The sequence below is a fragment of the Phascolarctos cinereus genome, unplaced genomic scaffold, assembly GCF_003287225.1.
Source record: "Phascolarctos cinereus isolate Bilbo 61053 unplaced genomic scaffold, phaCin_HiC Scaffold_5;HRSCAF=322, whole genome shotgun sequence".
In the NCBI taxonomy this organism is placed as follows: domain Eukaryota; kingdom Metazoa; phylum Chordata; class Mammalia; order Diprotodontia; family Phascolarctidae; genus Phascolarctos; species Phascolarctos cinereus.
The window spans coordinates 296,644,407-296,788,585 of record NW_027555958.1 but is presented as its reverse complement, the minus strand read 5'-3'; the positions used below and the strand labels follow the sequence as shown (position 1 = coordinate 296,788,585).

At 39.8% G+C, this 144,179-nt stretch overlaps 2 protein-coding genes and 1 pseudogene across 5 annotated transcripts; 2 read left to right on the top strand and 1 right to left on the bottom strand.

The window, feature by feature from the left end:
• Positions 1-8,847: 8,847 nt before the first annotated feature.
• NXPH3 (neurexophilin 3) lies at positions 8,848-13,986 on the top strand. Its single transcript, XM_020997262.2, has 2 exons — positions 8,848-9,306; positions 12,151-13,986. Exons 1-2 carry the CDS (start codon positions 9,253-9,255, stop codon positions 12,850-12,852), a joined length of 756 nt encoding a protein of 251 aa, XP_020852921.1. The 5' UTR covers positions 8,848-9,252; the 3' UTR covers positions 12,853-13,986.
• Positions 9,498-11,396, top strand: LOC144457975 (uncharacterized; annotated as a pseudogene).
• A 16,954-nt stretch (positions 13,987-30,940) lies between the features above and the next one.
• SPOP (speckle type BTB/POZ protein) lies at positions 30,941-105,087 on the bottom strand. Of its 4 annotated transcripts, XM_020997376.2 has the most exons (12): positions 104,922-105,087; positions 102,623-102,769; positions 55,338-55,393; positions 54,056-54,204; positions 53,387-53,508; positions 49,747-49,898; positions 49,504-49,631; positions 42,487-42,664; positions 39,597-39,652; positions 38,679-38,801; positions 35,025-35,167; positions 30,941-32,394 (listed from the first exon to the last, which is right to left on the bottom strand). In XM_020997376.2, exons 4-12 carry the CDS (start codon positions 54,131-54,133, stop codon positions 32,250-32,252), a joined length of 1,125 nt encoding a protein of 374 aa, XP_020853035.1. In that variant the 5' UTR covers positions 54,134-54,204; positions 55,338-55,393; positions 102,623-102,769; positions 104,922-105,087; the 3' UTR covers positions 30,941-32,249. The 4 variants fall into 4 exon arrangements, with proteins under 4 accessions (XP_020853035.1, XP_020853034.1, XP_020853033.1 ...); XM_020997375.2 differs by lacking the exon at positions 55,338-55,393 and having other exon boundaries at positions 102,585-102,769; XM_020997374.2 differs by lacking the exon at positions 55,338-55,393.
• Between the last annotated feature and the right edge of the window lie 39,092 nt (positions 105,088-144,179).

Below are 144,179 nucleotides of genomic sequence, written 5' to 3'. Positions count from 1 at the left end.
TGCCCTATCCACTGCTCCACCCACACTGAACCATCTTATATGCATTTTAAACTCAATATATGTGAAAAAAACCTTCTACCTTCTCTATTTCTCTCCTTAAGTCTTCATTCATACACGTGCCATATCCAACCACTTGCCGAGCTTGTTGATTTCATCTTTCCAATATCTCTAGCTTCCATTCCCTTCTCTCTACTCATATCACAATCACCCTTGTCCAGGCTCTCATCACCTCTTGCCTGGATTATTACAACAGCCTCCTAAGTGGTCTCTCTGCTTCCAGTCTCTCCCCTTTCCAATGCATCCTCCCTATGGCTTCCAAATTAATATTCTTAAAACTTAGGTCAGGCCATGTCCCTGCTCCACTTAAAAAAAAAATTCCGTGACTTCCTCTTAAATATGCAAACTCCTCTATTTGACATTTAAAGTCCTTCACAATTTGGCTCCAGCCGTCTTTCCAGGCTGATTAAACATGACTCTCCCTCATGCACACTGTGCTGTGGCCAGATTGGCCTCCCTGTAGTTCCCCATACACAACATCTCATCCCCTGCCCCCATGCCTTTGCTATCCCCTGTTGCCTATTCACCTCTGGCTCTTGGAACTCTTAGCACCCTCAGCTAGGTGGTACAATGTGGATAGAGCATTAGGCCTAGAGTCAGAAAGACTTGAATCAAATCAAGCCTCAGACACTAGCTATGTGACCCTGAACAAGTAACTTAATCCCTACCTCAGTCATCTCAATTGTAAAATGGAGGTTAATAACAGCTGCTACTTCCCAGAGCTGGTGTAAGGATCAATGAGATAATGTTTAGAAAATGCTTTGCACCATGCCTGGCACATAGTAGGGGCTTAATCACTGTTTGTTCCCTTCCTCCCTCCAAGGCTCACTTCTTTTAAAAGCCCTTTCCTGATTTCCTCACTTGTTAGTACAACCCTCCAAAACACTGGCTTTTGAAAGATATTCCTGTATTTACTTCTCTGAGAACACATTATATTCCAGTAGAATGTAAACTCGTTTTTTCTATTTTTCAATTTATTTTTTTATTAGGTTATTTTGATTTATCAATAATCAGTTCCATAAGCTTTTGAGTTTTAAATTTTTCTCCCCCTCCCTCCCCTCCTCCCTCACCAAGATGGCGCACAATCTGATATAGGCTATACATATACCAGAATGTAAACTCTTGAGGGCAGGGGTTGTCTCCCTTTGGGCTCTGAATCCCCAGTGCAGAGTACTTAATAAGTGCTTAATAAATGTTTGTTATTTAATTGATTGATTCACAAGGGCTCAAAACCTCAGAGTCATCTTAGACTACTCCCTTTATCTCATCTAATATTGGATCTTTGCCAAATGCCATTGGGCAGCTAGGTAGCAAAGTAGGTAGAGCACCAGGCTTGGAGTCAGGAAGACTCATATTTCTGAGTTCAAATCCAGCTTCAGACACTTACTAGCTGTGTGACCCTGGGCAAGTCACTTAGCCCTGTTTGCCTCAGTTTCCTCATCTGCAAAATGAGCTGGAGAAGGAAATGGTAAGCCAGTCCAATATCTTTGCCAAGAAAACCCCAAATGAGGTCACGCAGAATCCAAAACAACTGCAAAACAGCAGATTCCATTGGTTCCATCTCCACACTACCCTTCCCATGCAGTTCCTTCTCTCTACTCTCTGAGCCCCATAGCCTCCTCCAATTAGGCCCTTATCCTCTCTCTGGAGGTAGCATGATGGGTGCAGTGAAGAGAGTTTAGAGCTTTCCTTTGTCTCCACAACATTCTGCCTTTTATCAGTCTTACATGTGAACATAGCGTTACCTCTTTTTCCTCCTACCTGTCTAGAATGTAAGCTCCTTGAAAGCAGAACCTGGGACTTTTTTCCCCCATTTTGTGCACACTTAGTACTTTGCACTTTGCACTTAGTAGGCATTCAGTAAACACTTGTTGGATTAAATTGACTTCGCTAGTCTGTGACCTTGGGCAAGTCACCTCATCTCTGAGTCTCAGTTTCTTCATTTTTAAATGGAACTAATAATATTTGTACCATCTGTCACATGGGACTTCAGGGGGAGGGGTTCTAAAAGAGATAATGTATCTAAATAAATTTTTAAACCCTAAAGCCCTCTATAAATGGCAGCTATTACAGTTATTCTTAAACAGGTCCTTAATATAGACTTTTCTATTCTTAAGAATCTACTAGTGTGTATATCTCCTCTTCCCAAAGAGACCCAAAGACCTGGGACAGTCAGCTAAGAGGCTGGAACAAAATCCTTAAATCCCCCATGGTGCTGAAGGTGCTAGTGGCGTTCAGTAAATAATTAGTGAATGAACGGATGGATGGATGGATGGAGAGCTGGATAGATAGACTAGAGATTCTCTAGAGGGGACTGGGACTCTTGCCTAGTCCATATCTGCAAAGCACACAGTTCACTATTCTGGTCACAGGAGGTTGCTGGGTCCCAAGTGCCGGATTCCTAATTGTCCACCAGGTGGCGATCTGGCCTCACTTTACCACCTACCCCACTCCCAAATGGTGATGTAACATTTCACCAGCCCTGACACTGACTCTCCACCGCCCCCTGGGGGAGCCTAGTGCCAAATACAAACAGATGATGCAGGTCCCCTGTTGGACTGAGTGGCGCCAACCTGGGGGTGCCAGAGGAGGGACATGGGACTGAGTGGCAGAAATCTATGTTCTGGATATGGGTGTTCCACACCGGCCCCACCTCTCCCCGTCCCTGTGACCCACTGCTAGGATTCCATTCTTTTCACGGGGTTATACAGGATTTACATTTATTGTGTCACGCTATAAGATCAGAGCTGGGGGAGATCTAGAATTTGAACATGAGATATACAAGGCTCCTAAATCCCATTTTCTCCTCTCTATCCTTCCACCAGAACCAAAAACAAACAAGTGAAAAATATCTTATCTTTTTCATTTGAATGGAACGTGGGGAGGGCAGTTGCTGTCCAGATGTTAAGTAAAGTGAATAATAAGTTGGGCCTGGAAACCTCCAAACACCCATTTCCTTTTAAAACAAAAATGATTAATTATGTCATTGCAGTTGTTTGTTGTATCTTTTTCTAAAAATGCCATTTTGTTTTGTTTTGTTTTATTTCACCAAAGCAAAAAACCAAGTGATTCAAATTCAAAAGAATGTGTCTTGTGAACAACTTGGGTTAGGGCAAAAAAAATGAACATAAATGGACTGAGGTAGGATTTTAACCCATTATTCACCTAAAACCTCTACTAAAGCTCAGCTCCCAGCCTGTGACCCTGTGAATGCCACCGGAGGGAAAGCTAAGACAGAACCTGACAAGTGGAGAAGGAAGGCTTCAATTATGGGCCTATTGGGAACTGCATGTCTGTTGTCTAAAGAGAAGGGATCATGGTCCAAAGGAAGGAACACTGGAACTGGATTCTCAACATCCTGGTTTGACACCTGCCTCTGTCACTTCCTACCTGTATGGTCTTGGACAAGTCACTTCATCTCTTTAGGTCTCATTTTTCTCCTCTATTAAAAAAAATGAGGGAGTAGGATTAGATCACTGGCTCTTAACCTGGGGTATGGATTCCATGGATAGATTTCAGGAGGTCCATGAACTTGGATGGGGAAAATAATTATATCTTTATTTTAATATAATTGGATTCCTTTGTGATTCTAGATATTTTACTTTATGCATTTAAAAGCATTAATCTGAGACAGGGTCCACAGGCTTCCCCAGACTGCCAATGGGGTCCATAACAGAAAAAGAGTCCCTGACCTAGATGATCTCTAAGGTTCTATGAACTTCTAGCCTGAAATTTATGGGACTATGACCTTCTTATCTATGATTGAGCAAAACTGCTGAAGGATGCCTTGAATGTGGATGGGTAGAAACATTTCCTGATAGGGATGCACTGAGGAAATGCCAGGGTGGATGACTCTAGCATCCCCCTTCCTGGGAGCCTTTCAAGCCAAGGGAAAGTACCATATGTATGACAAAGTCTATGTGTAGGGATATAAGATGATTTCTCAAGAATTTTTCAAACCTCAAGCATCTGTAGTTTTAGAACAGGAGAAAATAAAACAGAAGCCAGAGCTGAAAGGGACGTAAGAGATCAGCTAGTCCAAACTCCTCATTAGAGGAGGAACTGAAGCCCAGGCAGGGGAAGTAATTACCCAAAAGTAAGTAAAATTATTTATTCTATTATCAGCAAAAGACTCTGACTTTCTAAAAGAGCTGGAATCATGGCACAGCATTACTTATCACCTCAAAGAAATCTACCTTGTCTCAAACTCCAAAACATATGCCATCTCCTTTTCAGAATTGTGAAGTAGTAGGATGGTCGCTGATAGATAAGCTATGTGGCTCAGTAAATAGAGCACCAGGTCTGGAATCAAGAAGACCTGAGTTCAAATCTGGCCTCAGAAACTTACTAGCTGTGTGACCTTGGGCAAATCACTTAACCTCTGTTTCCTTATTGGTAAAATGAAGATGAAGAAAACACCTCCCTCCCAGAGTTGTTGTTTGTAAAGCTCTTCACAGAGTGCCTGGCACATAACAGGCACTAAATACCAGCTAGTGACACTGGGCAAGTCACTTAACCTTGTTTGTCTCAGTTTCCTCATCTGCAAAATGAGCTGGAGACAGAAATGGCAAACCACTCCAGTACCTTTGCCAAGAAAACCCCAAATGGAGTCATGAAGAGTCAGACACAACTGAAAAATGACTCAACAACAAGCTGTGGTTATTACATGGCAAAACTTCTCCCTTACTTACTTTTGGATGGGTCTTCCCAGATTTCTTCTTCAGAGTCCTACCCCTTTCTGTACTCTCTCCCTCTCCTTCTTTCCCAGAAACCTGACTGGAAGGTAGAGTTGGTAAAGATATATAATGAAGTCAAGAAAGATAAGTTGGGGCAAGATTGTAAAGCAAGTTTCCAACCAACCTATATCCACAATGCTGAGAGATTTAAAGCAAAAGATAGATGCCAAGAGGTGGCGTCAGTTGGGAAAAGCTTCATGGAAGTGGGGAAGGAGGGACTCACCATCAGAGTATTCAGTGAAAAATACTTCCATTTTCTCATGAGAGAGGAGAGGTGGTGGACTACAGGTGAAGAATGAGGCAAACCTCCTTAGACATGTCCAATATATTGGTCCTTACTTACATAGTTCATGGGTAGAATGTTGGACTTGGAGCCAGGAAGACCTGAGTTCAAATTCTCCCTCAGATACACTACTAGCTGTGTAACTCTGGGAAAGTCATCTTATCTTTTTCAGCATTGATTTTCTCTACTGCAAAATAGGGATAATAATAACACCTATGTAAGAGGCTTGTTATGAGGATCAAAAAAGATAATACATGTTTTAAAAAATGCTTTTTGTTGTTGTTCAGTCATTTCAGTTGTGTTCAACTCTTCATGACCCCATTTAGGGTTTTCATGGCAGAGATACTGGAGTGGTTTGTCATTTCCTTCTCCAGCTCATTTTACAGATGAGCAAACTGAGGCAAACAAGGTTAAGTGACTTGCCCAGAGTCACACAGCTAGTTAAAAAATGCTTTATGTGAAATGAGCAGAGCTAAGAGAACAACTTATACAATAACAACAATACTGGAAAGCTAAAAGGACTCTGATCAACTCACTGATCATCCATGATTCCAGAGGACCAGTGATGAAGCATGAAATCTACATCTTAATAGAAAGTTGATGGACTCAGGGTACAGAATGAAATATATTACAGATATGTGTGTGCATATGTGCATGCATGTGCATGCATGTGTGTAGCTCTCTATCTATCTGTCTATCTATCTATTTGCCACTGCCAGTGAGGGAATTGTTTTTCTTGACTATGCATATTTGTTAAAAGGATCTTACATTTTTCGTTTATCCCCCAGTAGGATAAGGATGGGATGGAGAGAAAATAGATTTCTGTTCATCTGTATTTTAAATTAATTTTTAAAAATTAATAAATGCTTGTTGAATAAAAAAAATGCTTTACAAACCTTAAAAGTACTATGTAAATGTTAGCTATGACTATTATTCTTATTACAAGGGAGAGTTCTTTGGGAGAAGGGGATGCTGTGAAATTAAGATGTATGTGTGCATGTGTGTGTGTGGGGAGAGAGAGAGGGAGAGAGAGAGAGGAGTCACTAAACCAAGTGAATAGAAGCACCAAGACTCAGAGGATGGAAGCATTTTGCCTAAGGTCATACATCCAGGGAATAGCAGAGCTGGGGCTTGAACTCTGGTCTTTTGACTCCAAACGTAGAACTCTTTGCACTACTCTGGGAAGGAAGAGATCTCTTGGGTGAGGTGGTAAATGGGCAAAGCTTCTTTCTCTCTGTCTGGCCTTACAAATGACCCTCTGTTAGGCACAATTGCAAACCCTACTGAGTTGCCTCTATCAGCTGCCCCAACTGCAGCTTTCCTCTCACACATCCTCAATGGCCACCTTCGTCTGGAATGTCTTTGTTTCTTCTTATGGCTTTTGGAGGGTCACTGTTTAAATAAATATCTCCAACTCTCCACCTAGCCCAGCATTTCTCCCCAGGGAGCTGTGGTTCTGATCATCCAAGACTGTGGTGTAATAATAATAATAATAAATTGGGGCTTGGCAGTGCATCCTAAAACACTTTTTTGTTTGTCTTCCTCATTACACTAGCTCAAGCTGATATTAAGATTCATCTGCATTCCCTGTGCACACACAGACTGACAGATGGTGGGGGAGGTGGCTGGGGGCTGGAGGAAGGGGAAGCCATCCTGTGATAAAACCTTGGCCTTGGACAATCCACAGAGCACAGAACCCACAGGCAAAGCACTGAGAAAGGGCTTTCTAATCCCTTCTGAGGAGGGGCTCCCTTCTCAGTCTGGGGAGATGGACTTAAAATTTTGAGACTTACATCAGACCTCAGAGGTTAGATGGTGATATCTCCTACCTTCCAAGACTACAACAATACTATAGCAACCTTCCACCCTCCACCCACAGCCCTCATGTGACACAAGTTTCCCTCAAAAAACACCAATAAGGATTAAGGGAAGGTATTTCCTGGTCAGACAACAATCATAGAATCATAGATCGAGACCTGAAAGGGATCTTTGAGGCCATGATGTCCAACCTCTTCATTTTACAGATGAGGAAACGGAGGCACAGAGAAGTTAAATAACTTGTCCAGAGTTGTGAAGCTAGTAAGTATATGAGGTAAGGGCTTTTAGCCCTTATTTGGGTGGATTTTAAAGTATTTATGTTCGCCCTCATTTTGTTCTCCCTTTTAATTTGCTTTTGGAGGTCTTCTGAGAGGCAACACTGCTGGAACTGTTGAAAACCCAGGGGACTCTGACCTCTAGACTTGGGTGACTGAGTCACAGGAAGCAAGAAGCAGTAAAAGAATAAAGAAAAAGGAGCTGCAGGAGGTCTGTCCGGCGTCCAGTCCCATGCCCCTCCCTCACCCAGCCACACTCCCAGGAAGCCTGGGGTCATCAGTACTGACCCATCAGCCACAATTCAATCAATAAACTCAAATTGAGCACCTACCACATGCAAAGCCCTTTTGAAGGTATTGAGACGGACATGAGAGGATACCTGCATCCAATGATTAGGGTCTTGTCCTCAGCCCCAGTCCCAGAGAAACCTTTAGAAAGGGGCTGGATGAGAACACAGGCTGACGAGGGCCAGAAAAGATGGTAAATGTCCCCAGCTCTGGGGTGATTGAGAAGACTGAGGTGTAATGAAGTGACTAGCTCTAAGTGGGAGGGAAAGTTGTGCCCAAAGTAAGAGAGAAAAACTGACCAAAGGGGCAGCAGGAGAGACTTAGCCTAGACTTTCAGAAGACAGAGAATGTGGAAAAGAATCCAGAAGGGGAAAGTATCTTTCCTCTCTGAAGGATCTTTAAGGATGAGACACTTTTGGTGGTTTTAAAGAGGTCCCAGTTCAGCTACAGAATGATGGTCTTTCCACAAGGGATGGTTTTAAGGAAGCCTCATTTAGCAGCAGGACCACCCTTCCCTTCCATATCTCACCCTCCTCTTTGGAGTTAGGGACTTGATTTCTTTGGTATAGGGACTCCTGGGTGAATAAAGTCCCTCTGCCAAGACAGGTCAGCACCTGGTCTTAGGGTTGCCTAGACCAGTCTGTGTCCAACTCAAATAGAAATGCAAGCTACCAAAACCACACATAAGAATTCCAGAGAGTCACTTATTGATTCAGGAAAACAAATATGAATATTCTCCATGTTTTATTGCAATTTTATTTATTTTGTTAAATATTTCTCAATCTGGTAGGGAGGCACTGGGGAGTGTAGTGGGTCCCACCCGGTGATGTGTTTGACCTCTCTTACCCAGGGTCACACAGCCAGTATATGTCAGATACAGATTTGAACTCAGATTTTCCCAGCTCTGAAGCAGTCTAATCTATGATGCCGCTTCTAGAGATGTATGGGGATGGATTTCTGGATCGGCTGTCTTCCTGGAGAACCCAAGTCCAGGGGGCCTGAATGAGGAAGGTCACAAGTCCACTGCAGCCCTGAGTCCTGTCCAGGAGCTGTTCCTTAGCCCCAAATCCTTGCTCCTTCTGGCTAGGAGGAGAGGACGTCCTGGGTTCCCCGGCCTATGGGCCGGCAGGGGAGGAGTTAACTCCGGAGGTGCCGGCTCGACTCACAGTACCTGCTGCCGCCGCCGCTGCCGGTGGGAGGGAGAGAGGGAGGGACAAGGAGAGAGGGAGCCGGCTGGGCGGCGGGAGCGCTCCAGTCTGGGCCCGCGCTATAGCCTGAAGCAGAACGGGAGGGCTCCGGGAGGAGTGGGCAGACTGTGACGGGGGCACGTACGCCAGGGGGCGCGCCAGTCCGAGGGGAGGTGGGCTGCCAGGGTAGGGGGTAGGTTCACCTCTGGAATTAGGGCTGCAGGGAAGAGGGGGTGCGAGCCAATCCAACGCACATCTGGAAGAAAGCAGGGGGGCCCAAGGGCGGCGGCGCCAGTGTCACTGGAACCGAGAGGCGCGCAGAAGACACATCTGGAACCAAGGAGCGGTCGCGCAGCTGGATCCAGAAAGGAGCTCAGAACGCACAGCTGGGACTTAGAGGTGGGGTGGTGGGCTAGCACCTCGAACAGCTGCAAGAGAGGGAGAGGGCGGCCACACAGCTGGACTAATCAGGGGGCGGGGCCAGCGTAGACAGCTGGAAGTGGGAGGGGCGCTTCCCGCAGGGAGCCGGAGAATGGAACTGTGAGCCTAAAAGAAAGGGGCAGGTGAAGGGGGCAGGGTGGTACCCTAAGAAGAAGGAGGGAAGGAAGATGCAGCTCACTCGCTGCTGCTTCGTGTTCCTGGTGCAGGGCAGCCTTTATCTGGTGAGTAGTCCGCGGGGAGATGGGAGGAAAGGGCCCTAGGTCCCTAGCGTGAAGGAGTGGGGGAGGAACGCGGGAAGCTTCCGAGGACCGAAACTTTCTCTCCCACTCCCACCTCGCAACTTCCCGAGGCTGGAGCAGGAGAAGAGAAAGAGTCTTGGGGCTGGGGCAAAGAATTGTGCAAGAAAGGGTTAATGGACCCAGAGGGTTGGGTGGCACGTCCCTCCCACAATTATTCCCGGGTGAGAGAGAGGAGTAGGGAATGCAGGAGGGAGGACAAGTCCTAAAGGGTTGTGGAACCCTTTCTTATGGGACGGACCCAAGGGTGTTAGCCTGTGTCCACCCCCTCCACCCCCGCCCCCGCAACAGATCTTAGCCCTCCGGGAATAACTGTAGATGGGTGGGAGGGAAGAACTCCTGATTTTATTCTGAATCAAGGGCCGTCCCCTCTACCACTCCTCCCAGGTTCTGGGGTCCCCCAGCGCGGAGTCAGATCTGGAGAGGGTCCGGCCCCCACCTCCCTGACTCTCTCTCTCCTTCGCTCCCTCCCTTCCTCTCCGCCTGTTGTTTTCCTCTCTTCTCTCGGCTGCGCGCAGCCCAAGCCCCACAGGACCCTGGCAGCCGGCTCCCCGCCCCGGGCTCTCTCGGCAGCTGAGCGGAGCTCCCTGATTCCCTGTTCCCTTTTCCCTGCTTTCCGCCCATCGCCACGGAAACCGGTCCCCCTCCCCAAACTCCTAGGCTTCTCCCCTGCAACCTCCACTTCTGTGTTTCTGACCCAACCCCTGGCCGGGCAAGCGGAGTCTTTCTCTTACACTTGTTCTCCAGCCCCTACCTGACCCCCCCCTTCCCAGGTCACCTTTTCTTTCCCACCGCCTCTACACCGCTCCTTAAATTTTACTTGGAAGCCCGATCCCCAGATGCACACTTTTGGCCCTGTGCCACATCAACTAATCCTACCCTTCCCCCATCCTACATAAAACAGCCCTCTTCTCAGCCAGCCAGCCACCTGTGGCCTTCATCTCTACTCCGCACACCTCCATCCCCACCTATACACATCTGGGTCTATGACTCCTAACATTTAGCCTCCCTCCAGGACCCATGTCCTCTCCTCCCTTATCCTCAGGTCCAGGAGGCTCACCTGGCAGGGGGAATCCAGTCAATCAATAAGCATTTATTAAGCACCTAGTATGTGCCAGGCACTGTGCTAATGATATGGAAATGGATACACAGTCTCTGACACTGGCAGGAAGAAGGAAAGGTATTTCAAAGGGATCAGTAGCGCCCTTCAGAAAGGTAAGGACATCTGTCTCCTTATCACTAAATAACCTTTTTACCACTGATCTTTTCCAAGTTAGAGTCAGGGAGCTGTCCAGCATTTCCCATATGCCATACAGTGGACCTAAGTCAACATTCGGAAACACACATGCAAGTCCAACAGAGACACATTTACAAAAATACCCTTGCACACATACTGTGTTACCTTCAGGCTACTGTGCATGGGTTAGATTCCCTCAGGTTGTCCATATGCTTGGACATCCTTTCCTAGCAGCAACCTTTCCCTTCCTCTCTCTTCCAGAAAAATTAGTCAAGGGAAAGGGAAAATTGGCATTCTGTAGCTCAGGTCTGTCTTGGGAGGTCTCTCTCTCTCTCTTCCCCCCCATATACAAATAGATACAGGTATATAGATACCTCTATATGTAGACTATGTGTGTATCTTTTATATATGTGGATATATTTTTATTTATGCATTATAAACATGTATGTATATAAAACACACACACACATATCTATCTATATCTATATCTATAGTATATATAGATATATATATATATATATACCTCCCCAGTCATGGATACAAACTCTTTGTTCTTTGGTCCATGTTGATATTCTATTGTCTGCCCTTTTTATGTCTGGGCTTCAGTTTCCAAGTAGGATCTCCTGATATAGATTGAACATATTCTCTCAAGCTGGGGCTGTACTACTTCTATGCTAGTAAGATTTCAGGAGGAAGAACACCAAAATTGAAGGCATAATGATGATGATGACAATGATAATAGTGGCAAAACTTCACATATACTGCTTTAAGATTTACAAAGGGCTTTCTTACATTAAACTATTGAGTTTGATAATGTAAGTATTATTATTTCTGTTTTATTGATGGAGAAACAGGCTTAGGGAAAGTAAGTTATTTGTTTCTGGTCACATAGCTTAGTAAGTGTCCCAGTTGGAATTCAAACCCAGATTTCTCCTAACTCCAGGTTCAGTGTTCTCTCTACCATAGAGGGGTAGGGAATTGGGGATGTGAGGAGGGAGAAGAAAATAAGAATCAGGCAAGGGCAACTTTGAGCTCAGGGCAGATGTTCTGCATATAGTACGAGTTTAAAATGGGAGGAAGAGAGGGGTGCTCCTTTGTCCCATCAATCAATCAACAAGCAGTTTCTTGTACCTACTCTGCACCAGGCACGGTGCTAGGCAATGGGGATACAAGTACAAAGAATTAAACAACCCCTGCTTCCAAGGCACTTACAATCTGATGGAATAGACAACAAGTACATATAAAGTATATGCATAGCATAAAATGTATATAGTATATGCAAAGCCTAAAACCCAAACTAATACATGTGAAGTAGTTAAATACAAGGTAGCTTGGAAGGAGAGGACACTAGCTTTTAGGGGTCTCAAGAAAGGCTTCATGTAGAAGATTGGCACTTGAGCTATGTTTTCAAGGAAGAGAGGGACTAAGGAACCAGAGATTGTCAGTAATGAGGAGGAGGAGTTAGCAAGAACTAGGCCACGTAGGTTTGCTATAGACAGGACTCTCACCTTTCTCTCCTCCCAACTCCCCAGGTTATCTGTGGCCAAGATGACTCCCCCTATGGTTCTGATGACCCTGAACATGATGATGCTGAGGGACAACCTCGGTCCCGGGTGCCTCGGAAACGGGGACATCTCTCCCCCAAGTCCCGTCAGACTGGCTCCACACTCCTTGGGCTGCTGGCCCCACCAGGGGAGTCATGGGGGGATCCAGGACAGCCCCCTGCCCATACCCACCATAGTGCTGCATCTCCTGCCAAGCTGAAAAAAATCTTTGGCTGGGGCGACTTCTATTCCAACATCAAGACAGTGGCACTGAATCTACTGGTTACAGGGAAGATTGTGGACCATGGCAATGGTACCTTCAGTGTCCACTTCCAGCACAATGCCACCGGCCAAGGGAACATCTCAGTCAGCCTAGTGCCCCCCAGCAAGGCTGTGGAATTCCACCAGGAGCAGCAGATCTTCATCGAAGCCAAAGCATCCAAGAGTTTCAATTGCCGGGTGGAGTGGGAGAAAGTGGATCGGGGCCGGCGGACCTCACTCTGCACTCATGACCCTGCCAAAACCTGCTCCCGGGACCACACACAGAGCTCAGCTACCTGGAACTGCTCCAAGCCCTTCAAGGTCATCTGCATCTACATCGCCTTCTACAGTACAGACTATCGGCTGGTCCAGAAGGTGTGCCCAGACTACAACTACCATAGTGATGCCCCCTACTATCCTTCTGGGTGATGCCCTGGGTGGGTAGAGGGGAGGACCTTCAGGGACCTTCCCTCCCTCCACCACGGGCTGAAGGGGATTGTACCACCAGAGGAAGAGGAGACCTAGGGGGCACAGGGTGGGAAAGAGACTGGATTTCCAGGCAGGAAGGGAGAGTGAAAGCAAAATTGTGGGGTATGATCAGAGTAAAGTCAAGCGAGAAGGAAAGGGAAGAAAGTTTTGGAGTGAGAGCTATTGAGTAACCTGAAACATGTGAAATTGAGAAGGGATAGGTTCTAGGTAACGGCCTCACAGGAGACTGAGTTGTGGGTAGACATTGAGTTCTAGGGGTCTGAGGGAAGTGGGTTAGAGAAGCCTCTGGCAAAGATCTAGAGTCAAATATCTCTAGGGATCAAATGATGTAGAGGCACCTTAGTTCCCTGGCCACTATACTCAAGAAGAGACAGACATGAAATGGTGAATATCTTCAGAGAAAATACAAAGTTGGAAGGGCTCAGGAAAGTCTGCAGTCAGGAGAAGGGCATTTCCAACAGCCTGGGTGGAAACACTGAAGATGAATTTGGATTAGAACAAACACCCATCCTAGTGGTTGAGAATTGTCAGCACCTAGTCCTTGAAGGTCAGTAGAGTGAAGTGGGAGGGATAACCATCAGTCATCAAGATCTCAGTTAATGGAGGACCCTCTTTGCCACATCCCTCATCTTTAAGAGCCACTCTCTCCTGCTAATAAGGATCTCTAAGGGGATCCTACATCCCACTCTCAGATAATGTTGGGAGGCATACTCTGGTGGGATAAGCTTTGTGAGAGTGTGGGAAGAGAGTCTTCAAATCCCAGCAAAAGGTTCACTGGGAACATATGAAAAGACATTCAGACATTGTACTGTTAATGATCTCTTCTCCTCTGCCCCCCCCAATGCCTCCTGAGTCTCCTCCTCCTGTATTGGGTATGTTTCCCCAAGGGAGTAAGCTTGGGAGGGAAGACAGAACACCTGAGTCCCCTCTGCAACCTTTGCTTCCTTCACCCCAGATGACTCTAAGGGGCTGCCAGTTACTTCAGAAGAAGCAAGGCTGAATGAGACAGAGGGCACTAGGTCACTGTTTCAGATGTTCTGTGGTGTCTGTGGGGGGAGGGAGGGTTATGGTGGGATGAAAGGGAGGGCAAGGGGATGTCTTGTAAAATTACTTTGAATGTTGACTTCTGTTTGCAGAATCATGTTTTTGGAACAGAGAATAAAGCATTCCCAGGACTTGGGAATCTTAGTTGTGTAAAAGAGAGAAATGACATTTGCTTTACCCATGCTCCATCCCCACATCCTTTCCTTATCCCTAATTGGTCCATCTTAGCATTTCTGGTCTTGGAGCCCAGAGCTAAAAAGCTCTTGCCCAGTGTTTAGTGGGGGCCAGCTGCAGGCTCCAGGATTCCTCCTTCATTCTTCCTCTCCTTCCAAGAGTCAGTGTTGTGAAATAAGGCAATGAATTACTAAGCGAGGATCACTGAGCTGTTTTGAGGATATTTGGCAGAGCTGCATGATCAATTAGATCAAGAGAAATTCATGCTGTTCCTTCCTCCTCTCCTGGAAGCTTAGAAAAGAAGTCTTCAGGTAGTGTGACAGAGGGAAGGGGAGGTAGGTTCATGGAAAGAAATCTGGCTTCTGGTCTGAGCCTTGTCACTGAATTGCCGTGTAACCTTGGATAATCTGCTTCCTTTTATTTTGAAATGTTCATGAGTTCTTCATCTCTAATGTGAGATGATGCCCTGAAGGGCTTCTAGATTCTGGACATTACATTTCTAGAAAATCTGTAATTCTAAGTGCTTTTAAAATGGAGAATGTACTATTCTTCAATTTTTGTATTATTATTATTGCTTCTGCCTGCCCCCACCGCTACTCCCACACTCCCCAAAGGAGGCAACTATCGATGCCTTATGGAGTTAAGAGGCAGTCATGAGAGCTTGTGCCATCAGATTTTCTCTGAAAGGAGATGTATGAAATCAAAGGATGTGTCAACAAAGGAACAGGCGGTGAGGGGTGACCTGGAGGAAGCCAACCACCCAGTACTTCCTGTCAGTGGCAGATGAGAGAGTGGGGGCTGGAAAAGAGTGGTTACTAGGCAACCAGTGCTGCCCATTAGTCTTCTGACCCCTGGCCCCAAGGCAATGAGGGGAGGTGCTTCTGGGGTCAACATGGGAAAGAGAAGCTGTAGGGAGCCACCCTAAACCCAGTCCAGGACATAGCTCCTTTAACAGGTGTCTGGAGGATTCAGACATCAGGAACACCCCACTCTCCTTCACAATGCTAATAGGAGCTGACAACACTATTTTTCCTGGTTGGGTGAGATGAAGAGGACCCTGGCATTTGGCCAAGCATGCACTCCATTCAGAGGCAACCAGGATATTGCCTGTGGACTGGAATCAGGGGATGGGGTGTTAGGGTGAGGGAGGGTGAAGATGGTCAGTGATGGTGATCCATTTGCTTTTCCTCTCCCATCTTTGGAGGCAATGCCCCCTACCATCTCCCTGGGACCCAACCTGAAAAATACTTTGCTTGTTCTCCTTGACCCTCATCCTGATCCTCGAGCCTGCAGAGATCCAGCTGCTGGCAGCAGCTGTAGACCCAGGGCCTTGCATGCCCGACAAGTGCTTACCATGCAGGGGGTTGTTGCATTTTAATTACTTCATTTCACACCCCCTGATGCTCTTCCCTCCTGCCCACCTCTCCTCTTCCAACCAGGCCAAAAATGCTCATTCTCAGCCTGCCTCTTGTTGCTCCATTTCCTTTGAAGCAGTCATGGTCCAGCAGAAAAAGCCCTGGTTCTGGAATCAGAGGATCTGAGTTCAAATCCTGCCTCTGATGCCAACTGCCTGTGGGACCTTGGGCAAGTCACCTAATTTTCCTGGGCCTCAGTTTCCTCTTCTATACAATGAAGTGGTTGAAAGAAATCCTTCCAGCTGCAAATCTAGAATCCTATTCAACATACTCATTCAATTTCTTGACCATATTTCTTCTTTCCCAGCCCTAATATTGTGTCAAACTTCAGTCCTTGTGGATAGAAACTGCCAATTCCTCTGCTTCCATATAGGACATTGGACTACTCCTTTCAAAACTCTCCCCCTTTAGGATGCCAGGTAGGAGTCTCTATACCTGGAGAGGTGATGGCTGGGAAGCCTAAGCTCTTTTCCTCTGTGCTTGGGGCTTTCTAGCCCTCACTCCCTTTTCTGTACTCGGGAGAGTATGTCTTTCTGGAATGACCTTGTTCCTTCCCTCCTCCCCCTCTCCCTTCCCTCATTGAAAGTTCTTTCTTCAGCCTAACCCAACTGTCTATTGATTATTCTCCCTCTTCCCGCATAGCCTTCTTGCCTTGCCATGGTGCTGGTTACATGGTCCTATAGGCTTAGTTACCTGTCCTCTTTACATATGTGTGTCTGAGACTGAGTGCTCCCTGTTGGCTGGGACAGCCAGTGGGAGCTCCCAGGAGGTGGGAAATTCTTCTGCCTAGATGGGGGGACCATGTTTTGCATGATCAAGCCCAATTCTAACAGCAAGAACCCCTAGACTACATGTCAGAACATTCATTCATTCAATAATCATTTATTAAGGGCCTTCTATGTGCAAGGCATTGTGAACACAAAGACAAAAACAAAACAGGCCCTGCCCTCTAGGAGCTTACATTCTATAAGGAGAAACAACATACACACAGAAGTCAATACACGATATATACAAAGTAATTCCAGGGGTGGGTGTGGAGAGGAAACCCGGAGCTACAGATCTGCCCTTCCCTTACTGTGTGACCTCACACAAATGACATCATCTCTCTAGGCCTCAGTTTCCCAATCTGTAACTGTGAGAGTCCTTGTTGTCCTGTGGGATATTAAGAGGGCTGTATGACGTGAAAGCTCTGTTTGAATGCCAATCACTCTGATGGTCTCTCTTGGTAAAAGTAAAGGGAGAAATGACTGTGGAGCTAGCTGTCTTCCCTCCTTCATTCCATGCTTTCTGGGGATGAGCAAGCGGAAACTGAGTCACCCACATCCCTTCTCTCTAGTGAGAAGCATCAGTGACCTGGGCTTGTGGCACAGCTCCTGTGGTGAGGTTTCCTCTCTATGACGTGGACACTGGCTCTTAGAGAGATGAATGGTGGGTGGGTGGGCAGCTTGGCTGGGGGAGAACGATCGTGATGCTTGGACATCTGGGTCACGGTGTTCACGTGGTGGGGGGAGGGCGGTGAAGAAGGAAGTAGGGGTACAGAATGATCTAGTTGTTCCAGATTGGGAGATAATCCAATGTCGGGGTTGGGAGTGGGAGAAGAGAAATGTCACTTCCTAAGACTTCAAGTCCTGTGGTATTGCCAGCAGAGCTGGTGACTCTCTGTGTGTGTCTATGTGTGTGACTGTGTGTGTATGTGCATGTGTGTAGGGATAGGCAAGGGGATGACACATAGCAATATGGATGCCCCCCAACCCCATAAAGCCTGAGCTTGGAGAAATCGGGGAGGCACTTCCTAATTACTCCAAAGTCACCAGGGATCAGCAGCTGCTTTTACCCTCATTCATTCCAAGGTGGTAGAACACTGGGTTGTCCTATCTCAGCCCTCACAAATGGCTGGGAATGTAGGACTGGGGATTTGTCTGTTGGAAGGGACTGGCCCCTGGAGGGAAGTGGCATGTGAGGGGGCTTGGAGAGGAGGATCTTGTTTCTTGGCAGAATATAGATCAAAATTCGAGCTTGGAGATGGTGGAGGGAGAGTGAGGGCTCTTCGATTTTTCCTCTCCAAGTGGCACCTAGCCAGACAGCCTAAGGCAAGGAGAATCCGTCACCCCCGGGCCACAGAGACAGCCAAATAGGTTTCTTTTCCCCCCAGATGGTTGGCCAGGAGGACTGGTTTGGAAACTGCTCTGGGTAAAAGGAAGAGCCAATCTCTTTGCTTCCTTCAATGGGTTTCCAATATCTTGAGCTTCACTTCCAGTGCGGCTGACTAAAAAAGCAGATTCTGTTACTGATTCTGTCCTCATGTGACACCTTGAGTGAACCACTTTCTGCCTTTGGGCCTCAGTCTCCCCATCTGTAAAAAAAAGTTTATGCCTACCAAATACCTCAAGTTTATTGTGATGACAATTTTTTTTTAAGTGAGACTGCTTTGAAAAAGTATGATACTCTCCTGACACATTTCATACCCTTCACCTCTATCTCTGTGCTGGGGTCATCCAATCCTGCTTCCCACATAGCCACAGAAGGCTCAGAAGCATTCATTACCACCCACAGTCTTCTTGTCATTCCCATTTGAAATAACTCTGGCCCCAGAACTCAGCCTCTGCTCAACTAGGTCCCCATCCACTTTCCAGTGGTAGCTGACATAAGATCCTCATTAAGGGCCTGGCTCATCCCAGCCAGATGGGATCCTAATTTAATTAAGACCCTTTAATTAAGACTTGCAACCACACAGCTTCGAAACTCCCAAATGAAGTAAGGTGATTGGTAAGAGAGGGAGATCCCAGCTCCACCAAGAAGAGCATTATCAGGGCAGACAGTCCTAATGGAGAGGGGGGAGGTGTTAGGACTCCCCTATCATGCTTGATGGGGGCTGTGTCTTTCCTTTGATGGCAGCGACTACATTTCTCCCAACACAGTAAGACATCCCTAAGGGCAGGGACTGTCTCCCCCAATAGACCAGAATCTGCTTTGGGGCAGTCTTCCCCTCTCTCAAACTGGACATTCCCTGATACATGGACGGTGTCTCTTCTCCCCGATCATACTCTCCAGGAATGAGGGCCATGTCTTTTTCTTTACTCTCTTTCTTCCTCATACCTAGTACTAGGTCCTACCAGCTGAAATACAAGATAAAATAGGTTGTTGGTTTTTTGTTTGTTTGTTTTCTTGATGTCGTTTAGTCATTTTTCAGTCACGTCCAACTCTTTGTGACCTCATTTGAGTTTTCTCGGCAAGGACACTGGAGTGGTGTGTCATTTCTTTCTCCAGCTCATTTTACAGATGAGGAAACTGAGACAAACAGGGTTAAGTGACTTACCCAGGGTTATAGAGATAGCGAGGGTCTGAGGCCAGATTTGAACTTGGGCCCAGCACACTATTCACTGCACTACCTAGACTTATCTAGAACTCGAGAAGCAGATAAATTAAACCAAAAAAAATTATAACTGGTGATTACAAACTCTAGAAATCCTGCCTCAAGGAACCCCTAATCCAGTCATAGAGCCCAGCCTGCCAAGCTAGATACCCCAGGAAGTAGATGATGTCCATATTCAGCAACTCAAGGACCCCATCTCTGTGAATTTAAGAAAAAGACTTTCTTTCATTCCTGGCAGCAGTGAAAGCAGGCCACCACCTGAACAGATTTGGAATTTAAGCCTATTAGAGGATCAGAAAACCCTTGGGGAGAGCAGCCTGGGGCTCACTTGTGAAAACTGTTCCCCTTCCTGTCTGGGAACATCTCTTTGCAAGTAACTCAGAAAATGCTTGTTGACTGATCCTGCTCGTTGGGTTCAATCCACTCAGATATAGTGGAAAGAGTGGACGTGGCCAATGTGGAATTTTGTTTTGTTAGACTGCATGTTTGTTACAAGGGTTTTTTTCTTTTCTTTTCAGGAGTGGAGGAGAAGGTGTTGGGAAAGATAAAATAAATGTTTGTTCACTGAAAAACCATTTAAAAAGAAATAGTGCTACACAAAGTCAGGAGATTTGGTTTTGAATGCAGGTTCTCACATCTACTTGTAGCCATGTATAAGTGACTTAATCTCACTAAGCCTCAGTGTCCCTCATTTGTAAAATGGGGCTGACAATGTTGTGAAGAAAGCATTCTGCAAACCTTACAGCGAGAGATAAACTTCTATCATCATCATCATCATCATATAAAAATAATCATTCTTATGGATACCTTTCAACCAAATATCTTTAAGAGGGCTGAGAAGAGAGCTGGAAAGAAACCCAGGTAGAAAGACAGCTGAAAGAGAAAAGGGGTAAAGAATTCCTTTTTTAAAAATTGCATTATGCAATGTCACATTCTCTTGGAGGGAGTGAATTACTTGTTCGTGTAATTGGGGGTAGGAATGGGGATAGAGCTGCAGAGCCCAGGGAAATAACACCCCATTTTCCATTCACCTTGTTTCCAGGCCTCCGATAGGACCTGCTGCTGCCTCATTCTGATTCTGCCATCTGCCACATCATCTCAGAGATCAGATCTGGCGGGTTGTTGTAGCTTTTCTCCCCCCCCCCCCTTTTTTTTATGCAGAGGATCTGGCTCAGGATATCACTCTACTGAGCAGAACAGGAAATTGAGGGGGAAGTAGGAGATCTGAGATATATGCCTGGGGGGGAAATGGGAGAAAACTGGAAGCATCAGTACTGTTAAAGGAAAGAGAGAAGGAAAGAGAAAAGAGAGCATGTTGAAGAGGGAGGTGGGGATGAAAGGAAGAAGGAAGAAGAGAGGGGGGGAAGAAAAAGGAAGCAGAAGGAGAATGTTAAGAAAGGGCAGGAGGACGTGAGGTTCTGTGGAGATGACGTCTTGTATCAAGCTGGTTTATTTTACACGATTCCTGACCCTTTCCAGAAGAAAGCAACAGTTCCAGAAGCAGGACTTCTGGTTCCAATTCATGACTGCAGCTGACTTTGCCTTTTTCTCTGTATTAGATTTTTCCATCTGAGAGAGCCTCATCCCTCTGCTCCTCATTTTCCTTTCTGGGATAGGTGATACTGAGGAAACCTACACATCTGATCCTTTTAAATGGTGGAGTCAAAATAGCACTGCTATTAGAGTCTGGGGACCTAAGTTCAAATCTTGGCCTTGACACTTCTGTATGAATTTGGACAAGTCATTTAACCTCTCTGTTCCTTAGTTTTCTGATCTATAAGTGGGGAAAACAACATCTCATAAAGAAAAGCACTTTGCTTTTCTTAAGGCACTATCTAAATGAGCTAATGTTGCCACAATGTCAAAAAATGAAGAAAAGGGAGAGAGAAACACAGCTTGAGTATGTGTATCCTTCCTATGTTCCCTCTGAAACCTCTACTTTGTCTTCAAGCATGACCTCAGAAGTCAGATCTCGGTCATTCAAAGAAACTTGACTCTCAAGTTGAGAAGTCATCCAATTCACCTTGTTTCCCTTCCCCAAACAACTTTCATTGTCCAACTTACCACTTCCCAGACAAGGAATGCCCACTGACAGCTGAATGTTGACCCCTAGATCTTTCCTTTGCTAACAATAGCCTACAATCCCACTTTTTATTGTCGTTGTTCAGTTGCTTTAGCTGTGTCTGACTCTTTGTGACCTCATTTGGGTTTTCTTGGCTTAGGTACTGGAGTGGTTTGACATTTTCCTTCTCTAATTCATTTCACAGATGAGGAGATTGAGGCTAACAAGGTTAAATGACTTGCCCAGGGTCAAACAGCTAGTGTCTGAGGCCAGATTTGAACTCAGGAGGATGAGTCTTCCTGACTCCAGGCCCCTTGCTCTACCCACCAGGCCATCTAGCTGCCCTGGAATCTCATTTTATTGACCCTAATCTCACTAGCCTCTTGGTAGGAGACTAATCATCTGCTGTGCCTTACTCCCTAAGATCCTCTGAGCCTTGCAATCTGCCCTGTTACTTTCCTTGCCTAAACATTGCCTGATCTCATCTGCCATGAACTAAACATAACCATGACCCTGCCTTTTATCTATCTCCCTCAATCAGAATATTGAGCTCCTTGAAAGCAGGATCTTTTCTACTTGTAACTCCAGCCCTTAGCACAGGGGCTTACCACATAGGAAATGCTTGATTAATGCCTTTCCGTTGCATTCCTCTAATGCAGGACCACACCATCTAAGATGGGACTTAACCTCTGACAGAATCTGCAACCTCCTTTAGTAGCTAACTCATCATGGTGTCACAGACCCCCACCTTTAACTGCTTATAGATCAACTTATCTGAATGTCCCTCTAGTAACTCAAACTTAACATGTCCAAAATGGAGTTCATCTTTTATGCCAATTCTGCCTTTTTAAAAAATTTTGCTATTTATCAATGGAATCACCAGTCAGCCTGTGTTCAAATACTTGGGGCTCTGATTTTTCTCACCTTGCAGAACCAATCAGTTACCAAGTCCTCTTAATTACAGCTTGGAAATGTCTTTTGCATCCAAAGAATCTCAATGATGGTAAAGACATTAGAGGTAATCTACAGTGTAATTCTTGCCTATGTAGAAGTACCCTCTACAACATTTGCCCCTCCCTCAAATAAAAAGCCACCTTTGCAGATATCCAGAAATGGGGAATTGAGTATCTCCTGAACCAACTTATTCTTATTTGGGTAACTCTACTTCTTTTCCTACTTTATTTTTCTTTCTTTTTTGGGGGGGGGGGTTAGGCAATGGGGTTAAGTGACTTGCCCAGGGTCACAGAGCTAGTAAGTGTTATGTGTCTGAGGCCGAATTGGAACTCAGGTCCTCCTGAATCCAGGACCGTGCTCTATCCGCTGCGCCACCTAGCTGCCCCCTCTACTTTTCTAAAAGAAATTTGAAAAGCTTTATTTACATAATTTTGTTTTCTTTTTTTAATTAAGTGACTAAAGAAATGAGACCACAAGGAGGTCTCTCTGGGCTGAGTGATGGCAAGCACACCCAGTTCTTTGTTTTTTTCTTTGTGTTTTCTTTTCTTGGTAATTTTTAAAAATTTTACACTTAAATACAAACAGGAGAAAAGGAAAAACAATGCCATGTACACAGCAGATCATACGAGAGGATTCAATATAAAACAATACATTACCATTTCAAGAAAACCTAAATAATAAATATTACACATTGTTTTTAAAGTGGCCCAGTTTTTTTTTTTTGCTTCCTTGTTGGTTTTCTTTTGTTCTCTGGTGTGCACTTTTTACTTTTTTATATCATTTGCTTTTGTATCTCCTTCATTTCCCTATAGATTCCTCCCCCTTCTCCTACCCAGTAAGCTACCTCCTGGAATGAGAGAGAGAGAGAGAGAGAGAGAGAGAGAGAGAGAGAGAGAGAGAGAGAGAGAGAGAGAGAGAGAAATGCAGTTCAGCAAAAGCAACCAGCACATCAACTGTGGACAGCTCCAATTCTTAAAGTTTTTTACTTAAACCAAGTTGAAATTTGCCTCTCTGAAATCTTCATCCATTACTCCTGCTTCCCATCATTCCCAATGCCACCATCTTAGTAAAGTCTTCATTAGCACACACTTGAACTTCTGCCTCCACTTTCTCTTCTTCTAAATCATAGAATCTAAATCATGCCCGTAGAAAAACTCTTGGATGCAGATTTGGCCATAACATCCCTCAGCTCATTTTGAAGTGGGATTGTTTCATTCTTGGTAACTGAAACCCCAGCACCTAGCCCAGTGTCTAGGTGATTAATAAATACTTGTTGAAACTCTGCGAGAAGGGACAACTTTGAAAGATTTAAGAACTCAGATCAACAAATTGATCAGCTGTGATTCCAGAAGCCAGATGATGAAGAACATGACCTTCTGACAGAGATGATGCAGAATGAAATAAATCTTTGGACACAGCCAATGTGGGAATTTGTTTAGCTTAATTACGCACATTAGTTATGAGGGTTTCATTCTGCTTTGTTTTTCATGGAGGGTAGGTGGGCAGGAGGGAGAGAAGGGGAGGAGTTGGAAGAAAAAATGCTTGATATTGAAAAAATAAAACTAAAAAATAACTTGATTGAATGGCTGGCTTCCTTTTTACCCCATCACCCGAGTTCAAACAACTTTCCTGGCACTTAAGGTGTCCATGATCTGCTGTCAATTCTATCCAGATTTCATGGTGCTCCATTGCCAAACTCTCTTGCTTCAGCTAGTCTGAACTACTTGTTTCCCCTGTACAGACGCTGCAATTCTGAGCTTGTGCCTTTGGTCACAATACCCCCTTTATGCCTAAAGAGGTCTTTGGTTGGTAGTCCTCCTAGCTATTTTTTAAAGTTCAAATACCACTTCCTCCAGGAAGCTTTCCCTGGCCTTGATCCCTGCCCCCACTCCAAGTCAAAAAAATAAAGTTTCCTTCTCTAAGCTCCATTATGGTACAGACCACACTGGATCTAAACTTTGCATCTTCCCCAGCACCTAAAAGGACGGGTACTTGGTAGGCACTCATTGTCTGCAGAATGAATTGTAATGGACTGAATTCTAATGGCTAGGGAAAGTGGTTGGAATAGGTGGTACAAGGGGGATCTTGCCTCTGGCCAAAGCGGACTGAAAGTATTTCTTTAAACTTTTTTCCCCCCTGCCATTTACTAGCTGTCACAGAACCTTGCCAAGCCTTAGTTTATTATTTTATAAAACAAGGATACTATCCACCTGTTGTCTGCTTCTCAGGGTTACTGTGAAGGTCAAAAGAGATACCATCTGCGAAATTGTTTGCAAACTCTAGAAGGTATACACCTGGAAGGAATCTATATTCTTTCTTCCCTAGGAATTCTTCGAAAAGGAGGTTCCACACCATCCTTTGGGTGATTGCTTCCAAGCCTTCTAATCAGAAATTTTTTTTTTACTTTTGCCTACAGTAGCAATTTAAGCCAATTTCCTTTTAAAATTCTTTTGAGATGAATGAGTCTAGATTCCTAGGTGGTGCAGTGGATAGAGTACTTGATCTGAAGTCAGGGAAACCTGAGTTCAAATCCGACCTCAAACACTAACTGGGCAAGTCACTTAATCTTTTTGCCTCAGTTTGCTCATCTGTAAAATAGGGCTAATAATAGCATCTCATTCCCAGGGTTGTGACTATCAAATGAGTTAAGTGTAAAGCCCTTAGTCCAGAGCCCCACTTTTAGTAAGCATTATATAAATGTTAGCTATTATATTAAACACTTGGAAGGAGGCTATTGACCCAGGAAAGTTGTAATGATAATACATGATTGCAGCATCACTGGTAATTGATGATTACCACTCTTCCACCAATGAGATAATAGCTCCATCTTGGCTCTAGGCAGTCTAATTGTCTCCCCAATTGGAATGCTCTCCACCCTCATCTCTTCTTACTGGTTTCCCTGACTTCCTTCAAGTACCCAACTAAAATTCTACCTTCTACAGGAAGCCTTTCTCAGTCCCTTTTAATCCTAGTGCCTTTCCTCCGTTAATGATTTCCTACTTTTCCAGAGGTTGTTTGTACCTAGTCTTCTCATCTTCCTCATTAGAATGTGAGCTCCTTAAGGGCAGGGACTGGCCTTTTTGTCTCTTTTCTTATCCCGAGCACTTAACACAGTGCCTGGAACATAGTTGCTTAATCAATGTTTATTGACTGAACCCAAGATTTTTGAACATAGGAAATTGGGTGAATAGTAGTATCACAGACACAGAAGTAAGTCAGGAGGAAGAGGAGGAATTTCCAGAAAGATAACAAGCTTGGTTTTAGAAGCACAGAATCTAATTTGCCAGCGATACATCCAGGTATACAACCATCCGTCCTCCAAAACAGTATGACATGTAAGTCTGAAGCTCAGAGGAGCCAGGACTGGAGCTATCGATTGGAGAGTCATTATGTATAGGGTAATGGTGGAAGTCAAAAGAGTGAATGTACCAATGTAGTTGGGCAAGGGCAGAACTTTTGGGAATGTCCACTTTAAGGGAGAGGAATGAGCAGCTAATAAGAGATGGAAGGAGTGGTTAAAAAGAGGGGAGAACTGGAAAAGTATGGAGTCTCAGAAGTTTACATATGAAAGGGAATGCAAAAAGGATCCAGTGAACAATGTTAGGTACTGCTGAGAGATCAAGGAGGGTAAGAATTGAAAAAAGGCCATGGGATTGCATGATCTGTAACTGAAGATGAAAACCAGATGGCAAATGATTCAGGAAATCATGGTGAGGAACTGAAGGCATTACCAGGTGAATGGGAAGAATGGCACCAGCATGGTAATGTCTGGTTCTGGGGGGGTTTTAAGTATCTAAAGAAAATGAAGGCACAGCCTGAATCTTAAGGTAGTTATAAACACAACAGAAATGCAACATAATTTATACTATGGTGTAACAAGCCTATTAGTTGCTGTTAGTGACATGTGTTATAACCATATTGCAGTATGGGTAAGCAAAAGTAGAAACTTAAAATGGCATGATCACATCTGACAACATTAAGTGAATTTAAGGTGTTATTAAAAAATAAAACGTTAAGATATGACGAGCAGGCGGACTTCAGAAAATCCTGGAAAGAATTATATGAGCTGATGCTGAGTGAAGTGAGCAGAACCAGGAAAACATTGTACATAGTAACAGCAACAACGTGCAATGATTAACTTTGGTAGACTTAGCTCTTCTCAGCAATACAAAGACCTAAGACAACTGCAAAAGACTCATGATAGAAAATGCTATCCACATCCAGAAAGACTATGGAGTCTGAACGCAGATGGAAACATACTATTTGTTCTTTTTTGTTGTCTGTTTCTTCTTCCTTATGATTCCTCACATTGTTTCTAATTCTTCTTTACAACATGACTAATGTGAAAATGTTTGATATGAATGTATGTTTAGAGCCTATATAAAACTGTGCACCGTCATGGGAAGGGGTAGGGGGAGGAGGAGAAGAAAATTTAGAACTCAAAATCTTACGGAAGTGAATGTTGAAAACTATAAATTGATTTAAAAAAAATTTTAAGAATAAAATGTTTAGAAGGCAAAAAGTCAATGAAGGCAAATTTCACATTTAGGCTTCTGCAGTAAGTTTAAGCCTTTCACAGTAACTTTGAGGCTCAGCTTATTTGAATACCTGGAAGACAGGCAAATTGAAAAAGTAGTCTACTGTGTGCCATTCTCAGAAACGAATAAAAGCTAATGGTGGCCACTTTCCTCCTTGTTATGTGCGATAGTATTCTAACATCACAATTTATAGTACAAATGTTATTGAAGTAACTACTATAGTGTTGTACATATTTTGTTGAAACCACCTGTAGTATATGGCACAGTAGCATTACTGTTCCAAAAATATAAAAGCATAGTCACTGTGATAATGTAACTGTTAACTCTATAAAACATTACTCCAAGACATCACTTGGAGGACCCTCTTGGACCACTAATAGGCCATGAATAACATTAGAATCGCTAGCCTAAGAAAAGTAAGACAACAAGTAAAGATCCTGAGACACCCTCTTGTCCTTAGGTGGTTGTCCTTGTCCAGCTGAACCTAAGGCTTTCAAGAGTTATGGAAGATATGAGGATATGGTTTGAAGAGACTCCCACCACTAGGATAAACAATCACTTTGAGGTTCCTTCTACCGTTAGGTGGTTGTACTTGGCCAGCCAACTGAAATGTTACAGAGGTCCCAGAGATAGGAAGACAAAGAAATATGCTACAGTGGAAACAACACTGGGCTGGGAGACGTAAGACTTAGGTTCTAATCCAAGATTACCTCTAAACCAGCTATTTAATGTTGAACTTATCACTCTGCTCTGGGCTCATTTGCTTATGTGACATTAAAGGGATGGCCTACACGAATATCAAGGTCCCTTTCAACTTTTATAATCTTTTTCATAAGAAGGGAACAGACCCATCTGGGCATCTCCATCCTTTTACCTAAGCCATGTCACCTTTTTCTCTCAAGTGTCTTCATATTGGAGGTTCTATTTCATCTGAGCAAATCGTTTCTGTACTGACTTACATCAGGGGAACTCTGGATTCCTACTCTCATTCTGGTCCACTGTTCCCAGGTGCCAGAACAGTCCCTTTGTTTTCTGCTAGATCTCAGCTCTCAAAACCATCAAAGCCAAAGCCGATGTTGCAGTTGCAACTTCCCAATATATACGCTGGGGAAGATTGTCTCTTCAGGATGTACCCAGAGTAAAATAAAAAATGTCCAAAAAGTGCTCCGAGCTCTTGGGAGATGGGGAAATCAAAGGCGCCATTACTACATCCTTTAGCCAAGTTATACAGATTTCATTTTCATGTTTTCCCCTAGAGTTGATCCTTCCCAAACCCTTAATCATTTCTGTTGCTTATTCTGAATTCCCTCCAGCCTGAAACTATTTTTTTCCTGGCACTGTAGAAATCAGAACCAAACAAAACTCCAGATGCCATTCCCAAACCAGCCATACAACTGGGAAGGGGAAATCATGATCATCTCACTAGGATGTGGCTCTTATGGCTTACTTACTCAAAAATTTGAGTCAATACTGTTCAAGTCTCCATTTCATTTACTCACTCACACCTTGAACTCAACCCTTCTGTCTCCTTTGGCTCATTATCTGAAATACTATCCAAAATTTTATGGTCTTACTTGTTTAATCTCTGTTCTTATGGAGTGTTGTTGACCTACTCAGAATACCCCCTTGAAATTAAAAAAATTGGGAAAAAGAAACGTAAATGCAGACACCAGTCCTACAGGATTCACCTGACCAATGGTTAATTTCTAATGGTCTACTGGATAATCTAGTCTCAATAATTCTGTGGCAGAGTTCAACGAAAATCACAAGGTAAAGAAAATGAAAGTGCAAAGGGCCCAAAAATAATTAAACAAGTTAATTACTTGTGGAAAATGTGGTAGGGCTCTGGCTGAGAATTCATACTCAACTCTTAAGTCTGAACCAAAGGAGCCATGGCAGACATGTTATGGGGTTTTAGCTGTTGTTCTTTTAACAGCAGCTTAAGAGCCAAAACAAAGCAACAGACCATTTCAAAGTGCGGGCCCAACTCCCCCTCTGTTTGTTGTTATCCTCGTAAACAGACAAGCTGTTTCCTTTCATCTGCCGAGGCTTACACAAGAAGGAGAGAACTTCTATCCCAGGCACCCCAGGATGTGTCTAGATAATGAAAGAACACTCAGAACAGCTCAAGCAGAAGCAGCAACAACAGCAGCAGCACCAGCAGCAGCAAGCAGAAGGCTACAAGCATTGGTGATTTGGTTCATGGTTGCAGTTAAGGATAGAAGAATCCTTAAAAACACAAAGGGGATTCTCCACCCTTCATTTAAAAAGCCATTAACTTTATCATTGATAAGGAAACAGGGACTTTTTACTCAGTTGCTAAAACTCAAAAAAGGAGTTGGAGGTCCTGAAGAAAAAAGTTGGGAATAGATCTCCTGAGATTCTTAGATCTCTTTGGAAATAATGGAAAAAAAAATCCTAAGGGCCTGATACGATATGCGGGGTACAAAAGGTGCAAAGAGGAAAACTGATACTGATTTCAAATGTTCCATTTGGACCCAAAACCACAGCTCTGAAGGCTCTATGAAACCCCTTGCCTGAAATATTGTTTTGATAAATACGCCATATCCTTGTGGAATTGAAATCTCCAACTGTTCTACTGGCATGGACATCTCTGCAGTGACAGCACATGCCACAGACTGTGGAGTTAACTCGAATTAAATTTCAGATGTGAGGGAGCTGGGGGAGGGGCCGGTGACAGTGGGAGGTTTATGAACAGTATGCTGTGGCTCTGATGTTGTCATAACCAGATGGTTCCAACTATCATTTAGAAAAAAAACTCACCACCTAATAATAATAATAGTAACAGTAACAATAATAGGAAACCTATAAAGCAGCTTCACCTGGGATGCTTGGGTTATATTGATTCCTATGTAAAGCTCAAATTGGAATTCTTACAAACCTTGGATAATCCCAGAAGAAACAACACATCCTTCAGAGAGGTCCAGAATTGCAGCCTTCCAGAAGTTATACAAATTGCTGTTTATTTGCCTTAAACCTCTAGTTTTTCAGTGAAGGAATAAGAAATAAAATTCTAAATATGGTTTGTTCACCAGGAACCATCTAAGGTATCACAACACAGAATTACTCTTGCTACACCCCTGCCCCCTACCTACCCCCACCCCTCCAGCGGAAAAAACTCCCCTATCTCAGGGTTCCCACCAAGAATGAAGCTTCCTTGGGTTAATTACTGAGTCTTGCAGCACTGGACAGGTGTACCCCTGCCTCTGCCTCTTACTAGATGTGGGACCTTGGGCAAATCACTCCCATTCCTTATCTGTAAAACCTGGGATAACAATCCCTACTGTCCTGACCCCTTGGGAGGATCAAATGAGAAATTACACGTGAAAGAACTTTGAAAACCTTACAGCATGATACAAATGCATTATTATTAGCTATGCAAGAGATGGTGTGGATAAACACCAGCCACCTTGCTGGCTTGTCCTGTGTATCAACTTCAAAGGTTGGGGAGACATGAAATTACAAGCCAGAGAACTTTTACAAAGGTATTGTTAACAGAATGAGATCAGACCTGAATTCTGATGGTGTTTGATAGAATAGCAGATTCCAAATCTTGCCCTTGGTTATACTGATAATCACCTGTCTATTCAGGATTTTCCTCCTCTGTACTGTCAGAGATTAAAATGTCCACTCTAACTTTTAGGTTGGAGTCTACACTAAACTGAATTAAATGAATGAGGTTAAGTTGTGACCCAAGCTCAAAAAACCCCAGCTCCACTAGCCAGATGATAGCAAATTCATTTCTTAGCTTCACTCCATCTGGGGTACTGCTGTGAATGGGGCAGCAAAGGTGCCCACAAGTGCTCTGGCAGCGAAGCTCTTCTGAGAGCACATCCCTAGTAGCACAAGGACAGGGGTGCTAGTTCTTTCTATAGCCAGAGAAGGATCAACAACGGAAAGGGCACCAACTCACCCTCAATTCAGTCACAGCATATCACCGCACACTGGTTCAGTGATTCTGTGATTACAATCTCTTAATTGCTCCTTCTGTTTTGTTACTAAGTGAGGTCTGTAATTTCTGTAGTTCTGTGTGGTTCTGTAATGTGGTGTGGAGAGTGGACACGGCTCTTAGGACTTTCAGAGGGGACAGACTCTCTTACTCTCATTTCTACACTAGGCTCCAGTCTCGGCAACCCTGAGGAGTAATTACCTAACATTCGCCCTAACCGAGGAGTGAAAGGGCAGCACTAAGGTGCAAGGGCAGGGGGCTGGCAGCTTGAAAAGGTCATTTTGACCCTCTTTCCCATGAAAAGACATTGAGTTTGTGCTGCTCAGGCACTGAGATCAGAATCACTATTTTCATTAGAACACCTGGAAGAGTGGCATTGGCCAGATGTAGTTTTAGGAGGCCAACCAGACCTGGAAAGTCCTTTGAACGGGTGCCTCTGATCCAGAAGGCAGGCCAAGGAGAGGGGGGAAAAAAAGGAAAACCAGGGATACCACACAGTACAAAATAGTAATTATTTATATTTTCAAAAAGAAAAAAAAATGACCATTTGGAAGTTCTCCCCATGGGAGGCAGGAAAGGAAAAGAACTGGACTGGCTCCTATGCAGGCGGCAAGTCAAGTAAAAACAACTGAGCATTTCAGGACCAGGAATTTTTCATGCAGTATTAGTGAACAACTAACACGGCATATTAGTGTTTTTAGTGGGGTTTTTTCTTCCCACACAGTGTTAGTGAACAACACTGCGTATTAGTGTTTTTAGAGTTTTATTCCACGCAGTGTTAGCGAACAATTAACACTGTGTTTTCAGTGTTTTATTTTTTCCCCACGCAGTGTTAGTGAACAACTAACAATGTGTTAGTTTTTCCCCCACCCTTTTCAAAAAAGGGGGCTGGGGAGAAGGAGGAGGGAGAAATAAAATGAGAGAAAAATGCCAAAAAACATTTTCCACAATATCTAAAAACAGAAAACCACAGTTCTTGTCAAGAAAGTACAAGATAGAGATGAAGGATTGTTTTCCCCCAGCTCTTCAAAACCAATAAAGACTCTTTGCAAAGGGCACCACGTCGAGGTTCTTGTCTCCCAGACCAGAGGGCTTCCTCTCCACCTCTCACCTTCACAGGTCTTTTTTCCTCACAGAATGATAAAGGGTATTTTCCGTTTTTGCAAACAACATGTAAGTGCTAATAACAAGAGAGAACTGCTCTTCTGTTCGCTGTATACGATGGTGAGGCGTTTTTGTAAACGTCCCAGTTTTACCTCAGCTGAAAGGACTAAAGTTTCTTTCTCTCAACATAAATACTACTGGAATCCTCCAGAAACGGCCTTTTGGGAAATTCCATCAAAAATTCTTTCCTCCTCTTCCTTTTTTCTTTCCCCTTCTCTTAAAAACTAAGCAACTTTGTTTGTTTGTTTTATTCCAGGCACCTGACGATTTGATCTGTTCTGTGCTGTCAGATGCAGAGATGGGTTATACCCTAGTACCACTTCTGGATGTCTTCATGGGATGTCAGCACCTAAACCAAATCCCTGGAGGATCGACTTGTCCAAGCTGAAGGGAACACACAGACAACGCAGCAACAGGGTTTTCGTTAGGATGAACTGCCCCGAGCCCCAGGCCCTCCCCTCCCCCTACGTCCCCTCAAGTTACTTGGTGCTGTTTTTAAAAGTCAGGGTGTCATGAAACAGTCTTTTCCCCCATAATAGAGTAAAAGCTCCACAGACTGAGCTGTCTCTACGTAGTGGTCAAGGACAGCAAACGTGCTGCTGCTTCTGGGAAAAAAAATTGGGTCCTGCAAGAAGCAGAGGCCTTAAGATTGCTTCAGGCGCTTTCGTGGGGGCCCCAAGAAAGGGCACTGTGCTGAAGCCAGGGAGCGGTATGCCTCGGCCACCAAGTGGGGATGTGAAACCACCATGGACTTCCATCCAGAGGTCTCCATGACATCTGAAGCGTGACTAGAAGAAACACAGACAGACCAGTTAATGGTGAAAAGAGAGGGCAAGCAAATTATGGAGTACATATCTACCACTGGCCTAATTTTTAAAAATTTCAAAAACAAAAAGATTCACAAGGTCTCACATATCTGGCTGATGTGAAGGTACGGCAACAGTATTTCGTAGTTTTGCTCACTATACTTTGTTCCATTACTCTGAAATTCAGGTCTTTGGACAAGGACAGTAAGGCTATTCAAAGTTGCCAATGACCTCAAAGATCAAGTCTGATGGCTTTTTTTCAGTACTCAGACTTCCTGACTGGAGCATCTGACACTGTTAACTCTCTCTCCCCTGGATACTCTCTTGGGTCTAGATTTTTGTGAAACTTATCTTTTTTGAGTCTCTTCCTATCCAGCTGACCACTTCTCAGTCTCTTTTACCAAAATCATCACCCATACTTTTCCCTAAACTGATGGGATACTCAAAGCTGGGTCCTGGACCCTATTCTCTTCTTTCTCTACATTCTTTCACTTGGTGATGTCATTTGTTGCCATGGGTTCAATTACCATATCTACTAAAATGACTTCTAGATCTCTATTGTCCAGCTCTAGCATTTCTCCTGAGCTCCAGTTTTGAATCACTCACTGTCTACTGGACATTTCAAAGGGGATGTTCCAAAGATATCTTAAACTCAACCATCCAAAAACACAACTCATTATCTCTTCCTCCAAAACTCACCCCTCTTCTTCTGAACTTCCTTGCTTATGTCCAAAGAATCACCCTCCTCCTTCCACTCTCTCCCTCACCCCACCTGAGTCTATTCAGTTGCCAGAATTGCCATTTCTATTCCTACAACACCCCTCCCATCTGATCCCTTCTCTCTCCTCATATGGCTCCTACCCTAGTTGACATTCTCACTACCAGCCACATGGACTACTGCAACGGAGTCTTATTTTGTTCTTCCAGGCTCAAGGCTCTTTACACTTCAATCCACCCTCCAGACAACTGCCAAAGTCATCTTCTTACAGTGCAGGCCTAACCATGTCACTTCTCTACTCAATAAAATCCAGGAGCTCTCGATTGTTTCCAGGATAAAATATAAATTCCTTTTTGGCATTTAAATCTCTTCACAACCCAGACTTACCTTTCCTGCCTATTACACAGTACTTCGTTGGACTACAGTCCAACCAAATTAGCCCTCTTGCTATTTCCTCACTTGTGATCACTCAGCTCCATTCTCTTTATCTTTTCAGTGCCTGGAATTCATTCTCTCCTCTTCTTCCTTTTACAATCACTCAGTTCCTTCAATACTCAGCTCAAACACCACCTTCTGCAGGAGGCTTTGACTGACTCCTCTCAGGTCCTAGTGCTCCTTCTCACCCCTCCCATTACCTAGCATTTATTTTGTATCCATTTTGCACATACTTCTTTATGTACATGCATAAAAAACGTAAGAAGTTCCTTGATGGACAGGAATTGTTTCATTTGTGTCTTCTTATCCCCGCTCTCTAGCACAGTAACTGGCACTTAATAAATGCTTACTGGTTGACATACTTTACAATCCTCTATGGAGTCAAAATCCCAACCTCCTCCATTCCTGTCAATGAGTGACTTTTGAAAACAATCTCATGGATTATCACAGAAATATATTGCTCTCTCTTCTAGGATTTCCGGAAATAGATGCTGATCACCCATACCTCTAGGAGGCTGATCAAGAAGTTTACTTTAAAGAACCCAACATAGGTGGTCCAGAAAAGGTTGAATGTTAAGATTCTGAGACCAGAAATGTACTTTATGAGTTAATGAAGTTTATCTATTAAGGTAGCTAAGCCACTTTTGTTAGAATATGAAGTGCTATTAAAGAAACTCTAACACATTTGCTCTTTTATCCTAAGTGAAAAAAATGAACTGACCATGAAATGCCCTGGCTTCACTGGCTCCTCTAGCAATGTGTCTCAGGTCTGCCATCCTCCTGAGCCCTGAAGCTCTATACTTTCTGCTTCTTGTCTCTGTCCCATCTCTGGGATAAACTGTCTCCTGAGTTTTCTCCTGAGACACACCCACTCAAGAGCGAGATACTGTTGCTCAAAGAAAACTGACATTCTCCTGGCACATTCGTGTACTTGACAGCCACTGCTAACTGGGATTATTTCATGGTCAGATAATTTTTTCACTTAGGATAAGAGAACAGACCTGGTGGAATCAACTGTTTCCACTTTGAAGAGCCTAATCTCCTGATCAGCCCAACCTTTTCCCCCCATTTCACTGGTAGATATATCTCATTAACTCATAACACACATTTCTGGTCTCAGAAGATCTTTGCAATTAAGTTTTACTGGACTGGATCCCAAAACTGAAGTAAGAAGTAAAAGAAGTACTTTCTGAAGATACAATGTTCTTTCAACTCAGTAAGTTACAAACAAATTAATACAGTTCCCTTTTAAAATTAATCAAAAACTTAAACTCACCAGAAAGATACAACCACAAAGGCAAAACTATTTTCCAGACTGTCAGCTGAAGAAATGCCTAAAACACACAAATCCCTACCTGCTACCTGAAGGGTTAATGAAGTCACCAGCACTGAAAGAGTTTTCTCTCATCAATCCCCCTCTCCCTATTCCCCAAAAAAGACCTGGAAGATGCCAACTCACTAATTAATGAAATCCACTGCCTGTGTTTTCAGCTGATCTGCGCTGTGCAGGTCAGCCAGGATGAGAATCTCTGCTGCGTTCTCCACGGACAGGCTACTGCAGAGTGCGTCTTCACACATGACCTTTAGACGCTCCAGGGCATACTGTGAGACACAAACACCACCATGGTCAGGGCAGCAACAGCTATGGGCAGAATGATTCTTAAGTTGCTTTTCTTGGCAGTAACCCTCCTCCAGACAGACCTCAGACTCCATTAGACACAGGGATAGAGTTGCACACACTGACAGGCCACAAAAAATACTGGTTCATTTACTCATACCAGATTGGCACATTTTGAGGGTCAATTAAGTTTTAAATGAGGGCATCCAAGAGGACTTTTAGTACCTGGCACACAAAGATTCTTATTTAGAAATTCATAGAAGTCTCTCTCCCCAAAATGTATCTTAGTCTCATCCACCCCCACAGCAGTATATTGTATTGTTACTGTTTACACAGTTCAGAAGCAATTTCACTTTAAAACTTCTGCTACATACTGTTTTGGAAACAGAGTGAGATGAAATATGGTTTTATTCCACCACTTTCTTGCCCCGGTATTGTCATTAGTCTAAATGGGAAAAAGAATCCCATGGTGGCTTTTTACCAGAACCTCTGCTGTTAATGATCTCATTCAAGGCCTTCTTTTGACTAGAAAAGGCCAAATGGAATCCCATTCTATTGAGGTTAAGGTTAAGATTCACAGGGTACATGGACAAAAAAGAAGAGACCCCCTCCCCCATCCTGGTTTCTAAACTCCCTACTGTCTAAGTAAAAGGTTTAAATGTCCCTGGATGTGGGAGGCTGGGTTGTGGCTGGGCACAAAATACACAATTTATCTGGATGGCTTCAATGCAACAGTGCTGTTTAGTACCTAATGTGAGACTATGATTTGACTTTGGGACTTTGTGAGGAAGAAACTAAGCCAGCACAAAATATAAATGTAATTCAACAGGATTCCCTGGTGGGCTGTTGTGCCATGGGGGTATGTAGAGGTTCCTTACAGGGCCCATCTTTGGAGCTTCAGAATTCTATGGGGCAACACCCCTTCAGGCAATAAAAATGAGGCCAACTGCATTTTTATGAATTCTGGATGAGGACAGCAAATCTGCTGGGCACTCTGATCTCCAGGAGCAGAAAGGAAAAGATGAAGAGAGAAAGGTCTATTGGTTTTGGTGCTCCCTCAGTCTCTGCATTTGTGCAAGTGGGAAAACAGTTTTAGTAAAAGAAGAATGACACCACATAAGAAAGTGGGATGAGATTTCTGCATTCAAAGGCTGGGACAGCTTGGAGGTGGGGGCTGGGGATTGGCTCTCTACAGCTATGGGAGAATCTTCTTCCCATTCTTCCTCCATACATGTATTATAAGGACCTGTACTACGAATAGCTCTGATCCCAACTGCATAATTAGACAAAAGTAGCCATTTTGGTCCCAGGGGGAACTAAGGTTTTTTTTTTCTTAATTATGCTTCTGAAAAACCTGCCTAAATAGTGGTACTTACCCAAGAGATTGAAATTGTGTCTCCTGGGCCTGGCAGATGTGATGTGCTTTGTTTTTGGTCTAATTACACATATTCTCAGGGGACTGGAAAAGCTCGGAAGAAGCTGGTTTAGCCTCTTGGGCAAATACTAGATGGTTTAGGTCCTTCCATGAATGATTTCTTTTTCTGCTTTCCTTAAGCTCACAATGAAATTTTAAAGTAATATGCTGGGGCAAGACCCAAAAAGTTGGAACAGAATGTAGAACCTGAAAATTCTACCCCTTGTCAGCTTCTCTTTCATGAATGGAAAGGGATGCTGAGATTCAATGACTTTAACTGATTTTTTAATACCAGTGAACATGTTACGCTGACAATATCCTGCCTGGGAATAGCTGCAGAAGCTGTTCCCCTGTGGAGCTGCAACAGGTCAAAGGCAACATGGTTCCTTGGCTAAGTAGCCAAAGGAAAACAGAGGGGCAGAGTTCTAATCTTGGCTCTACCAGTGGCATGTTGCACAATACTGGACAAGTGAGTCAAGTGTCTTGCGATTCAGTATTTCTGTCTGTAAACTGAGATTACTGTCAACTTGTGAAATTTGGGGAAAAATTATCCAATGACTGAAAAATACCCAGGTGTGAAAGGACAGTCAGTTTCTAGTGGACAAATATCCATTAGATGACAAAAATCCCAGCAGAAAAAATGAAAAGGGGATATAAGCTCAAAGACATTTTAAGCACAGTCTGTCTTTTACTTTTACATCTCTGCCTGTTGTACGTCTTCAGGACTTTCAAACCAACCAATGCCTAATAAATAGTTATTGACTGCTAATCATCACTGTCTCTTGGCAGAATGGAAGAAGCAATGAATTGGGAATCAGGAGATTTATAGTCTCAGCTCTGCAAAGGTCATTGTATAACCCTGGGTTAATCATATTCCCCCCACTCCATACTCTGAGCCCTCAGTTTCTTCATCTGTAAAATGAAGGAGGTGGACTAGACAGCCTGGAAAGTCCCTCCCAGCTCTAACACTTTATGATTCTATGATTCTTTGGGAAGCGGGTACCCTCAAGGAGGAAGAATTAATTTGAGGAACCTACACAGCCTTATTTCCTTCAAAAGATTTTTTGAAATTAAAATCTTTCTTTTGCTTTGTACTTGACAAACATCAAACATTTTCAGATACACAGAAAGAACAGAAGAAGAAGAAGACTGTACATGAAGCCACAAATCTCTATTATGTATAACTTGCGTATTTCTAAAAGACTTAAATAGAGGAAAATATCTTCAGTCTTATCAAACCAATTTTGATATCAGCATTAAATTACCTTATAAACAATGTTCCCATCCCATAAAAAGGCCTCCAATTCAATTAAACAAAGTTAACAAACACATCTGATTGAGAAATAGATAAAATCTCCACCTGTAAACAGAAGTCACAGAGTGCTCTCCTCCATCCTCAGGAGGTGCAAAAGGAGGTGGAGGGAGACCACGATGATTAGCAGATCCCAGGAAGGCTCTGAGCCCTTAGGCTGGAGCCATCTTTTCCCTCTGATGAGTTCTGCAGCATCAGAGCAGGAAGAGAAGATGCTTTTAACAGAAAAATCACCTTTCTCCACCACCGAGGTCTAATACTGCAGTTACACAAATCCTCCCAGCACACTTCCCTTAAATTTCTCCATAAGTAGAATTATTTTCAAGATGGCAAACACCAAATAACACGCAAGGAGCCATTCTTTGTTTCCTCAGCAGCCACTCCTCCTGGGATTCCACTTTCACGAACTACTGGTGGCATTGTGGGAGACGTTCAAGGAGCATGCCTTGGTGTGCTCAAGATATCCTGGATTATTTGGCAAATATTTCAACTAACCACTTAAGAAAAACCTGAAGTGCCAACTAAGAAACAAACTGAAAAAGGATCATTCTTCATCTATCCCCCTCCCTTCTGAGGTTTTTCCTTGATAGTTAATTCCACAGCAGGCAACTGGTTCATTACATTAAGATGACATGGCTCAGTTTGGGAAATGGAAGGAGAGCAGGAAAGGCAGGGGTCATCAAACTCATATGTCTCTCCTGACAATGCAAAATAAGAGGCCTGTCAGGAAATCAGAGCACATCATGAGCCTCTAAGATACCGGCCTCACCTTGTCTGCAGCTGCCAGAAGATCATCAGCCATTTTGTCTAGGTTGGGGGCCTTCCCAGTATAAATAAAGCACATCATTTCCTTAAAAACTTCTGGCTCCACATCATTGATTTCCACCCGGTTCTATACCCAAACAGAGAAAGATTTCAAAAGAACAATTTATCACCTACTTTTATTATTAATTTTAAGTTCCAAGGGAGATTTGTAATATTAAAATACTTACTAGAAGGATTATAATGGGTTAGGGAAAATGTGTTGTGTCCTATTCTGAATCTAATGCCCCTTCTTCCCTACATGTGTCCCTTAGCACTCTCTGAAACATAATGAATAGCAAAATAATTTGTAAAGTGGTTCCCAGATAACCTCTAAGAAGGGCCAGATCTCAATTACTATGTTTGGATATTTTAACAAATTTTAATATATTTCAATGCTTTAAGAATCTGTGATTTAATTCCTTCTTTCCATCAAGGCAGATCACAATTTCCTGAGTAGCTGTGGCCAAAAATAACTTGGCTCTGTCCAACTTCCCAGGAGAAGAGCCTCTCTGAAGTTAGCCTGGCTGATACTTAGAAGACAGGCACAATCTATTCCTGGGCACATACTCTAAGTCCTCCCAGTTTCATAGGACCTTGTATTACAGTGGCATAGGCTTGGAAAACATTGGGTCACCTCACACAATGTGAATGACAAGGTGAACTCTGATGGAGGAATTTTTATATTAAGCTAACCGAAACAGAATTAGGCTTGCATTTCTTGCATTTCTAAATCAAATATTAATATACCCTGGATTATCTATCATTTTATGTCATCCACAACAGTTCCCCTCTATTGACAAGGATAATTGAAAGCCGATAGCAGGTGACCTGAGATTTAGAAACCTGTCTAAAGAGATGCTTTCACATTTCATCAGGCACATACCTTTTTACTCTCTTCCATCTCATGCTCAAACATGGCGCTGAAAACAGGAGAACGGGCTATGGTGAAGTAGAATAGAAACATAGTTAACTTATAACCACTGAAATGCTTTGTCCTACTACCCAGTGATGACATAACATGTAATCTGCTTCCTGTGTTACTGCCAAAGAAAAGCGACTAAGAAAAGTTACCAGCAGTCTCAGCCCCAAACATGACCAAAGCTGCCTTGGAAAGGTCGGTGGGTAAAGTGTAGTGCCAAGAGACCTGGATTCCAACAAGCTTGTGATTTAGGGCAACTCATTTGATCTTTCTGAACCTGCTTCTGCCCATAAAATGATGGGAATGGAGTAGATGATTTTCTATAATGTTATCACGATTCTGTTAACAGTCTCTCACTGTAACCTCAAAAATTAAAAGTTTAATAAACAAACATTTATTAAGTTTCTATTGTATACAGGACATAGTGCTGGGCCCTAGGAAGATACAAAATTTACATATTCAAGATCTCTGCACCCAAGCAGCTTACAGTCTAGAACTTTTTTGTGTGTCCTGGACCCTTTGGCAGGCTATGGAGGTCTTCTCAGAATAATTTTGCTAAGTGCATAAAATACGTAAGATTACAAAGGAAACCACAGAAGGGCAGTTATCAGAAAGCATTTTTTAAAAAGTTATGCACACTAGGTTAAGAATTATAGTAGATTCAAATAACCAATGGAACTGGTATCAGTATACTGCTTTATGTTTTTACAAAAAAAAATCAAAATCAAATATTTATTAAACTCTACTGTGTGTACGAAGTACCATAGTTCTGAAAAACTTTAAACATGTTTTGATATTAAATCTGCTCCTACTCCATGTGCTTGTAGAACCTCCCAAAGGCCTAAAAACCATTTTCTTCACCTGCACTTCAGAAAGTGGGAGTCTGGCTCATGGCAGCAGTATAAAGAAAGAAGTGGAATTTCTGGCATTGTCAGCACTATAGAAGAAACTATGGGTCATCTTTAGTGTGAGCGAGCTACTTAGCCACGGGAACAATTCGATTCAATTCAACAAGCATGTATTTAAGTGTATGAGCCACTGGAACGGACTAAGTGCCAAACAAAAGACAGTCTCTGTCATCAAAAAACTCCCATTTTGGGGTAGAAAAAAATACAAGAGTTACACAGAGAAGTTAATTTAAGATACTTTGAGAAGGAAGAGACACTAACAATGAGAGGAATTAGGAAAGGCTTCCTCTCCTACTGGTACCTAGGTTGATCTCTGAAGGAAGTTAAGGAATCTAAGAGGCAGAGGGTGACCCATGGTGTAAAAATATATTGGGTCACAGATTCCTCAAACTAAAGTCATCTTTGATTCCTCCTTCTCCCTCACATCCTATCAAATCCTATTCTAGTCTACCCCTTCAAGCTCACTCCAATTACCCACTGTCACCTCTTTGTGTATAATAAAGGTTTTTATTCTCTCTTGCCTGGATCACTGCAACAGATTCCTAAAAGGAACGACTCAATTCCCTCCCTGCTCCAATCCATCTGGGTAAACACTGACCACAACTAATCTTTTCAATTCACAAATCTGAGGAGGTCACAGCCTTGCTCAAAAACCTTCAACAGCTTATAGCCTGTCTTATAGAGTGAAATCCTAGACTAACAAACCAGTCCAGCCATTCTGGAAAGCAAATTGAAACTAGGCTCAAAAAGTTACTAATACTAGATTCATCCATACTCCAAGGTGATCAAATGAAGAGGAAAAGGAATCATATATACAAAAATATTTAGAGCAGCAATCTTTGTAGTAACCACAAATTGGAAACTGAGGCGCCCATTTGTTGGAAATGGCTAAAAAAGCTATAGATATGAAGGTAAGATAATTTATGGTGCCAAAAAATGATGAATTGGACAGCTTTAGAGGAAACTGAGAAACTTTACAGAAAAAGACAACTCTGAAAGACTTTAGAACTCTGATTAATATAATCATAAACGTGTCTAGAAGACTAAAGATAAATCAAGCTACCCACCCTCCTGCCACAGAGGTGATGAGACTTAAAATCCAGCATGAGACCTATATTTTTAGACATGGCCAGGGTGGGAATTTGTTTTGCTGGACTTAACGGGGTTTGGTTTTGTTTTTAAATTGTTCAATGTGAAAAAGAAAAAAAGAAAAAAATTAAATTGTTCAATATGGTGAGGGGTGGGAGAGATGATAAATGTTCCTAAAAACAAATACATAAATGAATATAGTATATTTTCTTTAAATATCAGAGATTCATAACATATCAGAATTGGAATAAACCTGAACAACTTGTCTAGGTTCAACCATGTTGTATTAAGATGAGAAAAAAAGAAGCCCTCACAGATATTCAGGGACTTGCATAAAAGGTTATAAAGTAAATGGCAGAAATTCATCTACTTGCCCTTTCCCAAGTTAGTGCACTCTTCCCCACCTCTGGGACTTTCCTCACACTATTTGCTGTCCTCCTTTGCCTGCCAGGCTCTATTGCTGCCTACTCGCCCTTCCAAGGCTTAGCTCATGTCAAGGCTTTTCTGATGACCCTGCTTTACTTTCAACCAGCAAAAACAGGACCTCCTTTCCTGTGAATTCTTGAAGTACTGTATTTGTGCATCACCATTTTCCCACTCTGCTGTGTTTGTCTATGTCTTGTTTTCTACCCCTACCACCTCACCCCCTCCCCTCCCTTTATCAGCACTAGGTCCTTGAAAAAAGGGCCTATAACTTATTCATCTCTATATTACCCTTGGTGCTTAGCACACTTCCTTTCACACAGCAGACATTAAATAAATGCTTCTTGAAGTGAATTCCAAAAGTTGGAAGGATACCTGGCCACTCTCAAGATCTTACCTTGTAACTAAAGCTCACTCCTGGAATTAATACCAACCTGCTAAGATAGCTTTGTGAGCTTGGAACTCTTGGCCAGCAACACACAAGCAGCAATCTGTGAAGCGGGAATTTTCCCAGAGTCCTCCCAACTCATCCGCCAACCGGCACTCAGGGACTTTCACCATATTCATGGTATTCTGGCCAGAAATGTTGACTGAATCCTGTACCACACTCACCTGTGAAAGGCAGGAAATGTATATCAAAGCCCTTTCCATCTTTTTTTTTTTTTTGAGAAAGGGAAGGCATGAAAGTCTTGCCAGTTACTCTCCCCCCCAAGCTTCTCTACTGCAATTAGATGATCATATGGACTAGCTGTATTCTTCTAAAATCAGCCCTACCTCACCTTTTTGAATCAAATAATTTCAAAAACAAAATTTAACTCTTCTTTTTCAAACTCTCTTGGGACAGTGCCTTCTCCCTCTGTTTCCTAACCTGAATTGTTCATACTGCTCAGAAATTTAATCTTAGTCAAGACCCTTTCTCTCATTGGCCTGTACTGTAAAGAATCCCAGGGGAGAAAAAGGCAGACATGATAGAAAAAAAAAAATAGCACCACCATATTCTGCCTTGAGCAAAACGTCAGGCACCAAGAGCTTCTGCAAAGACTACTGCTTGAATCAGATGCCTTAGCAGAATTCAGCCCAATTTCTTAACCTAAAAGCACATTGCCCTAAAGATACCCTATTTAATTCAGGGTATAGAACAAGGAAAATAAAATGTGCCATCTTTCATATATGAAGCTGACATTACAGACTCACAATCTGTAGGGCAAGTGCTTTGAAGCTGTTTTTTCCATTAAAGGTAAGGTGAGGTATTAGGCCGAGCCATTATCACTCTCTAGCTTAGTACCCCATGGGACCAAATGGTATACCCATGCAAGATGGCTGACTGGAATAATATAAAAGTAACTAGCTCATAGTAAAATCAAGATCAGGACCATGGCCTGTAATTAACAGCATGCTTTAAACCAGTACACTAACTGGACACAGACAAAAAGGCAAGGGTATTTTCTCCAAGGTGAGTCAAAGAAATTTTGGTAAATCGCTTAGCATACAAAAAACAAGAAACAATACCACTTTATTGCCTGCTTAAATGCAAGTTAGTGCACCTACAATCCCATCTTCTTTGAGGAGCTTTTCCCTCCCCTTATTGCTAGTGCCTTTGCTCTGTTATCCCCATTTTATCCTGTCTATGGCTTGTGTGTACACAATGGTCTGCATGTTTTCTCCCCCAAAAGACTGAGAGCTCTTTGAGAGCAAGGACTTTCTTTTGCCCTTCCATATCTCCCCAGCCCTTAGCCAAGTGCCTGGTACATAATAAATGTACATAAACAGTACATAAATGCCAGCTGACTGGCTGACTGACTGACTATAGGCACCAAGGCTTTGCAGTTATATTCTCTGTCGACAGCCTCCAACTTTAACTCCTATACCATCAAGTAATAAGTACGATCATCACCATTTAAAGAGATGAGAAAATAGACACTGTAAGATGAAGCTACTTGCTAAAAGTCATCCTGTTTAGGTGAAAAAAGAATTTGAGGTATAATTTCTAGTTCCCCATTTTTTCCCTTTTGATAGAGCTCGATGGGAAAGACAGCTCAGGGACAACCCCAATACTCAACTTGCTTTTTAAAATCAAGATTTAAATTATCCACTGAATGCTGCTGTAAACCCAGAGGCAAAATTAATGCTTCATCCAATTCACCCTTAGTCTCTTCTGTGCAGAAGAGGGATATTTACTGTCATGTCTGGAAATTTATTCATTTGTTTTAAACTAGCCATTATGGTCCTGGGCAGTGAGGCAGCCAAGCTGATAAATTATGGATGTGCTTAGCAGCACATTAATCAGAAAAGATGATAGCAATATTTTGATAGCCAGGGGCATAGTTAAATCTACCCCATGGAGACTTCCCTCTTGACCTGTGCATAATCATGGTAACAGTTCTTGTCCTTTGACATTAAATGCCAAACACAATGTCTGTTTCCAGTTATAGCACCAAAACACTGATAACCAAAGAATGGATTGAAAAAATCAATTAAACCAAACCTCTACACAAGGAGAGGTAGAGGTCTTATGGGACTGAGGACAAAAAGACTAGAGATTTGGTACTGGATTATCAGCTTAAATTAAACTAGGTTGAGAGCAACTCACGGTCATTAACACTTGATCGCATTTAATAGATTGAGTGCAATGAACTGAGGAAGTCATGACTGAATTTTACACAACCAGACAGAGTCAAAACTGATTTGTAGTTTTGCCACCTAAACTAGATTTGTTTGTTCTATAGCTATTTAGAAAGCTACAAGCACCAGGGCCCTCAGATTTGGCACCTTTTGCCATCACTAAATATGCTTAAATAAAAATATATTTTAAATGGCATTTAACAAATGAGTCTTGAGAGTTCAAACTTTTAATATTAAAAAGCATCTTTTTATTTTGCAAATGATACTTAAAAAAAGGCAATTTGGGGGTAAAGCAAAGATTTTTTTCCATTGCCCATAAAACTGACTATAGAGACTCATTCAGAATTGCAGCCGTAAACCTGACACAAATGTGACATATCTTTCTTACAAATGGCTGCATGAAGACATCTCACTCAGGCTATGTAAACCTAAATTTAAAGTTGCAAGAGCTTCTTTTTTAAAAATACATTCCTCTTTCTAAATAAAATCAGTTTTCATTAAAGAGCATATAGAGTCTGCCACATTGAAAAATCTTTTTCTTGAGTTATAGGAACTTAAAGTTAAATGGCAAAGTTAAATTTTGTTTAACATCTGTGTATTTAAATACTATCTAAGAGAAACAAAATGGGCAAACCTACTTATTTCATATTTGGCCAGAATAATCTCGGGCCAAGATTAAGAAGGGATAGAGTATGTCTGAAGCCAGAAGGAATGTTTTAAAAGAGTTTAAAAGCCCCTGGAAATAAAACAATGGCCACCTCAATCTTAATCACAGCACTGCAAAGTTGGCACTGAAACATCCTATTTCAAAGACACAAACCCAGTAGATGGAAAATATGTATCTTCACTGCTAATAGTTGTTTGTTTTGAAAATTAAAAAGCTCATTTTAGGGGGCAGCTAGATGGCGCAATGTATAGAGCACCGGCCCTGAAATCAGGAGGACCTGAGTTCAAATCCGGCCTCAGACACATAATGCTCACTAGCTGTGTGACTCTGGGCAAGTCACTTAATCCCAATTGCCTAACCAACAAATCAAAAAACAAACAAACCAATATAAAGGATGTTCTAATAAACTTTGTCTTTGGCTAAAAAAATTCTGTTAAAAAAAAAGCTCATTTTAGGAGAGACATTGGTCAACACAAGTAAAAATATTCAGGAGTCAAACCATGTTCTTATCTCTATTTTTTAAGGTTCAAAATGAAGGAAAACTGACTGGGGGAATAGTTATAAGAATATATAATGAGTGGAATGGATTATTGTCAAATAAGAAACAACAAATACAATTAATAAAGAGAAGCTTTGGTAGGGAGGGGAGGAAGAGAACTTACTAGAACTGATAAAAAATGAAATGGAAACAGGAAGCCAATATTCATGACTACAACAATGGAAATGGAAAGAACAGATGCAACAAAAACAACCAAAAGATGTGAAATTATAATGACCGAGCTCCCACCCAAAGAAGGCCCTCTACTCCCTTCCATGGAATGAAACTTCATTGTTTTAAAAAAACTGAGAGGCTTACGAGTTCTAATCACAGCTCCGCTACACTGATGTTTGGCATGATGTTCAGCAAACTGATTTCTTCAGGCACCATTTTCTCGCCCATAAAACAAGGGGAGCTGAACTCTCCCTTAGAATGCTATATGAATGCTTATGATAATTAAATGGACTAGAACAAGTTAAATGAGGGGAGGTCATACTCAGGATCACTGCATTCCCTCACACAGAAGGAATGATTTTTAATTTAATCACCAAAAGCGGATTCTGTATTATACATTTACATGCAAAGACTACTCCTATGCCTTAAGATTTTATGATTTATCTAAACATTCATTAAAATAATGCCACTACAAATATATCCCAAAATGTACAAACAAAAGTGATCAATTTTCTCAGTCTTTCACCTTGGGATTTCTCTGGTGGATTCTAGATGTGACAAAGTCACCATGAAGGCAACTGCATTATACCATGATAAACCAGTAGTCTGTAAACCACAGACAGGAACAAAGCAGTAAACTGGCAATGGGACCATTAAGTATTCAGTGTGAATTTGTATGAGTATTACATCCATCAAGGGCCATCAAATAGAAATTAAATGTGAATATGAATAAATGTTATATATGTAAATAAAAATTCCATGTAAGATAGGAAACAGCAATGATCAGGAGCTGGAATTTAAACCCAAGGATGAACACACCATGAAAAAGTGTTAGAAACTTGGATCAAAGGATTCAGAGTCAGAAGGGACCTTAAAGGTCATCTAGTCCACATCTCCTCACTGAACAGGTAAGATGAGCTACAGATTTTTTTGAAACACACAGATACACAGACACAAACACACACACTCTATGCAACCGTCTTGCAATAATGAATGTTACAAAGTCCATAGAGAGCTTTGGAACAGGAAACAAGTCTCACTGGGCACAAGTCCAAAAGCAAGAAACAGAGTCCTGCACCTGTGGCCAACTAAGAAGTGTGAGAGGAACATATGGCACACCTGGTTTGATGGGAAGAAACTGACGGCATCAGCAGAATCCAGCAGACGCTTCCCAGCTCAACATCTTCCAACTCCCAAAGTGTAATCTCGCCTCCCTCCCAAGTTAGCAAGGCAAAGCTAAACTTAACCACAAGGCTTCTCCTCCTAAGGGAATCTCATAGGGAAAAGTGAGGGCAAAGAGGATTGGAGAACAGCCATGGACTCAACAGCAGAAAAATAGGCAGCCACGTGAGGACCTAGCAAACTGGCTTCCAAATGAAGACTGTCAACACAAGACAGGCTGAAGCAGCTAGCATAGGTTTAGGAAAAATGAGAAGAGGGTGAACCTACGGATGGGGAGAGAAATTGTGCTATTCCACTGTGAAATTCTAGAACGCTGCCATAAAGGCTGTGGCATTGTCTAAAATGCCAATAAAAAAGCTGGAGTTGACACTTAGAGGATTGTTTCTCTTCTTCAGAAAACAAAGGCTTCAGTGACTTACTTTCGTTTCCAGGAGGAATTAAGCTTTTCTAGTCACTTTTGAAATAAAAAGCTCCAAGACAGGTACTGTTCTTAGTGTAGTTTCTTTGCATTAGACTGTGTAACCACACAAAATTGAAAGCCTGAGCAGTTTTTGTTTTTAAAATAGCATCTAACCCCACACTAAACTACCTGATTGTTCCCCCGCTTCCTCCTTCTGGCCGACTGAGTGTGGAATTCAACTTTCAAAAATCATCAGATACAGAGCAATTTCCACATTCTCCACAGTTAGGCACCCCCCTCTCAACAGACTGTTTCCCCTTTGCCTCAGCAATAAAAGGAAGAGGAAGTAGCTATCACACAAAACCACATGTTATATAAGCAGCATGGTATTAAAAAATTTTTTCCCAAAATTTTATATTGGACATCAAATTTTCCATAGGGGCACAGGAAAAGCTGTGAATGTAAAACAAAACAGGTACTGCCACTTTGATCTCTGCTGCTCACATAGATCCCTAGAGGCAAGGATTCCTTCCCTGTTGATCAGATGGGAGCATTAATTCAATAATAACAAATAACATTTACACAGAGCTCATCTCAAGATAGGGGTTATTATCTCCATTCTACAGATGAAGAAACTGAGGCAGACAGAAGTTAAAGTGACTTGCCTAGGGTCACCAGATAGTAAGTGTCTGAGCCTGGATTTGAACTCAGGTCTTCTTGACTCCAGGGCTAGCTCTCTATCCACTGTGTGCCACCAGCTGTCTCTAGCTGAAGATTGGATCTTGCCACTGTACAGTTCTTACGAGTAGTCGGGAAACAGTCTGCATCAAGGCATCACAGAAGCTTGACACTGCTAAGAAAGTGGCTCTCAGACCACGTGATGGGGAAAAACAAAGCACTGAAGTGCAAGGACTCCTCCCTTCCTCGCACTTTCCTAGTGAATGACAGCTGGTATCTCTTAGTACAGGTTAAGCAGCCGTCTAAAGCATCTCTTCTATCAGTACATTTCTTACCTTCCTACCTTACAGATGCTCCTAAACAGCATAAACTATAAGTACTCAGATTCTGACTAGAGTCCTGGGGTACAAAAGAGAGAGCAAGCAACTGATCCAATATATATATATGTGAGTATGTATGCATGCATATGTACACACACACACCCCCACACCCCCATAAAATAAGGCCTTCATATTTCCAGAAGCAAATGAGAGTACTTATTGTCAGTGACAGCCCTTCAAAAGGATGCCTAAAAAGGCCTTCAATGGAAAAGTCCCAGGATCCTGAGGTACAAAATACAGCCTTTACAAATACCAAGAAAGCCCCTGAATTTAAATCTTGTAAGAAAGGGCATTTCAGTTCAGGAGCTTTGAAAATCATGAAAGGCAGCTTTCAGCTGACCTCATAAACCAGGGTTTATAAGATCACAGAGCTAGAGTATAATTTAGTGATCATCTAATCCAACATCTTCATTTTAAAGATGAGCTAACTGAGGGCCAGAGAAGTGAAGTGACTTGCCCAAGGTCACACAGGTCGGAAAGAGCAGAGCAGAAATTTGAACCCAAGGGATAGGTAGGTGGCGCAGTGGATAGAGCACTGGCACTGGAGTCAGGAGGACCGGGGTTCAAATCTGGCCTCAGACACATAACACTTATTAGCTGTGTGATCCTGGGCAAGTCACTTAACCCCATTGCCTAGCCAAAAAAAAAAATATTTTGAACCCAGATCCTCTCATTCCAAATCTAATTTGTGCATGGCACTGCTTTTTAAGGGCTCCCCCTTCTTTCCTCCCAGTACAAAACAAGTGGATTCCCCAGCATTCCAGCCAGCTCTAGGAATGGCCATCCTCACAGAAGTATCAGTGAACTTACTTCACAAAAGAGGGTGAGTTTATCATCAGGAAGGAGACCATTGGCCTCATCCAAAAGAAAGTCTCTACGGATGAACTTCTTGAATCCCCAGTCCTTGCCTTGTACAAACCGATATGCTCTCTGGCTCTCTACAAAAAGACATCAATAAAGCGATTTAAAAATACAGTCTGAAGCCACAACTGGACAGCAGAGGGAGTCACTGCGGGACAAAGCACTGAGACGGCCCAAGAAGAGCGCACTTACCCATCGCCTTCGTTTCTTCCCCTTTGGCATTCAGGATGGAGAATTTGAACTTTGCCCTAACTTCGCTCTTCGGACAGCTGACCAACAACAGGTACAGTGACAAGTAATCTTTGCTTTCTTCATCTAGCCCTTTTGGATTCACCCGCAAACACCTACCCAGAACAGACAAGATATGAATGAAGTTAAAAGTGGCCGTGTTCTCAGGGCTCAGGTCTCAAGCAGTAATGCGGAACATGTTCTTGAGGACCATAGCTCACCTATTCATTTATTATCAAAATGGGGGGGGCAATTTTAGATTGACCTAATTTTCACTTAGTATCTTAATTTTTCCTTTTCCTTTTTTCATAATCCTCCAAATCACTTGTTTCTCCTCTTTTTTCTAATTATTCTAATTGTTTTGGGCCAGTTAACCTTTTTTCTATCCAAGGGCTACTAGCTAACTGCTTGTACATAGCCTCAGCTGGTGGAAACAGTGCTGGCCTTGGAGTCATGAAAACCTAGATTCAGGTCCTATCTCTCTCTGACAACATCTACCAGCCATTTGACCGTGTGGGCAAGTCATTTAACCTCTCAGTGTTTTTTTTTTGTTTTTATTTTTTAGGCAGTTGGGGTTAAGTGACTTGCCTAGGGTCACACAGCTAGTTAAGTGCCACGTGTTTGGTCTGAGGCTGGATTTGAACTCGGGTCCTCCTGACTTCAGGGCCGGTGCTTTATCCACTGCACCACCTTAGCTGCCCCCAACCTCTCAGCGTTGGAGAGGATCAGTGGAGTTTTCTATACCAATGCAATCACAGATATAAGATACCCTCACCCCCACAAAAAACAAACAAAACCAAAAGCACACTTTAGCTGAGCTTTGATGTAAAACCAGCAATTCTCCTATTTTGCAAATTCTATATCTATGAACTATTCCTTTCCCCCAATGACAATTTCAAACTTTTTCTCTGTTCTCTTACAACCAATTGTGCCTTCATTCTACTACCAGCAGCAGCAGCACCACACTCTTAGAAGATGACAGCCTATACTTCACTAAGAAGATTGATGACAACTGACTGATGGCTTCTTCAGGTCCCTTTCTCTACTCCTCAAACCCTGTCAGCATGATCGCTTTCTCTTTTATTCTCTTCCTTCCCTCTGGCCACAGATGGGATATCCCTAATTCTCACCTAGGCTAAACTCTCCTCAAAGCCTAATCCTATTCTACCTTGCTCCTGTAGTCAACACCTCTCTCATCTGTCTCTATTTTTTCCCAGAGGTAGTCCTTCATTTGTCTAAACGTGTTTGGGTCTACCTAATCTTTAAAAACAACAACACAAAACACCTCCCCTTGACTATTCTAATCCTCTTCATTGGTACACTATTTTCAAAAAGTTGTCTACACCTGATACTTCCCACTTTCTTCATATTTACTCTTCTCAATCCCCTGTAATCAGGCTTTTGACCACATAAATTCCAAAAAAATTGCTATGAGGTCATCAATGATGACCTAGTCACCAAATCCAATGGCCTTTTTTTCAATCATCCTTTAGCCCTCTCTCTTCAGCTTCTAACACTACAGACCATCTCCCTTCTACTGGATACCTTCTTCTTCTACAGCTTCAAAGAAGCAGCAATTCTATTTTGGGAACTGTTTATCCGTGAACTACTCCTTCCCTACAACTATTTCAAACTTTTCCTCTCTTCTCTTATAACCAATTGTAACCCCAGTGACTTTTCTGCTGTCTCCTGCTTTTCCTCCTACCTAATTTCTCCTTTGCTGACACCTCTTTCCTTTCATTACCACTTAATATAGAGGTGTTTCCCAAGGTGGTCTGTCTTTGAACTTCTCTCTCTACATATGAACCTCAGTTATTTCTTATGGCTTAACTATATCACCTGTATACGGATGACTATGAACTCACTTTCTCTCTCTAGTCCTAACTTCTTTTCTGTACTATAGAACATCAGAACATCTGTTGCATCTCCAACTGCTCCATCTTGTCTTGAATTCTGGTCTTCCGGAATTAATCTCTTTCTGTTGTAGTGCCTGTTTTCTAGTGCTTATAACCTTGAGGTTATCTTAGATTCTTCCCTCATCCCTTTACTACTACTACTTTTTTTTTTTAGGCAATTGGGGTTAAGTGACTTGCTCAGTGTCAGACAGCTAGTAAGTATCAAGTGTTTGTTCTAAGGCTGCATTTGAACTTGGGTCCTCCTGACTTCAGAGCTGGTGCTTTATCCACTGCACCACCTAGCTGCCCCCATCCCTTTATTTCTCAAATATAATTAAGTGGTGCCATTCCACTCCTCTCCAACATACTCACATACTCCTCTTTGCTCCCAATACTAGCACCCTAGCACAGACCCTCATTACCACCCTTCTCTAATTCATCTTTCGTATCATTGCCAGGATCCTTCTTATGCAGAGATCTGTCACGCCAATCCTCTCCTCAAAGCTCTTCATTGACTTTTCTGGTTCAAGGTCACAACCTGGTTTCACACTCCCTTTCCAGCTTAATCTCTCATTATTGCCTTCCACGTGCTCAAGCCAAAAGGAACAACTCTCCCCACTCTGAACATTCACTATGCTTTCCTGCCTTTGCTAAGGCTGTGCCTTGTGCCTGGAATCCTCCCCTTTCCCGTTTTGGCCTGCTGAATTAATTAACCAACATTTATTTAAAGCCCATCTATCTCTTCCAGGAAGTCTTCCTTGATCCTCTCTAGTAGATCTGATCATTTAATTTTTAGATCACTTCATCTTGTATCTAATGCACTTATGTAATAACATGTATTACAGCTATTTTTGTTTATTGGTTTCTTATTCTGCCCCTATCAACCCCCCACTGTTAAGATCTGTGTTTTATCGAAACATCTGTCCCAATACCTGGCAGTGTTCTGTACACAACAAAGGCCTAATAAATGGGTTGGGGTTTTGTTTTTTTTTGGGGGGGTAGGTTTGGGCAGGAGATAGCAAAAATCCCACTTTAAGATAAATATATCAAGTGTGCAATGGTTTGACAGAAATTGACCAAACCTGGTCATGAAGGATTTTTTTTCCTTAAGAATGAGTTATTTAGAGGTTTTTTAAAAAGAGTTTTTTGAGGGGGGAGGAAGGTAATTCAGACAAAGACAAACTTCTCACATTTCCCTTGGAAATGATTTTACAGATATAATATCTAACTGGATTTACAAAGACAGCTAGTAATGCAAATCCGCAGATGAATTAAAACAAAGATTATATGGAGAAGTATATATACTTAAAGGGTTCTATCTAAAGTGTAAATGTCACAAGCTGAATCCACAGCATATGGATTCAGATGCTGCTCCTGCCACGTTCAATCTACAAGCCATACGTATCCTCTAGGCCAAGCCAGAGTTATGGTACCTCTTCCTGGCCAGGAGCCTAACCCTATGTCTCTCTTCACAGTAAGTGTATGCTACCCAAATCATTAGCACATACTTTGCCAGAGCATGAATATGAATAAAATGCCAAGGACCAAACATTTCTCTAAGCACTTTATACAGTCCTATGCACACAGTAGGTACTCAATGAAGACTTTTTAAAGACTGCATTCTCCTGTATCTGTGTTGGATAAACTCTAATATTGGACAAGCTGGAAATACTTCTTATAAGTTTCATTATGCTAAATGTGTTCCTTACCATTTTAGTTTATCATTGGCTCCTGATGAAAAGGTTGAACTTTTAATGACCTCACCCATTTCTTCCCGACAGAAGCTAAAGTTATTGATGGTCCACATGTAGGAGAATTTCACTACCTTGATCTATAAGAAAGTCAGAAAGCAACTCAGTGATGAATAGTCAACCACCAAAAGCAGGGAGAAGCTCAGATCTTCCCTCTTTTTCTGTGTTTAATGCCAACTTCAAAGCAGCACCATTTGATGAATGAGGGAAAGGTAAGAGGGATGAGGGCAGCCTCAACATGCAGAGAACATCTGGCGATCACTTTCACAACTTTTTTCAAGAATACCCAAAACACTTGTTTGAAAATGAGAAAAACACTGAGGCAAAAGAATGAAGCAAATGAAGTATTCATTAACCTCTCTTTGCACCTTTTCTCCAAACAGTTTGTGCTACTTGTGATTTTGGAACCAAGTTTAGAATATTCAGGCAGGTTCTGCTGTGTGACACAATGGTCTGGAAGGTTGAAAAGACCATGTCTACAGGCATATTTTCCTATTGTAGGTTGCCGTCTCCTGGCATGATTCCTCCTGTTAAGGATTTAAAAGCTAAGCCTCAGGGTAGAAAAGAATTTCACATTTCTGACTTCCAAAAATCCTCTAAGATAAATATATAAAAAAATTAACTTACCTGTGTGTAGCACCAGCTCTCAGCTACAGGGCCACTCGACATTTCTGCCGGAGGAGGAGGACTCGGGACCCTTGACATCGCCAGTTTGAAGGTTAAACTCAATTTCCAAGTTTAGAAGAAAAAAAAAGCCTTTCTATTTAGTCTTCACCCTGTCAATCCCAAAGAACAACAGGACTTTGGTTAGAACTCCATGGACACTACTTATTATCTGTCTTACAAGCCTGAGAGCAGGAAAATTATTTTTGAATTAAGTTTTAAATCTCTCTCTCTCTAACCCTTATTTGAATACCATACATATGCTAGAGATACAAAAAGAACATTAAACATTTAATTAATTTACACCAATAAAAAAGGTGTCTTTTAAAGAGGTGATAACAAATGTTTTCACACTAAGAAGTTAATGAGATACTCACTAAATAACACTGATTCTGAAAAGCACTAACCACTATATTAAGTGTATGGATACCATATACCCACTTCCATCTGAGGTTAAATATCTAATGAGGCTAAATATCACTTCTCAGGACTTTATTTTCCCATTCAAACTGTTTGCTTTTTTCTAAGCACTGTAATAAAAACAGCTGGAGTTTTGCTGGTCAAATGCCACTAATGTAAGAAGATAGGGTTGCTAAGATAGACTAAAAATTATTTTTAGTAATATTAGACACCAGACACTAGATATATTAGACACCAATAAAATTGTCAATATTGTCAATCTCTTTTCTCCTACACTGGCTAGGAAGCACCTTATAGGGGTATGGACTTAGCCACAAATATTCTAGATATACCAGAGGCCCAGAGAAAACTTGGTACTTGGTGATGGGCTAAATCTCAATATATATACACATACATATATATGTATATATGTATATATATACACACACACACATTTTGCATTTTGGTGAGGCAATCGGGGTTAAGTAACTTACCTAGGGTCACATAGCTAGTAAGTGTCAAGTGTCTGAAGCCGCATTTGAACTCAGGTCATCTTGGCTCCAAGGCCAGAGCTCTATCTACTGCGCCACCTATCTGCCTCAATATATTTTCAATGTTAACTCTGGCCTCCTCACCAGAGACTATTCCCATAAAGGAATGAGGGCAAATGTTAAGAAGATCAACTTGGAAATAAAATTACAAAGAAAAGGTTAAAATGCTTGGCTTGACTATCTGCTGCTCTTCAGAAGACAGCACCTATTTAAGTTACTATGCAAGGAGAGAGAGAGATAACTTCACACTGAAATGAATGGGTCTCAGAAACAAGACTTTATTTGTTGTAGCATACCTTTGAGGCTGCTTTCAATGAGTGTTTTCATAAGTGAATGAATGAAAAGCATTCACCTGGTGACAGAAAACAAGAGCTACCATCAAACATTACATTACCATTAATATATGAAATTAAATGTTCCCATAAGGTGCTATTATATAAAATATACCTGAAATCAGAGGTTCTGCCTCTCAAGTATTTACAAACAGAACATATTCCAAGAAATAATGTGATATAACACATGGCTATCTATCCCAATTATACCAGCTAGAGGCTGCCCTGCTGGTTTTCTTCAAGCAACACAGTGATATGGGGGCCTTTCTAGTTTCTCTAATGTGTAACTCTACATTATCATCAAGGGAAGAGATCAAGTACCCCTCTATGATTGATTACTATCCCATCTTTGATAATTACTAGTTGTATGACCTTGGGCAGGTCACAGACTCTCTGGGCTTCAGTTCCCTAATCTATAAAATGAAAATGATAAAACAGATGACCTCTAAGGTTCCTTCCAACTCTAAATTCTATGATCTGATGATCTTATGACCAAGAAGAGGAGACAGCTTGCATTTTCTCTGAAAGGCATCCCTATAGTACAATTTATCTACTAATTCAATTTACATTCAAAAGCAGCCTACTATGTGCCAGGCACTATGCTAAGTTCTAAAGATACAAAGACAAAACAAAGTCTCTCCCCTCAAGACTCTTAAGCATTGGTAGTGGGAGGAGGTGGGAGGGTGTTGGGTTAGAAATGATAAATATACACATGACTATTTGAGAAGGAAAAGAGCACTAACCACTAAAGGGATCAGGAAAGGCCTGCTCTAGATGGTGCTACTCAGGTTAGGCTTTGAAAGAAATTATGAGAGCAGCAATAGCATAGTAAAAAGGGGTCTATGCTGGGGGCAGAGGGTAGGTACAGTCAGAGGATGCGGGTTCAAATTTCACCTCTCACACAAACTATTACTTTAGATAAGCACTTAACTTTTTTTGGACCTCAGTTTCCTCATCTGTAGAATAAAAGGATGGCCACTAAAAGTTCTTTCCAACTCTAGGTTGATTATTCTAAAGTTTCTAAGATTTGAAGGTGAGAAAGGAGTACTTTTCAGGGATGTAAAAGATCAATCAGCCTATGTAAAGGCATGGAGAAAGGAGATAGATAGAATTCCAAATTTAGGGAATAGCAAGTAGGACTTGCTGGAAAGGAGAGTGCACAGAAGGAGAGTAATGTGAAATAAGTCTGGAAAGACAGGCTAGAACCAGACTGGGAATTGCTTTAAATGACAAACTGAGAGGTTTGATTTTATCCTAGAGAAAAAGGGAGGCGCTGAGGATTCTTAAATGAGTGACACAGTCGGACCTATGCATGAAGATTATTTTAGCATCTGACCCATACCTTGAGCTCCACCTAAGCTACTGGTACCAGTAGGGGTCACCACCTCTGTCAGTGGGAGGGAATTTCAAAATTCCATTTAAAAATAGCACTCATTTGGACCCCCCCCCAAAAAAAATCCATTAGAAATGAACATAAAGGGGGCAGCTAGGTGGCGCAGTGGATTGAGCACCAGTCCTGAAGACAGCAGGACTTGAGTTCAAATCCAGCCTCAGACACTACTAGCTTGTGTGACCCTGGGCAAGTCACTTAACCCCAATTGCCTAAAAAAGAAAGAAAGAAAGAAAGAAATGAACAGAAAAAGGCGCAGTTAGGTGATGCAGTGGATACAGCACCAGCCCTGGAGTCAGGAGGACAAGAGTTCAAATCCAGCCTCAGACACTTACTACTAACTTGTGTGACCCTGGACAAGTCACTTAACCCTGACTGCCCTCCCCCCCCCAAAAAGAAATGAACAGAAATTACTTGGACATGGAACATACTAGGAAAATTAACATTTTAAAACTAATTTCCTGTTAAGGTTATCAAATATAACAATATTGGTCTCAGCTGTGTATTTAAAATCACCCATTTGGTTCTCAATACAATAGTAATTTAAGTCAAAAAAGTTTAGTTTCAAGTCTACGTGAAAAAGCTAATATATAGAAATGAATATTTAAAAGAGGAACAAATATATTTAATTACTCAGTAAAGGAACCCCAAGAATTATTCATTTATCTTCAGGAATATTCCTTAATCCTTGAAGCAAAAGAACTTCAGGTATAAACCTGAAACAGAACTACGTAGAAGTAGTAGCCTGCACTGCTGTCAATTTGCCCATCTATTATATTAACAAAACAGTCCAGACTAAACCTATGTCCATCTAACTGGCCAGGCTTTTTGTACATTAATCCAAAGCTATTTAGAAGTTAAAAACTTAAATTCATCTAACAATTAAATAACTTTTGAAGCTAATGAAATGGCGAATTCCTCAAACTCTTCTACTTGGATAACTTAAATACTCATTAAAATTAAGGTGCATTCATAAAGATGGAAGATATCCCATTGTGGTCATGGATGTTTCTTTGAATTTTTTCCATTCTTTTTAGATTCTTGCTGCCCAGTCCTCCTTTACTAACTCCACTTTTCTTTCTTTCCATGTCCAATTCAGCAGCTGGTTGAACTAGACTCTACCTCCCACATTGATGAGCTTTATCTACAATGCCTGCTGAGAGGGAAATTGACTAGGATAGCACAGATCTAATTAATTTCACTCATAGCAGGCACCATTGGTAAAGTGCTTCATCAATGCAGGATCCTGGTGGTACATGAACTCTTTGGCACACCATGCCAGTTGCCACAGATGCCCAGTGGAGAAACAATTTTGAAAGAGATCTATTTGGGGGTCATCTTTTTGAGAACTTTTATAGGAAACAGCCAGCAATAAAATATATTACTGGCTTCAAACATATCTGAACAAGATCAAAGTTCTCTCTAGTGAAAGACAATTTAAAAAATACACTTACATGCTTTTAAATTTTTATTTGAAATTTTAAAAAGTGTATTAAGTGTATTTTTCAAAGACTACTGAACTTGATAGAATTCTGGCAATCCCAGATGACACTGAAGAAGTTCTTATAACCAGATCCTCATTACTATCTTAAACCTGAAAGCATTTTGGTTCTTTCCATATCAAGAAATAATGCTGTGTGGCTAAACATCCAATGTAAAGACATTTTCAAACAGCTAACAGCAATCCCCATATGATCCTCCAAAATGCCTACAAGTGACATTATGAAAGCATGATGCTGTCATTCTTGACACCAATATGAAAAAGGAATATTGTGAGTATGAATTCCAACTCTAGTATTAGGCTAAAAGAGAAAAGGTGAAAAGTTGAGAAATTGTCACTGACTTTATCCTAATCCATAGAATGTATTTTCAAACAAACTGTATAGTGTACTAAAACACCTAATGCTGTTCAAACACTAATTTTTCTCTTGCTTTTATTTCAACTTCATAACACAGGCTCTTTGGCTCTGACAATGCTGAATGTGCAATAGTCACAATGAAATGAAAACTATGACATAAATGAAGACACTAATTTAGACGTTTGGATGGGATATAAACTAGGCCTTGATGCCATTTTGGCACCTAAAATCTTAGCCACCAGAGCCAAGGTGAGTTATTAATCAAGTGTGAAGGAATGCTTGACTTAATGCTGAGGGGACTGAAAGGAAGGAGATAATTACAGAGATACTATAATTTGCTTCACTTTAAGACACAAGAAGCAACTCCTAGCGTAAATCAGGAAATTGTTCGAGCTAAAACGCTTCTGCTTAGGGATTACATAACTAGGATTCTTTCTGGGACAAAGAAGAGTTGTACAAGAGGGAATAAAGTGCCAGTAGTTTATCCTGCAGAACAGTCTTTGCAAAGTGTTGCAGACACATTTTGCAGTCATTTTTATATTTCATCTTACTTCCCAAGTGACCTCCTCATCTTATCTTCAATTCAAACCACTCATCTATGGAACCTAAAACTCTAATGACTGGCACAACCATACCAGATTTATGATTGCTGTGGGTAATGCTTATATGAGGGTCAGTCTTAAAACATCCAGAATAATGAAAGAAGCATAGAATCAGTATACAAACTTTTAAGTTGCAAGGTTTGAAACAAATTCCTGCAACTAACTGCTATGTTGGAGATTATTTTTTTTTCCTCTTAAAAAAGATATCACCTTTTTTTTTGGCCTGGGCTTAAAATATGATTCAGTTTTCAAGTAAGTAAAAATTCCAGTGTCATAACTATTTTAAAACTGAGAGACGCTTGCACTTTCCAAAACAGAAGATGCCAAAAAGATTGTTGACAAAGAAAAATAGAAGACATGGAAGGAAGACATGTACAAACCATAATACTTGAGGATTAATGTGACCTACAGAGTTTTCTTTGTTCCTTTATTCGTGTGCACTCAATAATACGTAGTCCAGGGTGCAATGACTTCCTTCTCATTACCCCAAGGACAGATTATTACAGGCCACACCGACTTCCTTTGTTGCAAAGCTTGTCTGACTTTTAAAGGCAAACTTTTGGCAGTTCAACCTAGCCTCATGGATTCTTGTTACATAGTGGTTTTTTTTTTATTCAGACACCTCTTAAAATGAAACTGAGGACAATCCCAAAGACCATCAACACAGGATAAAATAAAGCAATGATTAACAGAAGGAAAGATTTAGAACTAGTTGCTTTTTGTGTTCCTTCTAGTAATCAAGTACACTTTTTGTGAATGAAATACTTTTTGTTTGTGTACGAATATACAGTTCTAATTAAAGATGGCTGCTTCTTTGTTATATCAAAGCTTTATAACTACATTTTCAAATTAACCTAGCAATCTTTACAATTAAAATTTTCAAACTGTGGGACAGTTTGTGACCTTCTTGTAACAGAGATCTAACTAAACAAAAGGGCTTGAATATGGTATATTTAAAGTAGCACATTTTCTGAATGAGGTTTGTTACTAGTAAGTTCTTGCCTCATATGGTTACAAAAAGTAATGTGGAATCTGGCCACATTTCTAATACTATGGAACCCTGAAAGAAAATTATCAACTCATCTTACTCCAACTGTAAAGAATTCTATTTCTACTTCATTCTGGTAAGAGGATGAGGACAAAAAAGCCAACTAGTATAATCCATGTCATAAAAGAAAACAGGGAAAGGAAAGTCATAAGAAAAATTGACAGAAATACATGTGAAATTTCCTGCACACAAATGATTATACAGAAATGCTGTCAAAATTTCATAGTATATATATATATATATATATATATATATATATATATATATAGGCCACATCCTGTAACAAAAAAAATGCTATTTACAATAGATAAAAACAAAGACCTAGCCAATGACCCACTTATTTCAAGCTACAGTCAAAGCAATAAAAATTCCAGCATAATGTAAGAATTTAGGCAGCCCCCTAAGTTTATTGCATTGGGATTTGATCTGTAATTTCCATATCCACTCCCCTTTAAAACTTACTCATGGAATGCACTTTCCATAATTCTTTGCTTTGACAAAACACTGTAGAAAAGACATGTATGTACACACCCCCCACACATACACACACCATACACAAATCTAGATGTGTTGCTGAATTTTTTCAAAGCCAGTTCAAGATAGCAGCCTTAGGTAAACTTCCATCCTTATATGACCAAACCTTTACCCAATTAATAGAGTTAAGTTGTTCTTGTTTGTCAAATATAAGAAAAATTCCAAATCAAGTACATGGTTACTTGCATATGTCAGTACCTATGAGATTTTTTCCAGCTTGCAGCTATTTCCTAGTAGGCCTGGATTCTGAAACTCAGAGAACAGAAGTCTGGGTAATCTTCAGGTTACTTTTCACTTCCAATCCAAGAATAATACAGAGTTTTACAGAAGTACCCTGGGCAGCAAGGTTCTTCCTAACAAAGCCAAACAGAGTATAAGCAAGCAGGTACACGAAGGAATCTCAAACCACGGAAGTCAGAGGGATTAGCAACAGAACACTTCACAGTGCTTCCTAAAGTCTCTATGTGAGCCAGCTGTTTATAGACTTAGTGCCCTTCTCTCTAGATTATAAATAACTACAAATAGCCCTTGTCCCTAGAGGGACCTTAGCAGCCAGCTCAAAGGTTAAAATATGAAATAATTCTCACCTTAAGAGGCAAACTTTTTTCCCTATCACAAAACAAACAAAATGTCAAAATTTTTATTGCCATTTAAAGGGAAATGGTCATCTTTTTTTGTGTCTCAGAATCATTCTTTCCCTTTTAGATTACCCAGCACAAATTAGCTGTTGGTCTGAATATACTGGCACAGTTCCCTGACCCCAAAAATATACACAGGGAGAATCTAACACTTGTTATCTCTTAAATATAAAGACTTACAACTAGAACAAGGCAGAAAATTAGAAGACCAAACATTTAGAGCTGGAAGAACCCCTTCCAAGACCATCTAAAATCAATTCTTCATTTTATACATGGAGAAACTAAGGCCTAGAGAATGTAAGTTTCTTGAGGACAGGTTTTATTTTGTGTCTTTGTATCCCCAGTGCCTAGTACACAGTGACTGTCACATAGTAGGTGCTTAAGTAGTTGGTGATTGATTGATTGAAGTGAATTGTCCAAGGTCTCAAAGATAATAAATAAATAGCAAAGTGTGGGGGAAGCGGGATTTTAACTGTGGATCTTCTGACTAGAAATACATTCGTTCTTACTACTGTTATCACACTAGTACTCAGAAGCTCAATGGGATTTACACTGTTTTGGGGCCTAACAAATCTTAAACCTGTGGCTTAATTTTTTTTTAACTTGTGCCCTAAGCTTTCTTAACTACCAAGCTAAATATACTGTTTTTTAAACAGTATCTATTTGGATGCATCTAGCGATGCAATAGCAAAGTCTTTTTTCACAGGGTCTCGGTGAGTAACATTCGGTGCTAAGACCTGCTGCTGTTTATTACCAGAACCCTACTAAGAAGAAAAGCTCTGCCAGCTAGAAAAAAAAAAGCCAGTCCAAAGGACTCATAAGATTAAGGTTCTGCAAACATTATATTAATCTACTGCAAGAGAAGCATCTGAAATAAAATATTTGGTCAAAGAAATATCCTGAATGTAAAAGGAGCCATCCATTTCTCCTTTAAAGTGTGGCTCAATTCTCTGAGTACTTGAAGGTGAAAGAGAAAAACTATCCTCAAACAGAGACTTCTTTTTCAAAATTATAATTGTATGTAGATTCTACAGACTGGCTGGTCTTCAAAATCCCCCAAAGGCAACAAGGAATTAAGAATTTTGAGAGAGTCAAAATTTTTAACACATCCCACACATTTATAGGGATTCCTTTTCCTGGGTTGAGAAGGGTCACTTAATGCAAAACAAGAGCTGCAAAAGAAGCAAAGAAAATAATTTCCTCAGCTGAAAAGCTCCTATTCATCTTACAATTATCATAGCCCAAAGACTCTTTTGAGAGTTGAGAGGTGATTCATTCTAAGTCTAATTTCTACTAAGTTCATAAAGGTGCTCCGAAAATCTAAATGACAAACAGATTCAAGGTTTGGCCCCCAATATCATATAAATGTGTCCAAGGTGCAAGAGATTAGAAAACATGAGAGTCATTTCACTGCAACAAATACACAGAGGTTGCAAAATCTCTTGGAGGCCTCTGGGCTCTAAAGGAGCCAAATACAACAATCTTTGTAGCTCTGTACAAACCTTGATCAAATTATGTTTAAATACTACTTCTTGCTAATACAATTTGACTGTATGTTGGACAAGGTCCCTATGGTTTCATCTCAAGAGAGACACTGAGTTTCGGCTGAGTTTCTATTGCAGAAATCTTAATGATTTCATTACCTACAATTTGCTATTTGAAATATGTATGTCCTCTATTTGAAATATGTATGTCCCCCATTATACCACATGGATAACCAATTATAGTTTAGTATTGCCTACAAATATATTAAAAGGATAGACGTTAATATCCCTTAGAAGGATTTATTTTTGCTTGAGACACCTAAACCTTCTTCAATCTATTCTAAAAAGAAACATCAGATCTCTGTGTGCATTTAATCTGCTCCTCTATATACTAAACCATAGGGTTTCTTTCTTTAAACCATAGAAATTTGGCAGTTAGTTATACATATAAATACAAACTCTCTCTATCCAGGAAACCAGCAAAAATGAAGTTCCCATTTCTTTTGAGGTATTTTTCTTTTTCTATGAAAAAAAATTTTTTTAAAACGGGTTAACATTAGGATTGTAATGCTAAATGGCTCAGGGGAGGGGCATTCACTACAAAAACATTCATTACAAAATTCAATATACAAACTGGGGAAAGTAAAGATCAGTATTAAAGATCAGTATCAATAAAGTAAGTAAAGATCGGTACTAATTGAATCTCCTGGTTTCTGTTGGTTCGAGAAGAATTTAAAGATTAAAAGACAGTAACACCCACTTCATCCAATGACATTGTGAAAATCTGCATAAGGCTTTTTAGGCAAGTATCTCTCTTTTTATCATAAGTAAAATATCAAGATGCCAAGCACTACACAAGACACAGTTACAGAGAGCTAAGCTCTAAGTCAAACAAAAACACAAATAAGGCAATCTACTTAGTCAAACTCTTTTTATAGAGCAGAATGAAACTCAGGAATTGTTTTAAGGTAGCATTTCCATTTATAGAGAACAATTCCAGTTACACCAGAGAGTTACTTTATGAGAAAATAGTTTTTACTCCAGTCCTCCAAATAAGACCTGTTGTTATCAAATGAAAATTTAAATAAAAACACTGATTTCTCCTATCATTTGTATAAAGCATAAACTCTTTTTCTCATTGTTTCTCCTCCCCCAGGGTACTAAAAAAAATAAGTTCTAGGTTAAGACAGGAAAAAATATTTAAAATACATCCTCCTCTCCACGTTATCAGGACATTTCCTGTGCACTATTTGTAATACTTCGGAAATTTTACATACATTACTTCAGTTAGGTAGTATAAATGACATATTTTACATAAATAAAGTTTTGGGTTGAAAGAGACCTTAGAAATCATCTAATCCAGTGACATTATTTTACAGAAGAAGCAGCAGAGGAGAATGGGAGGGAGTTAGGGGTGGAGGTAAATAAATGACTTGCTGAAGGTCACAAAGGTAGTAAGCAGCAGACCTTGCCTGTTCTATGTTAAAATTCAGTATTCTGCCCATTATGCCATTTTTTTTGACCATTAACAATTTCTATGCATTTTGATTTTTTGCCCTTATATTTACACTAATTTCAAAATTCGATTAAAATGAAATCTACTTAATGTTGATCCTTTTCAGAAGGTTCTAAAACAACTTGTCCAGTTAGAAACAGAAATGGGTAAGGCATTTAACTGAAGTCTTAACTGCACTGGCACAAAAGGGGTGGGGATGGGGGGGATTTTCACAAAGGGCACACCGGGAGTTCTGGCTCAAATTACAATTGCTCTTATTTGCCACCTACTTAAGAAAAACAGTTCCATTTTGCTAGTCTTTTTTGTTCTTTATCAGTTCTCAGAACCGTATGGCCCAGGGAAATAAGCTTAGATCTAGAAACTAGTTTGTGAACACAGCAAAAAAGGTTTGCCCAATTTCAATCCATCTGTAAAAGAGGAATGAAATGATCACTTTTGCCACCTCCCTCACAAGTGTATTATGAAAGAATTAAAATGTATTTCTCTTTCAAAGAGATTGAATAGGAAAATTGTGCCCAAGTAGTATATGCCTAGGGAAAGCCAGGTTCCCTGTGGCTGCTAATAAATAGCTGACTATGAAGATCTTTTTGTGATCATCATTAAACAAATACCATTATGAATGGATTAGTGATGATTAACCCAAGGCAAGAAGAGGGAAGGATTTCTGTTGAAACACAGGTGGTATATATAGTTTGATTAAACAATAACATCCGTTCTAGTTATTAACAAATCCAACAAAGCAAGATTAAAGCAAATAAGGAGAACAAGAGTGGTTTTGAAAGACCTTTAGCTATCTAGTCCCAGGATCATGGCCTGGTTTGAAATTCAAGTACTGGACATAATTAAGAATCAACTACAAAACTTTCTTTAAAATTGGGTACTTATAATGCAAGAAAGTACACACCCCTTAACCTATTGGCATAAATGAGCTTCTGTACTTTACCTCACTTTGGTAAATGTAAGTTTAGAGTTACACTCAGCAATAGAGACTGCCAAGTTACTGGGGTCAAAATAGGTCAATCTTGGAGCCAAGTGAAATTTAGACACTAAAATAAAATATACAAAAATCTATCCAACTTAAACAGAGTCACACAAATTGCCATACTATCACATAATACATAACTATGTGGCTACTTTAAAAAAAAGTTGGAGTGGATGAAATGTAAGACAAAAGGCCCTGGACTTTTATTTCTCACACCACTTGTTCTAATTTTTAAAGAGGAGAGTTTTAAGGTTTTGCTTTTTCAGCTAATTTGTTAGCTTTAGGGTAATGTGTCAGGATCATTTGACAGTTTTTCCCCTTCCCTAAAAGGTCTAGAAAAACAGCACACAATGTCTGATGTCTACTAATATAATACCTTGTACACTGCAGGAATCTAATTTCTTTTGGAGAGGTGATAAGACTAAATATTCAGTAGTAAAACAGGGTTACATATCTACTTGACAGTATTTCCTTTTGCTCCTTGTGCATATTTGCTTTGGAACTAGACTGGGTGGATTTCTACAGGGTCTGTCTGAAAATTTTTCATTATCTCTTCAGATTTTATTTTTAAATTTTATACAAGACTATTCAACAAGGGCCATTAGTATATGTCTAAGATATTACAAAGAACAAATACAAGAGCATGAATGAAGCCTAAAGCTGATTCCTGGTTTTACCTTATTAGCTTTAGTTCGCATTGCCAGAGTCATAACTAGAAATTTTTATATGTGGGGCCAGAGGAAAGAAAGTCATCCTCAGTTCAGGGTCTGGGGGACAAGGAGAAAGGAAACAGAGATCTTGGGATACCAATGGAGGGAGGAGGAATAGACCCTGTAGATTATCTAGTAGCTTCCAACCCATTCCAACATACATTCATGAAATGTATACTATTACAAATTCTCTCAAGGACCTTATATTCTGCTGAAAAGATACGTGAAAATAGTTAAGTATGTACATGATAAATTGTTGGTAGAGAGAACAGTGAGCATCCAGAAAAATATTAGCAAAGCCCTCCTTCAGAAGCCTCAGGAAAAGTTAGTGACTCTAAAAAGTTAAGGTGAGGAGGAAGGGAGTGCATTTCAGGCATAGGAGCCAGTTTAGGAAAAGGAAAAGGGGTGGGAAATGGAATGTTAAGTTCAGGAAATAGCTGGTGGGGCAGTCTGGTTAAAATGTAGAATGTGCAGAAGGGAGTAATTCAAAATGAAGCTAGATACCTTGGCTGAAACCAGATTTTGTAGGGCCCAAAGTGTTGGAGAGGTTTGTATTTGTTCCCAGAGACAAAGAAGAGCCATTGAAGATTCCTGAGCAGGGTAGAAGTGTGCTTTGTGGAAATTATTTTGGCAACCATGTGCCAGATGGAGTAGAGAAGAGAAAATGGAAGCCATAAATTCAATTAAGAGGCTACCAAAATAATCCAGGTGAGAGGTTACAATGGCCTGAACTAGAATGGTGGGCACATGAGTGGAGAGATGAATATGAGAGATGTCATGGAGGTACAATCTTACAAGACTGAACAACTAGTTGGATGTGACAGATGAAGGAAAAGTACATGCTGAATTTGAATGAGGTTGAAAACTAGGCTAACTGAAACAATGGAAAAGCCCTCAACAGAAATAGGGAAGTCTGGAGACACAGATTGGGGAGGGGAAGGTGAATAATGAGTTTCATTTTGGACATGCGGAGTCTGAGATATTGGAGACATCAAAAAACGTAGTTTGTAAGGCTGGAGAGTTCAGGAAAGTGACTAGGTAAGAATATATAAATCTGAGTGTCATCTACACAAAAAATAACAGCCGAACCTATGGGAGCTAATGATATCACCAGAAAAGAAGGTATAATGATAAAAAGTGGTCCAGGGCACAGTCTAAGTGGCAGCCATGTTTGGTGGTAGGACACAGATACAGAAAAGGAAACTGAGGAGAACCAGGAGAGAGCAGTGTCATGACGTTAATGGGGTCAAAAGTTCCAGACAACCAAGAGAAAGTGGAAAGTTATGGATATTGTATAGGGGGCCAGGAGGTAATGATATTGAAGTCAAGAAAGAAAACAGTACCAATGAAATATCTTAAAAATACACAGGAGAGAGCAGAAAGGAAGTTCAGAAGGGGATACACACAAAGTGTCATGTTAATGTTAATATGTTAAATTTAATCTAGGGGCAGCTAGGTAGTGTAATGGATAAGAGCACTGGCCCTGGAGTCAGAAGGCCCCGAGTTCAAATGCAGCCTCAGACACAGAAAACTTACTAGCTGTGTGACTCTAGGCAAGTCACTGAAGCCCAATTGCCTCACCAAAAATAAATAAATAATGTATATATATATTTTTGAAAAGCTGTATGTATTAGAGATTCACAATCTCATATAATCCTCTTTTTCTGTATTTTGTGTATGGAAATATTCACATTTGTTGATGTTTTTCAAGGTCATAATAATTTGTTTTGAACCTGTAAAAGAGGTCAAGAAAGACAAAGTCTGAGAAAACATTATTGGATTTGGTAATTAATAGAGCCTTGAGAGCCTTGGAGAAAGCAGTTTCAGTTGACTGGGGAGGTCAGAAATCAGACTGGCAAGGATAACTGGGAAGAGTAAGCACAAGTGGGAAGAGGAGAAATGGAGGCACGGGACAGATAGCTTTTTCTAGGAGTTTGGTCATGAGAAAGATCATAGAATGATACCTTCCTATTTTAAATAATGTAAATGTAAGCCCTGGGGTCCATTTCTTGCTATTCAAACTTAGGGTACATAAGGTTTAACCTAAGGCATGGGGTGGCAATGAGCCAGGACCCCAAGAAGCAGCAAGAAAACAGTGGGAACTGAGCAGATGACATCACCCCAGGCTAAACCTAGGTGGCTATACAGTCTCACCTGCACAATGGGTGGATGAGTGGGTCCCCCATTGTCTGTATCAGCCTGGGGAACTGTACTGACTATGGTCATAAAACTGGAGGGGAAGGCACAGGAGCTTGTGTCCATATGAAGCTGATGAGAAGCCTTCTTGGGCCCCATCTGCAGCAATCCGGCTCTGGTATGCTATCATTTTTCAGATCCTGGCTTCCCGGTTCCCTCATATGATCAACCTCATATGCTCCTTCTCCTTCCCTGTACACAGGTACCCAGTTCATTCCTAATGCGAAAGTTTGAAAATGACTACAAAAAATAAAATTCCCCCTCTTTGTGTCACTTTAACACTGTCTGGTTTTTGCCTTCAATTCTTGATTCTTTTGAACCTGAGTCAAAAGGATTATGACTTTTTTTTAGGCAATTGGGATTAAGTGAGTTGCCCAGAGTCACACAGCTAGTAAGTGTCAAGTGTTTGGTCTGAGGCTGGATTTGAACTCAGGTCCTCCTGACTTAAGGGCTGGTGCTCTATTCACTGCGCCACCTGGCTGCCCAAGGATTATGATTTTACAAGTCAACTTGTATTCTATTATGTCTCACCATCAATAACTCAAGTGACAAAAGTAAGGGAAAAATACAGTCACAGCTGGAAAGATCCAAGTTAGAACTTCTGGGATGGATATAGCTAGAAAAGCTATATTTTGACTTAACTGAAAAAGTTTAGTGGGAAAGTTCCCCAAAAAGGCACAAGCAATAAACAAGATCAGTGTTACATTTTAATACATAATTTCAATCTTAAAAAAACACTGGAGACATTTCCTTAGAGATATTTAACAACTGTTTCTACATATATGTATATATAACAGGCTTTAAGTTTTATAAAGTACTTTTCCATAACAGCTGTTTAGTATTACTATTCTCATGTTATTATATAGATAAGGAAACTAAAGCTCAAAGAGATGAAATGATTTCTCCAGGGAAAATAAAACCCATGTGTCAAAGCTGGGATATATATGAACACAGGTCTCTCTTGACACTAAATTCAGCACTACTTCCACTATGCCACAATGCCTCCTACCTTATAAAAGTTCATAAAGACTTGGTTGCATTCTCTAACCAGATACGAAGTAAGAAAACTGCAAAAACCAATAGAATGAGGAGGCCAAAAGAGATATAAAAATTAGGACTAAAATAGAGGAAACCGTTATCAGAATTAATGCATCATTAGTATCATAAAGGTGGAAGGGAGGGCATATTACATAGCTTTCATAAGACATAACTGCTAAAGTTAGAAACTTTTACAGAAAGATGGATTGAAGGAAAACTAAACAAATCCTAATAAGCCACGGACTATGAATACAGCAAACAGGAAGGCACTAATTATTCTACTACTGCTGCATGTATTATTCCATTTCAATTTCAAAATCTTTTCTGATAAAAGGAACCCACATACTGAACATAAGACCAACTCTGAAAGCTCATCAGTGCACTTACTAGGCAAGTGGCTGCCTAAATGAGTTAAGAAAGGAAGCCCTACTCAAACACTTGCTACTTACAGGGCACATTACTAGAAAAGTAACAATTTTCATTTGTAACACTTGAAGATTTCCAAGTGCTCAAAGACCTGAACAGGATTTAGGTTTGTGAGGAAGAAAAACAAAAACACAAAAATGAAAAATATTATACCAAAGACCTCACTTGGTTTTAAATTAAATACATTATTACTATGCTTATGCTAATGTTTTGAACTAAAAGACCTCAAAAAAAAAACCACATTAATAAAAAAAAATGCAAATCACTAGGCAATATACGGGCTCTGAACAACATTTATTTTCCATTATTCTAGTCTGATGTCAATAGAGGTATAATTTTTTTAAATGCCTAATTCTCCCTAGTTACAGCACAAACCCTTTCAGAAAGAGTCAACTAAATTAGGATCATATCATGTTTCTTAAAGTTAAATAATCAATTCCTAACTGTGGTCTGGAAATCAATGAATATGTGCTATAATTAATGGGGAGACTTTTTAGAGCCAAAAGACTCAGGAAGAGAAAAGAGGCAAAAGAGTGAATGTCTAGAGTTAATGAAGCTGAAAATGGCTATTGACAATAAAGCAAGAAGAAGGCAAAACATAAAAATTCAATAGAAGGAGGCTGCCAAATTGTGTCAAGTACTGAGATTCCTTAGGGAACTGAAATTTGGTAGCCAGTGAATTTTTTCTACTAGAATTTCAAGTTATATCAAGTTTCCTACATCTCTCCTTCTACTGATGATGATGGGGAATACCAAAGGCTATGAAATAAATATAAGAATTCATATTTAAGGTCTTTCTTGAGCATTATCCAACAATCCTCATATACACATGTATACATGCATATATACACATATATGCATGTATACATACCCACACATATAAAACAGTAGTCACAGTCTAACTTAAATCTAGAATTGCAGGGAATTCTGCAAAGAGCACAAATTACTAAAAATCCTGGCTTTTTGCTAGTTAAAATACTCTCCCTTTGGTTGGATGGCATTTATTACTCAGAAATGGCTGCTACTTAGACAAAAGGGAAATAAAACATGAATATCATGTGCCTTAACTTTGAATTTGCTTTAAAATATAAAAGGGCAGCAAGAGCAAGTCAGAATGAATGTCTGAGATTTCAGGAATTTGACAGTAAGAAAACAAATGAAAAGAACAAGGTAGCACACTAATGGGAAAGTCATAGAGGTATTTCACTATAGCACCTCTTTTTAAATCTTTTTCTCCCAATTTTACCTTTTTAATCCTTTTAAACAGACTAGTTCTCCCCCTTTCCCCTAATGTGGTTCTATTAATCTCTAATTATGGCACCCCCCCACACCCTCCCTCCCTTTCCTCTATCAAAGTTTGCTTATTCATAATTGTAGGCCCCCAAGGATATTAAAAAAAGGGAGATGCAACTTCACTGACAATTTCTGGCCTGTTTGAAACTTGACTAGCTTTTTTTTCCTCTTCAAAATCCATTACTTACCCTATCCCTAACACATTCTGTTTTGTGGTGTCTTTTTCTTTCTACTCTTCCCTCTTACTGACCAACTGTCATTCTGAACTGTCACTGAGCCTCCAGCCCTGGCATATCATTCCTATGATACAAGAAGTTACACTGAAGAAAATGGTTCTTTAAAAAAGGATTTCAACAGCACAAAGTAAAACCTCAAGATAAAATAATATTGAAAAATGTGACCTCTTTTGCTTTCCTTTTAGTTTAACATTATAGTTCTGAATAATAAGAAATCATTAATTATCAAATAAGAAGTATAAAGCCAAACCCATTTCATGTTACCAGATTTTAAATAGTGACTCAGTTCAACTGGTACTTAGTGACAGTGATCACGGAAAAGAACAAAATTTGTTAGAAAAATATCATACAATAACTAGCTTGACTCTTCAAGACTGTAAATTTTTTGAGGGCAGGGATTTCTTAATTCATCTTCGCATTCCCTCCAGAATTTAGCCTACTTGCCCTTCACAAACAGATGTGTAGAAAGTTACACAGGATTACAGTCTCTGAAATCACACAGGCAAACAGTCATGAATGATGGTAACTTCACATCCTCGTGCTGTCTCCACTTCAGTTCTGAAGCTTAATTTAGAATCTCTTACCAGTTTTAAGGCCTTTGGGCTCTCTATCCAAAAAAAGAATATCTTACAGTTTAATTTCTAAGCCTAAGTGACTCTTACTCCAGAAAGGTTTTCTTATTGCATGCACAGAAATAAGAATCGTGGCATAAAGTCCATTCTGGTTTCACTTTCAAGGCACAATCCTTTAGAATAGAATAGGGGTTCTTAACCTTTCTTTTCATGTATGTCAGGGACCCCTCCTGTCAGCCTGATGAAGCTTATAGATCCTTTCTCAGAATATTGTTTTGAAATCCATAAAATTCATAGGATCACAAATGAAAGAAATTACACTTAAGTAGCTATCAAAATATTTTAAGTTCATAAGACCCCAGGTTAAGAGCCCCTGCTTTAGAACAAATGCCATCTATGCTCTAAAGAAAGACACATATGAGCAATACTATTAGTAACTTCAACAAGATCACAAATATATAATGATCATATTATGCAGGTTCAATCCCAGTCAGAAACTTACATACTGTATTTCGAGGCAGCATGGTGTTGTGGAGTACTGGATTTGAAATATGAAGACCCAGGTTCAATTCCTACCCCACACTTAACTAGTTGTATAACTCTGGGAAAATTGCTTAACTTCTTTGTGTATCTGTTTTTTCATATGTAAAAGAGTCTAGACATCCCCTTTCCCACAAAATCATGTAATAATAACATGTTTTAGTTATTGAGTCATTTCAGTCACGTCTGACTCAATGTAACCCCATTTGACTATTTCTTGGCAAAGATACTGGAGTGGTTTGCCATTTTCTTTTCCAGCTCGTTTTATAGATTAGGAACTGAGGCAAACAGGGTTAAGTGACTTGCCACACAGCTAGTAAGTGTTTGAGGCCTCATTTGAACTCAGGTCTTCTTGACACCAAGCCTAGCACTCTATCCATTGTGCCACCTAACTGCCCATACACTTCATCAACTATACCTCAAATTGCTGCAAAAAGAAAGTGCTAGATAAATGAGCTATTATTGACCTATGTTAGGATTATCTTTCACTAGTTTAGGTAGAGGCAGCACAGCACAACAAGCAGAAAGCCAACATATGAGTTCACATCCTTACCTCTGACACATATTGGCTCTATGGCCCCAGGCAAGTCACCAATCTGCACTGGTAGAAGGAGTTTCTTCACCTGGTAGTTCCCTCTACCTAAGAGATCAAATTCAATCCCTATCCCTAGTTTAAGCACCATTAAAAGACACAATCTGAAAACCCATTGTCCTGACTAGAAAACAATATTCTAGTATGAGTTTCAAAAAAGAAAAAACTTCCAAAGTGCTTTTCCTACAGACATATGGACATATTCAAAACGCAAATTTCCATCAGCACTTATTCTGATGAATGATTCCTAAAACTAACCCAACCCACTAGTTGTAAAAGTAGAGTGGGCCATATCAAGGAAAAACTGCCTCGTGACAGATCTCAGTGACTCAGTTTTGAGAATCCAAAGCAAAAACAAACAGAACTCACTATGACCATATTTTTGTATGGATGATAATAATGGCAAAACAAGCCATAATTATTACATACTTCCAGTCATCCTTTTACTATTTTTCATATAATTAGCTCTCCATCAAGACCATCTTTAATCTTGCTAAAATCTTCAATTCGTACAGGTTAGGTCTCTTTTCTTCCTCAATACTTTACCATGTCCAGGTCTGTAGAATCTTTTCCATATTCTGTGCTGTGAAATAAAATCACTGCACACCCTAAGATACATGTAGTTTTTCATCTATCACTTTAAAGACTGATTCAATATGAGAATGGGTTGGAGACAACTTATCCAATAGAAATATGACTCTCCTAATTCAATTCTGGGCTCATTCATTGTCCATGAACAACATCTGATTAAGATACATATTGATGGATCAATTCTATGATTGTCCATTTACGTTCTTATTATAGCCTGGATAGCAAGGCACTCACCATCCACTTGGCTTTTCGTAAATATATAGTGAGGTTGAATTCTTATGAGCCTTTACTTAAAAAGCTCTACAATTTTCTGAGGCTTGAACAAAGCTTTCTCCAAACAGGAGCACCTTGAAGTCTTTACCATCCATAAGGAAACCCTTTCATCATTTGTCCTCTGCATTAGACATCTATTCCATCATGGTAGCCATCACCCTTGGAAAACATGTATGTCCTGTCTTATGCCTAAATTTATGTTAATTATCACCATCTCTAACAAAATCATGTTTATTATGTCTTTCAAAGAATTTTGTATGGTTTTGATATATGCATGGGAGAAACCTGGGGACTCAAATGCTTTTTTAGTAAAGATAATAAATACAGTGGCATCTTGTATTCTCTACTCCTTTTGGTCAACTCTGTGACTATAAAAGAGGTAGTCTTTGCAATAAAAAATGCTGTTTGTTTGTTTCTCATACTTTCATCAAGGATGCCCTCGGGATGGACTGACTTTGGGAAATTTTTCAGTGCTTTTAATGACCCCAAATGCCTGCTGCAAACTCAGGTCCATCTTTTTAATAATAATATTCTTCTAATAATGTTCTGTGACTTTAAGTCACCAAATATTAGTCTCCAAAGAATTAAGAGGGTTATCTAAAGGGGAATGGAGGGATACATAATGGGCACGAGTAGGCTGTAACATTTCCACTAAGGAACAAGCTGAGTAAAAGATGTTAGTAAGAGATATAGTCAGAAAAGAAAGTGGGCTAGCCACATAACAGTGAGAGCAAGGGATAATCAATAGATAAAAGATGCACAGCCACAATGTGAAGAGATCCTACTAGAGGAAGACTGCCAAGACCTACTAGGTAGACACTTTACAGCTAGACAAGAGACACTATGGATGAGAGAGCAATGCTGGGTTTCAAATAGCATTGCAGAGAGCAGCTACTTAATTGGAATCACAGATCCATGAAGTATGAAAAGAAGGATCTGCCTTAAAAAGAAAGAATAAGGAAGAATTACTTCTTTAGATAGAGACATATGACTAATAGAGACTCATAGGGACCAATTTTATTTAACATGTTTATAAATAATTTAGGTTCACTAATGAATCCTTTAAGTTTGCAGGTGACACTCAGTAGTTCTAGATAACCAAACACCAACCAGATAAGAAAAACTATACAGAGGAACAATCATGAGTTTCTGGAGTTAGAAGGATACAAGATAGTCACCTAACTTTTCTGATGAAGAAACTGAATTCCTAGAATGAAAAAATTATTTCAGGTCATTTACCTCCTCAAAAGCCTTCAACAAGGTCTAAAACTCCTTAAATTGCCATCGAGGTCCTCCAAGATCTGACCTCTTTCCATCTTATCTTCCATTATTCTTTGGTGAAGCTGTACTCAAAACATGCCTTTTGATTTTTCACCTTTGCTCACATTATTCTTCCTACCTAAAAAGCCGACCTGCTCCTCTTCCAGGAAACCTCCTCTGACCACCCTAGCCTAAAGAGATCTCTTCCTCTTCTGAACTCAAAGAAGCATAAAATTTCAACACCAGAAGGGGCCTTGGAGATCATCTAGTCTAATTCTTTCATTTTACAGCTGAGGAAATTGCTCCAGAGAAGTGATGTGATTTCATAAGGCAGTGGAATTAAAAAGGACTTTAGAGAAAATTTAGTCCAGTCCCTTTCGTTTTATACATTAGGAAACAGACTCACAGAGGTTAAGTGATTGAAGGTCCCACAAATATTAAGAAGCAAAGAAGGATTTGAAGCTGACTTGTCCAAAGGTCACAAAACTAATTAGGGGCCAAAATAGGAATAGACCTCTTAACTCTCAGTTCAGTGCTATTTCCATATCATGTTACCTCCTTAAGGTATGGGAATTTAAGTAGAATAGTGAGAGAAAACATTCTGTACAGCCAAACCTAAGGTAATGCATGTAAGGAAAAACTAAACTGGACTATAGTTGAAAGGCTATGGGGCTGCATGTGTTATCGAATTACAATACAAGAAAGGGATAACCAGAAAGGAGAGGGAGATTGGCTCCTGAAGATATGAGCAATGTGCTATTGAAATCAAATAAACCAGATTAAAAAAACCAAAGCATCATCAGGAAGGATACTAGAAACAAAACAAATACTCTACTACTCACATACAAATCATACTAGGAATATATGCAATTTGGATCACCAGAACACACAAAAAAATTGAAAAACAAATTTAAGTGATCCAGTGGTCAGTAGAATGGGAGAGGTGACAGGAAGATGCCAAATTGGGGGGGGGGGGGAACAGGACTACAGGGATCAGGCACTTTTAGTTATGAAGAGAAGCTAGGGTACAATCTAAGAATCAGAAATGATGACGACAGGCTAAATCAGGGGGGAGAAACCTGTGGCCCTAAAGCCATATGTTCCCTCTAGGTCCTCAAGTGCAGCCCTTTGACTGAATCCAAACTTCACGGACCAAATTCCCCTAATAAAAGGATTTGTTCTGTAAAACTTGGACTTGGTCTCAAGGTGGAAGATTCCCCCACCCTTGGACTAAGCAATAACAGATTAACTAAATACCAATATATCAGGAATCACTAGGAGGCAATTCTAGAAAGCAGAATAAGTTAAATTTAGAAGAAATAAAAAGAAGAATGTGCCACTTCAACTCAACAGATACTAAACTTGCAGAAAGAATATTCCCACAAAAGATGAGCCTCACTGAAAAGACACAGATTCAAAAATAGGCTTAGATAAATCACTATATGAAAACTCCATAATGAGTTATTAAAGGAACCTCTGTTTCAGGAAGAAAAACATGATGTCTTGTAGTGCTATGATAATATGATCTTAGAAGTATTTGGCCTGACCTAAGGGGTGGCTTTAGTATGGAAATGCTGACTTTCTTATCAGGACTACTAGGTGTCCTCTCACCTTTTGATGAGTATTTTCTACAGAAAGGTTCTGAAGAAACTTTTATGTGCTACTGATGTTCTCATGTGGACTTTAATTCACTGAAAATACATTCAATCCACTAAACTAATACCTGCCCTATTTAGTTTGCCTCTTCAAGCTATTCAGAGTGAAGTCAGTATGCAAATTAGTGATCAGCCATTCTGTCAATTGCAGGGAGATCAAGAACTTTAATGTCTTTCACATAGTCCATACCAGTTAATAATTACAACATAAATGACTAAAGTAGCTATGTGCTTAGATAGGCTCTAAGTCATTCAATCCTCTAAATTATTTAACCGTCATATTTCAGTTCAAAAATAGACCTTTACCCGATTGAAACAGTTCAAACATAGAACAGCATTAGAACTTGAAGGAACCTTAAAAATCATCTAGTCTAATGCCTTCATTTTACAGATAAATCAATCAAGAAACATTTATTAAGTGCCTACTGTGTGCTAGGCATTCATTGAGAAACTGAGAATGCAAAGTCAAAGATACAACAGTCATCCCCTGACTTCAAAGAGCTTTCATTCCATTAGAAGAAACTGAACCTTTAGAGAAAGGAAGTGACTTATTCAGGTTCACAATAACTATAGTTTTCAGTAGTGCCAGGGCTAGAATCCAGGCCCTGTGACTCTCCATCTTGTACACCATGCTCAAACTTTTAGAATATTAACTGGGTTCCCTGTATTGTATGTGTATTAATAAAGACATTAAATTATTTTGGTAACAACCTTCTCAGACTAGATGACTTCTGCGGTCCCGTTTCAGCACTATCCCCAGAATCCTACTACATACTTGGGATCAGCTTTTACTTGATGAGGTCAACTAAAAAAAAAAACCGCTAAAATGATAAATGAGCATCAATATAAAAAATATGAAGTAATACAGGGATTTATCATACAGTTTACAAATCTAATAACAGAATATGCAGGGACACAAGAAGCAGATGCCCCAATTAGAAGGAATCATTCCCGCTCAAATTTCTTATAGCACTTTGCAGTTCTTCTTTGTATTGATCTTCTTTATATACCGTTATTGTACTGATATGCATTATGATTATTAGTGTAAAGTGTTATTCCTTCATATTTACTCCATATTTGATATGTGGTAAACTCCTTAAGAGTAGGGTCTGTTTTGTTTATTTCATCTTTTCTTTTCAGCGTCTTGCATGTAGTAGGCTCCTAGTGTTTGATTAATTAAATTGAATTTTTAAAATGCTGGCAGGCCTTCCTCCTTTCTGTTTTCCAATTACCTGTTCCTTTTTGCAAGGACTCATAATAACATCATTTGAATTGCTACCACCAAATATTTAATGATTTTCCACTGTGTGCAGGGTCCTGTGGAATATATAATTTCTGGAGAGAACATTCCCTCTACCACCTACACAATCAGTCCACAAGCATTTTTTTCAATTTAATGTTTTTCCCAATTACACATAAAAACAATTTTAACATTTTTCAAATTTTGATCAACAAGCATTTACAAAGTGTTTATAATATGCCAGGCACTATGCTAATCACTGAGGACAGAAAAAAAAAAGGTAACCAATCAATCAATCAACATTTATACCAGGGATCAAGCTAAGTACACTGGGGATACAAAAAGAGGCCAAAGACAGACTCTGCTCTCAACAAGCTTACAATCAAATGAAGGAGACATAACATGCAAGCAAACATATACAAAGCAAGCTATATATAGGATAAATAGGAAATAATTAACAGAGGGAAAGCACTAGAATTAAGAGGGATTGGGAAAAGCTTCCTATAAAAAAGGATTTTTGTTGGGACTTGAAGCCAGGGAAGGCAAAAACACAGTCCCAGCCCTCAAAGAGTTCACCTTCTAATAAACAGAGATGACATACAAAAAATTGAACATATAAGATATATGAAGACTAACTGCAAGGTCATTTCAGAGTAAAGGCACTAGCAGTGGGGGAAAAAAGTGGGCAGGAGAGTTTTTGGGGGGGAAGGCAAGGAAGGAGAGATGGAGAGATAGATATATAGATACATATATACATACGAGAGGCATTGTGAATGTAAGGGCAGGAGGAGGTGGAAGTTAATAGAGAAGAGGCAATGGTATTCCAGTCAATTTGCTTTGTTTGACCCCATAGGGCAAAGGAAGGGAAGTTAGGAACAGTCAGGAACAGGGAAGTTAGATAGGGAAGTTAGAGACAGATTTATGCTACATATAGTAATAACAATAACAATCACCACCACCACCACAATAGAAACTTCCTATTGGAGGTGTCTTGAATTGATAGAGAGTGAGTGGCTCACTGGAAGTCTTCAAGTGGAGGTTAAATGACCATTTGTCAGGGATGCTATAATCAATACATCAATAAGCATATTAAGCACTATTTGCCTGGCACTAAGACTTGGAGATACAAAGAAAAAGCAATTCCTGTTCAAGTACGGATTGGCCTAGATGACCCATGAACATTTTCTAAATGAGACCTTTCCTAATACTCTTGACTGCTATTGACTTCTCCTCCAAATTACCAAGTCTTTATTTTTGTACATAGTTGGATGTGTCCTGCTGGTTTCCCCCAAGAGAATGTAAGCTTTTTGATGGCAAGAGCTATTTCAATCTGTCTTTTTTTTGGGGGGGGGGCTGGGCAATGGGGTTAAGTGATTTGCCCAGGGTCACACAGCTAGTACGTGTCAAATGTTTGGTCTGAGGCCGGATTTGACCTCAGGTCCTCCTGAATCCAGGGCCAGTACTCTATCTACTGAGCCACCTACCTGCCCCTCAATCTGTCTTCTTATACCCTGGGAACTAGTTAGCACCTGGCTAGCCTGAAGTGACTGCTTCATAATGCCTGCTGATTGACTGATTGCATCTCTCCAGCTAGTCTATGGACTCTACTTAGGAAGAAGGGTATGAGCAAAGGTATGAAATGCACAAGACATCTTTAAAAAACAATGGGAGAACGGGTCAGCTAGAACATAAGGATGAAAAAAGAGAGCTAAAGTTGGGAAGGAGACAGGGCCTTAGGATCTGCAGAGAGGGAGGCCAAGAAGAGGAGTTGAAAGTTTTTGAGCAGGTGAGTAACTGTTTACCTCCTATACTGTGTTCAAGTTATTTGTGTATGTGTTACATTCTCTATTCAATTTTCAAATTCCCATCAACATTTAGCAAAGTGCTTTAACGGAGCTGGTGAGAAAAGTCCCTCTTCTGGCAGTGGCTGAAACTTATCAAGTAAGTTATAGAAGAGCTGGTAAATTCGGGACCTCCTTCCATCATCCTCTTCTATTCAACCCATCTATACTCCCAATTAGGTAGTGGAAAGAATTCCTATACAACAAAATCATAGATCCTTGATATATTTTGACTTAGAATACATTTAGAGGAAATAAGGATCAAATGCAAGAAAGACTAGTAAATTAAAGGCTTATGGGCAAGGAATCAAGGTATTTTAAAATAAGGGTAGTGGAGTGGGCATGGATTCAAGGGACACTTCAAAGGAACATCCAAAAGAATCTGGTGGCTAAGTAGATAGGATGAATAGAGCCAAAGACCTTCATCTCAGATGACCAAATTCTATTATCAGAGAAAAAATGAAGTCAAGAACAGGGAGCTGATTCGGATGAAAGATGATGTTTTTTGCTTTCTTTTAACACAGGCTGAGCCTGGGCTGAAGAGACAAGAAAGTCCTATCTTGGAGTACAAGAGCTAGGATGTAGACTCTATAGTCAGTACAGAAGTTAAAAATAATCTATAGCCAAAACTACCCTTAGAAATTGCTCAGGTTGGTTGAAGAAGATATATGAAAAGATATCTCCTCATTCCCTCCACTTCTTCAAAGAAGTGAGAGGGTCCATGATGTAAATCACTGTATATATCAGCCTTTTAAAATATGTTGATTTGGGGGAACTTTTTCTTTCTTCCTCCTTTTTATTCCTTATTCTAAGGAATGGTTCTCTGAGAGGAAGTGGGGGAAAGGATACAATGGAAAATGTTACTGATTTAAAAACAAAAGACATCAATAAAATTTACATTTAAAAATAATTTTAAAGAGAAAATACTTCAAATAATTTATGTAGTATAACCACACTCTAATCTTCAATTTTTCCTTAACTATTGATTACTCCTGTGCTACCTACAAATATGCCCAAGTCTCCTCCATCATAAAAACAAAAAACCTTATTAGATCATACTAGCCCACTAGCTATCATTCTATCTCTCTTCTTAATCTCTAAACATTTATTAAACACCTACTATGTGCCAGATACTGTACTAAAGTGCTGTGGCTATAAAGAGTTACAAAAGACAGCCCCTGTCCTCAAGGAGCTTAATGAGGGAGATATCATGCAAACAGGATAAATAAGAAACAATAAACAGACAGAAGGCACTAGAATTAAGATGGGTTAGAGAAGGCTTCTTATAAAAGAAGGGATTTTAGTTGAAACTTAAAGGAAGCTATCGAGGTCAGTAATCAAGAGTGGAAGAGGGAGAGCTTTCCAGGTACGGAGAAAAAGTGTGGGGCTAAGAGATGAAGTATCTTGTTTGTGGAATAGCCAGGAAGTCAGTGTCTCTGGAAAGAAGAGTACCTATTGGGGAGTAAAGTATAAAACTGGAAAGCTAGGAGGGAGTTATGTCTTAAAGGTCTCTGAATGGTAAGCAGAGCATTTTTAATTAGATTCCGGAGGTAACAAGGAGCCACTGGAATTTATTCAGCAGGGGGTGACATGATAAGACCTGAAATCTCCTTAGAGGTTCAATCAGTTAATCTTGAAAAAAACACTTATCTCAGGGTCTCTTCATTTTCCACCCTCGTCTAAACTCTCTTCCATACTTCATCACTGAACTGAAACTAGGCTTTCCAAAATTACCAACGATCAATGAATTGCCAATTTTAATGGCTTTTTCTCATCTATCTGCACCTTCTGACACTGTTGACCACCTTCTCCAGGATACTCTTTCCTCTCTGGGTTTTCAAGACTATTCTCTCTTGGTTCTCCTTCTACCTCTCTGACTTCTCCTCAGTCTCCTCTGCTAGATCTTCATATGTGATAATATCTGTGAATATTTCACAAACCTCTGTTCTAGGTCCTCTTCCCTTTTCTTTCTATATGTTCTCATTTAATGACTTCATCATTTCCCATCAGTTCAATTATATCTCTAGGCAGATGATTCTTAGATCAATTTATCCAGGTCTACTCTCTCTTCTGAGCTCCAGTTCCACATTACTAACTGCCTACTTAACAACTAGATATTCCATAGGTATGTCAATGCCAACATGACTGCAATTCATTATCTTTCCTTTCTCCCAATTTCTCCATGTCTGTCAGTTACCAATATCCTTCTACTCATCCAATTTCATAAAAGTTAGTGTCATTCTTAATACCCTAGTCCCACCCACCCCACATATCCTATCAACTGGCAAGTTCTGTAATTTCTCTTTCTACATCTTTCGAATAAATACATCTCCTTCTCCCCTTCTTTTCACACACCCTCTACCCCCAGTTCAGAGCTTAATCATCTGTTCTACTGAAATAGCCATTTAATTGGATTCCATGTTTTAGTCTTTCCCTAATCAAATCCATGCTCCAAACAGCTGCCAAAGGGATTTTCCTGAAGCATAATCTGATCATGTTCTACTCAAACTCCAATATTTCCTTATTAGCATCACAAATCAAGAGCTCAATGGGATCTTTGAAACTCCATTTTCCAGTGGAAGAAATTAAGGTTCAGTGACTTACCAAAGGTCATACAAGGTCGTACACGTCAGAGGCAGAATTTGAACCTAGGCCCTTTGACTACAAATCCAATATTCTTTCCACTGTACCATTCTGCCTCCCCTTTTGGATCAAATATAAGCTCTTCTGTTTGGTACTTAAAACTCTTTACAACTTGGCCCTTTCCTATACTATCAATTCTATCTTTGCTATCTTTCCAGTCCTTTTAAAATGTGAATTTCCATATTGAGAAATATCCTAAAGGGGCAGCTAGGTGGCACACTGGATAGAGCTCCACCTTCGAGTCAGAAAGAACTGAGTTCAAATCCATCCTCAGACACTTACTTAGATGTGTGACTCTGGGCAAGCCACTTAACCCCAACTGCCTCACTAAAAATCAAAAGAAAACAAATATCCTAGCACAGCCGGGGGGAGAGAAGGTAGGAATATCTATCTCCCTAAGATTATTAAAAGTAGAGACTATGGAATTTGTATACAAATACACCCAGACCTTCTCAACTGTCCTGTAGGGGTTTTATAAAACATTTTTATTGAAAGCTTTTGTTTTTACATTGGCTAAATTTCTTCCCATCATCTCTCCCCTGCCCATTTCCATCTCCCAGGGGATGGTCTCACAGAACAATAATATTTTTAATGGAAAAAAAAAGAAAAAGAAGAAGAGAAAAACATTAGCAAAACTGATAAATACATGAAAAGAGTCTACAATGTAATGTTCCACACCCATGAACCTCACACATCTACAAAAGAGTGGAGTAGAGCATCTTCTTATATCTCTTCTTTGGGGCCACAACTATTTTTTGAAATTTTGCAGTATTAACTTTTGATTACTTTTTAATGGCTGTTCTTTGAATTTGAATAGGTATAGTCATTGAGTATGTTGTCTTCTTAGCTCTGATTACTTTAATCTGCACTAGTTCATGTTTTTCCATGCTTCTCTGTATTCATCATATTTCTTGTTTCTTTTTTTTATTTATTTATATTTCTTGTTTCTTACAGCACAGTAATATTCCATTATATTCATGTACTGCAATTTGTTAGCTATTTCCCAAGTGCTGGGCTTCAACTCTGTTTCCAGTTCTTTCTGCTACAGAAAGTGCTGCTAAAAATATTTTAAAGTATATATGGGCTTTCTTATCTATGACCTCTCCTTGGGTCTAAAGGCCTAGTATTTCTGGGTCAAAGAACATAAACATTTTAGTTACTTTATCTAATTCCAAAATTCTTTCCAAAATGGTCATATTGATTCACAGCTCCAACAACAACAAACAGTATGCCTATTTTTCCATAACTCTTCCAACACTGATTATTCCCATCTTTTGTCATCTTTGCCAATTTGTCTTTCCAGTCTTTTAACACATTCCTCCCCTCTATCTACTCCAATAACTACTGGACAATTTGCTGTGTATCACACACATTTCATATCTATCTCTGTTCCTTTGCACTGGTTATCCTAAATGCCTGTGATGGGGTGCTTTGGTGCTTGTACTTGTACCCCAATTTCTTCCTAGCCTCAGTAACACTATCCCTGACAGTTTCTCCCCAGCCCAAGGTCACTGTGCCTAGCAGTTATTCATGCATGGGCCTCAGCATGACCCTTACCTCTATCCCTGGAACAGTTACACAGAGCTGGGCTGCTCAGACCCCACCCCTCAGATCATGTCTCTGGAAGCCTCCCAATTCCTTAGTAGTTCCTGTCTTGTAAGAAAGCTTTCCCTTGTTGCAGAACATTCTCTCATCAAGACAGAGGGAGAGGGGTGCCTTGCCCAGCCCAAGGACTCTTCCTCCTGCCAGACTCCAAAGATCCATCCCTCTGTCATCTCCCTCCCTGTCTGGTATACTCCCTGTACTTTCCCATCCATAGCCCCCAAAGACACCTGCACCTTTGAATTACCTCATCAGTGTCCCTGGCATTTCTTTCCCATGCTCTTTTCCATATAAACCCTAGCTGCATTCTCAGTCTCTCGCAGGATCCTTAAGAATCCTTGCCCGCTGAAAAGTGTAACAATAAACTTTGCCACCTTGAATTAAAGAATGCTTGAGTCTGTGAATTCATTCCAGACGACCCGTCCTGTACTCCGGTCTTTGAGGGGTCACAACCTCTCAACCTCTTACACCGCAACACCTGGATCCCAAATGCATTCTCTTCCCTCTCTCTTTTTCTCCTTTTCCCTCTCTTCCTCTCTCCTCTTTTCCCCCTCTTTCAACCTCTGCCTCTTAGAATCTGGTTTCCTTCAAGACCCAGCTTACTTGCCAATACTTCCTGCAGAAGGCCTTTTTCCAGTCTTCTCAGTTACTGACTTCTTCTCTAAGGTTACTTCCCATCTACTCTGTATGTACCTTGCATACACATTATCTCTTCCATTGGATTATAAGCTTCTTGAGGGAAGGGAATGCTTTTGTTTTTTATTTGTATCCACAGTACTTAACTTTAAAAATGTCTTTTGATTGATTGAGCTTTAAACAGTTATTCCTGGAAAAAGGCTCTAAGTCTCTTTAAAAGAAGGAAATCTGGATCAGAGAGCAGATGAATATATGAATCTAAGATAACTGATATGGAAATAATTAAATATAAACATCATTTTTCACTACACCGATCTAAGATATTAACAAGGAGAAAAGCAGGACATCTCCAAAATAATTAGATTGGAGGAAAAATGATTAGGGGAAAAATACTTTTGAAAAGCATTCAAATATATGTGTGATTTTATATTACAAGATGAGTTTATTACCACATTAACTATTTCTTCCTATGCTGTCATGCAAGACAGGGCATAAGTCAGTCAAAGGAAACACTACTGGAGCTGACTTCAAGGAATGCTAGGAAGGCCAACTAAAGTGGCCTTATTAACTGTACACTCCAAAGTAAAAATGGGTGGCTCATCAGTAGTATGCTGACAAAAAGATTCTAGAATCACACCCTGCCACAGCAAGGCATTCATCCTATAAAAAGAGGCACCAAAGAACCAAGACTGACTGAGAGAACTAGTGATTCACAGAATTACTGGGACTATTTAATTGCTATTTTTCTTTTTGTTCAGAAATTTTAAATTTGTACATGTTAAATAAACATATGATGTGACACTTTTATAAATCTAAGTAGAAATTCATCTCAGCAAGCATTTGGAGATATAGCTCACGACCACCACATGGGTAGATCCACTTCTCCCCTTGGCCTAACCAGGTCTCCTTGTTTTCATGATGATCTGGTTTCAAGAGATTTCTCTTTAAATAAGTCCTAACAACAAAATGGAATTATCTCTCAAGTGGAGTTTTATATTTTAAAAATCATTTCCTTTAAAGGTTCAGAGAACATATATTCTAAACATCCAAATGATCATTTTATCAATATGTCTGAAAAAAGCAGACTATAACATTATTCTATAAGGAGGGAAACTGGGTTGTAAGGCTGTCTTGAAACACTAACAGATTGAGTTTAGTTGCAAAAATATCACATAGTATTACCATTAAAAAATAGTCTCTTGGCGTGGACACACAAGTTTAGTGTTACAGTAAAGTGTCAACATAATTCCATGGGATTAAAGTAAATTCTATTAATAAAAGAGTTTGGGTGACCAGTCCCAATGTCTGATTGCCAAATCCCACCATTACCAATTCTACTCTGTATGCAGAAAAATATTATTCTGGCCTTGGGGATTTATGAAAATACTTGATATAAGGTAAGAGAGACTTCCTTGCTAGTACTTCTCAAAAACTGAAAGTCTCCCATCAGGAAAACTAATCCTTTGTTCTGCCAGACAATGAATTTTTCTACCACCTCATTCACTCTAGTCTTTGCCTCTCTCAACAGAGTGCCAAATGAAATACTGCCTGTCTCTCTAGGCTATTATCCCACGTAGGTCAATTAAAAAAACCTAGTAGGTAGCTAAATATGTCCCCCAAAATGGAACCCTGAAGTTTACTATGTGATGATTAAATTAACATTATGAACTTCTATATTTAAAGAATTTATGAATTCAGACATAAATCCACACTAAGAAACAGCACCTCTCAAACTCACAAAATTTGGGCAGTCCTGTGATGCCATCTTGTTCTCATTTTTTTCTTCCTGCAACTACCAACTGAAAGGAACTACCAACTGAAAAGCCTAGTTACCCTGGTAACCAGTTATCTGTAAAGATCTATCAGTCTCTCCAAAAACTTTTATATGCCAACAGCCTCCACCGAATGTCTTCAATGTCAGGCAACAGTTAAACAAACAAATCATTAGGAGTTGGGAAGTAAACAAATCACAAAACATTCATTTCTAACCTCAGAGTTTAGTATTGTTACTCAAAAATTACCACCCCACACAAACCCTTCTCTATTAATACAGAGGATATAAGAATATTGAGAGCTTTGGTTGAAAAGGTAGGTTTGGGAAAAGTATGATATAACAATCATCCTGATTTCATTTATTGAAAAAAAAATTAAATTAGAACTGAATTGTGGCACCACAAATTTGCAGACATTACAAAATGACCAAATAATCTGTATTAATAGGAAACACACATTTCAATAAAGGCTGGGCTTATGCGCAGGCTCCAAAAGGAGTACTACATCCAAAAGGTGGGAAGCTTCCATACCTTTGCAGAGGTTACTCCTAAGTTTTTGACTGGGCTAAGGGGAAAGTTTTCAGGTTACATAGGGTTAAACGCCTTGGGGAAAGGAATATATGCAAAGTCCAAATTATGTGGTGCATGATCTAGCTCTAACAGGTTTTTCTCATACTATTTCCCCTTCATATGCCCTACATTCCAGTCAAACTCACACTTTGTCCTCTGCTCTTGTTCTTCTCCTAGCTCACACTGTTAGCCAGCCCCCACGCCTGGAGTGGACTTCCAATTAACATCTACTGAAGTACCTCCCCATCTCCAAGGCCCAATTTACAGGTGCCTGTTCTTTTGGGAAGGAAGTCTTACCTGACCTCCCCAGGTGAAAGTAGACTTTCCCTTTTTGAATTCTCACTGCACTTTACCTGGATTTCTCTTTTTACTTCTTTCCCTCTCTCTCGGGTCAGTTTTCGTGTGTGCAAGTGTGTATATGTAACATTTCCTTGCTCCTTCAGAGCAAGGTATGCAACACATTTGTCTTTCTAACCCTAGCAGCACACAGTAGGTGCTTAATAAATGAATATAATGATGAAGAAATTAGGGAGGGATGGTCTAAGTGAGAGGTGGGAGACATCAAATTTGGGTTTCACTTCTGGCGAGGCTTTGTCTGGCAGACTCTTAACTACTCCCCTTCACATAATTTACATTCCAATTATTCTGGTTTCAGGTTCTTGTCCTTCTTTCTCCTGTTTCCACACTTTCAGGGGCTGGAAGAGATCTTGGGTCTAGATCATCTAAGTCTGGCCCTCTCATTTTGAAGTTGAGAGAGCTCAAATACCCAGAGCAATTAAATGACCCTGCCCAAGGTCACCCATCTTAGTGATAGAACCATGTAGAGAACCCATGACCTCCTAACTCCTAGCCAGCTTTCTTTCTACTAAATCTTGGAACCAGAATCGGTCATTTCAAACACCCAAGCACTAAGACAGCAGAAAGATTAATATGAGCACTTAAAAGAAAACACCCTTACCAGGCAGACATATGATCCTGGTAAGTGACCCTTTAAGACGGAATACAGTTCAAATAAAAAATTCAACAGTCTTCCAATTCTGGCAAGTTCTGCCTAATGGATTCCAGGAAGAAGAAAAAAAAATCTACTTACCACTCTCAATGTTAACAGATCAAAACCTAACCTACAAACAAAACTACTAAAGCAGCATTGACAAATGCTGCAGTCACACAATTAAAGAGGCAAGTAAATCATTTCAGTTAGAATGAGATAACTAAATCCTTGAAAATTCATTCTATTGTCCCCTAAATGCTCATAACTCTGCTTCCTATACTTGAGCATCACACATTCTTAACCAATGAAGTGCAACAGGGGAAAAAAAATGACTTTACTTAAAATCTAATCCAAAAAACAAATCCACAGACAGTCTACTCTACCTGTTCTTGTGGTCAAGAGCAAACTGAAAGGATGTTTGGTTGGGTTGCTAAGTTAAGGGCCAAACTACTTCTATGACATAAAAGAGAACAATGACTTATGACATGATTGGGTAAAGACAATCTTGTGATCAAGAAGTATATATTCACTGGTTATCTAGGTGCCACCCAAACTCATTAGAATTTTTTTCTGTTAACCAATAAGATCATATATGCAAATAACATCATAGCTGGTTTCCCAACCGTCAAAACTAAGAGTCACTAACCTGATGCTGAAAGTTTTTAAGACTTCATAGAATTTTTGACTAGGTCAATCACTTGCATATGTATCTCTAATGTCTACCATTCATGGATGACTTTCCTAATTTATCTGTAAAATGTGGGGGCTGTGTGAGATGAACTCTAAGCTCACTTCAATTTTTAAATTTATAATCCTATGACAACAAATTTGTTTTAATGTAAAATTTCTTGGGTTCTAACTACATTTTGGTTTCATTTTATACTGAAGATATTGCTTTTCTAATTCTAGTATAAAAACTGACTTATTCACTCCAACTCTTTTCTCCTAAAACTAAATGGCAGAAGACTCAAGTGAAAAGATTAGATGGAATGTTTACTGTTTCACTGGTCAAAAAAACTTGAAGTATCAAAGTACAGAGAACTTTATTTTAAGGGAATACTTTTATATATGATTGGGGTGTTTATTATGTAGTTTATATATCATTCCCATGGCCTTATTTACCTTTTTTGTGTGTTGTGTGATTTGTACTTCTCTTACTATTAGTGCTCTGGAGCATTCTTTCACGTGGTAAAGAGTTAGCAATTCTTTCGAAAATGCTTCATATAAAGTCATTTCTCAACTGATAAATGGTCAAAAGATATGAACAGGCAGTTTTCAGATGAAGAAATTAAAGCTATCTATAGTCACATGAAAAAATGCTCTAAATCACTATTGATTAGAGAAATGCAAATTAAAAGAACTCTGAGGTACCACATCACACCTATCAGATTGGCCAACATGACAAAACAGGAAAATGATAAATGTTGGAGAAGACGTGGGAAAATTGGAACACTAATGCATTGTTGGGGAGTTGTGAACTGATCCAACCGTTCTGGAGAGCAACGTAGAACTATACCCAAAGGGCTAAAAAACTGTGCATACCCCTTAACCCAGCAATACCACCCAGCAATACCACTTCTAGTTCTGTATCCCAAAGAGATCATAAAAATGGGAAAAGGACCCACATACACAAAAATATTTATAGCAGCTCTTTTTGTGATGGCCAAGAATTGGAAATTGAGGGGAAGCCCATCAATTGGGGAATGGCTGAACAAGTTGTGGTCTATGAATGTAATGGAATACTATTGTTCCATCAGAAATGATGAGCAGGAAGACTTCAGAAAAATCTGGGAAGACTTATATAAACTGATGCTGAGTGAAGTGAGCAGAACCAGGAGAACACTGTACACAGTAACACTGTGCAATTACCAACTTTGATAGACTTAACTCTTCTCAGCAATACAAGGATCTAAGACAATTCCAAAATGCTATCCACATCCAGAAAAAGAACTATGGAGTCTGAATGCAGACTGAAGCATACTATTCTTTCTTTTTGTTTGTTTCTTCTTTCTCATGGTTTTTCCCTTTGGTTCTAATCTTTACAATATGACTAATGTGGAAATGTTTAATATGATTATACATGTATTGCCTATATCAGATTGAACGCCTGTCTTGGGGAAAGGGGAGCAGAGGGAGGAGGGAAAATTAGAACTCAAAATCTTTAGAAGTGAATGCTGAAAATGAAAAAATAAATAAAAATTTTTTTAAATGGTTCATATCCTTTGATTGCTTATCTATCAGGAAATGGCTTTTGGTGCATCTGTGTATGTATATACACATATACAAACATAGACACACATACACACTCATGCATGTTTACTTATCTATCTTAGATACCAAATCCAAATCAGAGAAATTTGATACAAAAAAATTATTTTCTCATTCAACCACTTCCCTTCTTATGCTAGGTGTGTTAATCTTGTTTATGCAGAAGCTTTTCAACTTCATGCAATTAAAGTTATCTATTTTATCTTTTGTAATTGCCTCTATCCTTTGTTTGGTTAAGAATACTTCTAGTACCCAAAACTGTGAGAAACATATTATTGGGGTAACTAGGTGGTGCAGTGGATAGAGCACTGGCCCTGGATTCAGGAGGAACTGAGTTCAAATCTGGCCTCAGACACATAACACCTACCAGCTGTGTGACCCTGGGCAAGTCACTTAACCCCACTGCCTAACCAAAAAACAAAAAAAGAAATATATTATCTACTCTTCTAATTTTTTTTATGATACGATCTTTTAGTATTAAGGTCACACATCTATTTAGAATGTATTGGAGATTATGGTATAAGGTGTTAGTCCAAGCCTATTTTCTGCCAGAGTGCTTTCCAGTTTTCCCAACAGTTTCCTAATTTGTTTTCTGCTTTATTGAACACTGGGTCATTGAGTTCCCCTCTTTCTAATTCTCCTTTGTCCAGTCTGTTCCATTGAGCTACCTGTTTTTGTTTTGTTTTGTTTTTTAACCAGTACCAAATGATTTTAATGACAGCTGCTTTATAATACAGTTAGCCATCTAGAAGTGCTATTCCCCCTTCATCCCTATCTCTTTTCCATCATTTCCCTTGATAATACAGATTTGTTTTTCCAAATTATCTTTAATAATGTTCTTTAATCAAACTCTATAAAGTTTTCCTTTGATAATTTGATTGGTATAGCATTAAAAGTGTAAACTAACTTTAGTAGTACCATTATTTTTTAATGCTACCACAATCCTTCCCCCTTTGCCTCCTCATCCATTCTCCTATAAACTCTTCTTCCTGAGAGACTACAAGAGATATTTTCCCTCACTGTTACCCTTCACTTTAATTAGGGCATGTCACATGTTCTCCTCTATCTTCTTTCTCCCTTCTCCCATTTTATGCACCCTCCCATTCTGTTATTTAGTCCAACCAAAAAAATACTGATTCACCTGTAGGCAGAGTGTTATAAAGTTTAGTCCATACTGTCTCAGTACTGTTTCTCCACCATCATTTCTGTTTGACCTTCTGCTTTCACTCAGGTCTCCTTATGTGCATTTAGAAAGAAACAATTTAATAGTCTCTGTTGAAGTATTATGTTGTCTTTGGTTGCTGTATTTGTTTACTCTTCTTATATTTCTGTTGTCTAGAATGTTTAAGAAGCAAATACTTTCTTCAAGTCTGGTTCACTTACTAGGAATGTTTCAAACGCATCTTTTTTATTGAACATGCACCTTTTTTTCACTAATGGATAGGCCCAGTTTTGCAGGGTAAGTCACCCTGGGTTGCACCTTGAGTTTCTTTGCTCTTTGGATCATATTGTTCTACGTCCTCATGCCATTTCTGATGGGTGCAGAATAATCTTGTCATTTGAATTTCCTTTCCTTTATATTTGAAAGTGTTTCTCCAGTTCATTTACAGAACTTATCATCTGTCAGCAAAATTGTTCAGTTTAACCACTCTGTTTTGAAGTTTGCAGCACAGATCTGTTTGTTGTTTCTGGAGGCGATCTATAGATTCTTTCAGTTGGTTGTTTTCTCTTGTCAGAAGCTGTGGACAGTTTCCTAGTATTGTTCTTGCATTATGGTATTCAGGGTTTTTTGACTTGACATGTTCTTCTGAGAGACCTGTAATCTTTAAGCTGTCTACATACATCTTGTCTTTAAGATAACTGTCTTGTTGTATGGAGATTATGCTTTCTTTTAATATTGTTGCTTTTTGCTTCTCTTCTTCCAGACTGTCCTTCACTTCTAAGTATTTGCATTCCCAATCATATATTCTTTCTTTTGTTACTTTGGTAAAACTTAGCACTACAGATTTAAGTTTTTCTCTTCTGCCAATTATCTCTGCTCTGCAAGTCATAAATTCTGTATTCACAATTCTTATTTCATTTTTAAACCATCTGGGAACATCTTGTTGGGGAGTCATGTTTTCTTCAAAACCCACAGGGTCCTCTCTGCCTTATAAGGCATTAATTCATTTTCCTTTATCTTATAATATTTATTCATAAATGACTGAACCCTGTATCTGATCTGGAAGCCATATTCTCTTCTATTATTATCTTCCACACTGGTTCTTTTGTTCAAGGTCTTAGTTTTCCTCCTGAAAACTTCAATAATTTTGGTCTTTTTTTCCTTTTTTCCCCCCTCCTATTGCTCATTTGCTGACTCAGTCACCTTTGATTGTGGTTTCACTGGAGGCTGGATCTCAAAGCCATCTCAACTTCTTCTCAGGCTGGGCATTTCACCCAGCCTCTACCTCTGCCCCAAGTGACCTGTAGGGAGTAGATCTGGCCCCAGCTAGATGATGGGTTCTTGCATGCAGAAGTAGTGGAATGACCCCTCCCCCACAACCGTCCCACATCCTGCTGGAATCTCCTCCATATTTCTGTTTCTCCATTCTCTGGCTGATTTCTATTGTGGCAGAGTACTGCCAAGCAGCCTTATCATTCTTCTACATTTGGGTCTCTGAAGCAATGGGGTAAGGGTAAGGAAAGGAGGACAGATTAGAGCTGAGTTTTGTTACAAGCTTGCAGTTTGGTGGCAGTGGAATAGGGGGTACTCAGTGAGCACATTAGGGTTTAGGGATCAACAGCTTTCTCTATTGTTAGATCATCAGGTTTTTAACCTCAGTTGGGTTCTTGGTGTCCAAGACAGAGGAAACTGCTTTATCTCTTGCATATAATTCCTATTTTAGACAGGGCTGAGAGGTCATAAGGATCAAAGAAAATATCTAGTCCTCCATCTTATTGGTCATGTGACTCTGAATCTGAAGAATGACTTGTGAGCCTCCCCAGCAACCTGGATCACTCCCTCTTCAATTAATTTTTTTTTTCTATCTTAGAAGGATTCTATGAGGTCCTACAGCTGTGGGACAACATATTTTATAGACATTACAAGAAAGTAAACAAATTCAGCTCCCTACTCCCCAGCCCTCAGAGTATTTTCTCAGACCCATAAAAAGATTTATGGAGAATACTATCAAGCCTTTGAAGGGCTAAAAGTAGAAAACTATGACTGAAGGTTTGTGTACCTTACTTTACATGATGAATATGTTCTTGAGCAGTGTAGTACAAGGGAAAGAACACTGACTCTGATGTAGGAAAACCTGGGTTCAAGAAATTAACTAGTTTCAAATCCTTCACTGATACTAACTTCAAGTTACTTAGACTCCTTGGGCCTCAGTTTCTTCCTCTGTAAAATAAAGAGATTAGATTACATGGCTTCAGAGGTCCCTTCTAGCTATAATTCCTTTCAAAATTTATGATTCTATGAAAGGTTATATAAAACTTTTATAGACAGAATGTTTTAAAGGTACTAAATGAACTTACTATTTAAAGCAGAGGTTCTTAAACTGGGGTCCATGAACTTGTTTTTTAAAAAATATTTTCATAACTGTATTTTAATATAATTGGTTTCCTTTCTAATTGTGCATATTTTATTTTATTCATTTAAAAACATTTTTTAAAAGGGTCATTTGGCTTCATTACACTGCTAAAGGGATCCATGACACAAGAAAGGTTAAGAACTCTTGGTTTAAAGGGACCCTAATGTAAATCCTTTAGTAAAACAAAGAATCACTGCAACTAAAACTTTTATTTTTTAAAAATATATTTGTTTGAAGTAGCGCATATACAGGGCACCTACAAATCTGTGGTATAACATGGGCCTTTATTTCACAAATACACTGAAGGTAAGAATCCATCCTCTGAAATGTAATTATAACCATATACCATAAAATTATACCCTGTTAGTTTGATGCCCAACAGAATCATTAAAATATATTTCACTATAATAGTGGTACCTTAAATTTAATATACTAAGTAATCTGAATTTATAAGTGCAAAAAATTAATCAGTTATTATTTATATTAAAAAAGAATTCTTTACTTTAAAAAAAATCTACTCCTTTTCATCTTACTGCTAAATACCTCCTGAGCTTCTTCCATTTCCTCATCTCCAATTCATCTAAATATTATTGTAAAACTGTTCTCTTCATATTGAAATATGCAATAGCTTTTTCTTTATGTTAGTCCTTTCTGATTTTTCTGGTTTTTTTGGTTTTCATAACATTACTTTCCTAATTATCTTTCTAGTACCCTCACCACTTCTTCAGTCACCTTCCCTAATTCCTCTAGCCCCTAAAATGTGAGCATATCCTAAGGTTCAGTTCTCAACCATCTTTTCATCTCTTTCTATATCTGCTAAAGGATCTCATGCATTCTCCAAGTCTTCTGGGCAAATATCTCAGATCTATAAGACTAATACCCTGATCTTTCTTCCTAACTTCTAATTCCACATCTAGAATTACCAGTAGATAATTGTTCACTTGCATGTACCACCATCTCTCAAACTCATGATGCTGAAAACTAAACTTATCATCCTTACTCCACCAAAAAAAAAACAACCTTCTGATCACATATTAATTTTTGTGAATGACACCAATGTAACAAGTTGTCCAGTCTTAAAGCTGAGATCTTTGAATTCTCCCTCTCTTCACCTCTACTTGATCAGTCTCCAAAAGTCAAATTCATTCTTACAAATATTCCTTGAATTTGTCTTTTTCATTCCTTCTGTCACCACCCTGAGAGCCATAATAAACCCCACACAGACTATTCAATAGCTTTTTAACTAGTCTCCCTGAATGCAATGCATTCTGTATGCTACTTTAAATAAAACATTATTTTCAACATCATTCCCCTAAAACCTTCAAGGACTAATCAAAGCCTCTCTTTTCCTTTCCCTTTACTTTCCAAACTCTTTAGTCTCACATTCAAAAGCCTCCACAAACTGGCTCCAAGCTATCTTTTCAATTTTATTTTTCATTTTGCTTTTGTAAGAACATTCTACACCAACAGACTACTAGACTACTCATTCACTGCTCCCCAACAAAAAATCTGGGTCATTCCTGCTTCTTTACTTCTCATTTCTGCTATTCCCTGTCTCCCTGCCCTCTGCTCTCCACCTCTGAACTCTTCCCTGAAGACAACATATCCTACAAGGTCCCTCTCAAGTCTTATTTTTTCCAAGAAGCCTTCTATAATTACCCTGACCCACTGATCTTTCCCTTCCTACTTATTCGAATTCTTTTGTCTGAACCACTCATTTGGCAGTTATCAAAAACTGACGAATTGTTAATTATTCTTTTCGTGTGTGTGTGTGTGTGTGTGTGTGTGTGTGTGTGTGTGTGTGTGTGTATGTCTTGTAACTCCCACTGGACTCCAAGTTCCTTAAGGGTAGAGATAGTGTCTTATATCTATTTGAGGCACTTGATAAACATCTATTGTCTAATTTACTTCAGAAATCCTTTAAATCTTGAGCTTGCTCATTTAAAATCTGATTTACAAGTATTTTGTAAACATACAACTTTAAAAAACACGTCTATTTTATGTATGGTGAGAAACCTATGGTATTACTAATAACAAGAAAGGAAATGATTGAATAGTCAGCTGTTCTTAAGCATTTTTAAATGTCAATATGTACTTCATTCCCTTAAGGCTTTTACGCTACACTCAGGAAATCACAATAGATACAAAGCTAAAAGGGACCTTGGAGGTCATGCAATCCAACTCCTCATTTTAAAAGTGAGGAAACTCAGGGCAGCTAGATGGCACAGTGGATAGAACACAGGTCCTGGATTTGAGAATTCCTGAGTTCAAATCTGGCCTCAGATACTTGAGACTTACTGGCTGTGTGACCCCAGGCAAGTCACTTCACCCCAGTGCCTCGCGCCCCCTCAAAAAAAGTAAAAATAAATAAATAAATAAAAGTGAGGAAACTGGGGACCACAGAGGTTGATTTGCAGGTAATGGTGGCAGGCAATGGCAGAGCTGGGTATCAAACCACTGCTTTCAAATGCAATATTCTTTCAATTTTGCTTAAGTCGAGAATTTTTTCTCCACATGGATGGCTTTCTAATAAGAAGTGAAAGGATACCGGGAAATTAACTTATTTAAGAAAAGCCTAACCACCTAGCACTTAATGTTTGTTAAATGGATAATAATGGAGTTCCTATGTGAAGCCAAATATCCATAAAAAAGCCTTTCCCTACTTTTTCCCCTGTCTGTAGAAAATTGATTTGCTTTGCTCTAGGAAGGGTGTGTTCCCCAAGAGCCACTCCAGAGGTCTGCCATCAAAAGGGTTCCTGCTAGAATACACAGCACCAAGTCATAAGAATGAGATTCTCTGCCAGACTACTGACCCCTTTTCACCTCTGGAGGTAGAGAAAAAAATAAAAATTTCTGCTCAAAAGGGCCCAGATTTCAAACTTATGCATAACTGCCAAAGATTTTAAAATCTGTATCTGCTGCTACTATAATATACATTTCATTAGCTTAATTTTATTAAGGCAGATGCCATTTTGAGATTATCACCCAACTCTCAAGAATGTTTGAAAAGCAATTAGGAGAACCTAAATTTTGGTGTTTGGAGGATGACTTTAATTCCTGACGAGATGTTCTACTTCATTAGTCAAAACCTGTCATGCTTTTTTAATGACAACGATGATGATAACAATGACGATGATGGCGTCATACACACACACACATATAAAATGTACTATGTGCCAGGCATTGTGCTAAGTGTCTTAAAATTATTATCTCATTTGATCCTTACAACAACCCTGGGAGGTAGGAGCTATTATTATCCCCATTTTTTTTAAAATAAATGAGGAAACTGAGGCAAACAAAGATGAAATTACTTGCCCAGGGCCACACAGCTAGGAGGTATCTGAGGCCCATTCTGCACTCAGGGCTTCCTGACTCCTGGTCTGCATTTCTGAGCTCTTCCTTAATAATGAAGTAAAGTCTTACTAAAAAATGCCAAAGAGGCACAGCCCCTTTAACAATGGTGTTACCCTTCTCCCCAGACACAAGTATAAGAAAAAAGACTGTCCTATACTGCATTGGGATGGCATGCCACTGCAAAAAGGCAACACTACCCTTTGACCCAGCAATAGCACCTCTAGGGCTATATCCCAAAGAGATCATACAAATGGGAAAAGGACCCACGTGTACAAAAATATAGCAGCTCTTTTTGTGGTGGCAAAGAATTGGAAATTGAGAGGATGCCCATCAACTGGGGAATGGCTGAATAAGTTGTGGTATACGAATATAATGGAATATTATTGTGCTAGAAGAAATGATGAACAGGTAGACTTCAGAAAAACCTGGAAAGACTTGTATGGTCTGATGCTGAGTGAAGTGAGCAGAACTAAGAGAATGTTGTACACAATGATAGCTACATTGTACGATGACTAATATGGATAAACTTAACACTTCCCAGCAATACAAGGATCTAAGACATCTCCAAAGGCCTCGTGATGGAAAATGCTATCCACATCCAAAGAAAGAACTATGGAGTTTGAATGCAGATCGAACCATACTATTGGCTATTTTTTTTCTTTTGTTGAGTTTTGTTTCCTCTTTCTGGTGGTTCCTCCTATTAGTTCTAATTCTTACTTACAACATCACTAATGTGAAAATAGGTTTAATAGGAATGTAAATGTATAGCCTATATCAGGTTGTGCACCGTAGTGGGGAAGAAGAGGGAGAAAAATTTGAAACTCAAAAGCATATGGAGGTGATTGCTGATAAATCAAAATAAATTATAAAAAAATTTAGAAATTAAAAAAAAAGGCAACACTACAACAATGCTGATGACTGAATATCTGTTGGGATTTTGAGGCTCAGTCAGAACAACAGCCTGATTTCATGAGAAGTTTCTAGTTCAAGGGTTAATTTGCGATTGGAGCCAATATCACGTATGAGCACCTTTTATAGTATAAACATTTTCATTAAAATCTGCCAATATGGTCTAATTACTAATTTAAGACACTAGGTCTATATGTGTATGTACACATGTGGATACACACACATATAGTTACCTTTGTCAAGTTCATAATAAGATGAAAATTTAATACATATATCTGGTCATGTTTTTGTTTGAATTGAGTTTTCTTATTCAACTGAAGTAAAACACAAACAGCATCTAAAATGGAATGTACTACAGCCAGAAGAAAAAGAATAAACTGATTCCTACATTTTTCTATATACAAGATGTTATCCTAATCAAAAGCACAATTCTGCATGGCTGTTAATGTCCTAGCCACTTCTAAATACAAAGGAATGAATATCACATAGAACACAACCTAAGGAATGGTAGACATTAAAAACCACATGAGTAATTCAAGGTTTGCATAGAAATACTTTATGCCCTTTCTTAAGACAACTAGTACAATTAAAATTATGCCAGCAAAAAGCAGTTAATGCCCTTCAAAAGCAGCAGCTAAGAGACTAACAGGTTGCAATCCCAGGTAAGGGTTAATGTTTGAATGTTTAATTCCCACTATGAGGTTAGCATTTAACTTAACCCAACCTTCCCAAGGCTGTGTTACCAGCTCTGCCACACAGAAGCTGGGCCACTCCTGTCAGTTTTATTTAAATATTTGTCCTAGAGAAATGAAGGTCTAAAGCTTTCCCTAAAGAGTCTGTGTTTTGGAACTGTTTTCCTGTACTGAGAGCTTTCTAAAAAACAACAACAACAACAACAAAAAGAAGACAGAGAAGTAGAGATATTCAGAATTATCTCCCTCAAGCATTATTTTTGATGAAGTACTGCGTTAATTCAATCTTATTATTAAACACGTAGTATTAAGAGAATTCCCACAGTATTTCCTCTTAGCCTCTAAAACAAAGAGGAAAGCTCAAGGATGCTTGAAAATACATAGGATTTTAACATGAGACTAATACTGTTATGAAACTAGGATGCAAAAAACCTTAGTTAGCCTAGAAGTAAAACAATGAAATGGCCAAATAAGCAAAGATGAGTCACAGACCATAGACAGTAAAATTCTGTAATAATATGGCTCATTATCATATAGACATGTCTGTATTTCAGATTAAGTTGGAGAAACCACCTAAATTATGACTACTGCATATACGAAGTCTGTACAACAGATTAAGCCAAGGTCCAGGGCAATCTCATCACTCTAATAGCAACAATACACAGAAATTCACTGTAGGCTCAGTTGTGCTTATTATCTTCCAAAGTGTGATGAATTTTCAGAATCCAACTTGGATACACCAAAATTTTCTGATTCCACACAGTATGTACTAGAAATTGGTAAACATTCAGGACTGTTCCAAACACCAGATCAAGGAGAATATACACGAGAGCTTATGGCCTATATATAATTCCTAATTAAGAATAATTTCAATTTCATTCCTTCTTCATGAGGACAATCTACTATTGGTATTTTTAAAAAAAACCTTATGACAGCATAATCTTATATAACATCCCAGCTGTGTAGAAAGGGAAAAGAGACAGAAATACAGAAACTACACACTTCTGCAGATACACACACAGCTGTTTTTATAAGGATCCAAAACATATACCACTATCCCCTGCTCTTCCCTTTTCCCCAAAGCTTCCAAACACATTATAGATCTTTAAATTTCATCAGAAATAGCTTTCCTCTCAGAACATACCAATGTTACTTTCTAAAAGACATGCAAGATTTTCCTGCCATTTTTGAATTAAACCTTGTAAAATTGAAAAGGAGGAAGGGAAGAGGGGGAAAGGATACCTGGACAGGAACAGGGGAAAATAATACTTTTCTTAAGATGTCATTATTTCAAGACTTAGTACAGAGAATCTATGAGCTTTATAGTCCAAAATATCATTTTAGCTGCATAGAGATGAGTTAAACACTTAACAGAAATATGTGCCAAGAACAAGTCCCTCTCTTTAATTTTAGTATTTGGTTTTAGAAATTCCATCACCATATATACAGTAGCACACTCTGAACAAATATTATCTCATTCCTCAAATAAGAATGAAAACCATTCAAAGGTCCATCAGACTTACATCCTAAATACAAACAATTTTAAACCTTAATTTTTCAGCTTACACTGTTATCTTGCACAAGACTGTTCATTATTACCACCCTGAGCAAAATTTTCCACTAAAATAATTTTCAACAGTAAATCAATATGCTTACTTAGTGACGAGACATGTTGCATTTTTTATGTAAAAAGAAACAGGAGAAAAACTGACATTATCTTTTAATAATGACATCTTTTAAAATGCATCAGCTGCCTTTGACAATGTTGCCCACTCCCTTCCTTCTTGAAACATTCTCTTTCCTCTGACTCTAACACAGAGCCCTCCTGATACTACCCCCAAAAATACTTTTCTTGTCTTCATCAGTGATTATTCTTGTCCTTGAACTTGATTACTGCCCCAAAGCTCAATCCTTGACCCCCTGCTCTTCTCCTCAAGGACAATTCACTGACTTTCATGGTTTCAACCAACATCTTATACTGATATATGTCTTCTTTAGACCCACATCTTCAGTTACCTACTTGAATATCCTAATTATACCTGAAACTTAATATGCAGAAACGTTCATAATCTCTCTCAAAACCACTACCTCTTCCATACTTCCTAGTTATTGTCTGGTCCTCCCAGTGTTCTAAGCCAAAAACTCAGGAGTCATTTTAATGCTGCTTCTCCTTTCCATATTCAATCACTAACATTAAGCCTTCTCATTTCTTTCTTAAAAAATGTCTTCCTACCCATGATGAAAGATGCCATCCACCTCCAGGGATAGAACTGATGAACTCTGAATAAAGAGTAAAGCATCTTTTTCTTTATTTACTTCCATTATTTTATTTTGTGGGGTTTTTTTTAAAACAACATGACTAATATGGAAATGTTTTGCATGACTTCATATGTATAATCAATATCAAATTGCCTTCTCAAAGAAGAGGAGGGGCAAAAGGGAGGAAAAGAATTTGGAACTCAAATTTTTAAAAAATGAATGTGAAAAATCTTTTTACATGTAATTGTGAAATATTTAACCAAATAAATAAAAATAATTATTTTTTTTAAAAATGCCTTCATAATCCTCCCTTCATTTCTATAACAACTACCCTAATTCAGGCCCTCAATACTTCATTCCAATATTTTTTCCTACTAGTTGATCTCCTTGTTTTAAGTCTCTCTCCTGTCCAATCCCTCTATTCCAATTTATCTTACACTCAGAATATCTCTTCCTCAAGAACAACCACAATCAAACAATCAAAATGAATACTGTGAAATTGTAAAGAACAATCTTAGTCCCAAAGAAGATCTATGAGCAAACATTTCTCTTCACACCTATGCAAAAGGGGTGTGGGTATGTGGGGATGGGGGTGGCTGTATGTAAGAAGATGAGAGGGGCGGCCACAGGTATGGAACACTAAATGTCATGCTACGTTCTTTCAATATATTGACTGGTTTTGCCAATTTTTTTTCTTTCTCTTTTACTTAAAAAAAAATCTCTGGTATAAGGAGTAGGTCTCTGAGGGGTTGGGGGGAGAATTTAGGGGAAACCAAGCAATGTAAAAACAAAAATATCAATAAAATCTATTTTCAAAAAATACATTTATCAAAAACCATTTTCATCAAGTCATCCAATGACTCAAAGCTAAAGGAGTTCCATATTGCCCATAGTATTAAATCTACATTTCTCAGTCAAAAATCTCCAACAATTATTTTCCCCATACTTCTCTAACAATTCCTACAGTCAATTCCCCACATGCAAAATTTGCTAATTCCTGCTTCTGTAACTTCATAATACCAACATCCACACTGTTTACATCAACCTAAGCTCATCACCTCCTTAAAAACTGGAACAAACACAATTCACTTAATTCAGGAAGCTCAGAGATGAACAGTGATACTTTGTAATTATTCCTTCACTGTTTTCCTTCAGTAATTGTATAGTCTTATTATTTTGCCTTGTTGCTCTGTAATTGTTCTCATCTGCTCCAAAATTCAGTATGTCTGCCTCTCATAAGCAGACTATAAGTTTCTTAAAGGCAAAGATTTATACCAACTTGTCCCACTGTGTCCCTCTACAACACTTGGAACGGTACTCTGCATACAAACAGTCAATAAATGTTTGTTTAACCAGTCTAAGCTTTTCTAATTCACAACCCAACTATGACTGCCTTTATTAAAATGATTATAAATTTCTATTACCCAAAATTTGTTATTGTAGACATTAGAGTCAGTCTTACAAGAATTTACATGGAGGAACCACAGTGTAGACGTTATAGCGAGGAACTGGAATTCAGGACATCTGTAATATCTTCCCAACTCTGTCAAAGACTTGTGTGATCCAGGGCAGATGACTTTATTATCTGTTTTTGCTTCAGTCTCCCCATCTGCAAAGCAACGATAATATTTATCTACAAATCCAGGGTACTATGAACTTTAACAACTCCAGAAATATTAGATAAAACAAGCTGCAGAAAGCACTTGGAAAATTTAGATAAAAGTTTTCATATGTACATGTATAGTGGTGTGTGTGTGTGTGTGTGTGTGTGTGTGTGTGTGTGATCAACTTAAAGAACCAGGCACTTGAAAAAACCCTGCAAAGGATTGTTTAATACCTCTCCACTGTGGTTCATAGCTATCCTTTCATTTAAAGTTATTACCATTATGATGTAAGTCTGTAGAAGGCTGACATCAAATATCATCAAGTATCATACAGACCTCTCTAAGAAAGTTCCATTTAAAGGGAAGCAAATTTCTGATACCATCCTCTCCTACACTGTCTTTGGAGACGGCACAATGTAAATCCCTCAGTCTTTACATGGAAAGAAGGTGCTTTTCCCAAGCTCTCTCTCATGGATGATGGAATGTTTGCCACCACCAAGTAATGTTTCTACCAGGAAGCCCTCAGCTTTTCTGACTTTACCTTTCAGTTCTAACTGTAACCATGGTGATAGGTAACAATACTAAAGGGAGGTCAACTGTGCAAAGACCAGGGAAGGTTACACAGAAAAGTTAGAAAACAATATGCCACAAGGCCCAAGAATATAGTGATTAGGTTTTCAGAGTCTAGAATAGGGCAAACAGTCTCTCTACTACCTTCAAGTGAATACTAAAGAAATGGACAACAGGAGAGGCAGGGAAGAGGCAAAATATGTAAGGGACTGAAAATATGGCTAAAGGTTAACTCAGATGAGAGAGAAAAGTTAACACGGATAACTAAAACTCACCAAGAATGCCCTACCCTCCTCCCAATCATTTCAGCCAATAGTTCCAATCTTCATTTTCATTAACCTTTTTACTGGGAACTGCTAAGAAGCTGACACTGACAGTTTCAGTTTCATCTACTTTACCTCTCTCACTGCCCAACTCTACTTTATGGCAGTGAAAAAAGCAGTGCAATGGCCAAGCAGAAAGAAGGGGCCTTGATGATTCCCCAACTGTACAATTAGGCCACCGAGACTTGACTATTTTAATCTCTAATCTACAAGAGGAAAAAAACATTATTTCCTCAATTTAAAATGAAACCAAAACAAAAGACTTTCAATGAATAACCTCTAATTGCTTCATCATTTCATATGTATTAAGCATCAACAATGTGCTACTAAAAGAGAAGTCTTATATGCAGATTCCTCAGTGTCAAAACAGGAATGAGAGCTCAGATGGCCTGACTCGTAGTTCCTGTTCTAACCATTACGCCACACTCTTTGTGTTTAGACAGAAAGGAAAGCACTTTATATCAGGGGAAAACCCAATTCATAAGTGTCATGATTCATAACCATCAGAACCTCGTTCCTAGAGGAGACAGGCTGGCCCCCCTTCTGAAACCGGTCACCTAGAGCTGCATCCAGCTGTACTATACAGAGCGTTTGCAATATTCAGACTAATGACTTCAAAAGGTGTAGCCTTTTGTTGGCGGGGAGGTGATCCCACAACGAGCAACTGCAATGGCAGGTAAGACCAGGTAGTGGAGAAGACTTGGCCCCTAGGACCCGTAAAACCCCGGAGGTCTCTGCTGCAGCACCAGGGGCGAACTAACGCTTAGGCCCTGGACCACCTCAAATGACCCAACTTCTCTTCTTTGGAAGTAGGAGCAGCAGCTCACTATCTGGCAGCAAGCAGGTTGAGCCACAGTCTGACGACGTGGGGTAAAGATCTTTATCCAGCAGGTCCCTGCAGCACGGTGCTGCGCATGCGCCCCTAAGACAGCGAACGAACACATACCCCGCCTTGGTTGCGCTCGCGCATGCGTATTGTTTTCTCCCCTCGCCTCCGGCGACAGCTCACTATTTGGCATGGGGGGGGATGGGGCAAAGGGAGTGAATGGGGGGAAGGGGACGGAGAAGAGTGTCCATGAATTCAATGCCAGAGTGGAGGGAAAGGATGGATAACTGAAGAGCCGCCAAATTCACGCCATCGTCCGAGTGTGGGTTAGAGAAGGGTGTGTGTATGTATGTATGTTGGGGGGGGGTCTGGTCAGCCCCTTAGGAAGGCGCGCCCCCCCTCCGACTGGACAACCCCCTCTCTCCTCCCCCCACTCACCTGAGAGCGGCCGCGACAGCTGCTGGTCCCCGTCCCCGTGCGCTCACCTCATACTGTCCGCAACATCCGGGACCTGCCGGGCGGACACACATACAAACACGCAGAGCGCGCACACTCACACACACACAGACGGACAGACACCGGCCCAGCGTCACGGCGTCATGGCGTCAGCCCAGTGAGCGCGAGCTCGTCCCGTCCCGCCCCGCCTCCGCGTGGCACCTCCCACCCTTTCCCTTCCATCCCCTTTTCTGCCCCCGCCCCATCCTTTCCAATGCCTGCCTCGCACTGTCCTTAGTGCGCCTGCGCCGCAGAGCCTCTGGCCGGTACCCTGGGAGGAGAAGGACGAGGCCAATGGAGAGACTGAGAGAGGGAAGGGCGAGGGAGGCGGCAGGGGAAAAAAAAAAGGGACAGGGAGGGGAAGGGGGGAAGCGGGAACTAGAAGGGGGTCGCGTGCAGGGCGGGGTAAGCTGCATGAAAGCTCAAGGTGCAAGGTCTGGGCCAAATCCTAACCCTTAAAAACTCAGTGGGAAAACATGTTCTGGAGCTTTCCTTTTCCAGATAATGATAGTTGAATGGTGTGAAATTTTACAAGAAGAAGGGACTATTTTAAGCTACAGTTTTAAATTTGGAAACATTTTCAGTCCAAATACCTAGTTTTTTCTTTACCACCAAAGGAGAATTTGGCTTCAGGGATTGGTCTGAAATAATTTGTCACCACAGAAACAGGGGACTTCCAACGTTTAGCACACTCAACAAGGGGATGGGCATCCTTGGAGGGGAATTTGAGGGGAAATATACCTTAGGCCTTCTCAAGAGATGTAGGAGAAAGGGTCCCAGGACAAGAAAAGAGAAATGACTTACTCAGTGATAATCAGGATGTGAGATGCTCTGACCTCAGCTCCTTGCTCTGAAACTACTAAGTCTGCTGTTAATAATCAAATCCACTACTCAGGAACTTCTAGCCTCGAAAGTCACTTGTGAAAAAAATAGCGGATCTGCCTGCCCAGCAAATTAACCCAAATTCTAATTCTGTGAATGCCTAGGCCCCTTCTCTCTAATAGAAGCCACCAACTTCTGTTCAGGCCCTTACTGACTCTTGCCTAGACTATTGCAAAAGCCTCCTAATTAGTTTTTTCCCTACCTTAAAACCTCCCCTTTTCTAATCTCTACTCCAAACAAATTTTGTTGTAGTTGTTGTCTTTTTCAGTCATGTCTGACTCTTCATGACCCCATTTGGAGTTTTCTTGGCAAAGATGTGGGAGTAGTTTGCCATTTTCTTCTCCAGCTCATTTTGTAAATGAGGAACTGAAGCAAAGAAGGTGAAGTGACTTGCCCAGTGTCACAGCTAATAAGTATCTGAGGCCAGATTTGAACTCAGGAAGATGAGTCTTCCTGTCTCCAGGCCCAGCACTCCATCCACTGTGTCACCTAGCAGCCAGATACCAAAATGATACTCCTAAAGTACAGGTCTGACCATGTCATTCTCCTGCTTAAGAAATTCCAGTGCCTTCCAATGGTTTGAAGATTATATACACAACAGTTCTGTTTGGCATTCAGCAAATCTGGCCCCAGCCTACCTTTTCTGTTTTGTTACACATTATTCTCCTTCATGTGTTCTGTGTTATAGCCAAACTGGCTTTCTTGTTGTTAGTACTAACAGGCCTTTGCTAAAATAAGAATGTATTCCCTCTTTACCTTCACCCCTTAGAATCTCTGGTCTACAAAACTCAGTTCAAGCACCACCTACAGCCGTTCTTGATCAGCTAGTGCTTCTCCATGTTCTTGGAAATTACCTTGTGTTTACTTTGTATCTACTAATATGTGTAAGTGTTACCCCAGTAAAATATAAGCTCCTTGAGTTCTATTTTTGTCTTTGTATCTTCAGTACCTAGTCTGGCAGATAGTAGGTACTTAACAAATACATGTTGATTAATTTATTAAATAATTGAGAGGGACACAGTTGCTGTAAACTCCTGATAGGGTTTTCAGTTCCAGAGGACTAGTATCTGTAAGCAGTCTCTGCTGGGGCATTGTAGTTCTTAACATAAGGGCTTGGGTACCTCTACAAGACCAGGCTCTCATGCTGATGGTGTGGTGAGACCTGGACCCCTAAAAGGAAAAGACCATGTCTTTGAAAGCAACCCAGTGCCTGAATTTTTCCATACATTTCGGTAGCCGCAGATCACTGGCATCTCAGCCCAAGGCTACTCGCACCCAAGCTCACTTAGATCACTTAATTAACTTACTTAATGAGCCTTTCTGCATTGCACCTGGCCTACCCCAGCCTAATTACCACTCCTTAATCCCATCCATATCCTTTCACAGTCCTTTTTGTATATAAACATCAATCTCACCCCCAGCAAAGCTCAGATTCATTAGAATCTAACCCAATTCTAATGGCTTCACAATAAACTGCCCCTTGACAGGAAGATGGTTTGAGTTTGTGAATTCATTCCAGGCAGATGAGACCTTGTACCCCAACATTTCAGGGTTCCTAGCAACTCCAAACTGCCTCAATGCCACCAACTGCCTGCCTTACATACCTAACTCATTCTGAGACAGTTGTTCTTCTTTCCTCCCACAAGTCTTCCATCCTGTTCAACTGGGCATGCTTAAAGCTTCTAAATTCACACAAAGACTTCTGGAAGGTTGTGGTTCTCAAAGTAAATGTGTCCAGGGAACCAGGTGCCCACCCACTTTAAAGAATAATATTTGGATACTTGTATTTCTATAACCAGTCGTTTCTTGTTTACCAGGAATAATGCAATGAAAAGTGAATGTTTCTGTCACACTCCTCTGGCCTCATTTGGGGGGGGAAATTGATTCAATTAAATTTTCTTTTAAAAACAAGCAAGAGGTACTCACCAGGATGAGTGCCCCTAGCCAAACACTGATAACTTCAGGCACTTTCATCTAGAGCTGCCACATGCCTATTATGGCACATTTGGGGAGCTCTCCCTCCCCTTAGCATGGTTTTGTAGTACAGAGGAACCAGTCACCCAAAGCCTCTCAGACTAAAGCAGCTGTTTTCTGTTCCACTTTCAGCATGCAGCTGCCTGAACTGGCAGTCTGGGGTCTAGAAGTATCTCTATTAGTCTAGGGACTCATGTGTACCCTGGTAGGCTTATAGAAAAAAAAAATCAGCCTTTCTGTGTCTCTCATCTCTGTTTCTCTGTCTCTATATGTCTCTAACCTACCTCTCCAACACCCAAATCCCCCTCAACTTGTGGCTGAGCAAATGTCTCCTGTCTAAAAGAAAAAAATTTCTCCCCCCTTCAAGCTGTGCATACAATAATCAAGCAGGATCAATATTAATGGCCATACAATTATGTGGTAAGTTAGATAATATAGACATGAAAGTGAAATAAAGGAGCTGACACTTTTCCATCTTATCCTCTTATCTGCCAGCAGATGCTAGAAGCAGTTGAGAACAAATGAAAAAGTAGTAAGCTTAGGGATTTACTATCAGTGGGAGGAACTGCTTTCCCCATGGGTGGGCAGAGGAAAGGCAGGAAGGAACTGTTAGGCTGTCTTTTAATGACCCAGGGGCCACAGGTCACATCTTAATTCATCCCAGATTGTACTTGGTCAGCAATGAAGGTCCAATCTTGTGCATAGTTTACAATCCAAATATCTCCACCATATTTTCCTTGTTCTTCCTGTCATTCCACACCAGCATACTAGCCTCTAGCACTGAAAACCCTACCAGGAATTTAGGGCAACTATGTCCTTCTCAATCATTTTATAAAGTGAAGAAGTTCTGAGTTCACATCCAGTCTTAGATACTCACTAGCTGTGTGACTCAGGACAAGTCATTTAACTGCTATTTGCCTCAGTTTCCTCAACTGTAAAATAGAGATAATAATAGGGTTGTTGTGAAGATCAAATGAGATAATATTTATAAATCACTTAGCACAGTGCTTGGAAGATAGTTATTTGTAATTTGTAGTTTATTAAGTATAAATATTTATTTCCAAGAACTCACCATTTGACAAAAATTTCTGGGAACACTGGAAAGCAATTTGGCAGAAACTAGGCACAAACCAACACATCACACCATATGCCAAAATAAGTTCAAAATGGATAAATCATTTAGATGTAAAGGGTGATAGCATAAGTAAATTAGAGGAGCATGGAAAAATTTACCTCTCAGATCTATGAATAAGGGAAGACTTTACGGCCAAACGAGATAGAGAGGATCACAGGAAGTAAAATGGATGATTTTGATTATATGAAATTAATGTTTCTAATAATTTTGACTTATGTCAAAATTAGAAGGAAGGCAGGAAAGTGGGGGTAGGGGTGAGATTTAAAGCAGGTTTCTCTGATAAAGGACTCATTTCTCAAATATATAGGGAACTGAGCCAAATTTGCAAAAAATGTGAGCCATTCTTCTATTGATAAATGTTCAGAGGATATAATAGGCAGTTTTCAAAAGAATAAATCAAAACTGACAATAATCACATAAAAATGTTCTAAATCACTATTGATTAGAGAGATGCAAATTAAAATAACATTAAGACATAGCAGCTCATACCTATCAGATTGGCTAATATGACAGAAAAGTAAAATGACAAATGCTGGAGGGGATGTAGAAAAATTGGGACATTACTTCACTGTTGATAAAGTTGTGAACAAGTCTAACCTTTCCAGAGAATAATTTGGAACCATAACCAAAGGGATATAAAATTATGGATAACCTTTGACCCAGCAATACCACTGTTACATCTGTACCCCAAAAGAGATTAAAAAAAAGGTTAAAGGACCTATTTGTACAAAAATGTTTGTAGCAGTTCTTTCTGTGGTGGCAATGAAATAGAAATTAAAGGGATGCCTATGAATTGTGAAACGGCTGAAAAAGTGGTACGATATGATTGTAATGGAATACTATTGTGCTATAAGAAATGACAAGCAGGATGGTTTCAGAAAAACCTGGGAAGTCTTATTTGAATTGATACAAAGTGAAGTGAGCAGAAAAAGGAGAATATTGTACATGGTAGCAACAATATTGTTACAATGATCAACTGTGAAAGACTTAGGTTCTGTGATCAAAACAATGATCCAAGACAATTCCATGAAGAAAAATGCTATCCTCCAGAAAGAAAACTGATGAACCCCGAGTGTGATTGAAGCACATTTTTTTTGCTTTCTTTATTTTGTATATTTTCTTTTGCAACATGGCTAATATGGAAATATGTTTTGCATGATTTCACATGTATGATTGAGATCATATTGCTTGCCTTCTCAAGGGTGAGGGAGGGTTAGGAAGGAGAGAGAATTTGGAACTCAAAATTTTTTAAAATGGATATTAAAAACTTTTTTAAGTAATTGGGAAATATGTAACAAAATAAAATATATTAAAGAAAAAGATGTATATTTCCTTCCTTTGAGTTCAACCCATAAACAAAGTAATCCCCACTAAAATATACCCAACATGTGGTTGTCTAGTCTCTATTTAAAGACCTCCAAGGAGAAGGAAATAAGCATTTATATAGTACCTACTATGTGCCAGGCATTGTGATAAGTGATTTGGGATGTGTTTTTTAAAACAAATATTGGAGTGGGAAAACCTACTACCTCTCATGCCAAGTCATTCCGTTAGCTTCAAAGACTAAATGTCTAAATGTTACTTGTAGATATCATGAAAGTATTTGCCTACCCATAGCACATAAGCAAAAAAAAAAAAAGCAAAAAGGGGGGGGTGATGCAAAACTAGCACTAATAACATCAATGGTCCTATGAAAGAAGAAAATTGGCATTTCCTTTAGTGTATTCAATTCAATTCAATAAACACTTATTAAGCACCTACTATGTGCCAGGCACTGTGCTAAGCTCTGGGGATACAAAATGAGGCAAAAGATAGTCCTTGCCCTCTTGAAGTTTACAATCTAGTGAAGCAGACAACATGCAAAAAATAGATACAAAATAAAGCAACAATACAACAGCCAAATGTTGTTAGAGTACAGATATAACATTAGCAATAAAGAAATAAAAATAACAGCAAAATAATAAATAGAATAACTCAGAACATGCCATATAATTAACATGTGCATCAATATGCATATATAATTAAATACAAGTCACAAATCATTCAGGTAAACATTAACATTGTTGTCTAGTGATAATGTAACCACTTCTCTAGTTTCACCTGTAATATCACATTAGTCTGGTCACAGACTAATAGACTTAGTTTTCCACCTACTGCCTGATATTTTTTCTGCTCTTATACTTGAACTTATTGATAGTCATTCCTAAAACCAATTATGTTGAGAGTCTAGGCTAGTTATGAGTGTTTCTAGGCTCTATGGTTTGTTTGTATACCCTAGAAGTTTTAACAGCTGAAATTCTAGGCAGAATATTATGCTTTTGGGTTCAGTCCTCTCTTCCTGTCTAAGTTAAGTTTTACTTCAATCAGAAATAAGGTTGTTGGATTATATTATGCAACATCTTCCTCACTGGAAATGTCACTTTCTGAGTCAGTGTCTGGTTCAGACAGTCTTTATATTATTGGAGGGCAGTCTCTTTGAGACTACACTGAGCTAAGTGTCAATTACGTCTTTACTTCTGCGCATCAGAGAACCCAATGCACTGTCCTGTAGGCAGTAGGTAGCAGTAAATTTGCTTTACAAGACCGCATCACTCTATAGGACTATTCTATAAAAAGACAAATTGCCTCATCTTTCAATAACTTGGTATGGAGTAGCTTTCCATTGATCTGCTAATGTATATGTCATTCGAATGCCAAGATTCCTCAGCAAAACTTTATCTCTTTGTTGAATGGCCTGAAAATGAAATCAGCCATTATATCATTGTTTGGTCCTGTCAGAGCTCTTCTGAGCTGACCGTGTGTAGTTGGTAGGCTTTCCTCAGCCTCTCTTACAGCAAAGGGATGTCATTGTGAGTGTTTGCATCCTCTCCATCTTCTGAGACTCCAAAGTACAAGCAATAGGCAGGCCTACCTGCCAAACATCAGCAAGTATTATATAAAGCTTATGGCATCATTCTTTGTGGAGATGTATATATATACTAAAGATGCCACATTTTGAACATTCCATTGCAATTTTTGTTTTTGTCTTAGTGTTCCTAACATGTTCATCAGTATGTGACTGATGCACTCAGGCAGGCTGTGGCTTTCCCTAGGGACAGTAAGGTACAGCTTTCAACTTCTCCTTACCTGAATAAGCTAGCATTTCTTTGAGTTGCTTGTTTGTGGTGGGGGATGGGAGGGGATTAGGGGAGTGGCTAAGTATGTCTGTGCATACCCTGGTGAAATAATCGATAACCACTAAGGTATGTTTTATGTTCTTGCTATCTCCTCTCAGACATAAAATGTCAATTCAAATGTCATAAAATGTCAACAAATTCCAAAGATTTACTAGTTTTATTAAGGGCTTACTATGAGTCAGATACATGCTAAGTGCTGGGGATGCAAAAAAAAAAAAGGTAAAAACAGTCCCTGCCCTCAAGAAGATCACTATATAATCTATATCCCTACTTATCCATATATACATATAAACTTGGTACATACTATACACACACACACAGATTTGCTTCCGTTTGATGTTGTTTGGGGTTGCTGAGAACCCCGAAATGTCAAGGTACAAGACGAGTCTATCTGGAAAGAATTCAAGAACTCAAGCCTTCTTTCAGTCAGAGTAGCAAGGTTTATTGTAACACCAATACAGCAGGCTAGATTCCTAAAGAATCTGCAGCTTGATGGGAGTGAGATTGATACTTATATACAAAAAAAGACAGTGAGAAAATCTGAATGGGATTAAGGAATGGTAAATAGCCTGGGGTAGGCCAGGTGCAGGTAGTGAAAAGAGTTAAGTGGTCTGGGCTGGGTAGAGAGCCACTGTGAAAGGGCTGTTAAAAGGATTATTGAGTATCTAGGTGGGCTGGGAAAGGCCAAATGCCTCAGGCAAGTCTCCAGGGACTGGGTTGCTGAAATGTATGGGAAAATTCAGGGTCCAGGTTCCATCACCCCATTACATTTACTATACACACATGTGTGTATATATGGTATACACCTAGTTTAAGTATATGTGCATATATATATATACATATATATATATATATGTGCATATATATATATATACATATATATATATGTATATATATACATACACACACACACATATATATGTATATATATGTGTATATATATATATATGTCTGTACATACACACATGTATATATAGTAAGTTACATATGGTATATATAATATATGATATAAATGGATTCGCTTCCATTTATTTATATATATATATATATATATATACATACACATGTACAAATTAGGTATTATATAGTATACATAGAGTATTATATTGGTACTATAGAGTGTATATGTATGTGTGTGTGTATAGTTTTTGTTGTTGTTGTTGGTACTTCATTTGAAGAGGACCAATGACATCATGAGGGTGATGTCTTCTTGACTTGCTCACGAATTGGATTTGATTGAAGTAGAGCTTCAAACAGTAAGCAGCCTATCTCTGTCCTCCAGAGTCATCAGAGTCCAGTGGCAAGACAAAGGTCAAGGAGACTAGCAAAAGCCCAGAATGCAGTGGATGACTGGCATTTCTACATTAAGGTCTTTCACAGATCTCAGTTTATCTAAGTCCACACTCATTCAATGACTAAGGGCTAGGTAAGAATTGAGACAAAAGATGGCCCAATTTACCATCACAAATATATCAGTCTGGGAGAAGACCCTCAGAGTTTCTGGCCAGAACAGAAAACAATTGCTATTTACACTCATTGAAAGGTGGGCAATACCATCCCCAGGGGTCCTGGAATGATAAGGGGGGGAGATAGTAACCTCAGGTGCAATTGGGGGGCTATTGAATAAAAATAAGGGGGCAGTGGAAGCATAAGGAAAGAGAAGTTTAAAAATTTTTGAAAAACTGTACATGTTTTATCTGTTGTGTAACAGTTAAAGTGATTACACTATTTTCCAAATAAATACACAAAATGCAACTTATAACCAATCAGTGGTCAAGTCTAATGACAGATCTTAACAAGCAAGTGTTGACAATCCAGCATGTTGCACATTGTTGGGAAGTCCAGCATGCATCAGCAAGAATATGTGCCTGTAATGACTTGTGTACAATATAATACTATATGGTTACATGACACAATATTGTATCATCAAAACTTCAATGCAGGAAAAAACCCACAAATTTATAATAAATTGTTGAATTTAAGATGTCATTTAAAGAAAATTTTTCACATGTTTTTGAAATGATCCAAATTTTAAAAAATTAAAGGGTTAAAGAAAGTGTATTTCCAGGGGGCATTGAGTAATTTTTTTTTTGAAAAGGGGGTGGTAGGCCAAATAAGTTTGGGAACCTTTGTTCTAAGCCATCAAAACCTAAATAGTAAATCACTTGGGTTGAGGCAATTATTGACCATTCAATGGAACTCAGCATGATTTGAGTTTAAAGGCATAGTCAAGTAGCTCCATTTAAAACACAATGGACTTTCTTAAAGCCTGTTTTTTCAGAGCTATATTTCAAGAAATCAAAAATGAAAATTGCATGGGGCAAATGTGTGTGCGTGCATATGCGTGTGTGTGTGTGTGTGTGTGTGTGTGTGTGTGTGTGTGTGTGTGTGTGTGTGTGTGTGTGTGTGTGTGTGTGTGTAGTAAGTGGAAGCTCTTTTCAGAGGGAAGCCAAGAGCAGCTGGAAGAGGAGGGAGTCTGGGAAAGGCCTGCTGCAGAAAGTGAGATTTGAACTGAATCATGATAAAGTCAAAGAAACACAGCAATAGTGAGGACTGAGGATGGGAGACAGCCAGGGAAAGGCTTAGAGCAAGCCTGCACAACTTACAGCCCTTGGGCCACTTACCTCCTTGGGCAGCTCCATTACCAAAGGATTTTGGAGGCTTGTGAAAAACGTAAAGGAAATCTTTTGGCATGCTGCAAGCTGCGTCCTGCAGGACTGCAAATTGTGCAGGCCTGGCTTAGAGACAGAAGATGATGTGTCATGTGCAAAGAACCACAAGTTGGAGGGTCCAGCAGCTCATAAATATTTATTCAGTGAATGAAAACAGATAATTGACCAAAACAACAACAAAGTTTTGGTAGTGTTTATATTCTCTAAATATGCATCACAAGTTAGTAGCATTTTTCTTTTTATATAAGTCCCTCACTTCTTAGTAACATCCACTGTCATCTTGAGCTAGGAAAATCTCTTTCTTATGAGATCCAGGGTGGTCTCTTGACTCCTATGTCTAAAATCTTCCTGCACTGCTTTCATGGCCATATTGTGCTTTGCTCTAAGTATCATCACCTGCTTCCTGATATTCTTCATGAAATCAGGTACAATCTGGTAGAAAACTTTGTATAACTCCAACTTGTCTCAATAGTAGGGTGCTTTCTTGGCAATGGAACTTGAGTCCTTTAGCATCACTTCCTTGCTCCTTGGCTTTGCTCAGCCATCTGTTCACACTGCTAGTAATCCATAGACAACTGAAGCAAAGAAGGTTGGTTCAATGAATCATGGTTTTCATATGTTGCTGGCATGCTGTCTGCAGGAAGAACCCAGCTCTCAGCTATACTTCATCATAGCTCAGCCTCTTGTGTATCACACATAGCCTTCAGAACTTCTTTCCTTATCACCATAGCTATGGTGACAGCCTTCTGGACAGGACATTGTCATCAGTAAACCAGTGTTTTGTTTTGTTTTTCTCAATTGCAACCAGCATTTATTAAGTGCTTACTATGTGCCAGGAACTGTGAGAAGGTCTGCAGCTACAAAGTAAAGCAAAAGATAGTCCCTGCTCTCAGGGAACTTGTAGTCCAATCAGCAAAACAACATCCAAACATGCATAAACAAGATATAGCCAGGATAAATTGGAGATAATCAACAGAGGGAAGGCACTAGCATTAAGATGATTGAGAAAGGCTTCTTGTAGAAGGTGGGATTTTCTGAGACTTAAAGAAAGCAGAAGAAGCCAGGAGGCAGAGATGAAGGAGAACACTTCCAAGCTTAAAGGGCAGCCAATGAAAATTCCCAAAAGAGATGGAATATCTTGCACAAATAAAAGCAAAGAGGCCAATATCACTGCATCATAGAGTGCATGAGGTATAGGGAGCAAAGTGTAAGAAGACTGAAAAGGTGTGTGTGTGGGGGGCAGGTTATGAAAGTCTTTGATCACCAAACAGGAGATTTTATATTTTATCCTAGAGGTGATAGAGAGTCACTGGAGTTGCTTGAATGGAAAGTGTGCTTTAGGGAGATCACAACCATACAACACAACCTGAGTGGAGGATGGATTGGAATGGGGAGAGACATGAGGCAAAGACACTGACCAAAAGACTGTTGTCCACACATTCTTCCCTAGGCAGAGTGTTGTTGGATTCACAGTGCTGCCACCTACTCATTGCTGGCAAGCAACATTTCATTTGGCACTGGTCAAAACCTAGGACTGCATATTGTTGTCCATCTGCACTTGTAATTTGTTTATTGGACATAGCCTGCAAACTTTTCAATGACAGCCTAGGGCAAAGCCAAGAATTCTAATGTGTGTAAGTCTTCTTAACTAAGTCTTCTACTAATGAATACAATGAGTTTCTGTTCACCTTAGGTCTTCGGATAAAGGACAGCTTCTAAGACCTCCAGGCTGGTATCAGTGTATAGAACAAAAGGCTTGCTTGGATCTACACAGGCCAGCATTAGTGCATATCTGTGGTAGTTTTCCAAGCTTGTTCATAATCGTCTGTCCCCTGACTTTCAAATGGCTCAAGTTTTATACGCAATCTGACACTTCTTGACTCTTTGTTTCTGGGTCTCATATCAAGTATATGTGAATTTTGAGGTTATTCAGTGGTTTAACAACAGTATCATAGCTCCTAACAAATGTGTGATGCAAAATCCTAGAAAAATCCTTAGATCACCAATGTTCTGTGGGCATAGCCAATTCAGGAGTCTTCTTTTCTTTGGGTTAGCGCTAATACCTTATTGAGATCTTCTGTGACTTAACAGCAGCTCTTCAAAATTGACGTTTGTACATTGACAGCCTCTGACCAGTTTCCTTTAGTTGATCTAACATTTTATCTGTCTCTTATATTTTTCTAATGTCTGTGAAAAGGCAATGAGGTCGTGCAGGTACATTGATACTTATAGTTAATTCAAATCTCTGATTACTTTATCCATCTGCCTTTGAAAAGTGGCAAGAAATTCTGAGATGCCTTGGGACATACATTTAACCAGCAAATACAGCTGGGCAGAAGAAAACATTTATTTTCTTATCTTCCTCTGCCATAAGAAATCTGATAGCATGCACTGTGTAAATTGAATGCTAAGAACTACCAAATGCCTAACAGATAGTCTAGGGTGTCTTGAACCTTTGGCATAGTGTACTTGTCCACTTTTGTTCAAAGTCTATAGGAGATGCATATAGGCTGCTGGTCTCAGTGATTATGCTGTTGACCAGAAGTTCTTTGAGATAGCTTCTGAGGGTGTCCATCACAGATAAAGGGCTCTTGCTAGAGTATTACTCAAATATTACCAGATAGTTATTCATATCTGGAAAAGGTTAATCTTCAGGTACATCCCACATCCTATTCCTGCAATGAAAACACATCTGTCCTCTTGCTGAACTTCTGACTCAGCACATCCTTCCATTTATCAGATTCTGGGGCATCACCAAAGTCAAAATTCTTAGGATCCACTTCTGAGCTGATGCTTACTCCTAATATATGTCCCCTCTCCTCCTGCAGGCACAAGCTGTATGGAGAGTCAAAGTGTGCAGGTGTTGAGTCCCAGCTTGTTATTGCATTATCCTGATAGTATTTTTTCAATCCCCATGTTAATTTAAATAGACTGGAATTGGTTTCAGTTAATGCTAAAATTTTGTAATAGTTGGCAGATCTGAATGCATGAAGCTTTTCCCAATCCTCCCAACTTCTAGTGCCTTCAAACCCAAAGTAAATTGTATTTCACTACTTTGTATTGAGTCCATATGTATTTATTAATTTTATATTTGTTTTCTATATATATATATGTATATATGTATGTATGTGTATCTGCATGTACTTATCGTTTTCCTCATTAGAACATAGGCTCGGTACAATAAGGATTATTTAGTTCTTTGTACAACCTGACACATAATAGGTACTTAATAAATACTTGTAAAAATAAAAATAAATAGTTATTTGATTGATTAATTGGACATACCAGAGCTATGGTATCTACCTTCATGTTGACTCCAACAATTTCTTTAGGAAACTTAAAGCTTATTTGATGTATTCCAAGTATGAGTAGTCTTTGTCACTTAGTGCATGAAAGGCAGCTCGGTGATATGGTGGCTACAGTGCTGGGCCTGAAGTCAGGAAGAACTGAGTTCTAATTCAGCCTGAGACACTTACTAGCCCTATAACTCTGGGCAAGTCATTTAATCTCTGTTTGCCTCAGTTTCCCTAACTGTAAAATGGGGATATCAATAGCACCTACTTCTCAGGGTTGTTGTGAGGATTCAATGAGATAATATTTGTAAAGTACTTAGCACAGGGCCTGGTATATAGTAGACACTATCGTTACTATTATTTAATCCCAGGCTTTTCATAGGCTACAAAAACATTTTTCTCAAATGGCTGTCATGAAATAATTAGAGTGTAATAACTTAAGATCCATTGTTCAGAATAGCATTGCATTCCCCATTCTCAATCTTCATAATCCTCTCTGTTCAAGGTCTTATAAGTCCACACGGAATCAATCCCATAAGGAATCAATGATGATGTAATTCTTATTATTTTGGGGGGTCAGAAATGACCTCCTTCCCTGATCCTATCTCCTTTTCTTAACACAGGTTCTGTAGACCTTAGCTTCTGTATCATCAAGGCAGCATTCTCCTGACAAGGGCATACCTTAGCAGTATACTTTCCAGGGATATACACGTGGATGATGAGGTTGACACACACACATTTCCAGAGCTAATTCAATGTTTCAGAGGCTCCGAAAGGAAATGTAGAGAGAAGAGGCATTAGATTGCCTACCAAACTGAAGGTCTACAGAGCCATTGTGTTGATCTCATTGTTGTATGCCTGTGAATCCTGGACAGTATACCAGCGACACGCCAGGAAACTGAATTGCTTCCATTTGAATTGTCTTTTTTTTCCCTCTATTAATTTTTATTTATTTTTAGTTTTAAACATTCACTTCCACACGATTTTGAGTTCCAAATTTTCTCCCCATCTCATCCCTCCCCCCACCCCAAGATGGCATGCATTCTAAACATTCCTTCCTCTAATCTACCTTCACTTCTACCACCACCCCCCTTCTCTTATCCCCTTCTTCTATTTTCCTGTAGGGCAGGATAGATTTCTATGCCCCATTGCCTGTATATCTTATTTCCCAGTTGCATGTGGAAATAATTTCTAACATTTGTTTTTAAAATTTTGGGTTCCAAATTTTCTCCTTTCTTCCCTCCCCACCCACTGTCATTGAAAAGGCAAGCAACTCAATATAGGTTATACATATGCAGTCATGCAAAACACTTCTGTAGTAGTCATGTTGTGGAAAACTAACTATATTTCCCTTCATCCTATACTACCCCTATTCTATTCTCTCTTTTGATCCTGTCCCTCCACAGAAGTGTTTGCTTCTGATTATCCCCTCCCTCAATCTGTCCTCCCCTCTATCATCCCCTTGCTCTCTTATCTCCTTCTCTACTATTTTCCTGTAGGGTAAGATAGATTTCCATACCCAATTGAGTGTGTATGTTATTCCTTCCTTAAGCCAAATCCAATGAGAATAAGATTCACTCATTCCCTCTCACCTTCCCCCACTTCCCCTCCACTGTAAAAGCCTTTTCTTGTCTGTTTTATGTGAGATAATTTATCCCATTCTAGCTCTCCCTTTCTCCTTCTCCCAGTATAACCCTCTCTCACCCCTTAATTTTATTCTCCAGATATCACCCATTCATCTTCAACTCACCCTGTGCCATCTATCTATCCATCTATCTATCCATCCATCTATCTATCCATCTATCTATCTATCTATCTCTATCTAATTTTCCCCCTCCAACTACCCTAATACTGACAAAGGTCTTATGAGTTACAAATATCATCTTTCCATGCAGGAATGTAAAAAGTTCAACCTTAATAAGTCCCTTATGATTTCTCTTTCCTGTTTCCTTCTTTATGCTTCTCTTGACTCTTGTATTTGAAAGTCAAACTTTCTATTCAAGTCTGGTCTTTTCATCAAGAATGCTTGAAAATCCTCTATTTTACTAAATTTTCATTTTTTTCCCCTGAAGGATTATACTCAGTTTTGCTCGGTAGGTGATTCCTATCTCCTTTGCCCTCCAGAATATCATATTCCAAGCTATTTGTATGATTTCTTTGCCCTAGAAGTGTTATTGCTGGGTCAAAGGGTATGCACATTTTTATAGCCCTTTGGACATAGTTCCAAATTGCTCTCCAAAATGGTTGGATCATTTTACAACTCCACCAACAATGCAATAGTGTTCCAATTTTCCCACATCTTCTCCAACATTTATCATTTTCCTGTTTTGTCATGTTAGCCAATCCAACAGGTGTGGTGTGGTACTTAGAGCATTTTTTATATGATGATAGATGGCTTTAATTTCTTCATCTGAGAACTACCTACTTATATCCTTTGACCATTTATCAATTGGGGAATGACTTGTATTCTTATAAATTTTACTCAGTTCTCTATATATTTGAGAAATGAGGCCTTATCAGAGATACTAGTTGTAAAAAATATTTCCCAGCTTTCTGCTTCCCTTCTAATCTTGGGAGCATTGGCTTTGTTTGTGCAAAAACTTTTCAATTTAATGTAATCAAAGTTTTCCATTTTGCATTTTGTAGTGTTCTCTATCTCCTGTTTGGTCATGAATTCTTCTTTTCTCCATAAATTTGATAGGTAAACTATTCCTTGCTTTCCCAGTTTGCTTATAGTATCAGCCTTTGTATCTAAATCATGAACCCACTTTCACTTTATTTTGGTATATGGTGTGAGATTTTGGTCTATGCCTAGTTTCTGCCATACTCTTTTCCAGTTTTCCCAGCAGTTTTTGTCAAATAGTAAGTTCTTATCCCAGAAATTGGAGTCTTTGGGTTTATCAAATAGTAGATTACTGTAGTCATTGACTACTGTGTCTTGCATACCTAACCTATTCCATTGATCTACCACTCTATTTCTTAGCCAGTACCAAGTAGTTTTGATGATTGCTGCTTTATAATACAATTTAAGATCTGGAAAGGCTAGGCCACCTTCCCCTGCATTTCTTTTCATTAGTTCCCTTGATATTCTGGACCTTTTATTATTCCAAATGAACCTTGCTATTATTTTTTCTAGCTCTATAAAATAATTTCTTGGTAGTTTGATTGGTATGGCACTAAATAAGTAAATTAGCTTAGGTAGAATTGTCATTTTTATTGTATTAGCTCGGCCTACCCATGAGCATCTGATGTTTTACCAGTTATTTAGATCTGACTTTATTTGTGTGGAAAGTGTTTTGTAATTGTGTTCATATAGTTCCTGGGTTTGTTTTGGTAGGTAGACTCCTAAATATTTTATAATGTCTACAGTAACTTTAAATGGAATTTTTCTTTCTATCTCTTGCTGTTGGGCTTTGTTGGTAATGTATAGAAATGTCGATGATTTATGTGGGTTTATTTTATAGCCTGCAACTTTGGTTAAGTTGTTTATTATTTCAAATAGTTTTTTATTTGATTCTCTAGGATTCTCTAAGTATATCATCATATCATCTGCAAAGAGTGATAGCTTTGTTTCTTCTTTGCTTATTCTAATACCTTCAATTTCTTTTTCTTCTCTTATTGCTAAAGCTAATGTTTCCAGTAAGATATTGAACAACTGTGATGATAATGGACATCCTTGTTTCACACCTAATCTTATTGGAAATGCTTCTAGCTTGTCCCCATTACATATGATGCTTGCTGAAGGTTTTAGGTAGATGCTACTTATTATTTTAAGGAAGACTCAATTCATTCCTATGCTCTCTAGTGTTTTTAATAGGAATGGGTGTTGTATTTCAACAAAAGCTTTTTATGCATCTATTGAGATGATCATGTGGTTTCTGTTAGTTTTGTTGTTGATAATTATGCTGATAGTTTTCTAATATTGAACCAGCCCTGCATTCCTGGTATAAATCCTACCTGGTCATAGTCTATTATCCTTGTGATAATTTGCTGTAATCTATTTGCTAATATTTTATTTAAAACTCTCAAGAGTTACAAGTGTCATCTTCCCTTGTAGGGATGTAAACAGTTTGCCCTTATTAATAATATGTTGGGGTTTTTTCTGTCCCTTTTACCTTTTTATGTATCTCTTGAGTCTTGTATTTGAAGATCAAATTTTCTGTTGATCTCTGTTTTTTTTATCAGGAAGTTTTGGAAGTTCTCTATTTCATTGAATATCCATCTCCTCCCCAGAAAGATTATGCTCATTTTAGCTGGGTGGTTGATCCTTGGTTGTAATCCAAGCTCCTTTGCCTTACAGAGTATCATGTTCCATGCCCTAAAATCTTTTAATGTAGAAGCTGCAAGGTCCTGTGTAATCCTGCCCTATGGTTCTGTGATATTTACATTATTTCTTTCTGGCTGCTTGCAGTATTTTCTCTTTGACCTGGTAATTTTGGAATTTGGCTACTATATTCCTTGGTGTTGTCAATTTGGGATCTCTTTCAGGAGGTGATTGGTGGATTCTTTCTATGACTATTTTACCCTCTGGTTTTAGGATATAAAGGTAGTTTTCCTTGATGATGCTGTCCAGGCTCTTTTTTTCATCATGGTTTTCAGGTAAACCAATAATTTTTAAGTTGTCTCTCCTGGATCTATTTTCCAGGTCAGTTGTTTTACCCATGAGGTAATTTACGTTTTAATCTATTTTTTCATTTTTTTGTTTCTGTTTGTCTGATTCTTGTTCTCTCACAGAATCATTAGCTTCCACTTGCCCAATTCTAATTTTTAACAAATTGTTTTCTTCTATTAGATTTTGTACCTCCTTCTCTAGTTGGCCAATTGTATTTTTTAACGACTTGTTTTCTACAGTTAATTTTTATCCTTCCTTTTCTAAGCTATTGACTCTCTCTTGCATACCTCTCATTTTTTTCCCCAATTTTTCTTCTATCTCTCTTATTTGACTTTTCTTTTAAAATCCTTCTTGAGCTCTTCTAAGAAGGCTTTTTGGGCTTCACACCAGTTCATATTCCCTTTTGAGGTTCCAGACAATGTCATCCTCTTCACAATTTCTGCCTTGATCTTCACTATTCCCATAATAAGAATCTATAGTATGTTTCTTTTTGCTCATGATGTTTACTTATGTCCTGGCCTTTAAAGAGATTGAGCTCTCTTGCTGGGGAGCAGGCGGTACTGACCCAAGCTTCTTGTGTTGGGAGCCTGAGGCCTGGTCACTTCTGACTCTTTGTGTGCTGAGGCCTCAGATGCAGTTGGAGGCTGTAGGGTTCTGGCAGCTTACCTGGTGTTGGGCTGGAATCAGCAACACTGGAACTCTAGGGGTAGGATTAGGTAGTCTGGCCCCTGGAGGTTGCCTACTCACCCAGGCCTTTCCTTTCCCTTTGTTCACTTTCTTCAGCTCCTTGCAGATGGATGTTTCAAGCTGCTAAGGGATGTTTTTCCTCCTAGGGGGAGCCCTTGGAGCACTTCCCATAGTTTTACTGAGGTACTGGGAGACTCGATTGCCGTAGAAAACCAAGGCACATGGTGTTTTTTTTGAGCCGGTTGCCTTGCTCTTACTGAGGCACTTAGGGGTCCTGGTGTTGGTGTTTGCCTGCTCCACCATCTGGGGTTCAGGATCTCCCCCTGGTATGCTGAGGTGGGGCTTTCTGCCAGCTTGTTGGGATGCCTCCCGGTTCTGTACTGCTCCTCTTCCCCCAGGGCAAGAGGTGCCTTTCCCATTAATCCCTCAAGCTACTTGGGCTACTGGATTGCTGCACCCTTTCTTTTTGCTGGCTCAGCTGTTCCAGGGTTTTTCCTGGGGCAATATTTTCTGGGCCTTCAGAAGTTAATAAGGGAGGGTGAGAACAGCTTACTTCTTACTCCACCATCTTCAAGACTGATATTTTAATAGGGAAAAAGATTGTGGGAAGATTTGGATGGAATCTAGGAGTGAGAAGTAGCCTGGGATGATCCAGAGGTAACAGAGTGGGGATCTGAATTACATTAAAGAGTGGGAAGTGGCCTGGGGTAGTCCAGAAGTAACATAGAATGAAGGGTTGGGCTGGGTCAGGGGCCACAATGAAAGGACAGTTGAAAGGATTATCGACTGCAAGTGCCTTAGGTGAATGCCAGAGATCTGGGTTCAGGGGTTTTGGGGTTCAGGTCCTTTTAAGGGTCCAGCGTGAATCCCATCCCTATCCGTATCCTTGGATCAGCTTGTTGTGGTCTCCATTCCTTGGTCTTTCTTTCCCAGTAACATGATTTGGGGCATGGTTCTATTTCTCAAAAGGCTTTCTATTCACCTCTAAATCTGCATTTTCAGCATAGCTTCCTTACTTTGTTCCCATGGTCCATAAACTAGATAATATTCCAGAGGCCAACAGAAGTTGAGCCTTCCCAGGCCAAGTCCTTCTTACCAGCCTTTTGACCATCTTCCAGCCTGGCCAGGAACTGTTTACAATCTGTCAGATGCTGTCAAATGTCAATAGCAGACAGATATAATTTAATTTCTAGGCTGTATAGCATGCTTCCATGCACTCACTCCAGTTGAGTGAAACTCATCTGTTTCCTCAGGATTTTATTTCTCCTTTCTTTCTCCTTCTCTATAGTGAAGCATTCACACGAATTGCAAAGTTAGGTGGCTATTCCCCTTTGTACTCCAGGGCAAAGAGGGCAAACATATCATATGCTTGCTGTGGTGTCTTGCTACCACCATATTGCTTCTCTAGTTTGTGCATAAATTCCTTATGAGTCCAGGCTGGTTAGTTTACATGCCTGGGAGAAATCCAGAAGCCTAACCTTTAAAGCTTTCCATTGATCTTCCCCTCTTTTCTAATTCAAATACCAGACACTACTGTAGCAATTCTATCACATTGTTGATCTTCCCTTGGTTGTTCTCTGTGGGGACAAGGTTTTTTTTCCCAATTATGTCCCTAATTTAGGCCTATTGTGTCCCTCTGCAATGAAATATCTAGCCTCAACCATACCCACACATGAGGTTTCTCTTTCTACTATAGGGGATCTAGCTTTGGCCCTACCTATAGGAGAGGTTTTGGGTTTCCTCATTAAGTAATCCTCTCAGTGCCTTTCTGGCTAATCCCTCTTGTTCACCAAATATTCTATTCTCCTGATGAACTCTTAGGGAGTGAAGAGGGGGAGCGGAGACCTGTAGATTAATTTACAGCATCTCCTATTGTCAACATATTAGTTATTTCTGAATGAGCAAACCGATCTGATAACTCACAGAATATTGCCTTTAGTGATCTCCTCAGGCCTAAACTTGCTGTGAATTACCCTGTAATCCCTTAGTTTTTTCACATTTATTGTCAATGCTTTTATAACATTCTTTTTTTTTTAATTATCTAGGTCCACTCAATATTAGAAGGCTTCCTGTGGATCTCCATATCTATCATACCATTTCAACCAAGTCAGCCCCCATTTTTTCAATCAATCACTCCATTATTATACTATTCAGCAAGCCAGTAATGGTCACATAAATACTAGGAATGCAGTATAAAACACATTAATACAATGACACAATACTATAATTATTGCACAGCAAATAAACAATAAGGCACATGTACAAACTGGCAGACCTGTGACGGCATTCATATGCCAACAGTTAGTGTATGACTAGGCAACAGTATCCAATGAACCAAAATCAGTTGCACATGTCTTCTCTATACATACTGAATGCAATAATTAGCAGCGGTGAATAAGGAATTTTCACTCATAATTATTCTATGAATTCAAGCAGAGTGACCCCGAGACAGGGACAACCTATTTTGAAAAACTAAAATAAACAAAATAAGCATAGAAAAATAGAAAACAAGGATTCCTTTGAAAAAATTCAGGACTAGAAAAAAATTCCATGAAAAGACATGAAAATATTTTTTAAAATACAAGCATCTGAAAAATTAAAAATAAAGAGAAAAATATCTTCCAAAAAGATACCAAGAAATGCTGGGCTAAAATTCTGTTCAAACTGGGTAAAAAAAAAGAAATAACATATTTTGGGGAGTGAGAGAGTTCTAGTACCTGTAGGATTCTGTGTGGCCTGCTTAAAACAAATCACTGGGGAAACTCCTGAGCATGTGTGAAGGATCTTCTATAGCTTCATTGCTACAAGAAGCTCCCAGATAAGGAAAGTCCTTCCACCAATCCATGTAATCTTGTCTCTACAATTTATAGTTTTAGAGGGTTTCCTAGAGCAGTGGAGTCAAACTCAAATAGGAAAGGCAACATATTCACTTAGAAAGTCACAAATTAACATTGTTATTGGCATATTATATTTTTATTCATTTTGTTAAACATTTCCCAATTACATTTTAATCAGGTCACACTTGGGAGTTTTCCTGCAGCTGGAGGGCCAGAATTTGACCCTTCTGGCCTAGAGCTCTGGGAGGTTAAATGATTTGTCCAGGGTCACACAACCAACATATGTTAGAGATATTCCATGAACCCGTCTTTCTGGGTCCAAAACCAGCTCTTAAGATCCAATTTTAATTAATCAATCAACAGACATAATTAGGTTTTTAAAATTTCTGAATAAGATTGTCTTCACCTCTGATCCCATTGTCAGCTGCAAACTCCTTTTTAATTGAGTCGAGAATTGAACAGCATAATTCACTAACCAAAAAGCTAATCATGCTTCTGGGGTGTTAAATAGTAAGAGAAATTCCAGCAACTGGCCAGTTAGGTGCAGAACTAATATTTTGTTGAAGGACTCTAGATTCAGGAGCTCAGGATTCCAGGCTTATAAGATGAAACCATTTTTGATGAGAGTCAGAAGGGACAGTTTCTCTTTCTCTCCCTTTCCTTCCCCGCTCCCTCCATACCCATATCAGAGAGATTGGATGCAACACACCTATCGAGGCACCGAGAGGGACAAACTGAGATCAAATATAGATGCAGAAGGACAATCCTCATCTTAAGAAAAATAATTTCACGAAGAATGACTCCCTAATGGTCTCTGCTCTGGCCTCAAGAGAGGCATGGACCCTCAGGGTTCAGCTGGGCTACCTGTCCATCAGGGAGCTACACCTAAGAGGAAACCCTCAAGAGGATTCTATGAAGAGAGAAATTGATTTCCAGTAACTAGTAATTGTGAATGACCCCTTTGTCATATGTGTTCTTTACACATGTGCCTCACTACATTTGTAATTTATGTCTGAGCCTAGTCTCAGCCATCTTGTACGTCCAAGAGTAGAATACACCCCTAGTATCCAGGGAATGGTTTTTGTTTGTTTGTTTTTTATTAGGCAATGGTGTTAAGTGACTTGCCCAGGGTCACTCAGCTAGTAAGTGTTATGTGTCTGAGGCCAGATTTGAACTCAGATCCTCTTGACTCCAAGGCTGGAGCTCTGTCTACTGTGCCTTCTAGGTGCCTCCAGGGAATGGTTTTTGCAGCCACTGGTCTTGTTCTACCTTCTCAGCAATTAAGGCTAACTGGCTGACTGTCAATGGGAAGCACAATGGTGGGGGCTCATAAACAACAGTTAGAAATCTGAGCTCTCAGGGTAACCCATAGAACCCCAATGAGAATAGCAGTAAATACATATGGGAGACCCCAACATATATACACACACACACACACACACACACACACATATTTATACTTATATAGTATATGTGTGTGTACGTTGTCCCCTAGATGCAGCTCTTCTCCTTTTCAGCCTCCTTACCCCCTAGGGAGGTATTATAACTTTCTGACCTTATCCCTCTTTCACAAAAGGGCGAACCAAGGCCAAGAAAGGCAAAACAACCAACTTGAGGATCATAGAATGAGACTGAGAAGGGCTACCTTGGGAACAGACCCCAGGGGCCCTGTTTCCTAAGCCTGTGGTGCTGTTACTAGGGGATGATACTCCCTGGTCTCCTGCCATGTTCATTCTGGCGCCTGGGTAGTAGCCAGGAGTTAGGTGGCTGGCAGAAGTTTAGCTCTGCTCAAAAGGCTGAGAGTATACTTGCAAAGCCACAGGGTTTAGAAGATTATCAGCAATGCCAGGCTCTTGATTTCAAATTCCACTGTAGACAGTCCCAAAAATTATGATTTTAAGAAATCGTGGGCAACGTTATTATACGACAAACTTCTGTATTTAAATTATCAAGCATTTATTTTCTCTCCTGCCCACACTTACTCCTTTTTTCAAAAAAGAAAGAAAGAAAAAACGTAACTTTTTTTTTTGGTGAGGCAATTGGGGTTAAGTGACTTGCACAGGGTCACACGGGCCACATTTGAACTCAGGTCCTCCTAATTCCAAGGCCGGAGCTTTATCTACTGTGCCACCTAGCCACCACCATAATAGCTGCTTACTTCTTTTTTTGGCTAGGCAATGGGGTTAGGTGACTTGCCAAGGGTCCCACAGCTAGTTGTATCTGAGGCTAGATTTGAACTCAGTTCCTTCTGACTCTCAGGCTGGTGAAAAACACAAGTCTTGTAACAAATATGCATAGCTATGCCAAATAGATTCCCACTATGTCCAAAATTGTATATCTCATTCTGTATTATGGATCCATCTCTCTGTCAGGAAGTGGGATAGCAGGGATGGTAGTCCTTTTGAATCATGGCTCATTACTGCCTTGAGCAGAGATCTTAAGTCTTTCAAAGTTGTTTGACTTTGCTGTTATTGTATACATTCTTGTTGTTATCGTATACATTGTTCTCCTGGTTCTGCTCACCTCACACTGCATTAGTTCATTCAAGTCTTCCCAGATCCCCTTCCTTATTCTTATAGCACTACAGTATTCTACTACATTCGCATGTCATAATTTGTTCAGCCATTCCCCCAACTGATAGATACCCTCTTAGTTTCCAGTTCTTTGCCACTACAAAAAAAAAAGGCTGCCAAATTTTTTTAGAGGTTCTTTCCCTCTTTCTTTGGGGTATAGGTTTAATCGTGGCATTGCTTGGTCAAGGATATGCACAATTTTGTAGCTTTCTGGGCATAGTCCTAAATCGCTTTCTGAACAGCTAGACCAGTTCACAGGTCCAGTAACAGTACATTAGGATGCTTACTTGACTACAGTCTTTCTAACATTTAATGTTTTCTTTTTTTATCATCTTTGCCAATCTGATAGATAAGAAATGGGATCTCAGAGCGGCTTTAATTTACATTTTTAAAAAATTATTCATTATTTGAAGCATTGTTTTATTCATGTTGATAGCATGGACTTTTTCCTTTGAAAATTGCCTGTTCATATCCTTTGGCCATTTATCAATTGTGGAATGGCTCTTAGTCTTAAAATTTCAATCAATTCCTTATATAACTTGGAAAAGTACGAAGTTTTCCAGAGCCCACACAATCCATAAACCTAGCCAAAAACATAAAGATAAGGGGTTCTAAATTCTCCTGTTGAGAGAATAGCATCATAGTTAAGCAATAAATGGTAAGAATTTTAATTCTGATCAACAAATGTTTATTAAGAGCCTATTATATGAAATACTTCTTGTGGTAGCAAAACACTAGAAACAGGAGGTACCCATCAATTGAAGAATGATGGGGAAATGGCACAGGAAGGTAATGGAATATTATTGTGCCATGAAAAATAATGAATATGAGATAGAGAACCATGAGAACACCTGTGAAAACATATGTGTAGTGAAGAAAGAGATCGTTTATTGCATTTAATCTGAATTCTAATGTCTTTTAGCATCGTTTTTCATTTACATTATTGTAATCATTGTTCATTTGGTTCTCTTGCTTCTGCTTTCTTCTTTCTGTATCAGTGGGTTAAAGGCAATGTCTGAAAGACCTGGGTTTGATTCCTGTGTCTGCCATCTTGTGTGACTTTGGACAAGTCATTTAAAGTCTCCCAGCCTCAATTTCCTCATCTGAAAATGTAGATAATAAAATACTTACCTCAATTCAACAAGAATTTATTAAGTGCCTGGTATCATGCTAAACACTAGTCATATAAAACAACATTGGTTTTGACAATAGAAAAAAAAAATAGCTGCCCTCAAAGAGCTTACTTTTTTCTAGAGGAAACAACATACATACTCCTAAGTTGCTGTTTGTCCTTCATTTTTTAAGAGGGCCAATGACATTACAGGGTGATATCGTGACTTGTGCATGAACTGGATTTAAGTGAGGCAGTGTTACACAAAGTCATCATCCTCACTCTCTCTTCCAGAGTCATTGAAATCCAGTGACAAGACAAAAGTCAAGACAATTGATGATGGCCAGAGCTGCAGTGGATGATTTTGGCATCTTCAATGTTTGACTAAGCTCTGGGCATTCTACAGTGCCTGCTTCAGCTGCCTCCATGGCAGTTGGAACAAATTGTTCTCATCTGCTCATTCTGCCAGGGAAAGTCTTCACATGCTTCGGGTAAACACCCCACTAATTCACTGATAGGTTTGCGGCTGCATCAGTTACCCTCAACCTGGTTTAGCTGGTCTGCCAAGATGGTTTACTGGGATGTGGCCACTATGCATCTATAGCTTCTTGGAGCAGGTGAAAATTGAGTGCCAGGTGGACACCAAAGATAGATGAGCATCCCAGAAAAGGGCTTGGCAAATCCTTACACCAGAGGTGCTATTCCTATATGTCACCCATAGCCTGGGGATCTCCTTAGGATTCTTGGCTTATGTAGGCACCGAGTTCAATCCTGGGGGCCTGACCACAAAATGTCAATTTTCTTTGGTTTGTTACCCCCAATCTCTAAAAATAAAATAAAATAAAATAAAATATCAGTTATAGTTTGTGTCCAGGTTGCCCCAGATATGGACAACTGATTTCCCAACTCCCATTTAGACATTTAAGTATGGGGCAGGTAAACCAGCCAAGCTGTAATAGCAGGTTAGTACCCTGAGGGAGAGAAAAGAGGCAGTATATGCTAAGCAAGTCAAACCACTACCACTACCTTAACTCACCTTGCCCCACTTCCCCACCAGAATGGCCAGATATAATGCCCTGAAACAGTTAGATGGCACAGAGTGCTGGGTCTGGAAGACCTGAGTTCAAATCTGCCTCAGTCACTTAACCTCTGTGTTTCACTTGGCCTCACTGCTTTGGTTAAAGCAAAGATCTGGGTTGGAGAATTTCCAGAAACTTGGCTTTCGGAAAGTTGATACAAAGAAGAGCTTTATTGTTATGTGGTACAGCAAGTAGGCAAACAAAAGACAGACATGTACATGCACACATGTGCATGCATGCATGCATGTGCGAACACACACACACACACACACAATGATAATATAAACAGAGGTTTGTCCCCATGGATGCAAGAAACTCACCCAGGGAGAGGGTGAGAGAGACATGTTGGGGAAGAAACATCTTCCAAGTTGGGGTTCAGGTGATGAAATTATATACCCTAAGAATAGGCTGGGTTGTGAACAGGTAATCAGTGTCAGATGTTGGAGGGGTATTCCTAATCAGGTCTAGATATGGTAGAAAAATTCTTGGAGTTATTGATACCGGGCGTGGGTGAAGCTCAGGTAGGTAGAGTTTATTTATGGAGACAGTTAGCTACCTAAGGCAGCAGAAGAATGGCTCAGGACCCTCATAGCAGGTAAAGCATTTCATCCAATCAAAAGCTGCTAGCATTATCTGCCTGACACAGAATTAACACAGTGGAAAGGCACAAACTGTCTGTCTTTGCCAATAAGCTCTTATGGGCATTAGAACCACTTAGTCATGTGTGTGCTTGCACACACGCAACCCAAGGAAGTAAACACATTTTGGGGGAGCTACTGAATGAGTAGTCATTTCCCTCTTCCATTGAACCTGTGCGGTCCAACCAACACAAGTCAATGAAGGGCAAGTTTTGTAAGGTCCAGATCTCTGGTCCTCAACCCCCATGAGGTGGCTCCAGTCCTCTAGTCGCTGAGGTCATTTTGGTGATCCTCTTTCATCTTGAGGAAGGGATTGGAGGCAAGAGATGGAATGTCACAAGAATACTAAGTAGACCTGTTCGGCCAGGATATCAAGTTCATCAGGTGTAGCAAAGTAAAATCAGCCAAGAAAGATAGGTCGGAGCCAGATTGAGAAGGGCTTTCAATGCCAGATGGAGGAGTATGTATTTTAGAGAATCACTGTAGCTTTTCGAACCAAGGGTGACATGGCCACATATGCTCATGGGGCTCAAATGAAATAATATATTTAAAGCACAACAGATAGTCCAATGATTATTATTATTATTAAGTTGTCAAATACAATGATTTGTTCAATTGGTCTATCAATTATCAAACATTAATTAAGTGGCTACTATGTGCCAGGCAGCTAGGTGGCACAGTAGATAGAGTGCCAGGCCTTAAGTCAGGAAGACCTGAGTTCAAATCCTGATTCAGACACTAGCTGCGTGACCCTGGGCAAGTCACTCAATACTGTTTGCCTCAGTTTCCTCATCTGTAAAATGAGCTGGAGAAGGACCACTGCAGTATATTTGGCAAGAAAATCTCAAATGGGGTCACAAAGAGTCAGACAAAACTGAACATCTGCTAAGCACTGTTCCAGTGACATGAACACAAAAGCCTGACAATCCCTGCCCTCAAAGTGCTGATATTTTATTAGGGGAATATAACGTGGGTACAGATGGATGAATATAGGTTATAGATGAAGTAAATACAAATTTATATTGGTTGGAGTAAGGTACACCTTAATACTGAGAGAATTAGGAAAGCCTTCCTAAAAAAGGTAGCACCTGAGCTGAGTTTTGAAGGAAATTAGAGACCCTACTATAAAAAAACCAACCTTTTTACTCTTCCCTAATAGTTTCTCTATCCCACCCCTCACAGAGACCATTCAAAACCTTTTCTTCTTTCTTCAACTCTTCCAAGCCCACTTCCTCCCTTCACCCTTTCAACAGAGGACCTGACCTCATAGATGACTGAAAAAATAAAGTAGGTTTGCCTTGAGCTTCCTTTTCTCTTACTATAGCTACATCAGAGATGTCAAAGACTAACATTCCCAAGTGCTGAAACCAGATGAAAATGTAATTGGGAAATATTTAACAAAATAAAGGAAAGTAAAATAGATAACATTAAAAATCATTGAAAATACTTAAATAGCACTACATTTCAAGACTAAGACTAAGTCAATATGGATTAGGTCCACCCTCTCACTTCGATTTCTATTTGAGTTTGATGCTACTGCTCTACATTACAAAACCTATTGATATCATTCCTCTATACACACACCTCTTCCTGCCCAGTCTCTGCTTCTTTATTCTAGGCTCTGAGGAAGAGGCAGACCATTGCCTTGCTAAGGTCAACCCCTCTACTCATAGCCTTGATCCCATCTCTTCTCCTTTTCTCCAACACATTGTTCCGTATAATCATTCCCTGTCTCTGATACTGAATCGCTCCCTATCTACTGGCTCCTCCCATACTGTCCTGGTGTCCCCTTCATCCTTAAAAAAGCCTCAGTTGAACCTGCTACTCCCTCAAACTATTGTCCTAAATCTCTCCTCTCTTTCACAACCAAACTTGCTGGGGGGGGGGTGTCTACATTAATTGCTTTCACTCCTCTCTTCACATTTACTTCTTAGCGCTTTGCAATATGGCTTCTGAACTCTTTACAACTGAAACTGCTCCCTCCAAAAGTTGCCAGTAATTTCTTAACTGTCAAATCCAATGGCTTCTTCTCAGTCTTCATCCTTCTTGATCTCTCTGTAGCTTCTGACACTGTTAACCACCCTCTCTTCCTGGCTTCTCTCTTCTCTCTGGGTTTTCATGACATATTTTGTGTTCTTCTCTGAACGCTTCTTCCAAGTCTCCTTTGGAGGACCTTACTTCATGTCATACCCCTTAACTGTGAGTGCATCCCACGACTGTGTCCTGGGTGTACTCTCACCTCTCTCCTTTCTTCCTGTCTCCCCTGAACTTCTATGTGTTCAGTTATCATCACTACGCAGATGATTTTCAGGGCTTTATACCCAGTCCTAAATTCTAATCCCCCATCATTGACTACTTTTTTAGACACATCAAACTATATGCCCTGTAGACATCACAGACCTAACATGTCCAAACCAAAACTCATTATCTTACCCCTAAACAGATTCCTTTCCTAACTTACCTATATATCTGTCAAAGTTTAGACCATCCTTCTGGTCACTCAGATGTGCAACCTCAATCATTCTTGACTCCTCACTGCCCTGACTCCACATATCCAATCAATTGCCATGTCTCAGCAGTTCTACCTCCACAAACCCATAGCTGTCCTTTTTCTCCCCTTTCACAAGACTCACACCTTAGTTTAGATCCTCATCGCCTCTCACTTGGACCATTGCATTAACTCCTAAATGGCTTCCAAGCTTCATATCTCTCACTACTCCAATCTATCCTTCACATAGCCGCCACCAAAGGGATATTCCTAAGGCACAAGTCTGACCATGGCCTTAAGATGTTCTAGTGGCTTTCTATTATCTCTATGATCAAATACAAATTCCTCTATTTGGCACTTAAAGCCCTCCACAGCCTGGCTCCAAACTACCTTTCCAAGCTTGTTACATATTACTTTCCATTACATACTCCATGGTCCAACCACTGGCTTTCTTATTATTTCTCACATAGAACATTCCCTCTCCCATCTCTGTTTTCACACAGGCTGTACCCTCAGTGTCTGGAAAGACACTCCTCTCCCTTTCCCCACACCTCTTTGAATCCCTAGCTTCTTTTAAAGCTCAGTTCAGGTGCCACTTCCTCTGAGAGGCCTCTCCAGCTGTTAGTGTCCTGCCAAAATTACCTAGTATTTATTTGTATACATTTCCATTTGTATGTGCTGTCCTTGAGGGCAGGAACTGTCTCATTTTTGTATTTGTGTCCCCAATGCCAATCATGGTGCCTGGCACATAGACTGAAATTAATAAATGCCTCTTGATTGAGGTGAGGGAGGAAAGCATTCTAGGCATCATTAAATTCTTTGTAAAGGAAACAACAAAGAGGCTAGTTTGGCTGGAACACAGTATGAGAAGTGAGATAGAGTATGTAATTAGTTTGGAAACATAGGCTGAAGCTAGATTGTGAAGGGCTTTAAACACCAAACAGGGAAGCTTATATTTGATCCTAGAAGGAATAGGGAGTCATTAAGGCTTCTTGAGTGAGTGAGTGACATAATCAGACCCATATTTTGGGGATATCTGGTAGCCTCATAACCTAGCTTCTGCCAGCTTTTCTAGTCTTCTTACCTATTAATCCCCTCCACATGCTCCCTAGTGACATTGGACTTTTTGCTGTTCCTCATACTTAACACTCCATCTCACGATTGAGATTTTATAGCAATTATCTCAGATAAAGGTTTAATTTCTCAAATATATAGATAACTAAGCCATATTTATAAAGATAGGAGCAATTCCCCCAGTTGATAAATGGTCAAAGGATGTGAACAGGCAGTTTTCAGAGGAAAAAATCAAAGCTAACAATAGTCACATGAAAAAAAATTTTAAATAACTAATAGAGAGAATTATATTAAAACAATCTTGAGGTACTACCACACACCCATCAAATTGGCTAAGATGACAGAAAAGGAAAATAACAAATGTTTGAGGGGATGTGAGCAATTATGCACTAATGCAATGGTTTTTTAAAATTTATTTTTAGTTTCCAACATTCACTTCCATGAGATTTTGTGTTCCAAATTTTCTCCCCATCTCTCTCCTCCCCCCACCCCAAGGTGTCATTCAAGTTGATATAGACAATACATATACATTCATATTGAACCTATTTTCACATTAGTCATGTTGTAAAGAAGAATTGGAACCAATGGGAGAAACCACAAGAAAGAAGAAACAAAAAAGAAAAAAAAGAAAAAAGAGAGAGCAAATAATATGCTTTGATCTGCATTCAGACTCCATAGATCTTTTTCTGGATGTGCACAGCATTTTCCATCATGAGTCCTATGGAGTTGTCTTGGATCCTTGCATTGCTGAGAAGAGATGAGTCTATTAAAGTCATCACACATTGTGGCTATTACTGTGTACAACGTTCTCCTGGTTCTGCTCACTTCACTCAGCATCAGTTCATATAAGTCTTTCCAGGTTTTTCTAAAGTCCGCCTGCTCTTCATTTTTTTATAGCACAATAGTATTCCATTACATTCATATACCACAACTTGTTCAGTCATTCCCTGATGGTCACTCCCTCAATTTCCAATTCTTTGCCACCATAAAAAGAGCTGCTATACATATTTTTGTACATGTGGGTCCTTTTCCCATTTCTATAATCTCTTTGGGATACAGACTTAGAAGTGGTATTGCTGGGTCAAAGGGTATGTACAGTTTTATAGCTCTTTGGGCATAGTTCCAAATTACTCTCTAGAATGGTTGGATTAGTTCACAACTCCACCAGCAATGCAACGCTAATGCAATGCTGACAGAATTGTAAACTAATTCAGCCATCATAGAGAACAATTTGGAACTATGCCTAAAGGACTATAAAATTGTGTATATTCTTTGACCCAGCAATATTGTTACTAGGTCTACATCCAAAGATATCAAAAGAAAAGGAAAAGTACTCATATGTACAAAAATATTTATAGCAACTCTTTTTGTTGTGGCAAAGAATTAGAAATTGAGGGGATACCCACCAATTGGGTCTATCAAGTTGTGGTCTATGACTGTAATGGAGTATTGTATTGTACTATAAGAAATTATGAATTTTTTTCAGAAAAAACTTGGGAAGACTTGTCTGAACTGATACAAAGTGAAGTGAAAAGAACCAAGGAAGAATGTATATAGTAACAGCAATATTGTAATGATAAGCAACTATGAAAGACTTGGTAACTGATCATTGCAATGACCCATATCACAGTTCCAGAGGACTCATGAAATAAAATGCTATCCACCTCCAGATTGAGAACTGATGGATTCTGAGTTCCGATGGAAGCATTTTTTCCCTTTCTCTATTTTTTTTGGCTTTTTTTTCCTGGAACATGGCTAATGCAGAAATATGTTTTGCACGACTTCATCTGTATAATGAATTTCATATTTCTTGTCTTCTCAATGGGTGAGGAGGTGGTAGAGGAAGGGAGAGAATTTGGAACTTAAAATAAAAATAAAATTAAGGTGTCAGAGCCAGGATTTGAACTTAGTTCCAGTGTTCTTTGAATTGCAGCAGAAAAAAGTGAGAGGGAAAGAACAAAATGTAAAAAAGGTGATTAGGCCACTTTTTCTAGGAGTTTGGTTATGAATGGAGGGAGAGATGTAAGACAATACCTAGAGGGGACAGTAGAGTCAAATAAAGCCTTTTTTTAAAGGATGGGAAAAACTTGGACATAATTTATAAGCAATTGGAAAGGAGCCACTGGTTAAGAGGAGGTTGAAAATTAGGGAGAGAGGAATAATTGAAAGGGCAAAACTCCTAAAGGAGACCAGAAGGGATGAGAACAAAGGACTAGCAGAAGGGCTGCTATAGGCAAAGACAAGAGTTGCTTCACACTTTGTTTTACCTGTTTCATCTCTCCTTTGCCTTAAACCCAAATCACTCAGGCTTTCTTTGATTGGCCAATCATAATAGGTCCCAGCTTGATCACCTGGTCATTGTTTGAGCCCTGATGGCTTAGAGCGAATGTAAATAGCAACTGTTTCTGGTTTTGTCTAGAAACCCTGATTGATTTGATTTTTTTTTTTTTACTAGATAGAAGAGTCCATTCTCTGCCTCATTTCTTACCTAGCCTTAATCACTGAATGGGCATTGTCTCAGTCAAACTGAGACCTGTTAAAGACCTTAGCTTAAAAAGGCCAAGGTCTCCCAGTGTATTCAGAGCCATTTCCAGTCATCCTGATCTATAGCAGGACCCAGAAGGCTCTGAAGGAGAAAGTGAGGTTGGTAACTTTGCAAAGCCCTCCCTCACTTAAATCCAATCCACTTGCAAGTCATGGCATCATCTTCCTGATGCCATGGTCCTCTTTGAGAAGGACAAACAACAACAATAACAATGGGTCCTCTTCACTCACACAGTCACCACCTTTGTTCAGGCTTTCATCACCTCTGATTTGGACTATTGCAATAGCCTCTCTATTTCATTTCTCTCCATTTAGTCTGTCTCTTTCATTTAGCTGCTAAATTGATTTCCCCTAAGCGTAGGTTTGACTGTGTCACTCCTCTACTCAAGAAACTACAATGGCTCCCTATTATGTCTAGGGTAAAACATAAAGTCCTTTGTTTTAGCATATAGCAAGAACTTAATAAATGCTTTCCCTCTCCCCCCTCCCCCCATTTCCATCCTCCACATAGATTTTCCTAGCATGTAGGTCTAACTATGTCACCTCCCTACTCAATAAACTCCAGTGACTACCTGTTACCTCCAGGATCAAATATAGTCTTTTGTTTGTTTTTTTCTCACCAAATATTTATTGATACCATTTAATTTTATATACTTAAATTTCCCCCTATATTTTCCTTTTCCCTTTCTAGAGAGCACTTCCCATATAACAAATAATTTTTTTAAAAGAAAGAGACAAAATCAGCAAAATTAACCAATACTTCAAAAAAAAATCTGAAAATATATGCAATGTTCCACACATTGGACCTACAACCTCTGCAAAGGAATGGGGGGAGGTGTCTTGTATCTCTTCTTTGGAGCCTCACTTGTTCTTTGTAATTTTGTGACATTAATTTTTGATTATTTTGTGGTAGTTCTTTCCCTTTATCATTGTTGTAGTTATTGTGTACATCGATTTCCTGGTGGCTCTGCTTACTTCACTTTGCATCAGTTCATGTGAATCTTTCTATGTTTCTCTATATTCATCATATTTGTCATTTCTTACAGCACAGTAGTAATACTCCATTACATTCATATACCACAATTTATTTAACCATTCATTAGCTGATGGGCTTCTACTTTGTTTCCAGTTCTTTGCTATCACATACACATACACACACACCACACACACACACACATGCACACACACACTCCCCAAAACATTGCTATAAATATTTTGGTATATGTGGGAAAATTTTTTAATCAGTGACTTCTTTGGGGTATATGCCTAGTAGTGGAATCTTTGAGTCAAAGGGTATGGACATACTAAGGGCAAAGACTGTTTTTGGCTTTCTCTGTATCTCCAGAGCTTAGCACAAAGTACTTAATGCCTGTTAATTGATTGATTATTGAACAATTCTTTGTTGTTGTTATAAGAGAGGATTCTATAGTATTCTGAAGCAATAGTGGTATTAAAAACATCAATAAAACTATATCAAGTATGCTATAGTTCTCCAAGTAAGCTACATCTCCTCAAGATTCTCTGGTATCTAATGGATTAGGATGCATCTTCTGCTATTGGCTCAAGCCCACACTGGCTATGTCCCCTCAAACATAGGACCCAATGATTAGCACCTCAGTTCCATTTAGCCACTTAACATCAATTGAGTTTACAAAGGAATATTTACTTCAAAGATATGGCAAGGGCAACAACACATTTTCCCCCAATTGCCTCTGGTGCATCCTCTCCCTATATAACACTTCATTCTCTGGGAGGAGTAGGCTTAAAACTTAGCTCAGCTCCTACATAGCACTGGTTTCACCAAGTTCACATCCAAAGGTGGCATCACTGCTGGAAAAGTCTTTATCTCAGTCACTCCTGGGCTGGGGTCCAAAGGTTACTCCTGGAGGATTTTCCTTGTTCCTCAGGACATCAATGCAGGGCTGACTGAAAAACTCAGCCAACTCCAATAGCTCACTCTTCCAACCTTTCGAAACTCAGTGCAGGGGGATTCCAATCTTCTTAAACAAAAAGGGACAAAAGAAATGGCCAAGGATTAAGGCCTATTTTGGGAGGCCAACTGACTTCAGAAGGGGTAAGACCCTAGGGCCTTTCTCCTCACGTTATAGTACCTAGACCACAGGAATTAAGGAGTCACAAAGATCCCTCAGAAGAGAATGATAATGTGGCAATAGAAAAAAATGGCTAATGCCTACAGGTCTTTTAAAATGTCCCCAAAGCAGGGGCAGCTAGGTGGTGCAGTAGATAGAGCACTGGCCCTGGATTCAGGAGGACCCCAGTTCAAATCTAGCCTCAGACACATAACACTTACTAGCTGTGTGACCCTAGGCAAGTCACTTAACTCCATTGCCTAGCCCCCCCAAAAAGATGTCCTGAAAGCCAAAGACACCCTCCCCTTTACCACCTGGTTAGCTGGCTTACGCTTTTTCTTTATATATCTTTAAGATTCTCCCAGAGCAGGTTCATTGCTTTCTCCACTTGAAAAGGTTGCATCAGCAGAGCCAGCTAATGGAGTCTGTGTCTAACAGGGGTCAGACCCTCATTACAAAACATTTTTTAAAAAGACAATCACATATTGATTAGAGCTAGAGCTATAAAACCAAATTCAATTCCATAAGCCTTTATTAAGCCCATATCATGCCTGTTTTACTAGAAGTGAAGACACAAAAATAAAATGTGAAACAGTCCCTGTGCTCTGAAATCTACATTCTACTTGGGGGATAAAAGATGTTCTCCATAAAGTAAAAAATAAGACTGGAAGTAAAGGTGACAAAGGAAAATTCAGAAAAGATACTCTAGGAATATTTGAGAGAACCCTAACACCCACAATATGGAAGAAGGAGCAGGTACTTGAGTTAAGTCTGGAGGAAAGAGAAGAATTTTGAAAGGCCAAAGTGAGGAGAGAGGGCATTCCTAGGACTAAGTTGGCATCAGTGAATGTGAGGAAAGGATTGGGGTGGGGGTGGGGATGTGATGCGGCAAGTTTTCTGGGAACAGCCAACTTGCCTCCAAGGTAGAAGTGGGGGGAGTGATTCAGAATAACCTTGGAAAGGTAGGTTGGAGCCAAACTGCAGAGGCCTGAATAACAAACTTAAGTCATCTCAAAAAATAAAACAAAACCCACTACATTTATGGCTTCATTTGCCAAAGTAATCAACAAATATTTATTCCTTTGACTGAAGGACACAAAAGAGCTATGACCCTCACCAAAATTCAAGTATCTCTGGGAGCTCACAATTCCTTTAATATCAATTATTTGTACCTATTTTGTGACCAAGGATAGGGGCCAACAAGGCTTAGTGGAAAGAGTGTCTGGCTTAGCTTCTGGAAACCCTGGAGTCAAATCCCCCTTCCCCCTTCCACACTTAGCTTTGTGACCTTGAGCAAGTCAGTAACCTTGATGTACCTAAGCAACTCCCTCCGACTCACCTACTCCCTAGCACTTACCTACTGTTTTCTTCTGCTCCTGTGGTGGTAGCTCTTCACTCTTCGAACTTATATAAATGAGTTTATTACATTTCCTTTCCTTGGAGCAGATTTTGACAGAAAGAAAAGCAGGGAGAATTCAAGTTTTTTATGGACTTTCAAGTTTACTAATAGTAAGTGAGGGTGTCCCAATGGTTAGTAGAGCTTATAATACTTATTAAATGGCTGCTTTAAAATTTGCCAAGTTTTTAATTACATTGCATCTCTTTAATAAAATAATGACAGCTAGTACTTATACAGTGCTTTAAGGTTTGCAGAGTGCTTTACAAATATTATCTTATTTGATCCTCACAACAACAACCCTGGGAGGTAGGTACTATTATTATCCTCATTCTACACAGATGAGGAAACTAAGGTTAAGTGACTTGCTCAAGTGACATATAGCTAGCAAGTTATCTGAGGCTGGATTTAAACTGAGGTATTCCTCACTTCAGGTCTAACATTGTCTGCTTCACCTCTCTACTCTAATAACAGCCCTGTAAGGAAAATAGTGTTAGAATCAATCAACAAACATTTATTAAGCAACTACTATATGCCAGACATTGTGCTAAGCACTGGGAATAGAAAACGAAGTGAAAACAGACCCTGACCTCAAGGTACTTACAATCTCACAGGAAACAACATGGGAGACAACATGCAAATAAATGTATACAAAGTAAGCTATATACAGGATAAATTAAGGAATCACTAATAGAGGGAAGCCAGTAGAATTAAGGAATTCTAGTTGGGAAAATCATCCTGTAAAAGATGGGATTTTAGTTGGGTCCTAAAGGAAGTTAGGGAAGTAAATAGGCAGGGCAGAGGAGAGCCTTTCAGGCATGGGGGTTGTAGTAGAGGTAATGCCATAACAAGCAAGTGGATTGGATTTAAGTGAGGAAGGAATGTGCAAAGTCACCAGCCTCACTCCCTCCTCCAGAGCCATCCCAGTCCAGTGGCAAGACAGAGATCAGGATGACAGGAGATGGCCTTGGATACAGTGGGAGACCTTGGCCTTTTTAAGCTAAGGTCTTTAACAGGTCTCAGCTTGACTGAGGCAATGCCCATTCAGTGATTAAGGCTAGGTAAGAAATGAGGCAGAGAATGGCCTCTTTTACCTAGTCCAAAAAAAGCACAGAAAATCCTCAATCTGGGAGGGGAAGACCCTCAGGGTTTCTGGCCCAAAACAGAAACAGTTGCTATTTACATTCATTTTGAGCCAACCCACTTGCCTGACTGGGCCCCAAACAATGACCAAGTGGAGCCTGGCCTGGGACCTATTATTGGCCAATCAATGAGAGCCAGAGTGATTTGGGTTTAGGGCATGATCCTTAAGAAAAACTCTAGCCTGTAAACTCCAAGATATCTTTCTAGGTTTCAGTGATCAAAATTTACATTCCTCAGGGCAGAGTACTAGCAGGTAAGGGTATGATACCCTATATGGACAAAAGGAAGGGAAAGAAAGAAGGAAGGAAGGAGGGAAGGAAGGAAGGAAGGAGGGAGGGAAGGAAGGAGGGAAGGAAGGAAGGAGGGAGAGAGCTGCATTGTCCAACTAGCCAGTTCCATTTGGGTCCCCAGTAAGGCAGCTCTTACTACTACTCACAGAGGTTGTTGTTTGTCCTTCATTCTCGAAGAAGACCATGACATCAGGGAAGTGATGTGAAACCGGGCATGGGGAGGAAAGAGAGAGAATGTCAGGAGCCAAGAGATGGAAGGTCTTATTTACAGAACAGCCAGGAGACTCGATTGTCACTCTGTTGAAGAGTACATGGCAGGAGTAAGATGTAAGAAGACTAGGAGGGGGACTAGATTACAAAGGGCTTCGAATGCCAAAAGAGAGCACTTAAAAGCAGATTTTACTAGCTGTGTGATCTTGGGTAAGTTACCTAGCCTTTTCAATCTCCGTTTTCTCACAAGCCCATAATTAGTCTCCTATTACTATTTTAGAGAGCTAGTTAGTATGAGAACTAGTACTTAAATTGAGGTCCATAGAAAGGGAAAAGGATACATAAAGAAGAGGCCAGAGGCCCAGAACACGAACTTTCTTTAATTTACAAGCAGGCAGGGTAGTTTAAATAGTCACAGTTTAGCAAGCCTCTGCTGATGACAGCTCTGGGACCCAGGAGTCCTATGTAAAGGGGATTGGAAGAGCCTCTGAATCAGTTCAATGGAACCTGCTGGCGCTGAGCCAAAATTCTTGCAGAGTTCCCTAAGAGAACATGGGAAGGCTGACCCTTGCACTGGATCTGGGGGCCTCCTCACCTGGTTGGGGGTGTGATTCTGCTCCCCTCTTGTCTAAAGGACTTCCATTAGGTGTGGACTGATTAAACAGTTGTTGATGTCCTTGGATGCTCAGTATGGAAGAATTTTAAACAGCTGCTCCTTTTTAATATGCACTTCCTCTTTGGTTTTAATTATTTTGTTCCTACATTTTCCCTTTCAATTTACTAAAATCTAGAAATGTAATTAGAGCGAGAGGCCAGGCTCAGAGAAAGCTGCCAGGTTTTCTACAGCATGATTAAATATACCCGGCATCCCTTCAGTGCAGGACTGAAAAACAAGATTCTCATTATTATCTCTCCCTTATCCAGGGAAGAATCTGCACTATACACAGATACGAATTATTGAAAATGCAGCACTAATTAAAAACGCACCCAGGCTTTTGATGAAGGGTGGGGGGAGAACATACCACAAAATGGAGTTATTTTATTATTTCATCCTCTGGCTGTAGAAAAAAATTTTTTTTTTGTTTGTTACCGCAACAACAAAAAAAAATTACAAAATCTGTGGGTCCACAAGAGAGACTTAATAAGCCCTTTATCCATGCAACAGTCAAACGCACAAAGGCAGGCAGTTTACTGGTGGGAAACCAACAGTACAACTCATTTTCCTTCTCCCAAGGAAAGCCTTCAAAGTGCTTATCCATGGATCTGGACTCTCATGGAGCCTGATCTCTCATCTATC

What these genes read in the sequence shown, in the direction of transcription:
- SPOP (XM_020997375.2), bottom strand. Translation starts at nt 54,133, where the DNA reads ATGTCAAGGGTCCCGAGTCCTCCTCCTCCGGCAGAAATGTCGAGTGGC. An exon ending in AGATGGAAGAGAGTAAAAAG is followed by an intron (nt 38,802 to 39,596) that starts GTATGTGCCTGA and finishes GTTTGGGTATAG; the next exon opens with AACCGGGTGGAAATCAATGA. An exon ending in TTCTGGCAGCTGCAGACAAG is followed by an intron (nt 35,168 to 38,678) that starts GTGAGGCCGGTA and finishes TGTGTCTCACAG; the next exon opens with TATGCCCTGGAGCGTCTAAA.
- NXPH3 (XM_020997262.2), top strand. Translation starts at nt 9,253, where the DNA reads ATGCAGCTCACTCGCTGCTGCTTCGTGTTCCTGGTGCAGGGCAGCCTT. An exon ending in TGCAGGGCAGCCTTTATCTG is followed by an intron (nt 9,307 to 12,150) that starts GTGAGTAGTCCG and finishes CCAACTCCCCAG; the next exon opens with GTTATCTGTGGCCAAGATGA.